The 144179-nt window shown below is 42.5% G+C and overlaps 1 protein-coding gene and 1 pseudogene across 2 annotated transcripts; both read right to left on the bottom strand.

Moving 5' to 3' along the window:
• Positions 1–35424: 35424 nt before the first annotated feature.
• On the bottom strand, positions 35425–111694 carry MBIP (MAP3K12 binding inhibitory protein 1). 2 transcript variants are annotated; one of them, XM_073610013.1, is made up of 9 exons: positions 111500–111694; positions 98225–98344; positions 75389–75610; positions 61924–62020; positions 59975–60040; positions 52953–53102; positions 49581–49678; positions 42693–42731; positions 35425–36925 (listed from the first exon to the last, which is right to left on the bottom strand). In XM_073610013.1, exons 1-9 carry the CDS (start codon positions 111692–111694, stop codon positions 36842–36844), a joined length of 1071 nt encoding a protein of 356 aa, XP_073466114.1. In that variant the 3' UTR covers positions 35425–36841. The 2 variants fall into 2 exon arrangements, with proteins under 2 accessions (XP_073466114.1, XP_073466115.1); XM_073610014.1 differs by lacking the exon at positions 52953–53102.
• An 11576-nt stretch (positions 111695–123270) lies between these two features.
• On the bottom strand, positions 123271–123403 carry LOC141120735 (U2 spliceosomal RNA; annotated as a pseudogene).
• Positions 123404–144179: the final 20776 nt, after the last annotated feature.

Genomic DNA, 144179 nt, shown 5'->3' with positions numbered 1-144179 from the left:
TTCTTCTCACGCTGTCAGCGTGAGGAGAAAAAAAATGATTACTGAGCTTCTGTTTACATCACGTGATCAGCTGTCATTGACTAACAGCTGATCACGTGGTAAGGGGCCAGGATCAACCCCTTGCTCCTCGATCTGTGATCACCCGAGTCTCACTGACTCGGTGATCACAGCGCGGGGAGTGTGCAAAGGGGAGGACGCTCACATATACAGTTAAAAAATAATGATAAATGCATGACCAAATATAACACAATATGAGTGTGAAAACACAGGTATGATGTAAAATGAACAACAAATAAATGAATATATAATGTCCACCAACATCAAGAAAAAAAGTGTACAAAAACAGGAGAGGAAGGGTTGATTCAAAAAGTCCTGGTGTAAATAGACCCTGTTAGTAAGTTGACATCACAGAGGCGTCAATGGGAACAGGAGGCGTCACTGAAAACATGACAGAAAGAGGATCTTGCAAGAGGAACCACCACCAACTGTATGAAGGCTTACCGGAAACAGTGGACTTAAAGGGGCATATACCTCTTAAGTCATGCAGACTTGTGGTAATATTCACCTTTTAAAGTGAAGACAATCACGGATCCAGGTCACAACGATCACAATTCAGGGTCTGAATGGCACTGGTCATCAGCAAGTTCACAGTAAAACATATGGATGAAGTTCACATGGAGGGAAGGAGGACCAAAGGATATCCACGTACTCACACGATGAAACCAAAAATTAAAGACAGGTTCCACATAGTGTGATATCGTTTAAAAATTAGATTTTAATAAAAAGAGGGTAAACAGGAACACTCACATTTCAAATGTAGATAAAGGCTCTTACGGAGACATGGAATAGCGCAATGATGTTGGCAGGACTCGACCTGACGCGTTTCATCTACTTAGACATTATCTGGGGTGTGAGTCCTTGCCACAAACACCGCGCTTATATAGACTATGTGGCCCCAAATTGAATCATGTACCGACCGTAGGTTTCCATGTGAGGATGCGTCACTTCTGGTCTGTGAAATTTATTAAACATTATATTTAAAGCCTAAATGAGAAGGCTAAGTATAATATATATAAAACGAGAGAGCATGCTAAGAATCTGGCTAGCACTAGTGAATAATTATAATGAAATGTCTGTATAACAGATGGAAGAAAGAACGTGTGATCCACGCCTCACTCAGGTATGCGAGCCGTCAAACGGTACGCTCAATCTCCTATGTGTGAAGCGGGGAGGACGTACAGAGCCAAACCTCCGTCTGAGCCACGAACGTCCGACATCACATCTCCACTGCCCACATAAGGAAGTGAATGCGGGTCAAGCCTCGCTGTGAAATAGCGTAGGAGACCTGAACATAGTACGTGGATGGGAGTCACATGGACCACAACTGATATTGTCTCAGTGACACGCTATCAACAACTAGGGATAACGGAAGTCAAACTACACTAATGACCGAATCAGAAATTGCCTCTGACTGATCAATGATAAAAGAAAGTTTAAACTAAAACTGTCTGATCAAACTGGAGTCACATTAAGCCGTACATACACATGAAGACATCAATGACCGAAAATAACATACCTCATAAGTTTACATCTTGAATGACATATAGACAATACTGATAGCAAAGTGAATGGTAAAAACCACATACACATTACAGTCTGGTAGGTCACAACATTAAAACATATCCGCAAATAGGTATATTTAGGTACCTCCAAACATTTGATATGTATCAATATATATCAAAGAGCATAATAGCCAATAACAAGGCATAAAATCATCAATAAATATAAAAAATATATATATATTTACGCCCGTGTACTGTTACTTAAACCAAATATGTGAATCTGTACAGATTGTACAGGTCTCTAGGGAGATATATTGTGAGTATGTAAATTATGTTTAAAGGTGCAATATAGCTTGATCAAAAGCTAGAAGGTGCATCCACCTAAATCATACCTCCCATTAACATGTGATCCAGTAAAAATATCAAACCTCTGACTTTACCATTGTGAGACAGTAAGTGACGAATATATCTTCACAATTGCAGTCTATGAGCAACCATACAAAAAAAATAAATTCACATCTAAATCTTATAAACATCAACAGTGGCTATCAAACCATATGTGCAAAAACACAGTGATATTATGGTATATAAGTGTTCACTTTAGTTGTCCAAATCCCTAAACGGATAAACTGGGCTTAAGTAAAAAAGTAAAAAAGTGCTTGTATAAATAAAAAAAGTGCTTCTCTAAAGCAAAAAAATGTACGTGTATATGAAGGTTATTTAAATCATATAAGGTGCAGTTTCATATTCCGACCCGGGACTTCCAGAAACCTTCTCTATGCAGGTATATTCCACAGCAATAAAATCCAGTGACATCTGTGCGCATTAGATCTGGTGACTCAGGTGCTCCCCCAATGTGTCCCCACTCACCAAAAGTAGTCACCCCTACAGGGGTAATGCACATAGAGCGGGTAGCTGCAGATGGGTTTGCTCCTCAGATAGCCTTGTCAGTTCTCTGCACCTCCGTCAGACCGTGTCTACGATCCAGAGCCTCCCAGCATGAGTTCTGAGTCTGGGCACCTCCGGTTGTTTCACCTCACCACAGGTTCCTTTCCTCCCAGGGAAAACAAGGGACTTCCATAGTGTAGTATACTCAGTTTATTAAAACAAATTTTAAACCTCTAAAAACAATAACAATAGATTCCAGTTAGAGCCCTTGCACACTGGGGCGGGGGGCGGCGTCGGCGGTAAAACGCCGCTATTATTAGCGGCGTTTTACCGTCGGTATGCGGCCGCTAGCGGGGCGGTTTTACCCCCCGCTAGCGGCTGAGAAAGGGTTAAATACCACCGCAAAGCTCCTCTGCAGAGGCGCTTTGCCGGCGGTATAGCCGCGCCATCCCATTGATTTCAATGGGCAGGAGCGGTAAGGGAGCGGTATACACACCGCTCCTTCACCGCTCCGAAGATGCTGCTGGCAGGACTTTTTTTACCGTCCTGCCAGCGCATCGCTCCAGTGTGCAAGCCCTCGGGGCTTGCACACTGGATACACAGCAGCGGCACTTTCGGGGCGGTTTGCAGGCGCTATTATTAGCGCAATAGAGCCTGCAAACCGCCCCAGTGTGCAAGGGCTCTAAGGCAAGGATGCAAACGGTGGAAAGACCAGGAAGCCGGTCCTGAATAATTGAAAAAGTGCTCAATGTCACAGAATACGCACTAGATTATCCCACATCCCGAGTAACAAGACATTGAAAAAATAAAATTTCCTCTAGGTGGGATATTTGGAAAGGGATAAATAGTGCAATGAGGTATGAGAGTAGTGTAAAAAGTATATAAATTTTTATTAAGAAACATAGGTTTAAAATAATGAGCACATATATACACTATACATATCACAAAATATCATGAATGAATACTGGACAGGACTAATCATATAATAATATTACAAAAAAAGACAGCTAGTAAATCGCAAAGATCTGTTATGTTGGAGGTAAGCACAACAGAAAAGACCCAACGCGTTTCAAAAATGCTATTTCTTCATCAGGGGTGTATGCGATTTTATCGCAGAACCTACAACCATCTGCAATTTAAACAAAATACACACATATTAGATACATAATATTGATTAAACACAAACTAATTGGTACGTGTGTGATCACATCGTACTTGTTTTAGTGTGTTTAGACACTGACCGTATGAACTGTGTAGTACTAGAGTGTATTTTCTGTCCAGATCTTGACGTTTAAAAGCAGTTTAAATGTTGCAGCTGTCAGCCTGTGGGGCCCAAAGCCCGACGGGGTGAGTAAATGCACCAGCGCAAATAGATGGGTCCAATGGTGGCACGAGGGGAAACATGGGCAGAGTCCCACACAAAGGACAAACCAGGTTGGCCCTCCGAAATGTATCCCTTACTGAAAAAAAAAAAAAAAAAAGGGACAGGGACAGAAAAAGGACAGGTATTAAATGGATTGCTAGAGTTGTAAACTCCCCCCACACACTCACATGAGACCACCCACTGTAAAAAGTTGCATATACATGAAGGAAGGTGCACGTACATCCAAATAGGTGCATGCACACAAACATGCATACGTGCATGTCTAACAGATGCACATGTGTGCATCTACACAGTTGAAAAAACAGGTTAATGGAGTGGTCTACCCACCATAGATACATCCCCTCTGTAATACATATCAGGGGAAGATGAACATGCGTGCATCCATGCGCATACAGGCACGCACACATGCATGCACACATGCATATGTGCATGCATGTGCATCCAAACAGCTTGAATAATAAGTTTAATGCCAATATAAATGTAAATGTAAAGGAATATAACTTGCCTAGGGGCGGTCGGAGTGGAGAAGGAGGAAAAGATACCAGAGCCAAGGCAAACAAGGATCTATACCCCCACAGATCCTTGAATCAGGAGACCAAAGGTGGCGCCCAAGAGGTTAATCTGTAACAGTGAACAGAAGGTAGGACATCAAAGGGCAGCAATCAATAGGGCTAGTCCTGGGGGCGCATCAGGCATCATAACTGAGCGCTATCAAAGTAAGGACATGGAGACTGTAAAGAGTATCCAGGGTGCAGGAGCAAGGAGGTATTACCTGATACTTGTACGGGCTCTATGGCGAAGGATCCTCACCAGTGTCCACCCTCACAGCAAGCAGACAGCAGCTGGAGGGTGGAGGGATTTGAAATAGCCTGAGTGATTGGAAATAGACCAATCACTACATGCCTATGTTCGGAGGGGCGAGGCTAGCCGGGAACTTCCCCCGGGAAAAAAAAAAAAAAAAGAGACAGAGAAAGGACAGGTATTAAATGGATTGCTAGAGTTGTAAACCCCCCCCCCCCCCACACACTCACATGAGACCACCCGCTGTAAAAAGTTTGCATATACATGAAGGAAGGTGCGCGTACATCCAAATAAGTGCATGCACACAAACATGCATACGTGCATGTCTAACAGATGCACATGTGTGCATCTACACAGTTGAAAAAACAGCTTATTGGAGTGGTCTGCCCACCATAGAAACATCCCCTCTGTAATACATATCAGGGGAGGATGAGCGTGCGTGCATCCATGCGCATACAGGCACGCACACATGCATGCACACATGCATGCATGCGCATCCAAACAGTTTGAATAATACGTTTAATGCCAATGTAAATGTAGAGGAATATAGCTTGCCTAGGGGCAGTCGGAGTGGAGAGGGAGGAAAGGATACCAGAGCCAAGGCAAATGAGGATGCATACCTCCACAGATCCCTGAATCAGGAGACCAAAGGTAGCGCCCAAGAGGTTGATCTGTAACAGTGAACAGAAGGTAGGACATCAAAGGGCAGCAATCAATAGGGCTAGTCCTGGGGGCGCATCAGGCATCATAACTGAGCGCTATCAAAGTAAGGACATGGAGACTGTAAAAAGTATCCAGGGTGCAGGAGCAAGGAGGTATTACCTGATACTTGTACGGAAGCCGGTCCTGTAGCGTGTGTACCACCTGCGTTCCAAGCCGAGCCTTCCGGGTATGACATAAGAGCGTGGCTCCGCCTTACGCGTTTCGTCATAGGACATTTTCAAAGACAGTGACGGTGGACCCCTTACTCTCTTTAAAAAATTTTGTATAGTCCCCATTGGGGTCTAACTAAGGGAGGCTGCGACCTCTATCCTCCTAAGCGCGGATCTCTAACATACTATAAAATCATTAATATCTTGATGAACAGTTAAAAGATTAAGAAAAGATTAAATAATAGATACATGGCATCATGCTCTATTTATAAAAGCATTAATGTCTCACTCATCCCACATTCATTCCAAGTGGGGAGTGGGACTGTAACTCATAGATCCAAAACATTTCAAGTCTAGAGACCCCCCCTAGTGGTAGCCCTCCCCCCTCCAGGGGGGGAATGAATCTATCAATGACTAGAAACTCAGTCCCTTTAGGATCTCGATTGTGAAATGGACGGTAGTGTCTAGGGACAGTGTTTAATACTTCCACTTTTAATCTTAGCAATGCGTTCAGTGAAACTAGTAGCAAACAAACGTATGGTACAACCAACGTAATGTGTGCCACAAGGGCAGGTCACCAAACAATATTAGTGGTAGCACACATGCAAAATTGTTTAATAGGATATGTGCGTTTAGTGATAGTAGATGTGAACAATCTTTAGTTGTACGTCTTCCACAAGTATTATGCTGACAGACTGTACATTTCTTACATAGCTAATACCCAATCAGGTTATGCAAAAAAGATGCTGGAACGGGTGAATTAATAACCTTGGGGGCGATCTTACTCCTCAAAGAGGGAGCTCCTCTGTAGATCACCTTTGCTAGTTCAGGTAATAGTATACCTAGAATCCAAACACACTCCAATGACGGTCAACAATAGATTTGATCTGCTTGTGTTGTACAGAAAATGATGTTAGCAATGACCATTTGAAGGATTCATCAGAATCTTGCCAGGGTTTATCAGCCAGCAAGGATGCTTGCTCAACTTGTAAAACATTATGAAAATCGAGATCAACTTCACCTTGATCGTAACCTTTATCTAAGAACCTCTGTCTTAAAACCATGGCTTGAATTTTAAACGTATCTACAGTGGGGACGGAAAGTATTCAGACCCCCTTAAATTTTTCAGTCTTTGTTATATTGCAGCCATTTGCTAAAATCAATTAAGTTCATTTTTTTTCCTCATTAATGTACACACAGCACCCTATATTGACAGAAAAACACAGAACTGATGACATTTTTGCAGATTTATTAAAAAAGAAAAACTGAAATATCACATGGTCCTAAGTATTCAGACACTTTGCTCAGTATTAAGTAGAAGCACCCTTTTGATCTAATACAGCCATGAGTCTTTTTGGGAAAGATGCAACAAGTTTTTCACACCTGGATTTGGGGATCCTCTGCCATTCCTCCTTGCAGATCCTCTCCAGTTCTGTCAGGTTGGATGGTAAACGTTGGTGGACAGCCATTTTTAGGTCTCTCCAAAGATGCTCAATTGGGTTTAAGTTAGGGCTCTGGCTGGGCCATTCAAGAACAGCCACGGAGTTGTTGTGAAGCCACTCCTTCGTTATTTTAGCTGTGTGCTTAGGGTCATTGTCTTGTTGGAAGGTAAACCTTCGGCCCAGTCTGAGGTCCTGAGCACTCTGGAAAAGGTTTTCCTCCAGGATATCCCTGTACTTGGCCAAATTAATCTTTCCCTCGATTGCAACCAGTCGCCCTGTCCCTGCAGCTGAAAAACACCCCTACAGCATGATGCTGCCACCACCATGCTTCACTGTTGGGACTGTATTGGACAGGTGATGAGCACTGCCTGGTTTTCTCCACACATACCGCTTAGAATTAAGGCCAAAAAGTTCTATCTTGGTCTCATCAGACCAGAGAATCTTATTTCTCACCATCTTGGAGTCCTTCAGGTGTTTTTTTTAGCAAACTCCATGCAGGCTTTCATGTGTCTTGCACTGAGGAGAGGCTTCCGTCGGGCCACTCTGCCATAAAGCCCCAACTGGTGGAGGGCTGCAGTGATGGTTGACTTTCTACAACTTACTCCCATCTCCCGACTGCATTTCTGGAGCTCAGCCACAGTGATCTTTGGGTTCTTCTTTACCTCTCTCACCAAGGCTCTTCTTCCCCGATAGCTCAGTTTGACCGGACAGCCAACTCTAGGAAGGGTTCTGGTCGTCCCAAACATTTTGCATTTAAGGATTATAGAGGCCACTGTGCTCTTAGGAACCTTAAGTGCAGCAGACTTTTTTTGTAACCTTGGCCAGATCTGTGCCTTGCCACAATTCTGTCTCTGAGCTCTTCAGGCAGTTCCTTTGACCTCATGATTCTCATTTGCTCTGACATGCACTGTGAGCTGTAAGGTCTTATATAGACAGGTGTGTGGCTTTCCTAATCAAGTCCAATCAGTATAATCAAACACAGCTGGACTCAAATGAAGGTGTAGAACCATCTCAAGGATAATCAGAAGAAATGGACAGCACCTGAGTTAAATATATGAGTGTCACAGCAAAGGGTCTGAATACTAAGGACCATGTGATATTTCAGTTTTTCTTTTTCAATAAATCTGCAAAAATGTCAACAATTCTGTGTTTTTCTGTCAATATGGGGTGCTGTCTGTACATTAATGAGGAAAAAAAATTAACTTAAAGGATTTTAGCAAATGGCTGCAATATAACAAAGAGTGAAAAATTTAAGGAGGTCTGAATACTTTAGGTCCCCACTGTATATCAGTACAGTTCCTGCGTAAACTCAGAAATTGACTGAATACTAAGGACCATGTGATATTTCAGTTTTTCTTTTTCAATAAATCTGCAAAAATGTCAACAATTCTGTGTTTTTCTGTCAATATGGGGTGCTGTCTGTACATTAATGAGGAAAAAAAATTAACTTAAAGGATTTTAGCAAATGGCTGCAATATAACAAAGAGTGAAAAATTTAAGGAGGTCTGAATACTTTAGGTCCCCACTGTATATCAGTACAGTTCCTGCGTAAACTCAGAAATTGACTTTTCAGAACTGAGCGTAGCCATGATTTGTGATGGCAGCTGTCAGTGGGAATAAACCCATTATGATCAGTCGGTTTAAAATAAGTGCTAAACTTAAACTGACACGCACAGTGTTCAATTTCTAGATCCAAAAAATGAAATTTATTATGATTGGATTCATAAGACAAAACAATTCCTCAGTTAATCATGTTAAGAACTGAAAAAAATTGAGCTAACAATTCAGGGATGCCATCCCATAGGAGGAGGATGTCGTCAATGTACCTCGCCCACAAGACAAGTTGTGGTCTGTCGTCGGCACAGACGACATCCTCCTCCCATTTGTCCATAAAAAGGTTGGCAAGACTGGGGGCAAATTTTTCCCCCATCACCACACCCTTCTGCTGTAGATAAAACCGATTTTCAAACCAGAAGTAATTATGCTGAGTGGTGAACTCAAGTAGTTTAATAATATAAATTACCCTGGGACACGGCAAGAGTATGATCTCTACACAAAATATGTTGTACAGCCTCCACTTCTCTCTGGTGGGGAATACAAGTGTACAAGGAGGCCACATCTGCTGTGGCCATGATGTAATCTCCTCCCACATTAACTGTTTCAAGCAATCTAATTGTATCCCTGGTGTCTTTAAGATACAAGGGTGTTTTGCGAACCAGGCTTTGGAGGAAAAAAATCAATGTACCGACCAATCCGTGAAGTGATGGAGTCGATACCGCTAACTATGGGGTGTCCTGGGGGGTGTAATGGATCTTTGTGAATTTTGGGTAAATAGTACATCATTGGGATTCTGGGCGCTAAAGGGACAAGGAAAGATTTTTCTTTTTTGTTCAGGATTTGTAAATCAAAGCCTTTCAAAATAAGATTTGTGAGATCCTTCTTAAATTTAGGCTTGGGGTCATTAGGCAATTCTCTATAGGTATCCTGATCGCTCAGAATTCTATACATTTAACTAACATAGTCAGCCTTATCTAGTAATACAATGCCCCCACCTTTGTCGGTGGGGCGAATCACCAGATCCTTCTGTTCACATAGATATTTGAGGCTTGCATTAGATAATGGATTGCCGTAAGTTTGTTTAGGTAGTAGACTAGCAAGATCCTTCAAAACAATCCCTAAATATATTGATGGCCGGGGCCAACTGGGTGGGAGGGTTAAAAAGGGACGGATTTGACAGTCCCGAATGGACTGTTCCCGACATGGCCGATCTAGCAGAATTCCTATATGGATTGCAGATTAAATACCTTTAAATATTTATTTTTGTGATCTACTTCTGTATATCAATAAATGTATTGAATTTATCAAGTTTTCTTGGAGGGGCAAACTTAAGACCCTTATCCAAAACAAATTGTTCCTCTTTGGTCAATTCTTTATTACTTAGCTTAAACACACCCCGACAGGTTATGTTCTCCTTCTTTTTCCTCCTCTGAGACCTTCTCCTTCCTCGCCTCACTTAGGTCTGGACCCCTTTTTCTCCATTGGGAGTCCTCATAAAAATTCTGATTCACTTGGGAATTGGGGTTGGGTTGATTATAACCATAAGGTGACTGATCAAAATCACCGTTGGAATATGAATGTGTACCATCATTATAAGGGTCACAAAGTGGGGAGAATCTGTTATAAGTGGTAAATGGGGGATGATTGCATTGGAAAGAATTTGGATGAGTGGTAGAATGGTCATAATATCGTGCAGGAGAACCTCTCTGATATTGTATCTCCTGTTCATATTGGTAATTTCTAGAGTTGGAGCGATTACCTCTGGATTGACCTCTATCACCCCTCCTATTTGAGTTCTGACCTCTACCCCTATGTGTATTAATGAGAGTTTGTGTGTATTGGGGTGACACCCTTTCTGAAAAGAGGAGCCCTCTCTAAGCTGGTACCCTTTAGTTACATGTGTAGTGGAAGGTTTGGTATTGGGATGAGTCTGATGTTCACTGGCCACACCTCCATTCGGTTGGCTGGAGGAGGTAATACCAACCTCCATAGCTGGATCAGGATCATAGCTGGTAATTCCAAATACTGTTTCAGATTTATAGTCACCTATATCTCTAGAGTACTGTTTATGTTTTTTATTTCTTTGATCTCTATCCTCCTTGATGAGGGGACCTTGAAGATTAGATGAAAGAAAATGATATTCTATAGATTTTTTATATATTAAAAGGCCATCCTTAAATTCTTTAATCTCACTGTCAAGAACAGAAAGGCGATTTCTCTTCCTGGTAATGAGAAAATTCAAAAATTTGGTCCCAGCCTCATTAAAATATTTATACCAGGATTCAAGATCAGTGTCTCCCTGTTGGGGATGGACACCCCATCTGAGGCTGCGAGGCACCATGTGTTCTGACACGTACTGTTCCAGGAATACTAAGTCCTATTGTAAATGGAGTTCCGATACCATAACATTTTTGAGTCTTAAGAATAAGACTCAAAAATAACCCCCCAATAAGTGCTGTGTTAGTATAATTTTTCTTATCACTGCCACCTCTGATACATTGTACACAAAACTGCAGCACTAGCAAGATCAGGCCTGATCTCTGTGGCACTATCAGTTTTATTTCTAGCACACAAACAGTCCCTGATTGCTAGCCAGAAACTCCTTTTTCCATAGCCATACTAGTAAATTTAGTGCCCAAAATGTCCCAGAAAAGGTACACTAGTAAGGAGGCCTACAGGATTCTAAACTTGTAACATTAGAGCAAAGGGCAAGCCTCACTGTCAGAATTCAGCTCAGATGATGGAGAAGAGGTCTCTGTTAAAATCAGGTGTACCCAACCCCAGATTGCTGAAGTACTAGAAATGCATAAATATGCTCATATGCAGCAGGGTGCAAGTAGTAGTGTTGCACTACTTTTTGGTGATCTGGCAAGCACCAGAAGTTCAGTACAAGCTAGTGAGTAGGCTAACACTACTAGTGGAATGCAAATGCAGCCACCAAGAATTTGAGCTCAAGCCGTGGAGCCCATAGTAGCCTTGCAGAGGTGCTTGCAAATCCAAACTAGCTGCCCCTAGATTCAGCAGCACCCATTATCCCTACATTCAGTGGTGTATTTAGGTTTTGTGCTGCCCTAGGCCTGACTAAACTCGCACACGCCCTAATTCAAATATGACCCAACCCCTTCCTGTTAAGGCCACACCTTTTCCTTTTTAAGACCTGCCCTGTCATCTTCATGGGAGGAGGACAGAGGGACACCGTGGAAGAAGGACAGAGAGACACCGTGGAAAGAGGACAGAGGGATGCTGTGGGAAGAGGACAGAGGGATGCAGTGGGAGGAGGACAGAGGGATGCCAAGGGACTAGAGGAAGAGGACAGATGGGGGTAAGGGGATATGTGCTGGGTGCTTTGGAAGGGTAGAGGATGTGCTAGTGGGGGGTTGGGGATCAGACTCCCCCCCACTAGAACATATCCTCTCCCCTCCCAAAGCACCCCCCCAGCACATAGCCCCTTACCCCCTCCCATCACTCCATGTGTTGTTATCTGCCCCCTCTTCCCGGTTTACGGTGTTCCCCCCCCACTGTGAGCTATACACAGACCTCAGACCAGCAGCATGGCTCTTGCACTGAAGTTGTGTCCCTCCTCTGTGGCTCTTCCTCCTCCTGGCTGTGTACACTAATACATAGGAGCCAAGGAGTATGTGCGTCTGTCAGTGGGGAGAGATGTGTCAGCTGCTACGGAAAGCCGATTGCTGCTTGGGGACCCCCTGGCGGCAGATGTCCCGGGTGCCCATGCTAGTGCACCCCTGTCTGGCCAGTTACAGGAGCTCGGTGCCGGAAATTGTTGTGGCACTGGGCTCCGGGATTCAGCTGTACTCCCCTTCAGCCCATGGACTGAGCAGAAAAAGAACATTACATGTATGCCCAACATTCGAATAAAGGGTGGGTCTGTGGCGGAAGCTTCTAATGGTGGACATACCGTACACTTTTTATGGCAGAGATTTTTTCATCCACATAGATCGATGTGAATGGAGGAACCTGAAAAAGAATATTACATGTACGTCCAAGCATTGAGATCATGGGATAGTCAGGCGGCAGTAGCTCCTGTGCTTTGGCATATAATTTTTTTTTTTCAGGCAGAGATTTCTTTATCCACTTCAAATGTTGTGAATGGAGAAATCTGTTAGGTTCTTTTTAGGGGCTGAAAAAAATATAAGAACATTACATTAGAAGAGTGGGTGGATGTGTTGTAAGCTTCTAATAGTGGGCATACTATAAACTTTTTCTGGCATAGATTTCTTCCTCCACATCAATTGATGTGAATGGAGGAATCTGTTAGGTTCTTATTTTCCTTCAGCCCACGGACTGAACGAAAAAAGAACATTACATGTATGCCCCAACATTAGGAGTGTGGTAGAAAGTCCTAATGCTGGCCATACACATAATGATTTTAGAGGCCCTAAAATGGCAGGACAGTTCAAACACCCCCAAATGAAACTCTTTTTGGAAAGTAGACACATCAAGGTATTTGCTGAAAGGCATTTTGAGTCATGGAAGATTTTATTTTTTGCCACAGTTTTTGGAAAATTACATTTTTTTTTTAATACAAAGTTGGCAATTTAATTATATATTTTTTACACATGTCATGGGTATACATGGAATTACACCCCAAAACACATTCTGCTATTTCTCCCAAGTACAAGGTACAAGGGCCCAAAATCCAATTACCACTCTCAGGCTTTTAAAGGGTATAATTTCCTCATTTCACTTTCTGACTACCTATAACATTTGTGGAGGCCCTGCAATTCCAGGACAGTACAAACACCCCCCAAAATGACTCCTTTTTGGAAGGAAATTGATCGTTAAAGTAACACAGTGTTGAATAGTAAAAAAATGCTCTGGTCGTGAAGGGGGTGGAACCTTCTAGTGCTCTGCGCCCAAGAGCACTGACTCTCTCCTACCTCTCGCTCCTTCATGCACTTCAAGGCAGCGATTGGAGCCACTGGCTCCTGATGCTGTCAATCACAGCCTGTGGTGAGGGGGGTGTTGGCTGGGGTTAGGACCAAGCCACATGGTGTCAATGGACACACAGAGCCTGGTTTGGGATCGAGCCTGCAAAAGTGCCCCGATAGCAACCGGCTTGTTCTGGGGGCACACGGAAGAAGGGAGGAGCAAGGAGTGCCAGCAGGGGACCCCAGAAAAGGAGGATCTAGGCTGCCCAATGCAAAACCATTGCACAGAGCAGGTAAGTATAACATATATAGCAAATAAACAGTTAGAAAAACACCATGCTACCATTTCATTGCCGATATGGCCCTTTAATTAAACATCATGTCTGGGATTCACTGGTCTCTTTGGCCAATTTGGGGTGACAGCTTTGTAAAATTCACATATTTGAAAATATATATGTTTTCTGTATATATATATATATATATATATATATATATATATATATATTTTTTTTTTTTTTTTTTTTCTTCATTTTTTTATATATTCCTTTGTTTTATTTTTATATATTTTATTATCATATTCCTTGGTAATATTTTTTTTGGTATTTTTCATTCAACTTTTTGAATATATGTACCGATTTTCTAGGATTTGATGAGGTTGGCTGCCATATCACTTTTGGTGTGTCAATTTATGTCTTTATCCCAAACAATACCTTAACCAGCTATGTCCTTGTAGCCTTGAGGCCATACACCGCGCTCACTGTGTATAGTTGTTTTTTTTTCCGTGTGATATTTTGCGGGGATTGACATCTGAGTTGACAAAATATTATGGGCTTTTTGGGTGCTGATTTGGATTTAATAATCCTAACTGCTAATTTTAGTTCTCAGATGTATTCTTGTGTATTTAAATATCTCATCCTCTTTTTAATTTATCCTCTTTTTAATTAGGTTTTAACCTTTTTGCCAGCTTCAAGCATGGCGGACTTGGCTTTTGCCAGTCTTCTGTGCAGAAACGCACGTCGGGAGGAGCTGACATCATCGTGTGTATCAGTCTAAGCGGACAGGCGTTCGCACAGCCGGCCGGCTATTTTGCTGTTTTTAACATTCATTGCTGTAAGTTTAATTTTAAATTTCTATTAAACGGTACTTTATCGGAATTATGCTATGGTGAGTTCCTTTTTCATTTGACCACTCCTTATGGGACCTGCTTGATCGGGACATCCTGGCTGTCTGCTGGATATATCCTTTACATCATACCGACCATTTGGAGGTACCGTATTCAATTCACCCCTGGATAAAGGCCCCGGCTGGGTAATTGGCCGCAAGCTAATCTAGCTTGCCTTGTGGTAAGCGTGCATTTTGTGTGGTGTTAGCACATTGTTTGCGGTGGAGGAATTCATCACTGATTATTCATCTATTTATGCACACCTGTGTTCACGGACTTTGTTTTACAATACCTTTATTGTGGATGTGTATATCCTACCATCACACATGTTATACAATTTTGGACTATATCTATGTCAATTTTGGATTTTATTTACTTATTGATTCAAATTTTTTTATGCCTTTTGGCATAACCACACTTTATAAACTGGTTCATATTCAGTTTTTCACATTTACATTTGTGTTTTGTATATGTTTTAGCGCTGCTACACTTTTTTCTTTTTTTTAAGTATAACATGTTCGTTATTAAAAAAGAAAAATTCTATACAATAACTTTGTATCACATATGTTAAATATATCTAAAGCCACACAGCCATGTCAAGACACCTCTGCATAGTGGGGTTCCTAACTCAAATCTATGTGAGCTCACAAACTAGGATATATATAAAGGTATATATGTATGTAGTCTGGCTGGCCAGGAAAGAGGGGGGCAGCAAGAGTGCACCGCCCTCCGAACCACACCAGGCCACATACCCTTAAAACTTGGCAATGCCTCTTTGGTGGCAGGATGTGGAACCTTATCCCCACATTTTGGCACCCAATAGGGTTGTGGGGGGTATTATCAATCTGGAAGCCCCCGTTAAGAAAATCCCTGGATATCTACTCCCACCCCCCCAGGTATATAAATAAGGAGGGAGTACATTGGGGTTGATTTACTAAGACCGAAAAGTGCAAATTCTAGTGCAGTTGTGCATTGTTGCCAATGAGCTTCTAACTTCAGCTTGTTCATTTAAGCTTTGACAAAAAAAAATGAAAGCTGATTGGTTTCAACGCAGAGCTGTGCTAGATTTTGCACTCTGCAGTTTTAGTAAATTTGTTTTACAAAAGTTAACAAATTGGCATTAAAAAAAAGGGCAGAAAAAAAAAAAAAAAAAAGATTTTGGTCATATAAACTTCACTGGGGTTCTGCACTATGCTTTCCTTTAGCACATTTTTCCCTTTGTTCACTGAAGTTCCTGTTAACCAAAATTTGCCCACTTCGCTCATCGCTTTTGGGCATGGCCATTTTTTTCGCCATCTAAGTCCCATTGTGGAGATTTACTTTCATTTCCTGTCTCATAGCCAAACAGGAAGTGATTGGAAATATCTGAAAATTAGGGCAATCCCTTGGGGACCCCCAGGTCACCAGAACTAATGTCCCCATTGGAAGATTTCCCCTCTATTACTTTTACAGGGACAACCCAAAATTTGGGACTCTCTTTTACTTTCAATGATAAAGGTAAACAAGACAAATAGAGAGGGTGAATCTCCTTAACGGGGACACAGGCAGCAATGAAAACCTAATAGGTGTTCTAATCCATCTCCATGCCTTCCAAAAGTAAAAAAAAGCATTGCCTTTATTTATACTTTAAAAAGATATAATTGGAGTGTGAGCCCAGTCTATATATAGATTGCATACATAATCCACCTTCCTTGTAGCTACAAAACACACCGTAAAGACTTGTTTCCTGTACACTTGTGGTGCCCTTGAGGTGGATCGCTCTTCAGAGGGTGGTTGGCCCTGAGTGGGAAGCTGTCATTCATTAATGGCGGTAGTACTACCACTGCTAATGAATGATTTCCTGCACAGCTAGAGGTCCAATGCAGCATACAAGTGAATGGGCCATTTAGTTCACCCACAATTTGAGGTGTGGATTTCTCCTGGCTGTCAGGTTCTCTTTTTACCCACAGGAAAAAAAGCAGGGCTTTAGGAGTTGTTATTTTCTTTAGAGAGTATATGTTATGAAGCTGGCTGGGTCTTGTCTTGAAAATTACAGGGAGGTGATTTCCTCTACAGAACTGTGTTTGCAACTATGGTGAATTTAGAAGCGATAGGATATGGTATCGAAGCCAGAGTTCGGACACAGAGAATACATCGCTAGCTGTTCGCAGGCCTTGTTCTCATATGTACTATTGGACAACTGCATTCTGCAGTTGGATGCGGAAGGTACCCAAACATGAGAAATACGTACTATGGACCACCAATAGACAGCAATGCAAATTGAGATTATTATACTGTAAGGGCCTTTTCTTTGGTGTGGTGGAGGTGCTAGCTGGCGGTGTCCCTGTTTGCCCCTGCGTCTGTCTGCCTACGCAAGTGGTTTTAGCAGTTCTGGTTCAATGCTCTAACAGATTTTGCTTTTCTTTCCTGACGAAGTGAACCAAGTTGTCTGGGAAAAGAACTGAGAAAATGAGATAACACTTCACCATTTGTCAAGATGATCTCATAGGTATAATGAATTACCATAAATAATCTGGGATATCTGTGGCAAAAATAAGTGTGAGGGCAATTGTGAAGGGCATAGCATTAAGAACGGTGGATACATATACATAGCGAATACGCATCATGTTAAAAAAAAAACTTTTTAATAATATTTCAAAGACAACTAAATTTGTATTTAACCACTTCAGCCCCGGAAGGTGTTAACCCCTTCCTGACTAGAGCACTTTTTACAATTTGGTACTGCGTCGATTTAACTGCTAATTGCGTGGTCATGCAATGCTGTACCCTAAATTTGCATCCTTTTTTTGCCACAAATAAGAGTTTTTTTTTGGTGCTATTTGATCACCTCTGCGGTTTTTATTTTTTGCGCTATACACAAAAAAAGAGCGACAATTTTGAAAAAAAAAACAATATTTTTTACTTTTTGCTATAATAAATATCCCCAAGAAAGTTTTTAAAAAACACATTTCTTCATCAGTTTAGGCCAATATATATTTTTTCTACATTTTTTTGGTAAAAAAATAAAATCGCAATAAGCGTATATTGATTGGTTTGCGCAAAAGTTGGCATTTTTGTGGCATTTTTTTATTTATTTTTTTTTTACTAGTAATGGTGGTGATCTGTGATTTTTAGCTGTATTGCGACATTTCGGCAGACAGATCGGACTCTTTTGACACATTTTTGGGACCATTGGCATTTATACAGCGATCAGTGCTATAAAAATGCACTGATTACTGTGTAAATGACACTGGTAGGGAAGGGGTTAACACTAGGGGTCGATCAAGGGGTTAAATGTGTGTTCCCTCACTGTGTTCTAACTGTATGGGGATAGGACTGAGTAGGAGAGGAGACATTTAACTGCTCCTACTTACTAGAAACAAACGACATGTTTCCTCTCTCGCAGCGGGACCATTGTGCCACAGTAAATGTATGCGAGCCGATCGAAACCGGTTAACAAAAAAAAATATTATATTATATACACACACACATATACATACATGCATGCATACACACACACACACACACACACACACAGTATGTATGGGTGTGTTTGGTACCTTTAAAGCCTGATTATCCATTTCAAATTAATACACAGAATTTTTTTTTTTTATTAAGTGTTAAAATACTGTATACATATGTACAAAGCATGAACAACTAGAGGGGGGAAAACCCTTCATTGTTCCAGATTTGAACCTCATCCCTAGCCAGGACCTAGCTTCAGCCCTAAGGATGTATTGCCACACAAGCCAAGAGCGATTGGGATTTGGCAACCAACAGTCCTGGCCATTTGCCCTAAAACGTGGCATTTTTTTTTTTTTAAACACGACAGCTCAGCATCCTTAAAGCGGGGGTCCACCTATCTATCGTTTTTTTTTAGTTCATTCACAAACTTTTCTTCTCAGCATTACATACTCACATATTGTGTGTAATATGTCCGCCTGTGTCAGATGTCGTCGGAAAGAATAACTTATATTATTCACTGCAGGCGGTTTCCATCTTCATTGTGGGCATTTGAAGCCCACAAGCATTTATTTCCTGGATGTGGTGAATGCTGTGCTCCCAGCATTCACTGCTCATTCCCGCACATGCTCAGTGGCATCCTGGGAAGCCTGAGACTAGCTCCCAGGAGTCTGGGAGAGGCTAGAAACACGCCTACTCCCACGGGAGGAGAACCAGGAAGTGCAAAGAAGAATAGAAAATTAAAAGGTAATTACGGCGATTTAAATTTTTTTAAACGGCATGTCAGCATCTAGGCAAGGAAGAGAATACATACAGATATTGCTCAAAATTTGGGTGGAACCCCGCTTTAAGATGGCTAGAAATGGTCTTTTTAATCCTTGTTAGATTTATGCATAGTGCCCTTCATGTAAAATGTAAAAAGTGCATCCTTTGAAAATCACAGTATTACTTCCCATTATCAGAGAACTCATTTATTCATTTTCAAATGAACTGGGAAGGCAATATAAGGAAATTACATTTCTTCAAATATATATTGACGTTTTTCAACCCATGAATAAGATCTTAGCTACATGCCTTTGTATGAAGTACTTTGTATCACTGAAACAAAACCATTTGTTTTGCTTCTTCTTGCTGAGCTGAATGTACACACAAATTGATTTGTGTGATCAAGAATAGCACTTGGCCTTACAAGCAGCACACCTACAGAGGTTTGTCAAATGGAAGAGCTGCAGAGAGCTGAAAGTATGTGGATGTACAATATGTAAAGCTGATGAAAGAGGGACAAAAGTCATCAAAAAGGTTATCCCAGTTTTCTGGAAAAATTATCCTACAGCAAAGTTTTAAACTAAAATAGGCAGCTGTTCTAAGAAGGTGCACAGACAGAAGGCTTGTTAGGTCACACATGCAAACAAAACTAACACGGATGCACTCACTAGGTAGGTGAAATCCCTACATTCACTGAATGCAGTATTTTTTTTTCAGCACAGTGCGAGGCACTGCCTCACTCCGCGCATTAGCCAATTGAACTGGAGGAGGCCAGTGTAGAGGAGGGTGGAGATATGGAGGCACAGGAGCCAGAAGTAGGTAGCTGGCAACATTTAGAAGGAGAGGTAGAGGGAAGAGCGCTAGGGAGGCCAGACATGAGTTGGTACACCCCAACAAATATGCCAAGTTGCATGATGTTGGGAATATCAGCTCAGGGGTGGCAGTACTGGAGCAGGCGCCCTCCCCTGGCTGCCAGGGGAGCAACTGCTCCGGTAAGGAGGGGGCCAGGGATACAGGAAAGGTTAGACTAAAAGAGACACATTGTAAAAAAAAATCCCAAGGAATTTTTTTAGATATATTAACAGTAGAAAAGCGAGGTCGGAGGACATTGCCCACATAAAAAACGATGATGGGAGGATGGTTACAGATGAGACAGAGAAGGCAACTGTACTAAATGCTTTCTTCTCCTCAGTTTTTCCACAGGAAAAGGAGAGGTATACTGACCATGACTGGATTGTTAATAACAAATCACAGGACGTACCCTTGTGGCTAACAGAGGCCAGAGTCAAGAAAAGAATAGATAAGCTTAACCACTTCAGCCCCGGAAGGATTTACCCCCTTCCTGACCAGAGCACTTTTTACAATTTGGCGCTGCGTCGCTTTAACTGCTAATTGTGTGGTCATGCAATGCTGTACCCAAACAAAATTTGCGTCCTTTTCTTCCCACAAATAGAGCTTTCTTTTGATGGTATTTGATCACCTCTGCGGTTTTTATTTTTTGCGCTATAAACGGAAAAAGACCGAAAATTTTGAAAAAAAATGATATTTTCTACTTTTTGTTATAAAAAAATCCAAAAAAACTCAATTTTAATCATACATTTTGGCCAAAATGTATTCGGCCACATGTCTTTGGTAAAAAAAAATGTCAATAATCGTATATTTATTGGTTTGCACAAAAGTTATAGCGTCTACAAACTACGGTACATTTTCTGGAATTTACACAGCTTTTAGTTTATGACTGCCTATGTCATTTCTTGAGGTGCTAAAATGGCAGGGCAGTACAAAACTCCCCCCAAATGACCCCATTTTGGAAAGTAGACACCCTAAGGAAATTGCTGAGAGGCATGTTGAGCCCATTGAATATTATTTTTTTTTGTCCCAAGTGATTGAATAATGACAAAAAAAAAAAAAAAAATTTACAAAAAGTTGTCACTAAATAATATATTGCTCACACAGGCCATGGACATGTGTGGAATTGCACCCCAAAATACATTCAGCTGCTTCTCCAGAGTACGGGGATACCACATGTGTGGGACTTTTTGGGAGCCTAGCCACGTACAGGGCCCCGAAATCCAATCGCCGCCTTTCTAAGGGCGTAAATTTTTGATTTCACTCTTCACTGCCTATCACAGTTTCGGAGGCCATGGAATGCCCAGGTGGCACACCCCCCCCCCCCCCCCCCAAATGATCCCATTTTGGAAAGTAGACACCCCAAGCTATTTGCTGAGAGGCATGGTGAGTATTTTGCAGCTCTCATTTGTTTTTGAAAATGAAGAAAGACAAGAAAAAACATTTTTTTTTTCTTTTTTCAAAACTTTGTGACAAAAAGTGAGGTCTGCAAAATACTCACTATACCTCTCAGCAAATAGCTTGGCGTATCTACTTTCCAAAATATGGTCATTTGGGGGGGTTTTGTGCCACCTGGGCATTCTATGGCCTCTGAAACTGTGATAGGCAGTGAAGAGTGAAATCAAAAATTTACGCCCTTAGAAAGCCTGAAGGCGGTGCTTGGTTTTCGGGGTCCCGTACGCAGCTAGGCTCCCAAAAAGTCTCACACATGTGGTATCCCTGTACTTAGAAGAAGCAACAGAATGTATTTTGGGGTGTAATTTCACATATTCCCATGGCATGTTTGAGCAATATTAGAATTTTAAGCGGGGTGCCAAATCTCATCACAGGATGGTCTGTGGAGACTTCATGGATAGAGCAGTGCCAACGTCCTAAGTCTACAGATTCTCAACACTACACCAAGGGGTGTGAAACAAATGGACTTTGTAGGCACCAATCATAAAATCAAATACAAATATTTTATTTATACAAAAATTACAAAAATACAAACGACATACATATTGTTAAAACATTGCACCGTGTTGCAAAACAATGACTAATGCTCTCTCATATATACATCAAAGCATAAAGCGGGGTACCCCTTAAAGCAGAGGGGAGAACAGAGGTTACCACCCTTTATTGGGCATAAGAGACATCAAACCAGTGTAACTCTCTACATGTTTCGCAATTGAATGCTTCTTCAGGAGCCTGTTTGATTCATCTGTAGAAGGAAAGGGGAGAGAGCAAACACCAAAGTATATAAAATTACTATACATTTTGAAATTGCATTAGTAAAGCGTCTCAGTCAGTATTTGTGAGCACCAGAAGGGGGCCATCCAGTGAACCCAGCAGCCAGCCATAAAACGGTGACAACCAATCACATGCGGGGACGTGTCTGGTAGCAAGATAGTAACAGCAATAGCTCACAGTAAGATGATAAAATGAGGAATCCCAACTGCCAAGGAAAGATTTTTAAGGTAATACCAAGTGAACCTAAAACGGGTGGTAAAATTAAGGCCAAATTCACTGTGTAAAGCAGAAAGTTGGAAAAAGGGAGAAAGAGAGAAGGGAAAAAGAGAGAAGAAAAGAGAGCAAAGCGAGGACCAAAAGGGGATAGGGCTAAAGAATGGGACAAGGGGAAGGAGAGGAGGAGGGGGAAAGGGGGTTGGGAGAAAAGGGGAAGGAGAGAGGAGGGGGGGGGGGAAGCAGAAGGGGGGGGGGAGAAAGAAAAAAGGGGGGGGGAGGGGAAAAGAAAGGGGGGGGGAGAAAAAGGAGGAAAGAAGGGGGAGGGGAAAGCAAGAAAGGAAGAGAGGGGGGGGGGAGACAAAGAGAGATTCAAGAAGGAAAGATAAAAAGGCATTAAGAGGAGTGTAGAAACTAATGGTACTAAGTAGGTCTGTCCATTTAAGCATACCTCAAAGCGGACTAGAGATCGCAGATAGAAGAGAGCATATGCGATCACGCTCGGCTTAAACGAGCCAAGTTGCATTGAGTAGTCAGTGGTATCAATTCTAGGGGATACAAACAGTATAGATTAAGATATCGTTTACCGTGTCTATAAATGTCCATCTCATAACGAATAACTGCAGAATCAAAGGAGATGTAATTCAACAGCTGTACAAACAGCCTTTGATACATCCATATATATATATATATATATATATATATATATATATATATATATGCAACCTGGGTCTCACCTTATATAAAACAATGTTGGCTCAGCAGAGCCAGTGGACAGCGGTCACAGATTATCTCCTTATACCAAACTGGCAGGCAGAGACTGGGATAGTATAATTATCCAACCAAGCAGCAGCGGTACAGCACAAGCCATCTACAGGGGCAAACACAGAGCTCAGTGTGGCCGATCAAAGGATTAAGGAAAAGGCTATAAATAGAGCCAGGAAACAAAGGCAGAGGAATCTTACCAGATAACTTGTAAAGTTGTGGTTGGTAGCCAGGCAGCAGGACACCCTGAGCGGTGGTGACGTGATAGGAGGCTAAACTATTAGCCCATATATACACGCCCCAATAAGATGCAACACCTGACTCGGCCGAGTAGGGCTGCGCGCGCATCCCACACGCTCCGCGCGCATCCCACACGCTCCGTGCATGCGCAGTAGCCAACTGGCCGACTGCCATAAACGCGGACGTGCGGGAGGAGCGCAGTCCTAGGAGGTAGCAGAACTGGGAGCTCCCCCTAGTGGTGCCTCCAAGGTGGCAGCGTAATACGCTGGAGGAGATAGATAAATCTATCCCACAGTTGTTAAACCCCACACCCAGAGGATAATGACAGCCAGGGGGAGAGCCACAGTCTGAACCTAATGCTGCAAACTCCAGCTCATAGATGGGGCGGAATGCGGCTACCCGGCCGCACATGTGATCGAGTACACCCAAGGCCAGCGGGGTCCACGGATTAGCAAATCCCCAGGTTCTCATTATAGGCCCGAGACGCAGGGCCAAATAGACACAGATACAGAGTAACAGTGACCATGAGAGGGGATGACTCCCTTTCATGGTGCATAAAAATTAATTTTTGAAGCAACAAAAACGTTTGTGATATGTAATAAATCTGCAAACAATCTATGACAGACAGTGTGATTACAACTAGAAATTCAGGACAATGCAGGCCAAGTGGATATCAAATGGCAACCAGACATTGAGATAATCTCAATTAATACATATTACGCAGTGCCTGCCACGTATGAGCCACAGGGGTAGGGGGCGGGGGCAGGAGGACAGTCCAACTATAAGGGAGAGTGAAGTGGGCCAATGGTGTGTCTCCCTATTGGGGATTCAATGTAGTAGTGCATAGATTTAAGTTTATGTAAAAAATCTCCCCCAAGACTGACAAAAGAGTCGTCATTAAAGTAAGGATTTATAGGATTGTACCTCATTAATCCCTGGCCAACATGTGGCATTCAAACGTTTAATCCACTTTGCCTCATGTTGGAGTATCCTCCTATCCCAGTCCCCACCCCTAGGGTTCCGTGGAATCACTGCCAAAGCGAAAAAGGTCGCAACAGAGGTGTCAAATCTATGACATAGATCAAGATGTCTTCTAATGGGGCTGAGCATTTTGCCATTAGTCGAATAATAGACATGATCTTGTATCCTTTGCCAGAAATGGCAGATAGTCTTGCCCACATAAAAAACCCCACATTTGCAGATCATCAAGTATACTATTCCCTGAGTGTTACAATCAGCCCAAAAGCGTGGGCGAAACATCTCTCCATTCGGTAGCTGGAATTTCTGACCTGTAGATATCCAAGGACAGAAAGAGCACTGGCCACATATGTACATGCCTATTTGGTTTGTCGTATGGTCCTGTGGGGGGACAAAATGACTTCTAGTTAGTTTGTCACGTAAGGAGGGGGCCCTTTTAAACACAATCTCAGGGTGGTCACTGACATATTTGCCCACAATAGGGTCATCATATAAAATATGCCAGTGTTGTGTTGTAATAAGTTACGAAATTGGTACTGTTGGTGCGAATATTGTGTGATAAATTTGACCGTTGAGTATTCTTCTACTTTATTTTTATAAAGTAGTGTATTTCGAGGTTGGTCACAGGCTTTGTTAAAAGCCTTCCGAAGAAGTGACTTGGAATACCCCCGTTGGAGGAGTCGCTTCCTAAGTAGGTCCGCATGATGTTTGAAGTCACTGTCAACAGTACAGTTTCTTCTAAGGGGGATATACTGTGCGTAGGGAATGCTACGTACCAGTGTGGAGGGATGCGCACTGGAAGCGTGCAAAATCGTATTCCCCGCCGTTTCCTTGCAGTAGAGTGTAGTGGCCAGACAATTCTTGGAATCCTTGTAGATTACCAAGTCAAGAAAATACATTTTTTGTACATCACTACTGACAGTAAGCTTCAAGTTGAAAGTATTGTTGTTCATATGGTTAACAAAAGAAGAAAGTGCCTGTTGGAACCCAACCCAAATAATAAAAATATCGTCAATATATCTTAACCACAACAGTACTTCGCTTGTATAGTTGCTGAATTGTTCATTTGAAAAAATGTCACGTTCCCACCCCCCCAGGTACAGATTGGCATAGGCCGGGGCACAACACATGCCCATGCCCTGTACCTGGAGGTAGTGGGAACCGTGAAATGTAAAACAGTTATGTGTCAAGATGAAAAATAACAGTTTCAATAGAAACTCATTAAAGGGCCATTCATGGTGGTCTTCCTCCATGAGGAAGGAGCGGACCGCCCAGACGCCCCGCTCGTGAGGGATGCTGGAGTACAAAGCCTCAACATCCAGAGTCACGAGCAGGGCATCGGGAGGGACCGCCACTCCCTCAATGTGATTAAGGAGGTCTAAGGTGTCCCGTACGTAGGAGGGTAAGCGTAAAACGTGGGGGGTTAAGAAGAAGTCAACAAATCTGCTTGCGTTTTCAGTCAGTGAGCCTATTGCAGAGATGATCGGCCGGCCTGGAGGGGCCTCTAAGTTCTTGTGAACTTTTGGCAGCGCGTAGAATGTGGCCGTGTGGGGAAATTTGTTGTCTAGATACGTATGTGTTTCTTGGTCAATCAGATCTAAAAGGTAGGCCTCTCCTATAAGTGATTTGTATTCATTGGCAAAGCGATGGGCAACACTCTCTGCAATTTTGCAGTACCAGGACCTACTGTTAAGTTCATGCACATTTTTATGTATTGTTGGTTAGTCATTAGTACAATGTTGCCCCCTTTGTCTGATTGTTTTATGACCAGATCAGGGTGGCTTCTTAGTTTAGAGTGTGTAATTGATCAGGTCGTAAATTACTTGGCATGGGGTCTAACGTGAGTCGCCTCAAATCTCCAATAGTAGCTGTTAGGAAGGCCCAAATGTGAGGGTTGCTTGCAAGATCCGGGAATTTTTTAGACTTGGATTTGAATTTTTTACCAGATTTGGGTGGTAGGGGGGTGGTAGGTGTGTGTGTAATGTCTGTGGTAGGAATTGAGGACTCAGCTGTCTCACTCTCCTCGAGCAGGAGAATAAGATCTCTGAAAGCCCTAAATTCCTCCATAATGAAGTGTTTGATACTTTCAGAAAGTTCTTTGTCCCATTTGGAACGTATACGTTGGTCATCAAAGAGATATTTGTAAGTTAGCTTTCTACAAAAAAGATAAAGATCTTTAATCGTGTCATATTTATCCATCTGTGGTGTGGGACAAAAACTCAATCCATATCTCAAGAGATCAAAGTCTACTTGAGAGAAGGCATGAGGAGTGAGATTGATAACATCCAGTTCTACGTGGGAGGGGGCAGTCAGGGGTGAGGGAAAATTTGTGGAAGATGGTATCAAAGAGGTTACATGGGCATCCAAAGTGCTCTGTTTCGTGGGAAGTAGTGCCGGTGCTATTGAGCTCAGTGGAAAAGGTGTTGTGTTGATACCTGGCCGTGTCATGGCACTTGAAAGGGTGGAGCCAATGTTCGAAGTGGGATTAGCATTGGGTCCTGGTGTATTTTGCAGTATAGCAAGTGCCTGTGTAGCTAAATTACCCAAATGTGTAGTTGTGTGGTTACCCCCTGTATTACCCATATTCAAACCCGAGGTGGCACCTTGGGGGTGTATTTTAGGTGTAAGTGGGTGGTGTTTACTGGTCTCGTCAGGTCGTTTTTTAGGATGTGGCGTATATGGTTGGTTTCCTATCAAACCTCTTTTGCGTGGGCCAGAGTTGGAATTGGGAAGCATATTAGTAGATTGAGGGAAGGGCCGTGTGGAGGAAGACGCAAAGGAGGAGTCGGATTCAGTATCCTCCTCCCTAGAGGAGTAACTCATACCGTCATTACTGGGTTTGGGATTTTGTCTAGTTCTTTTGTGGCATCAAGTGCCAGCGGTATGCATACCCCTCCACGAAAGCCGTCTTGTCTCTAAACATTTTGGTTTGTTTTTTCTATATGATGTCTTTATTCAGTCTGTTCAGATATTCCTTTAGTTCCTGCCATTTCTTGTCAAATTGTGCATGACTTTTGACCGAATCTTGTTGTGCCTGTAAAGAGATAAGTTCCTGGTCTAGTGCCGTTAGATCAGTTCTATATTGGGCAACTAGCAACTTAATTACTTCTATACTACATTTAGTGAGTTCTTGTTCCCAAACAAGCTTGAGTTCGGGTGTCACATTTTTAAAGGAGGGGAATAGTTGTATTCTGAGTCCAGTCGGGCAGATGTTATCATGTATATATTGTTGAAAAAATTCGATATGCCAGTATAAATTTGACTTCTTTTTAAGGAGTCTTCTGGCTTTCGCCAGATACTGATTGAGTGCTAAATCATCTCTGGTAGAGGTATTACAATTATTATGTAATTCATTCATATACCCAGACCAGGCATCTCCTACAAAGTCCATTTTCACCTGACTACAAAGGTCCAACCTGACAGCACGTAGCTGACAGGGGCCGTATTCCAAATAAAGGGGACCAGTAGGTCAATCAATTAAAGGAATTTCTAGTGTCACACTGAACACTGTACATAAAGTGCCGAAATATGCAGTTAGCTCAAATTTGATAAAATTGAAAGGAATTCCATCAAAGAACAACAAGCGGGTGCTACCACCCAATCAACATTAGAATTTTAAGCGGGGTGCCAAATCTCATCACAGGATGGTCTATGGAGACTTCATGGATAGAGCAGTGCCAACGTCCTAAGTCTACAGATTCTCAACACTACACCAAGGGGTGTGAAACAAATGGACTTTGTAGGCACCAATCATAAAATCAAATACAAATATTTTATTTATACAAAAATTACAAAAATACAAACGACATACACATTGTTAAAACATTGCAGCGTGTTGCAAAACAATGACTAATGCTCTCTCATATATACATCAAAGCATAAAGAGGGGTACCCCTTAAAGCAGAGGGGAGAACAGAGGTTACCACCCTTTATTGGGCATAAGAGACATCAAACCAGTGTAACTCTCAACATGTTTCGCAATTGAATGCTTCTTCAGGAGCCTGTTTGAGTCGTCTGTAGAAGGAAAGGGGAGAGAGCAAACACCAAAGTATATAAAATTACTATACATTTTGAAATTGCATTAGTAAAGTGTCTCAGTCAGTATTTGTGAGCACCAGAAGGGGGCCATCCAGTGAACCCAGCAGCCAGCCATAAAACGGTGACAACCAATCACATGCGGGGACGTGTCTGGTAGCACGATAGTAACAGCAATAGCTCACAGTAAGATGATAAAATGAGGAATCCCAACTGCCAAGGAAAGATTTTTAAGGTAATACCAAGTGAACCTAAACGGGTGGTAAAATTAAGGCCAAATTCACTGTGTAAAGCAGAAAGTTGGAAAAAAGGAGAAAGAGAGAAGAAAAGAGAGCAAAGCGAAGACCAAAAGGGGATAGGGCTAAAGAATGGGACAAGGGGAAGGAGAGGAGGAGGGGGTAAGGGGGTTGGGAGAAAAGGGGAAGGAGAGAGAAGAGGGGGAGGGGTGGGGGAGCAGAAGGGGGGGGAGAAAGAAAAAAAGGGGGGAAGGGGGAAAAAAGGGGAAAAGAAAGAGGGGGGGAGTAGGAAAGAAGGGGAGGGGGAAGCAAGAAAGGAAGAGAGGGGGGGGGAGGGAAAAGAAGCGGGGGGGGGGGGGGAGACAAAAGAGATTTAAGAGGGAAAGATAAAAAGGCATTAAGAGGAGTGTAGAAAGTTGCATTGAGTAGTCAGTGGTATTAATTCTAGGGGATACAAACAGTATAGATTACGATATCGTTTACCGTGTCTATAAATGTCCATCTCATAACGAATAACTGCAGAGAACTGCAGCATCAAAGGAGATGTCATTCAACAGCTGTACAAACAGCCTTTGATACATCCATGTATATATATGTATGTATGCAACCTGGGTCTCACCTTATATAAAACAATGTTGGCTCAGCAGAGCATAGTCGGATCAGATATTGATCCGTTCAGATACTATACCACTAAGGGAGGTGTATGCTGCGTGTGTGGGTGTTAGCGGTACTGGTGCTAACCTGATGCTGCCTGGGGCAACGTGGACCCTATCTGACCCTAAAACCTAACTTATATCACCGCCGGGAGATCAGGGGGCTAAACCTTTATTCGGTAATAAACGGCGGGTGCCCTGACACTATAAAAAATAAACTAACTAACCAGCGTCACCCGTAACAGTTATACGGTGATCATTGGTGAAAGGGTTAACTAGGGGGCAATCAAGGGGTTAAAACCCTTATTAGGTAGTATATGGGGGTCCCTGACGCTATAAAACGCTGATGGCAAACCTATATATTTACCTCCCTAACTAGCGTCACCAGTGACACTAATACAGCGATCAGAAAAATGATCGCTTAGTGACACTGGCGACGGGGGGTGATCAAGGGGTTAAAACTTTATTAGGGGAGTACCCTAGACCTAAAAGGGGGCTAACACTAACTGCCCTACCACACTAACTGTCACAAAGTGACACCAATGCAGTAGTCAGAAAAAAAAAAAAAAACTGCTTGGTGTCAGTGTGACAGGGGGAGGTGGTGATTGGGGGTGTAAAGTATGCCTGGAGTGTTCTACTGTGTGTGTGTGTGTTGTGCACTCACTCGGATGTCTTCTCTCCTCGGCACCGGAACGGAAAATACCGAGCCAAGGAGAGATGACATCACTTCCTCTGCTGCTGTTTACTATACAGCAGCAGAGGAAGGATTTCATTGGCTGGGAGCGATCGCGAGGGGGGGCCACGAATGGATGGCCTCCCCCTCACCTCTCATCGCTCCCGGACAGAAGCCGACCGCCTCGGGCACCGGGGGGGGGGATCCGATCGGACCCCCCCGCCCGCAGGAGGCAGATCACTTACAGGTACGTGATTTTGCCTGCCCGTGCCATTCTGCCACAGTATATCTGCGTGAGGCAGTCGGCAAGTGGTTAACACAAATAAATCACCAGGACCAGATGGTTTACACCCAAGAGTCCTCAAAGAACTCAGTCAGGTTATAGCTAGACCATTATTGCAAATCTTTGCGGACAGCATACTGACAGGAATTGTACCAGCTTATTAGAGGAAAGTCAATGTGGTACCAATATTCAAAAAAGGGCAGACACATATTCCTGGTAACTACAGGCCATTCAGCCTAACATCAATAGTAGGTAAATTATTGGAGGGACTATATCCAAGAATTTGCTGAAGAAAACAGTATTGGTAGTAATCAGCATGGGTTTACGAAGGGTCGCTCCTGCCAGACCAATCTGTTGATATTCTAGGAGCAAATGAGCTGCCATCTAGATACTGCGAGGCCTGTGGATGGGGTGTATCTGGATTTTGCAAAAGCATTCAATACAGTTCCCCATAAATGCTTAATCTACAAGCTGAGGTGTAAAGGCATGGACCATAAGGTTTGTTCATGGATAGAAAACTGGTTACAGGGGCACGTCCAAAGGGTAGTGATAAAAAAACATGTACTCTGTTTAAATTATTCATAAATTATATAGGGGTATGGGATATATGGCTCAATCTCAGTTTTTGTGGATGACACAAACATATGCAGGGCAATAACTTCACATCAGGATCTAGAAATTTTACAGAAAGACCTGAATAAAATAAAGTGGGCAACTACATAGCAAATGAGGTTTAATGTGGAGAAATGTAAGGTAATGCACATGGGGCTAAAAACATATACGCAAACTACCTACTAGGGGGAGAACCTCTGGGGGAATCAAGAATGGAGAAAGATCAGGGGGTCCTAGTAGACGACAGACTAAGCAACAGCATGCAATGTCATGGTGCAGTTACCAAACCCAGCAGAATATTAGCATGCATAAAAAGGGGATATACTCCAGAGATAAAACTTTAACCCTGCCACATTATAGAAAAAACTCTGGTTAGGCCATGTATGGAGTATTCGGTCCAGTTCTGGTCACCAGTCCTCAGAAGGGATGTGCTGGAGAGAGTCCAAAGACAGGCAACAAAATTAATAAGGGGATTGGAGGTTCTCAAATACCAGGAACTAAAGCACTATAATAACAAGCACTAAATGTATTCACGCTGGAGAAGAGACATTTGAGAGGGGACATAATAGCGAGATTTACACATACCTCAATGGTGATCCCAGCATAGGAAAAAACGATTCAGTCTTTGAGTGTAGGAGGACACGGGGTCACACGATGAAATTGGAGGAGAAGCAGTTTAAGGTTAAAGTGATTGTTATTTAAAAAAAAAAAATATATAAAAACAAGTCTTTACAAACATATCATACTTACCTCCACTGTGCAGCTCGTTTTGCACAGAGTGGCCCCGAACATCCTCTTCTGGGGTCCCTCGGTGGCTCCTTCCCACATCAGATAACCCCCTAGGAGAAGCGCTCCCCCGGGGGTTACCTTGCGGGCGTGCTCCCAAGTCCAGCATTTGCGTTCATAGACATGAATGCCGGATCCGGCCCCGCCCCTACATCATTGGATTTGATTGACAGTAGTGAGAGCCAATGGCTGCGCTGCTATCAATCTATCCAATCAAGAGCCAAGAACCCCAGGCAGAGGAAGAGCGCGCCTCTGGCATGTGAAATTCCAGGGCTCAGGTAAGTAAAACGGGGGGGAGGGGGCTGGGGGGCCGGTCACTGGCAGGTGTTTTTTCACCTTAATGCATAGGATGCGCAAGGTTTTTTTTTCCACTATCAGGGCGATATGGATGTGGAACTCTCTTCCACAATTGATGGTGTCAGTGGGGAGTATTGATATTTTTAAAAGACTCTTGGGCCTGCATCTTAAAGAACACAACATTCAGGGATATGGGCAATAAACATCGACACTGACACACATACACCTACACAGGTTGAACTGGATGGACTATTGTCTTTATTCAACCTTACCTACTATGTAACTTTACTAATCGTGTGATTTCAATAAGGTTCAAAAAAAAAAAAAAAAAAAAGGGGGGGGGGGAACAGTGTAGTGTAGTATAGCGGCTGGTGTAAATGTACCCTAAACGATCGCCTAGAGACCCTTGTAAACATACTTCGTCAAGAAAATACTGAATTGTAGAAACAAAAGCAGAAAAAAAAACAAAAAACACTAGCTAGCACAGGTGACATTCATTAACAATAATCAAACCATAAATAAAAGGAATTGCTCTCAAAAATGCTGTGGAAATCGGTCACAGGGTAGCTGGTGTACAGAAGGAAAAGAAGCAGCTACAACCTGGATGAACCTGGATGTGTACCAACAACCAAAGTAGTTAACCCCTTCATGCCAACAGTATGCATATATGCGGCCCCACTGGGCTGGCCTTTTTTTACATGGGGTGTGTATGTGCCTCAGTGGGAGCCCTATGTACAATTGCAAGCCCAAACTCTGGGGCACCTGATCACTGTGATAGTTTCTGAATGACTATCACAGCGATCAGTCACTGTGAAGCCTGCACCTGTGTTTCTCTCTGGAGAAATAGAGAGAAGAATGTGCGTGGGCACTCTTTACGTCTGGAGGAAAGGAGATTTAGGCTAGGTTCACATATATGCAAACTGGATGCGGAGTTTCCGCACATCCAATTGACATGACATGCGGGTGTGACTGGCTCTCAATGGAGCAGGTTCACACGGGTATTTTAGACTCAGCAACATAAATCACTGGCTCTCCGTTTATACAATGCAGGCTGATCATGGCTGGTGAGAGGGGCCAGTAGGGTGCTGTATATAGCTTTCTAAAAACATCACCATGCCCTGCCTCCGTACCCCTCTCAAAAGCCCTCAGCCCTGATTCAAGCAGTGGGCTGGCTCTTGGGAAGAGTTAAACAAATATCAAAATGCCTTGATGGGTGGATGCCAAGTTGGAGTAGTGGATGTTCCTAGGCAGACTTCATTTGGATGCTGACTACTGTAGGTAACACCCACACATGGTAATACTGAGCCTCCAAATTTGAAATTCACTTAATGAAAGGAGGCAGGTAAGGGACAGTCAGGCTGGGAGGAAGGGGCTGAATGTCCTCCAGGCAAGAAATGATGCAGGTTCTATCAGCCATGGTGTACCTTCTAATGCAGTCATGGTCATCAACCCTGTCCTCAGGGCCCACTAACAGGCCAGGTTTGCAAGGTTGAGGCAGGTGCCGGTCGAGGCATGTGGGCAGATCCCGACTGTCATGATCTTGCCCTAGCCTGGAACAGCTCTGTGATGTCAGCTGACAGTGGGCTTCGGTCCACTGTCTGCTGAAAGCAGATCACAGGATGTGGAACTGTACTGCTGTGATCCAAAGAAGTAGAGCCAAGCAAACTCTGGATGCATTTCTCCTTTAGACAGAGTTTTAATGGAGACTAACATTTCAACAGTATTATCTACGCAGTCTACATACCCCTGGGAAATAGAAATGTGTAAAAAAGAATTGTTGGCTTTTGGTGTATAGAGCTTGCATCCACCTACAAAAAAAACTGCTTTTTTTTATTACCTCTGCTGGTCATGTGCTGTGTTTTGTCAGCACAGAAAGACGAGACTGTACACAGCTCTCCACTGTGGCCTTGTGAGACTTCTAGGGCAAAGGAACAAAGTTTCCTTTTCTGCTATGTGCAAATATGGCAGCCACATCAAATTCTACACAGCCACCTAGAAGGTAATAGAAACACACAGTAACACCAGCAACTCTGACAGGTATTGAGAGTAAATTAAAAAAGTGTTTTTCCATATATTTTCTTTACATATTTTTCAGTTTGAGAATACAAAATTTTCTAGAAAAATATGAAATCCCCCATATAAATATTTTAATTTCATATGTACACTTTTACAGCCAGCATACGGCAAGAGCAGGTCTGGTATTCGGGGGTTACAGATTCTTAAGCTGGCTCAAATCATCAACGTTTGTCAAGCAGGGACAGCCACACACTGATTGAAATTTTGCCGGTCTCTCTGAACAGGACTAATTTCCAATAAGTGTATGGTCAGCTTTATTTCAGTCCTGAGCTGTGACTGCAATCTAAACATGCCCATAGATGGATCAAAACTTGGCTGGTTCATCAGGGACCGTCCAAATTTCAATTCAGCTATGGCTGTTCCCATTCAACAGAAGTTGATCTTGACTGCTGTTGAACGGGACTGTTGGAAAACATTTGTCAATCATCGGCTGTGGCTGTTGCTCAGTGTATTTTGTGGAGGAGACCCACTGACAGAATACGATGGGGAAGGAGGGAGGATTCTTCCATCTATCAGGCATGTTTGTTTTGTTTCGATCAATCCTTTCTTGGCTTCTATGGCCAGCCCTAAAGCAAGATATCTGGACATACACACAGCTGAAAAATTCAGAGTGGGAACACATCCCTCCTCCTCTCTTGTAGAGATGGTGACCTTCAGTCTGCAGGAGCACACAAAATGCAGAGATAGTGTTGCGCTCCTATTAGACAGTGGAACAGGTGCCGTAAACACTGAAAAGTGCTGTAATTTATGAAAATTTATTTTTATTAAAGTATTTATTTTTTAATAAAGGATTACAAATAAAAGATGAATACAAAATAATTTTTTAAAACATCTAAAAAGGTTCTAGTTCCTCACGTTGAGTGTCTGCATATATATGTGGCCCTGTGTAAACCACTTACCGTGCTCAGAGTACACTCCCTGTGCACTCTCACCACGGTAGCCGGCGGTTACAGGAAAGACACCCGGTTGCCACACCCCCAGTAGGTTGCTTGTCCTCCCCCCCACCAGCCCCACAATTACCCCATCTAGCAGCTTCGGCTCCTTCCAGAGTCCGCTTCACCCTGCGTCTCCGACTTCATGGCAGCTTCCCCCCTCCTCCTCTCGGCGGCCAATACGATCGCTTTTCCTCTTGTCCGATTGGGTCTCAAGACCCGCTTCCTGATTGGCTGGGAGGAGAATTAGGAAGACAATAACAAATATAAATTCGCCATTGTCACACAACTGGGTGGCTCGAGGCGCAGCCAATTAGAGCCTCAGGCTCTAAGCATGTGCTTAAAAAAAAACAAAAAAACACACCCATTGAAATTCATGCGTCCAGCGCCCTGCATGTAGATTGGGGCCAGACGCATGGATTAGGGGGGGGCGGCGCTCCTGATGGACAGGCCGCCACTGGACACTACCCCAAAAAATAATCACCTAATATATGATATGCCTCTGGACTGGCCATCAGAAAGCCTTTTCAACTTACAGTACTAGCAGTTTGGTTTGTTGTACAGTAGGCTTTGGGTGGTGGTACTTTAGCCTAATGTTTAAGACAAGGGCAGCACAATTTTTTTTTGTTATGTCAGCAAACCAAGCCACTGGCAGCAATGACGCCCCAGATCCTATTCTATGACCTACATACAAGGGATAATTTGTTCAACCAGTTATAGGATACCCTTATCTAAAAATGAATATATACACTTTATAGATGGATTATGCTTTGGTACACATTTGACAAAAGATGAAACAACTCATTTAACTGAAAAAGTAATTTTATATACATAAACACAATAATTATACACATTGGTTACTACAGCTGTATATACCAATTAAAAAAACAAAACATAAGACCACAACTATAGCCAAGATATGATATTTCTAACCTACAGAAAATGAGCTCTTTTTTTAAATGTTATTCGTAAGTCATGATGCACACTGCTGCCTGGGGCTGTACAACATAAAGTTTGGGCATATTTCCCCACCTAAGACAGTAAAAGGCACTACACTGAAGATGCAGGTTGACACAGTCAATTCATGCAGGCTGCAATTTCTATAGCACACTACACTGCAGGGCAGAGTGGCAAATGCGTCACACTGAATTGTATGACAATGTCTCCCTGTGGTAGATGAGGTTTTTAATCACTGGGAAACTGGCAACCACTTACATGTGAACTAAGCCTTTTTTTTATGTTCAGCCTAGTCTTTAATACATATCTTCTAATACAGGGTTTTAGTGCTCATTTAGCTGTATTTAATGTACGTTGTTGCAAAAAAAAAAAAAAAAGAAGGATTTTTTTCTAGTACATGGTTGGCTGATTTAGGTCACCCTACTTACCAAGTTCACTAATCAGTCATTGTTTAATGGGATAGGTTAGGTATAAACAAGAAAACACAAAATTATGTTATTAAACTGAACATTTACATCAATAGTAAGATACTCATATGCTTCTTCCAAGTATAAACTTCATCCAGACCAGTTCTCATACAGTAAGATTTGAACACATCTGTTGAACAACTCTCATATTTTCTGCACTTTAAAAAAAAAAAAAAACTTGAATCAGACCCTTTGGAAGGTTGCAGCACTAAAGCTGAACCAAAGTCCAGCCAACACCATATAGTTTATGATGTGAAGGCCTGCATCTGGGCTGACCCCTTTTTCCATTGGGTAGTCAGACATTTTGGCACTGGGGCCAGCACCATGCTCTATGGCAGAACTAAATCAAGGCTAGGTAATAGATTAAGCTTTGATGAATATGTGAAAAGGCTCTGGGCAGAAGCACTGCTACCACCCATTCCTGAAGTAATGGAGTTTAAGCCTAGCCAACTCTAAGGGGCTATGTAAATTCCAATTAATTCTAACGCAACATCGTAGAATACAGCACTATATGATACATCAGTCAGCTAATAACTGTGGATGCAATTTCCTGTAACAAAGGCATCATGTATTCTTTTGCCCCAGAACATCATCTTGTTCGAGTTCCCAGTTACATCTTTACTCTGGTATGATACTCTCCTAAAAATTCAGCTCTTGATGAACTTGACCCAGTGGCAGGGTTTTGAGGTCAAAGAAAGACTAAGTCAGCAAAACAGGAGAAATAGCAAGACTGAAAGTGATTCAACCTAGAAAAAGGTCACATGTCCTGGTAATGATCGACATAGTACTGCGACTTTTCAAGACATTCCTCTTTTGCTTTTCTGCAGGAGTGTCTGTCTAAGTGCATTAATCTTCTGGTCAAGTTCCATCAAAGAATATCTCTGCAATGTTTACAAAGAACAAATAGAAAATTAAACAAACCAATTTTAAAACAGAGCTATAGGCAACAGTTTAATACATCGTTTCAACATACTGTATACATGAGAACATTCCACAAATCGTCTTTAGGCAATCCCCGAAAGTCCACACAGCCTCTACCTAAAAACTAAACATTGACCTTCTCTCTCAACTCATCCCCCCAGAGTTACTATCTTTTGTATCACTTGCCCCTTCCATTTAGATTGTAAGCTCTCAAGAGCAGTGCCCTCCTAGGTCTGAACAAAATAAACAGAGTTCACCGTACTAAGCGATGTTAGTGTGGCGCTCTCCCCCACTGTGCTATTGTATTCTGCCCCCCCCCCCAGAACACACTGATCCAATGAAAGGGAGATCCTAGTACTGAAGTACCTAATATACAGGGTGACTCTGTAGGTACTTAAAGGTCACTTGTGCCAACGTCCCCGTTAATGTGTTAGAAGCATCAAGGGACTAAAAATGGGTCTTTTAAGGCACAACTGTATTAAACTACAAAAGATATGTAAAACAGTTGAATTTTATTAATAACATACAAAGAACATGGGGAATGGACATGGACATTAAAAACATCAGATACAGGCATACAACACATGTAATAACACCATTAAGGATCCTATCCTGCAGTTTCCTATGTAATTCTGTATACTTTAACAATACATTCAATATCTAGGTAAAAGAAAAGGGTGGACTTCCCCTAGAGAGTTTGAGATTGAGGGAGCACTGCAGGTCTGGTATTCCAGAGTGGTGTATTCTCCAATTGCTCTACATGTTTCACGTTAACAAAGAACACTTCTTCAGGAGATAGAGGTTCAATTAAATATAAAAAAAGGAAAAAGTGTATTCACAAAGGTGGACTTATTCAATGGATCGCTGAGATCGATCAACAGTAAAGATGTCTCTGAAAAAAGGTCGGACTGGCAGCAGACAGAGACCAAGGCAACCCAGATAGGTATCACATCAGGTAGTTGTATGTAAGGGGAGAGCTTGTATGCGCTGCAATTCCCACGATAGGTAACAAGGGAATCTGGGAGTGCACAGCTCTGTTGGATAGCCGCCTGTTGTATGTCCCCTATACCAGACCTGCAGTGCTCCCTCAATCTCAAACTCTCTAGGGGAAGTCCACCCTTTTCTTTTACCTAGATATTGAATGTATTGTTAAAGTATACAGAATTACATAGGAAACTGCAGGATAGGATCCTTAATGGTGTTATTACATGTGTTGTATGCCTATATCTGATGTTTTTAATGTCCATGTCCATTCCCCATGTTCTTTGTATGTTATTAATAAAATTCAACTTTTTTACATATCTTTTGTAGTTTAATACAGTTGTGCCTTAAAAGTCCCATTTTTAGTCCCTTGATGCTTCTAACACTGATCCAATGGTTGCCAGGGCTGATTGGATGCTGGTTTTCACGAATTTCCCTTCGAAAAGCAGCTGGTAGTTAGACCGGCTTCTGTCGGAAGGACAGCTGTACACATGGACATGGACTTAATGTCGGCTGGGTCCTCTGGTCTTGCATTGTATTATAACAGTACTGTCGCCCTTTATATTGTAAAGAGCTGTGAATAATCATTTTTGCCGAAATTTGTAAGTGTTTTCCACGACGCTTGAAATTTACCCTCACACTGCTGATACTATAGCGAAGCCCTGAACCTACTTTATTCTGTGCAGCTAAAAGACATACAGCTTTGATAATAAAGCATGACTCTAAAGAGGCCATTGAGTTTTTTCCTTTCTAATGGCAAACTCTGCGTTAAATTGACAGCACTGCAATGCAGTAGACACTGATTGGTTTATATGCCTGCTGCTACTTTAAAGTGACATTAAAGGTTTTTTTTTCCCCAAAAATAACAAACATGTCATACTTATCTGCTCTGTGCAATGGTTTTTCACAGAATAGCCCTGATCCTCCTCTTCTACAGTCCCCTGTCAGTGCTCCTGACTCCTCCTCCTTTTGAGAGTGCGACCTGATCATGCCCCCGCTTCCTAATCACTGGATTTGATCAACAGCAGCTGGAGCCAATGTCTCCCACTGCTACTAATCTGTCCTGTGAGGAGGGAGAGACAGACAGCAGTTCTGCTGCTCTTGGGCAAAACACTAGATCTAGATTGGGTTCAAGTAGGCAAATTGGGGGGTGGGGGGGCTACGGGGAGCTGCACTTGAAGGGTTTTTTTTTTAATTTAATGTACAGAATGCATTATGGAAAATAAATACTTTCGCCTTTGCAACTGCTTCAACCTGAATTCAACTCTACAGGTGAAGAGAGGAAGTGAAACTAAAGACAAATTGAGGTACTATTAAAAAAATACTGTAAGGCTGGATTCACACTATTGTGGTCCTTCGGAGTGTATTATCTCATGCATGTTAATGTGCATTCAGTAACGTGGCCATTTTATTATGAATGGGCTGCCAATGCACTGCAACGGTCTAAAAAACACACATAGCCTTGCCCTTTTTTGGCAACAGCTCACAACAAAAACAGGAAATATGTGTTGTGATGTCTATTATGCATTTGCTTTGGTCACTACTGCATGGGGTGCCATTCACAATAGGATTGTTGACATGATTGTAAAATCCTTTTTCCTAAAGTACATCACAGGATGCAAGGTTGGCCGAGTCTTGGACCATGGATTATACTTCACCTCCAGGTAATTGGACACTGGCGAAAGCATAACTGAAAATCCAGTCCTGCCTAAGCCTTAAATTGTTTTTTGCTAGTGTCCTTAGATGGTGTTTACCAAGCCTTCAGTTTTGTAGCAAGCAATACAGGAGATATCAGACACAGAGGGGAGGGTCCTGCAATGTACTTTAAAAAAAGGATTTCAAAAAGGTAAAATAAATAAAATCCTGCTTTCTTTATTGTACAGAACAGGACAAATTCCTAAATTGGCAAATTCCTAAAACAATGGGATGTCCAAAAGCAACCCCATGACGGATGGCCAACACAGAAAACAGGCACAAGAACCACAAAAAGAACATGGAGAGATGAATTGATGAATCCACCTAGTAATGGGGGTATGAGACATAGCATGGCCCTTACAAGAGCCTTCCAGACAGGATAAACAGGGAGTAAGGCAAATAGAGGGAGATATTACTCTCATAGCTCAAACCACATCTAAACAATGGAAAGCAATCCCCCTAAGGTGCCTAGGAGAAGGTTAGAAAGTTGTAGCACAATGGTGCTGTGTAGTACAAGGCATGGCTCCTTACAAGATAGGGCTAGTAACTTGGAATGCTACGACTTGAAGTAAAGGCAAAGATGAAGGCAACCTTAGGAGTAAGGTCTGGAAGAAGAATATTGCCAATAGGCTCAAATGGGCTGCTTCTGCAGTAAGTACAGAAGGAACAATGCAAATGACCCCCTGCATGAAAGCCCTCACCAAGGAATGAAAAGCAAGAGGTCTCTGAAATAGGACTGCCAAGGCTGGGATGTAACCCTTATTTGTACTTAAGGCAAAAGGACTTGTCCAGACCAGACTAGAGAACTAGTCCCACAGAATACTTCCTGGGGTCTGGACTCTCATCAACAAAGCATACTACATTTTTAACATGCAGTGGTAGATCTTGTGGGAAGACGTCTTCCTAGCCTTTGCTTCAGCAGCAAAGCTGTTACATCCAGCACCTGTGGAGCAGGAAAGTACATGGATCCCAGAGACAGCAGATCTGGTAGGTAATGCAGACTCCCAGAGTCTAGAGCAGGGTTTCTCAATTACAGGCCTCAAGGCGCACCAACAGGTCATGTTTTCAGGATTTCCCTCAGATGAAATGGCTGTGGTAATTACCAAGGCAGTGAAATCAAATCACCTGTGCAAAATAATGGAAAGCCTGAAAACATGACCTGTTGGTGCGCCTTGAGGACTGGGAATTGAGAAACACTGGTCTAGAGAGCTGCAAAGGCCAATAAATGTTCCCCCACTTGAAGTTTAACGCAGGAAACCGACAAGTCCTTTTCCTAGTAGAGGATTTTGGAGTTTGCTTCTTTTTCGCGAACTGGTTCTGAGCTTTGTCTGAGGCCTACCTGGGATGAAAGAATGAAACTTTCATTCTAACAGAAGAAGAATTTGGACCTGCTCTCTTTTCTCCTTTAGAGGCAATGGGATACTTTTGCCCCCCAGTAATCTTGTGGATAAAAAGGTATCCACATTGGACCATGGCCCTGGACCCGTAGAGCAACCGACAAGTTTCAATGTGATGCAGCTGTGTGCCAAAGAACGTTTTTTCCATTGGATCCAGTGCTAGTTAGCAACTTGCAGCCTGAGCCCGCTCTGCTTCCTGCGGGGTATGGGTACAGTCTCTCGAGGCAACCAATCTGGATGGATGCTGCTGGTTAAGGCCTCTAGTGCAAGCAAACGGCTGTCAGATGAAAACTTGCTGGAAAATAGGTGCAACTAGAAGTAAAAAAAAAAAAAATAGCATGGGCAGGGCTGGATTTTCAGCTTTGCTTTCACCAGTGTTCAATCACTTGGATGTGGAGCATAATCCATTGGTCTAAGAATGAGGCAATCCTGTATCCTGTGATGCAAAAAAAAAAGGGATCTGCAATGCACCGCGTGTTACCACATCACATGAATGGGTCCTTAAATATTTTAATGAATGGATTACTGGATTAAATGAGAAACTTCTATCAATCTAAAATTCTATTTGAAGCATATTATTATAATACTGTACAGTATCATACTGTACAGTCTTATGAAGAACAGTCTTTACTCTATCATGCCCTTAATGAATAGTACTTGCAGATATTAGGTGGCCTTCATCTCAAGAGCTGCCAGAACATTTTATAAAAATAATAATAATAATAATAATAATAATAATAATAATAATGTTGACAATCCAAGTTTTTTTATGCAAGAAGGGCAAAAGTATGTAGCAGACAGCTTTGTTTAAATGTAAGCATTATTTGCATAACTCCAAGACTTCAATTCTCTGTAGAAGAACATTATCACGTTCAAAGTAACTTTTTACTTTTCAAAGTATGCTCAATCATGTGCAAGCACATGATTGGATGATTGAATTTTCAATTTGCAAAGGGAATTTGTGTTGATTTCTTTTAGCTTAATGCACATGTGTCAAACACAAGGCCTGCCAGGCCATTTCATGTGGCCCTCGCTTCTCTCCTGCAGCTGCGGCACCCTTCTCCTACAGCCATGGAGAGGCTTTTCTCTGCAGTCAGCGGTAGAGAGGAAGACTGAAAACTCCTCCTACAGATCCTGTGCCTCTGTATAGCCGTAGCAACCACTTGTCTCTGCAATCCCTAGAGTCAGCATTCAGCAGACTCCAGCTCTCCTCTGGTCCTCCTCCAGACCATGTACTTTCTGCTTCCCAGCTCTGCCCCCAGCTTCTTCCCAGCAACAGAACAAGGTAATTGGGGGGGGGGGTTCTTGACACCTAGTCTTACAGATGCAACCAACCCTTTGAGGGCAACCATAATATGCTGATACAGCCCGCAATTAAATTGACTGACACCACTGGCTTAGCGAGCTGACATTGTGCAATCAAAGATTATATTTTTTTACATTTTCCTTGTACAGGATTGGGTATTCTTTGCAAAGTGAATTTTCACTTAAATCAAATCAAGCCCAAAGCTCTTAATCCTAGATGTTTATTCAGATGATTATTCCCTCCCTGCACAGGTATTCCTGCTATTTGACCCAACAGTCTTCAGTCACACAAGACTGACTATGTAACCTCTGTTGGGAACCCTGCATAAAAAAAATAAAAAATATTCACCTGAGAAGGAAGGACTTTCTTTCGCTTATTTGACATATCCTGAAATAGAAATAAATGTTAAGGATTCTTATCTTGTTCATACAGAAATGGTACACAAATACTGTGGTGATTAGAAAAAAGACAATTCAATGCTATAAAGAACACAGTCAGACTTTATAGCTGAAAATGTATAGACACTGCTGCTGAAAGTACTCTAAAACATGGGTGTATGTTTGATTTCAAAGTCATAAAATATAAAAAAAAAAGCCTTGAATGCTGCTCACACATTCTGAGTGGAATACACAAAACAAAATGCATTAGAATAAATCTGAATTGCTCAATGTGTAGATATGTCTGCCTACAGTGGGATAATGTATAAAATTATAGGACTCAGACTAATAGCATAGTGCAGCAACTAACAATTTCTTGTCTACTGTATCTTCATTGACTGCAAGCAGCAGCAGGGAATGGAACATCACGTCCCAGAAGCACATAGTAATAGAAAAGCAATTTTGTGTTAGAAGCGAATGCAGCTTTATGTGAAAGAAAAAAAATATATATATGGTAATTTAAACCTGCATGACACTGCCCCATCTCAGTAGGGTAACAGTTTGGGACCAAAATTAATTACATTAAAACCTAATTCCATGTTTATTTTCACTTTGGTTAGTTTGGCCCAAGCTGGCTCAAAACAAACCATTTCCTTTACTAATTGATGCGCCCACTGTCAGCGCTGTATAACCATATAGCATCAGCTATATATAGTATACAGCGCTGTGCTTCAGCAGTAGTATAGCAACTGCCATCTGCTGCTGGAACAAAATCGATCGGGAAGAAAACTGCTCGGTCATTCACAACCTTTATCAATGAATACAAGCCTTCCTCTGATTGGCTAAGATAGACTTTGGGCTTCATTCACCCGCTACTCTACCTCAGCCAATCTAAGGAAGCTTTGTGCTCACTGGAAAAAAAAAATACAAGGCTTCCTGTGATTGGCTGAGGTGCACTATGCTCGACTTGATTTTGTACCAGCAGAAGGGGGGGGGGGGCATGTAGTTTATGCTACATAGTTTATACAGTGCTGTCAGCGAGCACATCAATTAGTAAAGGAAATAGTTTGTTTGGCCCCAAACTATTTAAGGTGAAAATAAACATAAGGTTAGACTTTGAAGTAGAACTATAGGCAAAACTTTTTTTTTTTTTTTCGTTTTGGATAGAGCAAGGGAGGCTTTTAACCCCTGATAGTTTTTTTTTGCCATTTTTGTCCCATTGGGAAAATTTACATTCACTTCCTGTCTCATAGCCAAAACAGGGAGAGAGGAAATCTATGCAAATTAAGGGAATCCTGGACCCCAGGTCACCAGAACTAGTATCCCCATTGGAAGATTTCAAGATCTCACTTGGCATAGGATTCAGAGCATGACCTTTTGGACACGCTTGTATTTCATATCAATCATGAGTGTGGACTTTTGAAATGTATGGATATTTGATTTTGTTTTTTTGTATCACATATTGTGCACATTCGCAGTAATTAATGTGTTTGTTTGGACGGGTTTGCATGACATCAGAGTCTGCTTAGAGACCAGTAAAATAAATCTCTTGACATCCATACAGATGGGTCCCTGCCATTAGCTGAAGTTGCAGCCTCTGCTACAGCTGTACAGACTGGTCTGGAGGTACACAGCTTGTTGCGAGTACTGCTTTTGCTGTTCCTAGTCCATGCAGAGAAGCTGAGAAAAAGGGGGGTGGGGGGGACCCTGAACCCATGCTTATAGATGTAGTGCACTGCTGGACAACAGCAAACACATCTCTATCTACACTTACTAGGCAAATTCAAGGTGTCAAAGACTAGATCTCCCTGACCCATCATGACCTTCACAAAAGTGCGAGCACACATCTGCGCTTGAAAGTTGTGTTAATGATTTAGAAGATGCTTTTTTCCCAATTCATACTGATAGAAAAGTAGTAATGCACAAGATTGACGCCAATCTCTCAAAAGCAAAAGATCTTGAGAACACGCTGATTTGGAATAACATGCAGAGAGTAGTTCTCCATGAGAAAGCCAAGGAAGTAGATCCATCTGAATTTGCTAAATGCTAGAACACTGGATCCTAGAGACATTCAGGAAAGACCACCCGTCTCCCCTTTTTTGCAGTTGAACGGCACATGGGGGCCCTATCCATTGTCTCCCAGTAACCCACCCAGACCTTTTCTTATACGCTTGTTGAATTATAGAGATAAAGAGAACAGTCTTTGCACCCCAGAGGGGATTTTTTTTAACTCCTCTTTATCTGCTCAGGACTGGCTAGACCAGGGATATACAATTAGCGGACCTCCAGCTGTTTTTGAGCTGAGCAAAAGTGGGAGCAGGTACCTGTCAAAACTAGGCACCCGCTGTTCCACCCCCCCCCCCCCCCAAAATGTTTGAAATATAGCAGGGCAGGTCAATCCTCTATAAAGCTACAAACATACCGCTGTGTTTATAAGTTTACATACCCTGGCAGAATTTATGATTTCTTGGCAATTTTTCAGAGAATATGAATGACAACACAAACTTAAATTTTTTTTTTTTTCATTTTAGTGTAAATATGAGATCCGAGGTCTTTAGGTCCTGTCATGCTTTTTTTCTATTACAAGGGATGTTTACATTCCTTGTAATAGGAATAAAAGTGACCCCATTTTTTTTTTTTTTTTTTTTTTAAGAACAGTGTAAAAATTAAAAATAAAAGGTAAAATAAATAAGAAAAAAAATAAAATAATGTGAAAATGGTGTTCAAACCACACATGTGAGGTATTGCCGCGATCGTTAGAGTGAGAGCAATAATTCTAGCCCTAGACCTCTTCTGTAACTCAAAACATGCAACCTGTAGAATGTAAACGTAGCCTATGGAGATTTTTAAGGGTTAAAAGTTTGTCGCCATTCCAAGAGCGGGCGCAACTTTGAAGCGTGACATGTTCGGTATCAATTTACTCGGCATAACATTATTTTTCGCAATATAGATTGTGGGCCAACTTTACTGTTGTCTTGCTTTTTTTTTTTAATTAAAAAAAATGAATTGTTTCCAAAAAAAGTACCCTCAAATACGGCGTGACAAAGAGTATGGCAACGACCATTTTATTCTCTAGGGTGTTAGAAAAAGAAATATATAATGTTTGGGGTTTCTAAATAATTTTCTAGCAAAAAAACAGTTTTTAACTTGTAAACACCAAATCTCAGAAAGAGGCTTGGTCCTTAAGTGGTTAACATCAATGACAGCTTGAAGTCTTTTGTGGTATTTGTGGATGAGGCTCTTTATCTTCTCAGATGGTAAAGCTGCCCATTCCTCTTGGCAAAAAGCCTCCAGTTTCTTTAAATTCTTGGGCTGTCTTGCATGAACTGCACGTTTGAGATCTCCTCCGTGTGGTTCAATGATATTGAGGTCAGGAGACTGAGATGGCCACGCCAGAACCTTCACTTTATTCTGCTGTAGCCAATGACAGATTGACTTGGCCTTTTGTTTTGGATCATTGCCATGTTCGTCCAAGTACGTCCCATGCGCAACTTCCTGGCTGATGAATGCAATGTTCTTCCAGTATTTTTTGATAACATACTGCATTCATCTTGCCATCAATTTTGACCAAATTTCCTCTGCCTTTGTAGCTCACACATCTCCAAAACATCAGCGATCTACCTCCGTGTATCACAGTAGGAATGGTGTACCTTTCATCATAGGCTTTGTTGACTCCTCTCCAAATGTAGCGTTTATGGTTGTGGCCAAAAGGCTCCATTTTAGGTCTCATCACTACAACCGACTATGTGTCAGAAAGTAGCGGGATACTTTGTGGCATTTGCATAGTAATGGCTTTCTTCTGCCGACTCGACCATGCAGCCCATCTTTCTTCAAGTGCCTCCTTATTGTGCATTTTGAAACAGCCACACCACATGTTTTCAGAGAGTCCTGTATATCACCTGAAGTTATTTGTGTTTTTTTCTTTGCATCCCGAACAATTTTCGTGGCAGTTGTGGCTGAAAACCTAGTTGGTCTACCTGACCGTGGTCTGGTTTCAACAGAACCCCTAATTTTCTACTTCTTGATTAGAGAGTTTGAACACTGCTGATTGGCATTCTCAATTCCTTGGAAATTTTTTTTTTATCCCTTTCCTGTTTTATACAGTTCAACTACCTTTTCCCGCAGATCCTTTGACAATTCTTTTGTTTTCCCCATGACTCAGAATCCAGAAACGTCAGTGCAGCACTGGATGAAAGATGCAAGGGTCTGTCAGGAGTCCAGAAACTCATTGACCTTTTATACACACACATACTAATTACAAGCAAACAGATCAGAGGTGAGGATGGTTACCTTTAATAGCCATTTAAACCTCTTTGTGTCAACTTGTGTGCATGTTATCAGGCCAAAATCACCAAGGTATGTAAACTTTTGATCAGGGTCATTTGGGTAGTTTCTGTTGTCATGATTTCAAAAGAGTAAAACACAGCTGATTGATAATAAATGGCTTCAGCCAAACGCTAACCATGAGAGAAAGAAATGTTTTGTGTGTTATTATTCATATTCTCTGAAAAATGGGCAAGAAATCATAACTTCTGCCAGGGTATGTAAATTTTTGAGCACAACTGTATTTGGATGGAATTCCCCTCCCTATGTTCACTGATGTTGACAGATCTTTGTTCAATACCCCAATTATACTGCTGGAGTTGGGGATGGCAGTTTTTGGCCTTTCTAACCCCAAAGCTTCCGGCACCAACAGTCTTCCCATAGGAATATACACAAACTATGAAGCAGTGTTCCTCCCTTCCCTTGTTGCGTGCGTTCAATGAAGCCCTTAAGAAAGTCATTTTGCATATCGGACATCCAAATCAGGTGGGCTTTATGCCAAACCTTTCTATTGCTGTGAATATTAGCTGTGCCTATTTAGCAGGAGAGTACATCATGGTTAGTTCTTTAGCTATGCTGGGAACTGTGTACTCGCCTCCAATGATCAGACTTGTCCTGACACACATCCATTCACTGGGAAGCTCAGTGTGTTGCCGGTTCTCCCCCCAGCTCTTATGCAGCTGAGAACAGAGGGAATGTGATCACTTATAAAAAAAAAAAAAAAAAAAAAAAAAAAAAAAAGGGAAGCATTTTTCTTCATATATCTATACAAAAATGTTTTGGCTTTCATTTCTTTTTTAAACGGAATGGGTTGTTTTGTAAGGTGATCGTTTACAATCACTTTAAGACCCTAACATTGGTTTGGAGTCCTGTTTTAACGTAGGAGCTATCCAGTGCGGTCCAGAAGAACCATAGCATGTTTATAAGTTAGGGGACATGTGCATTGCCTGTATATGAGAGCTGCTGTGCCAGAAGTACAGTGCTGACAATAATATAGGCCACATACAAATGTATAAATTGCAGCGAAAATAAAATCCGACCTACCCTGTTAACACACCTTTTTTTTTTATTGCCACGTCAGTGTCCATTTTCGAGGGAGTGAATTTCAACTTTACAGTTCAATATTTACCCGACTTGTTATTCACATCATAGTGGCGTTTATTACTTTTTTTTTTTGCCTATTTTTACGTATGTCGCTTAGGTTTAATCTATATTGCTTACAGTCCGCCACACAGCAGCAGCCCTCTTCAAAAATGACTAGTAAAGCAACTCTAATGCCACACTTATCTAAACCCCCTTCCCTTCCCAACCGCCCCCGCACCCCCCCATCCCCCCGAAGTCCTATATCTCCTTCAACCATAGGCCTCAGAGCCAACTAGTTCAACACCACAAATGGATTCCACTCGTATTGCGTTTTACCGATCCCTGACTAACTACACGAGAACTATATTGGTTAGACCTATTAGATCCCCAATACCTCTACAGATCTTATTGAACTTTTAAATTTTTGCCAACCCCTCCATTTTTCCTCATACTCGTCCAATTCCACTCCCTCAAAATATCTCAGATATTCTAAATTCTGGGTTTCATTTGTTTTGTCGTACCATTCTTGTAATGTTGGACCGCTTCTTTCCTGCCAGTGTCTCACTATGAGGCTTTTGGCTGCATTCAAAAGTTGTGGTATGAGTGTTCTCAGATATAACTCAGTTGACATTCTGTTAACACACCTGTACAGAGGTATATTTTTTCACTTAAATATTTAAAGGTAGGTCTATGACCTGCTTTAAGAAGAAATTTATTGTAAAGGATCTCTTCAGCCATTTTTTTTCAGTTTTCAAGTAGGGAATTGATACATTCCCCATCAGTTTTCCTTTTGCTATCTACATGGAGCAGCTTTCTCTTTACTTCCAGACCTAGGGGGCAAACTTGGAAGAGGAAAGCTCAAAGGGAGGGGATATCCCACTGACAGTTGCCACTGAAACAGGATGTTACGAATGAAAACGTCTCTTCACATTCTGTTTTGTTTTAGAGACAAGAGTCACCAGGACAAATCGAGAGGGTAAATATCTCCAGTGGAGACAAACAGCAATAAAAAAAAAAAGAAAACTTGTTAGATTTTTAATACCGTTTGGAGTTTTCTAGAGTGAATCACGTTGCAAAAATCAAGTATTCACTAGAAAGAAGAGTAAAGTGGCTCCTACACAGACTTAAATTGTTTTAATTTTATTTTTTTACATTAATGAAGCTGAGCAATCATGCACAGCCAGAAAAAAAATGAAAAATTACAAGCCAACAAGAATTTATGAGGATAGAAAAGGGATAAAAAGCTCTGGAAACATTCACTGACCCAGCAGAAATCTGGAGCCAACACAGACAAAACAGCAATGACAACCACACTATTTAAACAAATTTACTAGAAATGCAACTTTATATATGGATGCTCCCCAAAGAAACTGGTAGCAGGAGAAAACAAAAAACACTGCACATGAAAAATTATTCTGGATGAACGCCATGATTTCCCATCATGGCTACTTACCATAGACTGAAAATATTCAGGAGAAATGCCCTCCAACTCCAATATTCTGTCTTCTAGCTTTTTAATTCTCTGATAAATGTCTTTAGGTACAGGTTGTCCTTGTATTATTTTGTTTGGATTGTGGGAAAAAAAAAAAAAAAAAAAACACAACATTAGCTTGGCTGCCTGGAATATGCGGACATACAACAGCTCCAGACTCCTTAGGCTGGGTTCACACTATGTGCAGTGCAGTGCGGGGCACAGCAGGAGGTCCAGTGCATCCCTGTTTACCATTTCAGGTCTGAATCAGGTCCGAATTTTTGCCTGAATTCACACCTGAAACTTAGCCAAAGAAGCACAGGACCCTTCTGCAGTGCGCTCCGCAGCTGCCCCGGAGATGTGTGGACCAGCTCCATTGAGTCACACTCTCCTGTTATGCGAATTGGACAACAAATAAGAGAATAAAACTAGTACATGCATTTTCCTTGACCTGTTCTGATGCATGAAATGATTCTTTAAAAGGAGTTGTGCATAAAAACATACCAGCTGCCAGCTGTCATTCTAACACAATAACTTCAATACTTAAAGAGGAGTTCCACCCAGGGGGGCCGTCCAAAAAAAAAAAAATTAAAAGTCAGCAGCTACAAATACTGCAGCTGCTGACTTTTAATTGGACACTTACCTGTCCCTGGGTCCAGCGATGCGGGGGATCGAAGCCCCGCTTGTCCACCCCCTTCGCTCGTCGGCGCCGGCATTTCAACTGTGGGTGCCAGGCTGTAGCTTCACAGCCTGGCACCCACTGCGCATGCGCGAGCGGCGCCGCGCGCTGTGATGGGCCGCTCAATCACCTGGGACCTGTAATGGGTCCCAGATGATTGACAGGAGGGAGGGAGCAGAGCGGAGCCCTTCCTGTGTCTGGGGGGAAGTGATATGTCACCAGCCCAGGCAGAGGAACAGGCAGACTACGAGGGACCACCTAGCAACAGGCATTTAGAGGTAAGTAAAAAAAAAAAAAAAAAAAATATCCAAATGTTTTTTTGTTTTTTTTTTAAGAATTTTTCCAGGTATTTTTGTTTTTTGGGTGGAACCCCACTTTAAGTTCCTGACCAGAAACAAATATGCAGAGCAGGAATTTTGACTTTACACTGAAGTCAACGGGTGCACACTTTTTCTGGGTCAGGGTAGAGGGCAGGAAATAAATATTTTCTGAAATGCCTTAGTAACCCACACTCATCTCAGTACAGGTTTCCTTAAAAAAAACAGCTTGATCTAAAAATGATAACGTAATTCACTTTAAGAAGCACTGGTATGTATGGATCATACATCCTAAAGCATCTACAGTACTAAAAGACTTGTATGCTCAGTCTTAACTACCACTAGGTAGCCTGTTGGTATCACTTATTCCTTGTAGAGACTTATGCTGCTTTCATTTCCTGATTAGTTTGACTCGCTAGAATACATTGATTTACTAGACGACATCCTGTTCTCTCTTTTGTTTATTCAAGTTAGAATAGACCTGTTCACAGTTTGCTCCCCTAGGGGTGAATAGGTTTATTCTTGGAGGTTTACTAGCTAGAAACTGAATTTAAAGATATGAATTTGAAGGATTATTCACGATTATTATACTGACTTAATGTATGGCTTGCCTCATCCCTCTAATTGCTACATTACAGAAAATAAAGGATAGTACATTGAAAATAACAGACTTATTGACACAATCGCCAATTTAAAAATAAAATAAAAATAATTAAGGAAAAAAAAAAAAGAAAACAGAAAAAAAAAAACAAAAAAAAAAAAAAACGCAGCCACCACAACTGAGAATTTGCAGAACTGCAATTTAATAAATTTGTTTTTGGTTTTAATTATGCTTTAAAGTAACAATATTGAAAAGTATAGTAGCGTGGTTTTCACACAAATTACTTCTATATATTTAGGAGGATAACAGAAGTCATTTTGGTACATTTAATCTATTTTAAACAAAGTGACTATTTATAAATAGTTTTCCATTTTATAGGTCAGGTTTTGTCTATTTTTCTTGCTCACTCAATACTGTATTAACAAGTCACCCTTAAGGCTTGTCAAGTATTTACTAAGTAACTCTTAATAAGTGTAGATATGCATCAAGTGCTCCTTATGTTTGCATGCCTTTAATACAAACCCTTTTTTGAAAACACAGTGAACTTGCTCAATGGGAAAAGAATAAAACCCACAAACATTTAGACATAAGAGTAAACTCCTCTTCTGCTAAAAAAAAATGCCAATGTTACAGTGGCTTACTGGTTAGCACTGCTGCCTTGGTATTCCTTATTTATATCCCGGTCAGGACAATATCTGGAGTTTGCACTTGAAGTTTACATATGTTTTCTCTGGATACTCTGGTTTCCTCCCACATTCCAAAGACAAGCTGGTAGGTTTTTTGGCTCCTGTCTAAACTGGTCCTGGTATGTGTATGCATGTTAAATAAGGACCATAGATAGTAAGCTAATGGGGGCAGGGGTACTGATGTTAAAATGTACAGCATGTATGCCAGGTGTGCCACAATAGGGAGCAGCTTCCTATGGTGGCACAGCAATAAGAGCAGGATTGGGGGCTGCTTGGTACAAAACCATTGCACAGTGCAGGTAAGTATAACAGGTTTGCTATTCAAAAACAAACGTTTATGATCATGTTATACTTACCTGCTCTGTGCAATGTTTTTTTTACAGAGCAGCCCCAATCCCTCTGCTGGTGCTACTGGCTCCTCCTCTACTTGGAGTACCACCATGGGAAGCCACTCCCTATTGTGGCACACCCGTGGGCTCAATCACGAGCCGAGCTGTCTGCGTCCATTGACAGACAGTGTGGCTCGTCTTTGTCCCTCACCTAACCCTAGATATCATTAAAAAAATCTTCCTTACCCCATTCCACTTCAGCATGTTGTCACAACAGATGTTATTAATTTTAAACTTAAAAATAAAAAAAAACCTCACAAGACAACATTACTAGCGGTTTCCATATTTTAAAAAAATGAAATAAAAAAAAAAAAATAGGTTCTCCATTAAACAGGTATAAAACGCTCACTTTCTAGAAATTATTAGATGCAGGTCAGCTGCATTTTTTTAAAAATAGTGTTTCCATGATAAAACTGAGTTCTAGTTATCGCATACGAGTTTTAGCCCTGAGAAGGAATATTGAAAAAAGATTATACATGAAACAGTTGTATAATAGGAGTATTTTATGGACATCTATGCTTGACATGAAATGTTACCATTGCCAGTGTAAACTATATCATGTGTAATATATAAATACTTAATGGTTTTCAACAGTCTGAATGATAAACAACACGGAGAGAAAAAAAAATGCATTTTATGTGTACTGAAACAGCAATTATCTAGAATGTATAAGAAGCACTACCTGGCTTTAGCTGTATATGGCATTCAATGTTGTGTAGTCTCTCTTCTACAGCTTGATTTTCACAATCCCGTTGGAGAGAATGCATTCTTGTGTTAGAAGATGAGCCACTGCTTCTAGTCTGGGGCCCATAAGCATTTACAACCTTGGAAACTTATTTGAAGACACAAACTTTGTTATAATTCCTTACAGTTATTCCACCGTTGTATCTCTAACATCAATCAGCAATCTTTTTAATAACAAAACATGGTTAGTGGACAGTTTAGGCTCCATGCACACTAGCATTTTTCAGTAGCTCAAAAAAAAAAAAAAAAAAAAAAAAAACCTAGAAAAAAAATAAATAAATCAATCACTGGATGAAAAATGCTGATAACAGCATTCTTGTGTCAGCTTCTAGTAGCTTTTAGAAGCATTTAAATGCGGTTGTAAAGTTTTTTTTTCTCCTAAAATAAAAAACATGTTATACTTGCCTGCTCTGTGCAATGGCAATTATTCGCAAATTAAAGAAATACAAAATAACCATCAATTGTCTGGAGCTCCATGAAAGATTTTGCCTCATGGGGTGAGGTTGAGCATGAGAAAAGTGAGGGATAAGCCTAGAACTACACAGGAGGAGCTAGTGAATGATCTCTAGGCAGTTGAGACAACAGTCACACAGTCACAAACAATAGTAAACATTGGTAAACACAATACGTCGCCATGGATTAAAATCCTGCAGCGCCCGCAAGGTACCCCTCCTGAAGAAGAGACAGGCCCGTCCAAAGTTGTGTCATTGAACATCTAAAGTGATTCATAGAAGGATTGGAAGAAAAGTGCTGAGGTCAGATGAAACCAAATTTGAGCTCTTTGGCATAAACTCGACTTATGCCCCGTACACACGGTCGGACATTGATCGGAAAATCCGACAACAAAATCCATGGATTTTTTCAAAAGGATGTTGGCTCAAACTTGTTTTGCATACACACGGTCGCACAAAGTTGTCGGAATTTCCGATCGTTCTAAACGCGGTGACGTAAAAGACGTACGTCGGGACTATAAACGGGGCAGTAGCCAATAACTTTCGTCTCTTAATTTATTCTGAGCATGCGTGGCACTTTGTGCGTCGGATTTGTGTACACACGATCGGAATTTCCGACAACGGATTTTGTTGTCGGAAAATTTTATAGCAAGCTCTCAAACTTTGTGTGTCGGAAATTCCGATGGAAAAAGTCCGATGGAGCCCACACACGGTCGGATTTTCCGACAACACGCTCCGATCGCACATTTTCCGTTGGAAAATCCGACATTGTGTACGGGGCATTACTGTGTTTGGAGGAAAAAAAAATGCTGACTATGAACCTAAGAACACCACCTCTACAGTCAAGCACGGAGGTGGAAACATTATGCTTTGGGGCCGTTTCCCTGCTAAAAGGTACAGGCTGACTTTGCCGCATTGAGGGGTCAATGGACGGGGCCCAGATTTGTAAAATCTTGGATGAGAACCTTCTTCCCTTAGCCAGAAGATGGGTCTTCCAGCATGACAATGACTCAAAACATACCGCCAAGGCAACAAAGGAGTGGCTCAAGAAGAAGCAGATTAAGGTCATACAGTGGCCTAGCCAGTCTCCAGACCTTAAACCTATAGAAAATATATTAAGGTAACAAACTTCGAGTTGCCAAGTGACAGCCAAGAAAGCTACACCTATGATAAAAATGATAGACCCTTCATTTCTTTATAAGTGGGCAAACTTACATAATCTACAGGAGATCATATAATTATTTTCTCTACTGTATAAAGGGGAGGGCGTGCTTTGTCCTGTACTCCAAAATAAAGTTTACAAGCATGTGCTACCTCAAATCAATGAGTAGACCTTAACCAAAAATGTGGCAAAAATGTGATGCATTGATGTCACGAAATGGTGGTAAAAAATAAAATTAAAAAAAAAAAAAAAAACTTTGTAGCCTCCACCAAGATGTTCGGTTCCCCCTTGCCTTCTGCAAATGTAAATGCACCAGAAGAAAATGCAGGTCTTAAGCCCATGAAAAAAGTCAGAGGAGAGGAGCAGCAGAAGAGTTTACTGCTGTTAGCAACCACTATTTCCATGTACGGTGCCTTGAAAAAGTATTCCTACCCTTTGAAATTTTCCACATTTTGTCATGTTCCAATCAAGATCGTAAATGTATTTGATTGGGATTTTATGTGACAGACCAACACAAAAGTGGCACATAATTGGAAGGAAAATAATAAATGGTTTTCCAAATTTTTTACAAATAAAATATGTGAAAAGTGTGGCGTACATTGGCATTCAGCCCCCCCGAGTCAATACTTTGTAGAACCACCTTTCGCTGCAATTACAGCTGCCAGTCTTTTTGGGGATGTCTCTACCAGCTTTGCACATCTAGAGAGTGACATTTTTGGCCATTCTTCTTTGCAAAATAGCTCAAGGTCTGTCAGATTGGATGGAGAGCGTCTGAACAGCAATTTTCAAGTCTTGCCACAGATTCTCAATTGGATTTAGGTCTGGGCTTTGACTGGGCCATTCTTAAGCCTCGTACACACGATAGGATTTTCGGCAGACAAAGTGTCAGACTTTTGTCCAAAGGGCGTGTGCCGGGAATTTGTCTTGCATACAAACGGTACACAATTGTCAGCCAACAAACACGAACATAGTGACATACTACAAAGAATTTCAGCTCATGAGCGCCACCCTTTGGGCACCTTCTACTAATGTCGTGTTTGGTGAGCATTGATTCCGAGCATGCATGTTTGTACTTTTGTGTGATGGACTTGTGTACACACGATAGCAAAATCTGACAGACTGTTGTCCGCCGAAAATTTACTAGCCTGCCATCCAACATTTGTTGGCAGAAAGTTGGCCAATTGTCTGATGGAGCGTACTAATGGTCGGATTTTAGGCAGTCTGTCATCACATAATTCCCTGCCGAAAATCCAATTGTGTGTAAGAGGCTTAACACATGAATATGCTTTCATCTTAACCATTCCATTGTAGCTCTGGCTGTATGTTTAGGGTCATTGTCCTGCTGGAAGGTCAACTTCCGCCCCAGTCTCAAGTCTTTTGCAGACTCTAACAGGTTTTCTTAAAGGATTGCCCTGTATTTGGCTCCATCCATCTTCCCATTGACTCTGACCAGCTTCCCTGTCCCTGCTGAAAACAAGCTTCCCCACAACATGATGCTGCCACCACCATGTTTTACAGTGGAGATGGTGTGTTCAGGGTGATATGCAGTGTTCATTTTTCACCACACAGAGTTTTGCTTTTAGGCCAAAAAGTTCAATTTTGATCTCATCTGACCACAGCACCTTCTTCCATATGTTTGCTGTGTTCCCCACATGGCTTCTCCGAAAATGCAAACGGGACTTATGGCTCTGTTTCAACAACTGCTTTCTTCTTGCCAATCTTCTATAAAGGCCAGTTTTGTGTGCACGACTAATAGTTGTCCTGTGGACAGATTCTCACACCTGAGCTGTGGATCACTGCAGCTCCTCCAGAGTTACCATGGACCTCTTGGCTGCTTCTCTGATTAATGCTCTTTGCCCTGCCTGTCAGTTTAGGTGAATGGCCATGTCTTGGTAGGTTTGCAGTTGTGCCATACTCATTTCCATTTTCAGATGATGGACTGAACAATGCTCCGCGAGATGTTCAAAGCTTGGGATGCTTTTTAATAACCTAACCCTGCCTTAAACTTCTCCACAACTTTATCCCTGACCTATCTGGTGTGTTCCTTGCCCTTCATGATGCTGTTTGTTCACTAGGGTTCTCTAACAAAGCTCTGAGGGCTTCAAAGAACAGCTGTATTTATAATGAGATTATATTACACACAGGTGGACTCTATTTACTAATTGGGTTACTTCTGAAGGCAATTGGTTCCACTGGATTTTTGTTAGGGGTATCAGAGTAAAGGGGGCTGAATACAAGTGCACGCCACACTTTTCAGATATTTATTTGTAAAAAAAATGTTGAAAACCATTTATAATTTTCCTTCCACCTCACAATTATGTGGCACTTTGTGTTGGTTTACCACATAAAATCCACTTCCATTTTTGGTTGTAACATGACAAAATGTTGAAAATTTCAAGCGGTATGAATACTTTTTCAAGGCACTGTAGTGATAGCCTCTGGAGTAGATAAGACATAGTAGCAGAAAAATTCTGCTTTAGTCAGACAGGCCACATGTTGCAGGTCCATGAGGAAGCCTGAATCCGGGGGGGGTTGCAAGAATATGCTCTAGAACAAGGAACAGCCATTAACCCAAGAGGATCTGGAGTTTCCTCAGGATCTGCAGTGGAATTCTCACCATTAGTCGTTTGTGTTCCAACTCCTAAGTGCCAATAATCAGCCACTGCTAAGTGAGGATCTTCCCCACGTGGTATTCATAGAATGGGTATGGACTAAGGGGGTTCAGTGTGTCTGGTATTAAGGAATCAAAATAATCCAGGCACTAACCGAGTTCCTTGGGCTGTGTCTCTGAGGTATCAGGCAACAGCAAAAATTCGGCTTACTTTGTTGGTGGAAGATGGCGAGCGGAGTGCACTGTGGGAGTCTTAATAGAACTTTGTCACTAGCAAGAGAGTAACTTCCAGTAGTGATGTGAAGAAAAGACAACTAGATATAAATAGGTAAATGCTATAACATCATTAGGCCAAATAAAGCAAGACAGCAATAGCTAGTGAAAAAACACAGAGTGTAGATTACCCAAAACCTGTGCCTTCAAAATTGCTTGTGTGCTCAGCATTGCAGTGAGTGTTGCAGGATAAAAGGATAGAATGTAGTTTGAACTACAGGTGTAAAGATCCAACAAGACATGTATAGGCAGGTACTAGTATGTAAAACATACAGGGAAACCCTGCCCTGCCCATGTCGCTGACCCTGTCCAGGCTTCACATGTCATGGTGGGTATACCCCCCCAAGGAGGTCTTGCAGGGTCTTAGTGCCAAAGGAAAGGACCACAGCCCTAGACCTGTATAGCACCCAGCTACTAACTCACTCATCATGTGCACACCAAATGTAGTATCTAGAGCTGCACTGAGCAGGCAGATATATCTATATCTATCTATACATATACACACTGGGGGGCAGCACCAGCAAAGCTTCAGCCAGTGTCCAATCGCATGAATGTAGCAGCATATAAACCTAATAATCATTTCCTGTGTTCTGTACAATTTTTTTTTTGTATGCGGTGTTAATGGGAACACATAATCACATTGTGGGGTTTTCTCAAATTTGACAGCAAAACTGGAAATATGCTTTAAAGTGATTGTAAACCCTTGATTTTTAAATAAAAGAACATGCTATACTTACCAGTTTTGCAAAGAACAGCACCAATCCTCTTCTAAGGTTACCTAATGCGCAGTCCTGGCTCCTCCTCCTCCCCCCCTGCCAAGTGTCCACCATAGCAAGCCACTTGCTATGGAGGCCCTCGTGTGGGCTCGCTTCTGAGCCAGCTCTGTGTGTCCATGGCTAGGCCCCTCCTAGGGGGGCTTGCAGAATGCTGCACTCAGATTTTTTTTTTACCTTAAAGTGGTACTTTAGTCCTAAGTTTTAAAATGGGTGGACAGGCAGGAATTTTAATGCAGAAGAGACATGCTTTGTCTCTTCTGCATTAAAAGGTAATTACCTGACTTTCCACCACTGTACAAATTCGGCAACAACAACAAATCTTGACTATGCTTCCAGGCATGGGCAGGAGTGATGTCATCCCTGCCTGGCCAATGACAGCAATCGGCGATTGAGACCCAGAAGCCGGCCACCCTAAGATGTCAGCGGTTGGGTGGGGAGCTCAGGGACGCCACATTGCTGGATTCTAGGCGAGTATTGTTCCGCTTTAATGCAGAGAATGAATTAAAAGAGCAACTCCACTTTTGTTGAGAAAAAATCCGTCTGTGCCTACGTGCAGAAGTGAGTCTAATGGGAGTGGTTTCTGGATTATCAACCAGCTGCTTCACCAGAAAAGCTCTGAGGAAAATTACAGGGTCTGCATCCTGTTAGATATGATTTCTTATTAGGAGTATCTTTTAACTAAAAATTACAATTTTGTTGCAGGGGTTGCTTGAAATCTAACTTGCATCTTAGTGCAGATTTATGGGAAAATCAGTGAGCCAATCACACAAGCAGGAAATTATGTTCCTGGGGGGCGTTCTGTACACATTCTGTGTACAGAACACCTTCAGGTAGCCTTATTGCATTTCACAGACAATTACAGAGCTGCAGATTGAAAAGTAAAAGGTAATTTTTATTCAATTACAATATGACTTGTGTCGTAATAGTATACGCCATATTTTTATTTTTTTCCACGAAAGTGGAGTTACACTTTAGAACAGGCATATAAGATAAAAATCAGATAAAAGTGGAAACAAAGAGAGAAAGAGCTGCAAGACCTAATTTAGGCTTTAAAGCAGGACTATTAAAAAAAACAGAATAATTTTTTTTCAGAACCGCCACAAGACAAATAAGCCTCTAACCTCTAATGAGGACTAACCTATGTCCAGATCCCTGCAGTTTACTGTACCGTTCATAGCTTCATTGATGCAAGATACTGCAGACAGTGCTCTAAGGATGCTGGCTCTTATACAGTAAAGGATCCTGCTGTTTACCCCCTCCCTACCTTGCATATTCACCAAAACACCTTGTATTCTGTTAACAGAATGAAAGGCGTTCTGTGAATAGACAAGTGGAAATTCTGTCATTTGCTCACCCTCCTCTTTCCTTTTTCTGTTGTATGCCATGTATTCTGTGAACAGACTTCAAGGTGTTTGTGAATGGACATGTGGAAGAAAGGGTGGGTGAGCAACAGGATTCTTCACTATATGAAAAATAAGTGGTCAGTCACAGTGCAAAAAGGAAAGCACTACCTGCAGTAAGTGGCATCAATGATTTGTACAGTAATCAGCAGCGATCTGAGTAAAGTTAAATAATAAAAATATTTATATATATATATATATATAGATATATATATATCTATATATATCTATATATCTATATATCTATATCTATATCTGAAGTTCCTAGAGCCCTTTTATACTGCACCTTTTATGTGGCTCTTGAATCCAGGAAATGGGGTAAAAACAGCATCCGTTCTGGCACAACTGTTTTCTGCAAAAGTTAAAGAACAAAGTAGTTGCAGAATACAGAATATGGCATTGAAACAAGCAATACTAAATAATTTTAAATACAAAACGTGAATTTTAAAAGGCCAATGTTATCTTGGGCATAAGTAAACTTAATGGTATTTTTTTCTGGATCACAGGTTGCTCCACAGGGGGTAGTAGGATGGGGATCCGAGACATTGCTTTTTTATTTACAACAATATTCATACAGAAAATAATTGCTCATGGTCAGTTTCTTACACATCACAATCAAGCATGTTTGTTTATTATTTAAGTTCAGCACTATTGAAAAAAAAAAAATGTAATCAGGATGTAATGTAAGGCACATAAGGGAAAGGCAGGTGTAAAGATCAGTCTATCCAAAAAAGGGATTTCATCTTTGCTTATAAAGCGAGGGGCGGGGAGATCATCCACGAACTTCATATTTCCCAAGAACTATAGTGGTAGATGGTAAGGGAAAGCTTAGGTGTTGTCAACATTATGGAGGGGGGCTAAAGTTACCCTCTAGACCTGTAAACACACATAAAGGACTTAAATTCCTGTAATTATTAATGATGCCAATAACAAAGCATGTACAACGATATCCTTATAAGTTTTAGGTCCTAGCGGCTAGTTTACAATTGCAGTTGGGGGGCAGTAAAACCGTATTTTTACCATCTATCAACCTCTCCCCCTTTAGCTGAGAAATCATTGGCCAGGGATGTATACATGCCATAGCTGTGATGCTATGCGGGTGCAGCAGGAATTATACCCTTTGTCACACCCAGCTGGCACTACTGCCCACTGAACGTAACCCATTCAAGTGATCGTTCTGCAACCATGCACAAGGCTGCAGAGTGGTAGTCTGGGATTTAGGGGGTTTAAACAGGTGGTGAGGAGGCGATACAACCCCTGCTAACTGCCTGTCAAATGCTCTCTGAAAAGTAATCTGAATGCAGATTGCTCTTCAGACAGCAAAGAAAGTGTAAATAAGGTCTAAATGCTGCACTCTTGGTTTTCTCTGTATTCTCCTGCAGATTAACTCAGTAATCAACATTAAACTCCTACCCTTTACCTGTTTAAAGGTGCGTTCTATAATACACAGACCAATCACTGCTGCTCTCCCTTCTCGTGCAAGGTCATATCACCACCCATATAGTAATATCTGAGCTTGTAAAGGCATTTGATGCATACAAAAGCAGATTTATATCCTTTGTGGCTAGTGAGAAACATTTCAATAAACGTTTTCATGCCTAGAACTCAGGTTTAATTGAAGAAGATGACATTCTCAAAAATCAGCTTTTAAATCAACCAATTGATCTAAAACTAGTCTGGTCATGCCCTTGGTGCGCCAAATTATAAAGCAATCCATGCTCCTGAAAATCTTAGGCACTGAGCATTCTGGGTAAATGATTTCACCATTACCCCATAAAGTGCTTGTGTTTGAAATATATGGATTCTAAGACACACCTCTTTAAGTGAAAAATGACAAAACATTGGTAACCACTGGGAAAACAACTAAAATGAAACCAAAAGAAAAGTACTCAGCAAATTTAGAAACAAAAGTATCCCAGTTTTATAAAGTCTATCTGTCACACAAATTGACATAGATTTTTCTTATTTTTTTTTTTAAGGTGACAGGATGCCAGTTGCAATTTACAATAAGCATGCAACAATTGTCAGGTATTAATTACTGCATTTATGGTTTTATATGCAACAAAAGGAAAGCAAGTTTGTGTTTGTGCTGCAATTTCAACTCGCTCCTTTCTGCTGGATGAATTGACAGAGCCGCTAGCTGTAAAAAGCCATGAATCAGACAGAGAGCAGGCATTTTGAGTCATATCTCTGACTGAGATCACTGGGAAATGGACTGACTGTAGGAGCATTTACCTTGATTACAATCAATAACGTTGCAGAACTCCCGGACGTTGTTTTCATTGATCTCTGCTTGCTTTCTCTCCATGAATGCCAATATCCTTCTGTCAATCTACAGGGAGGAAAAAAAAAGTGAGAGGGGAGCTGGAATCAGCTGTGTTAAGAATCCCACACAGCATGCATGCAGCCATCTACTTTAAAAACGTGGCTTTGATTTCGGACACTCACAATGACATTCTGAAAGCTAAAGTGGAGAAGAGCTGTAAAGAGTATTGTGGAGACAGCAACATAACAGCATCTCAAGGCAGACTCACTTTCACTTTCAAGGAAAAAATATAAACTGACATATTTCTCTGCGAAAGAGAACTAAACATTACCATACAAATGCTTACCCGAATTTAAACATCTGGATAAAAAGTTTGCATCTCCTTAAACTAAAATTATTTAGGTAACAAAGAAATTTTTATCATATAAATATATAATATATATATATATATATATATATATATATATATACACATACATACATACATACATACATACACACACACACACACACACACACACACACATACATATATATATATTTTTTTTATCAGAATAGAATCATAGCTTAGCAAAACACCGCACCTACTATAGTCGCTACGATAAGGGAAATCAGTCTTCCATACATTAAGTGTAACGCATGTACTTTTTGCCATACATTTTTTACGGGATTGTTACATTTACTAATCAAGCTCCATTCACAAGTGGCAATTCCAGAAAGAGCAACAAAACACGCAGAAAACGCGATTTGCGCTTGGAGGTGACAATAATTGTTAAAGGCACCCAAAAACGAGCTACCACACTGCACTCCAAAAAAAGGTTTTGGAGCTTCTTTGGAGCATTTGGGTAGTCCATTCAAGTGAAAAAAAAGCTCATATCGTGCTTTTCAGGCGTTTGCATTGAAGTCTACAGGGGCAAAAATGCTCAATTCTGTCTGAAAAGCTCATGTCCTTTGAGTGACAGGTGTTTTGCTACAAGCGACAGGATGCTCAGATGTGAACAAGTGCTATAAAAAAACAATAAGTTTTTGCTTGTTGAGCATTTTTGATCTTCGAGCTACAAGCCTCAAAAAGCTTAAATGTGAACAGGGCCTGAATATCCTAATATAGGGAGGAAGCTCAAGGAAACTTAGAGTAACGCCACTTTTGTTGAGAAAAAAAACATTCCCTTCTGGGTGATCTATGTACATTGCAGGGATTTTAACACATGTTGTTGCAGAGTCCTACCTTTTGTTATTCTGAAGAAATAGCTGTTTGACTGTGTCCATGTGGAAAGTGAACCTATATGGGATTAGTTTTGCAATTATCAATCAGCTGCTGCACCTGCAGGGCTCTAATGAGGCAAATTGCAGGGTCTACAACCCTTTAGACGCGATTTCCCTTTGGGAGTATCTCACCAAAAATGGCATTTTCTTACAGGGGATGCTCAAAATCGAATTTGCATCTTCGTGCAGACTTCTGGGAAAATCAGTAAACCAAATCACACAAGCAAGACATTACATATCTGAGGGAGTGGTCTGTACACCATCTATGTACAGAATGCCTCCAGGTAACCATATTGCATTACATTTTACAGAAAAACACAGCACTGCCGAGGTACCCTTTAAGGATGTTGCATCGTTGGAGTGAAGGCGAGTATAATTTCTACCAAAGGCAGCCTTTTGTTCTAAGGAGCAAAAACTTTTTCTGTATGCAAAAGTAACTACCATCTAGCTGAGGTTCTAGGACAGTGATGGCGAACCTTGGCACCCCAGATGTTTTGGAACTACATTTCCCATGATACTCTGGCACTCTGCAGTGTAGTGAAGCATCATGGGAAATGTAGTTCCAAAACATTTGGTGTGCCAAGGTTCGCCATCACTGTTCTAGGACATGTCCACGGAGGAGAGCACAAAAAGGCTGCCATTGCTAAATTGCTATCCAGCAAATGCTAGCTGTCTGGTTGTCTTTACTACCCTCTAGCTTTTTAATACTTGAGTCATGCTTAAAGCGGTACTAAGGGCAAAATAACAAAGCAGTCTTTGTTTCTCAGAGTCCACCCTGTAATTCAGGTTTTTACCTGTTGATCCTGCTGTTATCAACTTTCTTTAATGGACCAAACTGCGCAGCAAAAGTAGCAGTCGGTGCTTAAAAAAAGTTTTAGTTGGAGTAAAGCTGGCCACATAGAGGGATCATTATTTTTTCTCTCTCCTCGATCACAGGGCTGACACAGACAAAAAAAAAATGATTCCTCCATCCACACAAGCGATGTGGATAGAGGAATCATCCTGCTGAGACATTCTCTTCCGACAGCAATAAAGAATATGGACAGTCCAGCAGGGAATTTTGATCCAGCTATGCCCAGCTTTAGGCCGGCCACACACGATTCAAATTTCGTCCAGTTCAGCAGAAACCGGCAGACATTGGAAGCATTAATGGACAGGCTGAATGTAACAAGTTGATCAAAATCAACTTGGGTACGACCAGCCTGCCAGATTCTCCTACGGTCACTATAGTGCCTCTGCTATAGCAACGAATGATAAATCACTGTCTTTTCCCGGCCGGGAACGGCTTCCCCGCCCGCCCCCTTGCCGGGAGCAGACAATTACTCGGCAGGAAGGCTTCTGCTGTCAGCATTGTCGTGGTTACAGGAAAGAAATTCACACCGTGTATGGCCTGCCTTAGGCTTTAATTTGTTAGCCACTTATGTAGGGTAGATGGATAAATCCCCCCTGCCAGGCTATATTATTTTGACAGCCGCTAGTGTTGGCCTTTAGAATACCCAAACTGTTTGGCCTACAACTTTTCTTGTCAAATTTGTTTATTGAATTTTAATAATTAGTATACATAAGTACATATGGCGGCAGCAAAATAAAAGATCACATATATGGTAATAATATTGAGCTGTAGTTCCAACATAAACTAAAAGTAGTTTAACCAAAACAATTTTAGCATGGATCTAACTACTCAAAAGATTGCATTATACATTGTATAAGAGAGGATAAAACCAACTTAGACCAGGGTAATATAAGATGACCTCAGATTAAAAAAAAAAAAAAAAAAAAAAAAAAAAAGAAAGGTCTTAATTATTATCAAGAGTATAGTTTTTAATGGCCTACAATTTTTGACCTGACTCCTTCAACAAGTTTTGTCGCGCTGACCGAAATTCTAAAAGTAAGGCCCCATCAATCTCTTCTGTCATAAATGCTTCCCCTGCCTGTCACCTGAGCCATGCATGTGCAGCTCAGCATGAATATCCAGCACCTGATCAGTGTCGCAATTATGTGACTCCTGTGCTTGTGCATGGAAATTACATCATTGTGGCTCGGCCATTCAAGTGACTGCCCAGTAGCAAAACCGTGTGAAGCTGGAAGCAACTAGGACCCACAGAATCAGTGACGCCGCAGCTCTGGAGGGCACATTACAACAGGCAAGTCTGTCATAATGTATTAGTATGTGGTGCAAACTGCAGGGGGGGCTTTTTTATGTATTTTTATTTTTAAGTGTGTTTACAACTGCTTTAGGCATACACCTGTGCAAGGGCTGTATTTGCCCGCATGGGATGTATAAGTATCCCATGCATCTGTGTATGAGCAGCCCCATTCATGTCTATTGGGAGCAGCGGCTACATTACAATAAAGGAGTATTTTTTATTTTTTTAAATAAGTTTGTTAAATTTTGTACAAAAATTAAAAAGATAAGAGTACAACATGTCCCCGAAGGCATCATAAAAAGGAGTATTTTTATTAGAGCACGGTCAACCACCTATGTTCTTACGAGGCTCAGTTTTAGTTATGTTGCCTGCAAGTGCAAGTGAATCTACGATCAGACTTCGTACTATTATGCAAAAGTGGGAGATGTACAGCTCCTGGACTTGAGACTAAAATTCTGAGACGATTCCTAACAGAAATAAAGCATGAAGAATTTCCCAGTCTGCTCCCTAGGTTTCTTCCACTTTTTTTTTTTTTTCCCCACTTCAGGGAAATTTTCTGAGAGACTTATTTCAACTTTGCAGTTCATTATCATCCCAGCTCGTTTTCACATCATTGTGGCTTTTTTTTGTTTAATCTTTTTTCTTATTGGTTTTAGTTAAATCTTACATCATCTTACATTTAGTGATACCTCACTTCAGCTAACACCCACCATTAAAACATATACAAAAAAAAAAGTTTGCTCCAACTCATTCACCAACCCTCCCTCCCCTCCCCACCTCACAACTCACCCCCCTCCCACACCCATCTCCCCCCTCTCCCTTACTCCTTTTGGTTCTGGTCTTCACTTTTCTCCTCTTCTTCACCTCCCTCATACAGTCTAGCTACTTTAAGGCCTCCTCCCATTTTCATTGTATATTCCCATCACCTTGGCGCACCTTATTGAGCTCTTATACTCTGCCCATTCCCTCCAATTCTCTTCAAACTCTTCCATTCTCATCCCCTCACTGTACCTTAAATATTCTAGGCTTTGGATTTCATTTATTTTGTTAAACCATCCTGCAACGTAGGTCTCCCTTTTTCTTGCCAGTTTTTAGGTAAAAGGCTTTTAGCCGCGTTCAAGAGCTGAGGTAGTAACGTTCTCAGGTAATTCCTAGTTGACATTCTAATCCCATGAAATAAACACCCCCAAGGGTCGTCTGGGACTTCAATGTTGGTTATCTCACTGGTGATTTGCCTGGTCTCCTCCCAATATTTTTTAATTTCCGGGCAATGCCACCAAATATGCGCCATCTTCCCAATCTCTTTACACCCCCGCCAACAAAATTGCGACGTTTCACTCTGGTACTTGTGTGCGCTAACTTAACTCTAGCATTTTGCAGTTGACCGACGTGACGTGTACCCTCCTCAATAATTGCCTAATCTCTGGTTATTTAAGCTGTATATCTAATTCCGTCTCCCACTTCTTAATAAATGGCGGTATCTCAGATCCCTTCAAGTCTATTAACACTCTATAAATCCTAGAGATCCCCTTCTTAGCTGTTTTATCCACACACAGTTTCTCCAGAGGACGTAAGTTTTTGACTGATCTAACGGGTTTAGGGAGTGTTTCAATAAAGTGATTCAATTGGCTATACCGCCATCGATCTATAACCATCAGTTCGCTTTTATTTTTTAGTTCCTGGTATGTGCAAATTTTTCCCTGTTCCATCACATCCTTCAATTGTGCGTCTTCCTGTAGAATCCATTTCCCAAACAAGTCCTCAATCCCCGGTGTAAAATATTCTGTATCCTTCAACGGGATTAAGGGTGAATTGTACTCCCATTTCTCCGTTTTGTGCAAATTATCCCAAATTTTTAGGGCATGTCTAGTTATGTCGTGTGTATCTGTACTAAGTTTTCTAAATTGTGAAGGGATCCATATTATCTTTCCATTGTGGCTTTACAAATTGTGCTCTCCATTTTAACCCATCGTTTTTCCTTATTATTTTTTGCCCATCCTAATATTCGTGATAATATAATTGCTTCATAGTAATTTTGAATATCAGGTGCCACCCATTCGCCTTATCTTTACTCAACTGTGTAAAACTTATACGTGCTTTTTTCCCTCTCCAAATAAACCTTAAAAATATTGTATGCAATGTTTTAAGATAAACCTGTGGGAGTGGGATTGGGAGCATTTGCATCTTATACGTAATTTTAGATAGGATTGCCATCTTGAATAAGTTAATTCTTTCCCCCCATGATAACTGTCCTCTTGTAATTCTGTTCAAGTCTTCTTTAATCTTGTTGAGGAGTGGGACAAAATTAGCTTGATATAATGTCTCTCTCGATGTAGTTATCTTGACTCCTAGGTACTTAAGTTCTTTTTTTCCCCCCACACAAAGGGAAAGTCCTTTTAAAAAGCATATTTCCCCGTTTTACCTATATTAATGTCTAATGTTTCTGATTTAGCCGGATTTATCTTGAAATTAGATAGTTCTCCATATTCTTTCAGGGCTATAAATCAAATTTGGGAGGGTCACCCTAAGGCGGGTTATATAAAATAAAATATCATCCGCGAAAGCCGCCAATTTATGGACTTCTTTCCCAACTTTTATTCCCCTAATGTCCGGGTTCTGCCTAATCTTTATTAAAAGGGGTTCAAGCGCTAGCACAAACAAAGGGGAAAGTGGACACCCCTGTCTTGTGCCGTTGAACATTTCAAACGGCTCCGAAAGTGTTCCATTTACCTTCACCCTCGCTGAAGGTCTTGCGTATAATGCCTTTATCCATCTAATCATATTCGCCCCAAGGCCTATCTCCTCCAACGTGCTCAGCATGAAGCCCCAGTCCACCCTGTCAAAAGCTTTTTCAGCATCTATGGACAGGAGCAGTCCTGGGGCTCTGCTATCTTTGATTCTCTGAATTGCCAAGAGCGTTCTAATACCATTATCCCTCCCTTCTCTTCCTGGAATGAACCCAACCTGATCTGGGTGTACTATCTCATTCATTATATTTTTCATCCTCCCTGCTAATACTTTTGCGAATAATTTCGTATCCGTATTAAGGAGTGATATAGGCCTGTAACTAGAACAGAGTGTGCTATCTTTACCTTCCTTCAGGATGATGGTAATATTGGCTTCCAGAGCCTCTTTCCTCATCTCTTATTTTGCCTCAATCCCATTCATGTAGGAGCACATTTTGGGAATTAGTATGTCCTGAAATTTTTTGTAGTAGGATATTGTCAAGCCATCGGGACCAGGACTTTTGCCAGCCAGTGTTTCTTTTAACATTTTTCTAACCTCTTTTTCTGTTATGGGGGCCTCTAGGTCGCTACGTTTGTTTTCTGCAATTTTAGTTAATCCTATGTCTTTTAAGAAAGTTTTTATTTTCCCCAGTTTTTTTTTCCACCTCTTCTGTTGTAATCTTCTTGTTGATTGAGTATAACCCCCCCATAATAATCTTGAAAGGTTTTGGCAATTTCTCTGGTTCTATATCTCATCTCCCCTGTCGTTGTCTTTATTTTCTCGATATAGTTGCCGGTTTTCTTTTTTAATACCTTTGCTAGGAATTTCCCTGGTTTATTCCCGCCTAGATACCTTTCTTTCTTAGTTAGGTTGTATGCCGTTCGTGTTTCTTGTTCTACTAGGTCCCTCATGGCCTCTCTTTTACAATAAAGTTTTACTAGCACCTCTCCATCCCCAGTTAACTTGTGCAGCTGTTCTAAGTCGTATATTTCTTTTGTTAAGGCTATTTTATCTTGCTTAGTTTTTTTTTTTTCTCTGACCCAGCCATAATTAGAATACCCCTAATATATGCTTTATGCGCCTCCCAGACTGTTGCTTCTGATATATCTACTGAATTGTTAATCCTGAAATAGAATTCTAGTTCTTCCTTAATTTGCTTTTCTATTTCTTTATCATGTAATAGTTCTTCATTTAACCTCCATATATTATTCTTTTTTTGGGACTCGACAATTTTCAGTTGTAAACTCACCGGCGCGTGGTCTGGGAAGGTCATTATTCCAATATTTGTGCTAATCACTGCCTCCAGCCACCTATGTTCAATCAGTGTGAAATGTATAATCCCTTGCGTTAAAATGCTGCATCCTCCATGCATCTACCAGTTGACACTGATGCAATTTCTATTTCACTTTATTCATCCATGCCTTACCGGTCTTGCTTTAAAGACTGGTTGCCAGGATTGCTGTTCCTCTGGATTTTCTATATTCTCTGTTCCCACCAACCCGGGATTTCTACTATTGGCACATCTAAGCGGTTACAAGATTTTGGTGTATCTTCTGGAAATCTTAGAGTTGCAGATCGGCCTTTCTTACGTCCGATTAAGCAGGCTGGAAAGTCCCATGAATATTGAACGTTATCCTCTTTGAGCTGGTCTAATAAGGGTTTCAAGATTCTTCTCCTGGCAAGCGTCTCCGCTGCCAGGTCTGGGAAAATCTGCAGGTCATTCTCTCCATACTTCACTGGTTGGTTATTTTTCAAACATGCCCTTATCTGTTGTCTTGGAAGTTATGAAATCTTGCGATGACATCTCTTGGGACATCTCCTGCTATTTCTGCAGGCTTTCTGATCCTGTGGATTCTTTCAAACTTTATTTTACTGCTTGCGCCAGGTGTACTTATCATATGACCAAAGATTTTGTCCATTTTTTCTTGCAATTCTTCCTATTCTCCTTGCATTTCTGGAAGGCCTCTGGTCCGGAGGTTTTTCCTTCTATTCCGGTTCTCTTGATTCTCAATTCTGTACATTATATTCCTCTGTTCCTTCTGCACCTCATCCATCTGGCTCTTAAGCTTTTTAATCTTGTCCCCTTGCTTGTCCAGCCTTTTTTCCTGTATCTTCCACCCTTTTTAATATATGGTTCATGTCTAGTTGCTATTTCTGCTTTTATAGATGTTTCCAACCTCCCAAACATTTCCGCCATTTCACCCTTTGTTGGTAGTTGATTTTTTTGTTTAGGTTCCATTATTACTTCTTCTAATATCTCACTGCTTACTGCGCGAGTGTCTAGTTCAGCCCACTGTCTTCTCAGTCCAGTCTTTGATAAACCCTCAGGGGTTTTACTTTTAGTCCCCGTTTGTTTACCAGGGCTATCTTTGCCGCCCTCCTGTACCATATATTTTCTAATGGTCCCCGGGCTAGTACTTATTCTGGGCGCATTAGAAACAGCCCCTTTCACTGGTTTACCCTTCATTTCTTCATTTACCTCTTCGTTTTAAACTAGTATCTAATCTCCCCTTCCCAGGTGGTGGGTGAGGGTTGGGGGGTTCTTTCTTTCCGTTCTCCAATGTTATTTTTTCCAGTTGTAAACCCCCGTATGTGTTCAAAATGAATTTGCAGATGAAACCAGTCTTATAGGACTACCAGTACAAGCCTCTTATCCACCATTGCAAACTGTACGACAATGACTACTTATATAGGTAGTTACTATTAATGTCCCTGTAGTCACGTGTTTTAATTTCCTACTGTCACAATTTAATGGTTAACTTATGTGATATAGGTCATAGGTCAAAATGTGGTAAAGATCAAAAAGATTCTTAGAATATCTCTTTCCTGGTACCCTATATAGCCTGGTCAGTCCATATTAGATGACAAAAAAAAAAAAAAAAAAAAAAAAAAAAAAGAGAAACATTTTTTACACACCCTGCATGTTCAAGAATCTATGCTCTTATCAGTGCATCAGCACTCTTCTCGCCCTCTTTCGCCGGCTGTTTTCCAACTGTGGGTCAGGGTCCTTTCACTTAATAATTTAAGATTTTCTCATTCCAGTTTATTTTTACGTCAAATTAGGTTTTCGATAAACTATGTATGATCTATGTGCAGATTTTATGATTCATGTGTCCAGAGCAGTGCATGTAACTGTTCGTATATACCCATATATCAGTATACTTATGTCTATCCACAGTCTGCAAAAGACTTCTTTCATTCAAATGTCGCATAGAGAGGGTACTCCATCAGCATTAATAAATGGTTTACCTGCTGTTTCCTTGTTGTCCATATACAGTGTGTAGGGGAGCCATTGCTCACTGTGTGTCCTGTGGTTCACTTACTCTGTCTGGCGCTTACCGGGGTCTCATCTCCAGCTGCTCCTCAGCACCGCTTGTCCTCCTCCACACCACACTGCGCAGGCTCCTGCTCCGCTTCCCGGTCTCAGCGGCAATGGCAGCAGAATGCCCCCGCTGCCATGGACATCCCGGAAGGACCACTACCAAGGCCGGACTCACACCACATGCCACAGCAGGCCGGAGACTCACCACTAGTCCCCGCCACCACCAACAGCAACAGCGCCGTCCGCCTCATCTACAGCATGCAAAGGTATTGGGGGGGGGGGTTGTGGAGAACTAGGATGCGGCCTCGTCCTGGGCCTGCATTACAGGGAGGGGGCTTCCAGACTTCACGGGATCAGCATCGGTGTCCGCTCAAGCGCCCACATTCGGCTCCTCCCTCTCATCCGATTTCTCCACGTGATGTGGTTGTTAAGAGCTGGTTTGAGGAGACACGGTCCCTTGAAGGCTATGCAGATCAAATGCTTCTTACAAATAGGTTCCATAGTCCAGCACTTTTAGTTGAAGTGCCCTATGCATATATAACGACATAAGACACGCATAAGGAGATGAGACTTCCAGCAATTGGTCACAGCTGAAATTTAATGCTCCACTCATTCTATAAGAACGGCTTCCAACCACTTATCTGTTGGTTCCTTAAAGGCTGGCGCTGGAGTAGTAAGCTTCCATTTCAGAGGTGCAAACAGCTAATTGGGATGTTTTTAATGTCCATAGAGAAATAGCTGGAAAAGCGAGTATAAGGGAAAGTCTGTGCAACCTCAGAAGTTTTAAAGTGATATTAAACCCTCGCTTTTTTCCCCCTCTATTTATGTTCCTTAACAGTAGTGTTACGTACACAGACTAACCTTTTTATTCATTTTCACTTCTATATGGGGTTTTTTTTAGGTCCGTTTTCCCCATTTCCAGTTCTCCTCTCTGAAGGGTATCCCCTCCGCAGCGCCACGCTCGAGGACACCTATGCGTGCATGCTCACACCACTGGGACTACATACCTGCAGAGAGACGCTGGCTGCACCTGCATGCACGGCAGCCCCAGGGGACACTGTAGCTCCACCCCCATGTTCTTCTTCCATGTTTTGCACTGAGGCAATAAGAATGCGCATACCGCTTAGCATTCGGGACATGTAGTCCCAAAACCTAAATGACATAGGAGCTGGGAGCATGGTCAGAAGAATGGAAGCTGTGGTGCAGCAAAGCAAGAAGAGGATTCAATCCGTATGTAAAAAAACTAAACATTTTGAGGCAAAAATAAGTAACGATTTAGGATGTATGTACAACAAGTAATTAAAACATAAAAAAAGATGAGCTTTTAGAAACCCTTTTTAGCTAATTAAGACAGGTTAACAGAACTAATAGAAGCAGCAGGCTGATCCTCCAGTTTCAGAGTAGTGTGCACTGCATCAATAAGCGCCAAGATTTTCTCCTTTAACCCGGGAGTAACAGAAGACTGAGACACCTTAGATATAAGCTAATCAGTTAAAGCTGAACCAAAGCCTCCTATACTTTACAGCCAAGGAAGCTGCCAGCTTAGCCTCTTGTTTGATCTGCTATTACCATGGTGCTGAACACATGATCAGTTTTGACACCAGCCATTTGATGACTTGATAGTTTGGTTGAGAGCACATGTAACTGTGACCATTATGCCTTGAATGTAATTGTTTTAAGAAAATTGCTGAGTTTACTTTAAGAACTGGAATGAATAAGAAGCTGCTATGGTTGTGGGCAAATCAGACATAGAATCTGCAAGAAAGGGTGCGGGAGCACAATTGTGGTCTTTGTAATCAGAGTCAGCAAATACCGTATATACTCGAGTATAAGTCGTTCCGAGTATAAGTCGAGGCCCTAATTTACCACAAAAAAATGAGAAAAACTTATTGACCCGAGTATAAGACGAGGGTGAGAAATGCACAGCTACTGTAAGTGGAAAAGAGGGTCAACAATGCCCATTTGCAGCATCACTGTGCCCATTTGCATGCCTCACTGTGCCCATTTGCAGCCATAGGTCCGTATCTCGGGGCCACTTAGTACTAAGGACCCCAAATTTGGTGGGTAAACCCAGTGGAACTAGCACCATAAAATTTCCAAAGCTGGGGTTTCTAGCACCAAGTGGCCCTGAGATATGGGGCCCCAAAGTTGGTTCAGAAAATGTCAAGCACTTTTCTGCAGCAGAGAATGACATTTTCTGAACCGATTTTGGGGCCCCGTATTTCGGGGCCACTTAGTGCTAGGAACTTCAGCTTTGGATATGTTGTGGTACCAGTTCCACTGGGTTTGCACACTATGGGGTTCCTAGCACTAAGTGGCCCTGAGATACGGGGCCTCAAATTCGGTTCGGAAAATGAAATTTTTTGCTGTAGAAAAGTGCTTGACTCCAGTATAAGTCGAGGGGGGCACTTTCAGCACAAAAAAAATGTGCTGAAAAACTCAACTTATACTCGAGTATATACGGTAACTGAGCAACTTGTGTCATGAAGTCTTGCATGACTGTGGTAGAAACCTCAGCCAAGCAGGAAGAAGGCCCACCAACACCTTACCGAGTCAAAAAGGACTCCAAGGATGGAACAAATTGTAAGAGCAGAGGATAGCATTCAGGTTGTAGATATCAGCAACATCAGTAGCCTTGCTGCAAACAGCCCCCAAAACTATTATTAAAATATAAGTTGGGGACATCTGCTACAGTAGGACTGTCTCCCCCACGTGTCTAGAATCAGTATGTTGTGATTGTGTGGCAGAAAGGCAACTTCTCAGATACTCACAAAACCTTGACAGGTAATAGCAGGTGAGGGTTGGATGGCTGGAGGTGACCAAGGTCTCTATAGGTGGGCAGTTGGAACAGGTTAAAGTTACACATAGTGTTTTGCAAGCAGGAATAGCGGTGGGAAGATGCTTCAATGCTGTATGGCAGGAAAGAGTACAGAGCAGGTGTGACATTCTACACAGCGGAGGGCATCAGCACTTACTCCCACAGTTATAACCCCTTCCACTGAAGAATTAGCAGGAAAAAAGGGAGTAAAAGGCACCCAGTGACCCAAGTAATTGAGATAGTAGGCCGAGCATCAGGACAAGTGAGTCAGGGCAAGTGCTGTGGTGATTCCAGTGGCTCTGGACCAGCAAAGCTTTCCACAGCAAACTTGTATCAGAGCAGAATCTGGTAAGCACTCTACGTGAAGCTCAGTGTATGAACACTTCTGAGATATCCACACAATATTTAGTCCAGCAGCGTCCAGATGTGGTATTCCAAAAGCTAGGCTGAGGATGACCACATCATACAGCTGCAAATCGAAGACATTAAGCACGAGCAGTGATGTAGAGAAGAGTTTTGCTTTAAAAAAAAAAAAAAAATTATTCAAAGAAAACAGGGTGCTTGTGTGGAGGGAAGTTAATATAAATAAGATTAGCAGAGAGCTTGTCTTGTCACAGCACAGCTCTGAAACTCTCTGCCTATGTGGGGGGTGTGCCTTTCCTCCAATCAGCTGTCACCCAGTGTAATCCAAGACTACACTGCTGCTGCTGAGTGAGGAAGTGAAAATTCTAACTCAAAGTAAGAATTCTAAAGAATATAGCAAGCTGAAGACAGCAAATTTACATGTAAAACTTATATAGGGAGATTTGTTTCATCTCTGTGTATCATCTGAGGCTGTTCACTTCACTGGGTATATGTGAGGGTTTACATCCACTTTAGGAAAAGACGTCCATTTGCCTAGAACACTAGAAAGCGTGCTGGTAGTGGAATGAGTTATCCTGTATTGGCCTGCTGTTTTCATTTGCCAATGTTCATCTTCCTAGGCAGCAGGATAACCCAAAGGTGCAAGACTTCCCGTGTTTCTCAAATGACAAGAACGAAATAACAGCAAAGCTGGCCAGAAAAAGATTAAAGATGTATTAAATTAACAATATTGGGTCTCAAAACAGATGAAGTATTAGTATTTTTTTCCAAAATATCCAAGGATGCCACCTTACCTCTGACTTTCCTGCTTGGATCTGTACGACTGCAGGATCAGTTAGACAGCTGGTGTCTGACGCTCCTTTACCCAGAATACACTTTACTGTAATTTCAGGGTCCTGTTTCATGTTCTTTCTCACATTTGCAGCACAGCTGTTTGTTCCATCACCTTCTCTGTCGACACTCTTCTCTCCCTCTCCTTTACCAGAAGACAATGACTGAAGGTGAGCTAAAAGAGGCTAAAAAAAAAAAAAAAAAAAAAAAAAAAGAAAGAACAAACACAGGCTTATTAATATAAAAGAACATGTGTGCTATTATTGATATTCTAAACATTCATACCACACAGTTTGAGTTTAATTTGAATCTGCTACACATGCAGGAAGCAGACAAACATACAAAGTGTATCTAAACCCAAAATATATTGCAGCTTACCAGTTCTTAGTTGTGGTGGCTTCATGAGTTTTCCCATGTTATGTGCAATGGTGCACTGCAGTACCATGGATTGTGAATGGCACCCGAATGCACATGCACGACAGTGCATCAAAAGGCAGGGTAATGCACTAAAATAAACTGGTTTACCAGCAAAAACGCTGTAGGTCCAGTTTTTGGTCTTTTGTGGTACGTACGTTAGGAAGCCCATTCAAATAAAAATTATTGTGAGATGTAAAAGACCTGACTAGTGTGAATAGACCCCAAGTGTAAGAACAACATGATGCTCGCTGATGTTTATTTCTTGTCTTTTTTTCTCTCATTTTCTATGTCCCCCACCCCCTTCCTTCCATAAATCTTTTGATTGAATCATGGCTTAAAGGGGTTGTAAAGTCTCCAGGTTTTTCACCTTAATGCATTCTATGCATTACCTTCTGTACTACAGTTGCCCCCAGAGCACCTGTGACAAAATATAAAATATTCCATAGACTCAACATGCCTATCAGAAAATAGCTTGGGGTGTCTACTTTCCAAAAAGGGGTCATGTGGGGGCGGTTTTGAACTGTCCTGGCATTTTATGCACAACATTTAGAAGCTTATGTCACACATCACCAACTCTCCTAACCACTTGAAGACAAAGCCCTTTCTGACACTTTTTGTTTACATGAAAAATTGTTTTTTTTTTTGCAAGAAAATTACTTTGAACCCCAAAACATTATATTTTTTTAAAGGAAAGGCCCTACAGATTAAAATGGTGGGTGTTGCAATTTTTTTTTCACGCAGTACTTGCGCAGCGATTTTTCAAACACAATTTTTTGGGAAAAAACACACTTTAATTGTAATGCACTAAAACACACTATATTGCCCAAATGTTTAAAGAAATAAAAAAGATGATCTTATGCTGAGTGCATGGATACCAAACACGACATGCTTTAAAATTGCACACAAACATGCAGCGTCGACAAACTACATATATTTTTTTTTTTTTTTTTTTCAAATATAGATTTTATTTATTTATTTATTTTTTTACAGGCCCAACCTGGGCTGAGACAATACAATACAGTACGATGCATACATACATTGAAAATGAAGAGAGAGATATTCATTTGCCTTCCTGAATAATCATATATATTAATACATTTCTTACAGTAGAAGGTCAGCAGATAAAATTCACATTTAGCATTTCTCTCTATTAGTCTCCCTTCGCCTCCTATCCCACTCGGGCAGAACCTCAGTACCAAAGAGGGGAGGGGCAGCAGAGGAAATCATAGATATACATCGGGAAAAAGAGGGATAGATAGACAAAGGGGATAAGGGGAAGAAAAGGGAGGATCTGCGAAGGTGGGGGGGGGGGGGGGGGGCTCTGGTCGGTTCAGGACAGCCTCAGATTCTATATTATCTGGAGAAGTGAGCTTATCAGGCGGTTCTAAGGGTGGTGCCTTCCAAGGATAAAATAAATTGTTGCCATATTGCCCATGTCTTTTTATATTTTTCCTGCTGGTGTCTCGCCGTTAGTACCAGGTCTTCCATTCTACTAATCTCCTCCACCCTCCGAACCCACTCCGCCACGGTTGGTGGAGTTTGCTTTTTCCAATAGAGTGGGATGCAAGATTTAGCTGCGTTAACTAAGTGTTGCACTATGGACTTTTTGTACCTTTTAGTAGATATAGTGTTTACGTGCAAGAAAAAGGCCGGGTCATTGGGGATATTGTATTCCGTGAATTTTTGGATGGTTGCTCTAATGGTGGACCAGAAATGTGAGAGTTTTGAGCAGGACCAGAATACGTGCAGCAATGTGCCCCTCTCCACCCGACATCTCCAACAAAGTGCCGAGGCGTTCGGGTAGAAGGTATGTAGGGCTTGGGGAGTTAGGTACCACCTTGTCAAGAGTTTATAGTTAGTTTCCTGTATTTTTGTACAAATAGAGGATTTTAGCGAGAAATTCACTACACGTTGAATCTGGTCCGATGTAAAGGTACAACTCAAATCTCTCTCCCATTTACGTATAAAGGTTAGATGTGTGTTGTCCGTCGGGGTAATGAGGAGGTTATACATTATCGACAGCGTCCTTGCGAGTGTACCCTCCTCTGAGCAGTAGTTTTCAAATGCCATTAGGGGTTGTGTGAACCCTTGGGGGTTAGGTATAGACACAAGGAAGTGTCTCAACTGGACAGCCGTCCAAAATGATAACTTGAAGGGGCCTGTTTGGTTGCTTAATGTCTCCACGGATGGCCATGAATCTCCTGTCAGAAAGTGTCGTGCTTGTATGCGTTTTAGGCTCAACATGGCATTTTTAACCTGAGGGTCTAGACCAGGAGAAAATTGCGGGTTTCCTATAATTGGGTAGAGTGGGGAGCTAGCTGATGATAGTGACTGCGTATGGCAGGTTTGTGAGCTCACTCGGAGTGTCGTCCCTATCAGTGGGTGTCTTTTGTCTTGTATTCGAAGGTGTTCGTAGCACCACAGAGCTCCCTGCAGGGGTATTTGCACCTGGGCCTGTTCTAGGTGTGTCCACAATTTAAGGTCTTGGTGGCGACACCAGTCTATAATTCTGCCCAGGTGTACTGCCTGGTAATATTTCCTCACGTCCGGGACAGCGAGGCCCCCGGAAGCTTTGGGCATAGATAGGAGTGTGCGAGGTAATCTCGATTTCTTGTTTGCCCAAATGAATTTATGGAATTGACTGTGTACCTTTCTAAAATATGATGTGGGGATCGCGATTGGGAGTGCTTGTAACAAATAGAGGTATTTGGGTAAGATGCTCATCTTGATAAGATTGCATCTCCCGAACCAGGAGTGTAGGCCTTTACCCCAAGACGTCAGTATGTTTCCTGTTTTAACTAGTAAGGGTGGGAAATTCAGTTTAAAGATGTGGTTAAGATTTGCTGGGACCAAAGTACCTAAATATGTCAGAGCTGTGGATGTCCATTTAAAGTTAAAACTAGAGCACAGTGTTTGCCGAGTAGGTCGTGATAATTCTATACCCATGGCCTCTGATTTGTGGTATGTTAATTTTAAGATTGGAGATATGTCCAAATTCCCTAAGAAGATTTGGGAGAGAAATTACTGGATTTGATAGGGAGAACATCAGGTCGTCAGCATATGCAGAGACCTTATATTGGGTCTCTCCAACCTTTAGGCCTTGGATATCTGGGTTATTTCTAATTTTACTTAAGAACGGCTCTAATGTGAGGGCAAACAGTAGGGGGGACAGTGGGCAACCCTGTCTCGTCCCGTTTTTAATTTGGAAGGGGTCCGATAGAATTCCGTTCACTTTAACTTGAGCTGTGGGGTTATTGTATATCTGAGTGATCCATCCCAACATCTTTTCTCCCAGTCCTATGTGTCTGAGGACTGTAAACATATACTCCCAGTTAACCCTATCGAATGCTTTTTCGGCGTCCGTGTTTAGGAAAACTGAGGGCTCATGGGTCTGGTTGGCTATGTGTATCAAGTTTAGTACTTTGATTGTACTGTCTCTAGCTTCCCTGGTGGGGATAAAGCCCACCTGGTCTAAATGAATTAAAGATTGCATATGATGGGTTAGACGGGACGCGAGGATCTTTGTAAATAGTTTGAGGTCTGTGTTTAACAAGGAGAAGGGTCTATAACTACTACATATTAGAGGGTCCTTGCCCTCTTTTGGAATGACCGTAATGTGCGCTCGTGTGGTATCATGTAAGAATGCAGTTTGGGGTCCTATTGCATTAAAAAAGGATATCATGTGAGTGTTAAGGGCGGAGAATAGCGTTTTATAATACGGGAGGGTAAGGCCATCTGGTCCAGGGGCTTTATCAGGTTTGGCAGATTTGAGTGCTAATGTCAATTCTTCTTGCGTGATTGGGGAATCTAAATCCGCTATATTTTCTGGTGTCAGTGTGGGAATCTGGCTGGAGGACAGATATGCCTCCATCCTCGACTGTGCTCTTGGTGTGGACGGTAGGCTGTAAAGAGTTTCGTAATATTCCTTAAAGGAATTAGCTATCTGACGTGGTAGACTGACTTTTGTATCAGTTGCCGTTTTGATATGGGGGATGTATGTTTTCATTTTAAGATCTCTAACTGCTCTGGCTAGTATCCGTCCACATTTGTCTCCCGACTCATAAGTAGTGAGGCGACATCTTTGTAACGTTGCCTTAGCCCTATATCCAAGTAGGTCATTTATTTGACTGCGGGTGGAGTTTAGTTCGGCTTCTACCAGTGGGTCTGGTGAATTTTTGTGTTGCGACGCAGTGATGTGAAGTTTGTTAAGAAGTGTCTCTAGCTGTTTCTCGTTCTCTCTTTTTATCCGTGCGCCGTGTTTTATGAATATCCCTCTGATAACCGCCTTATGGGCCTCCCATATCGAGCCTGGGGTGCAGTCAGCTGTCGTGTTTGTATGAAAATAACCTGTCAGTTCTCTATTCACTTCTTCTAGGACCTCCGGTCTCTGCAAAAGGCTTTCATTGAGACGCCAGAAGGGAGCTCTATGCGTGGAGACTTCCGACAATGCGTAGGACAACATTATCGGAGCATGGTCTGACCATGTCCTCAGGCCTATAGTCGATTCCTTAACAGCATGTAGTTGGCTATGGGGAATTAGGAAGAAGTCTATTCTTGAGTGTATTTTGTGGGGGGGTGAGTAGAACGTGTAGTCCCTCTCACCCGGGTGGTGGAGGCGCCACACGTCGATGAGTTGGTGTTCATGTAGGGTTTTGGTAATGTGTTTACGGGCTTTAATCGATATAGAGGACGATCCTGAAGAAGTATCTACGTTAGGAGCTAAAGGTGTGTTGAAGTCTCCCCCTAGTATCAGTTGGCCCTCGCAAAATTTGGCTAGTTTAGAAATGGTGTGTTGTATGAAATTGTCCTGGTTTTCATTTGGGGCATATATGGTCGCCAGCGTCAGGAGCTTATCTCCAATTAGACCCTTAATAAATGTGTACCTGCCCTCCCTATCCACCATAGAGGCCTTAAGGGTCCAGTGTATTTTACTTGACAGGAGGATGGAGGTCCCTCTAGATTTAGTCCTGTTAGTAGAGTGGTATGTCAGTGGGAAGGATCTATTTTTAAGGACTGGCAATTTGTCCTCTTTAAAATGGGTTTCCTGGATGAAGGCCACGTCAGCTTTGGCTCTTCTTAACTCGTTCATAAGAATACGTCGCTTCTCCGGTGTGTTAAGGCCTTTTGCGTTTACCGAAAAAATTTTCAGGCTGTCCATCTTCAACCAGAGCACTAGACGGGGTGGGAGAGGGGAGAGAGAAAGAAAATTTAAAAAAAAAAAAAAAAAAAGGGGGGGGGGGGGGGTGGAGGGAAAAGGGGTGTCGGAAACTGGGGATAAAAACCTAGCTGTTGGTAAGTTGTATTAGGTCTCTATACCGTGTCCTTAAAGGCACTATATTGTGTCAGGGAAAGTTCAGCTATATCAGGTCAGTAAAATGGGAGGCTGGGAAGAAGGGGGGGGGGTAGGTAGGGTAACACTACTGCAATCTATTAGCTTGCTTTTACACGGCTCTACGAACCTCAGTCGAGAGATGTGCTGGCCTATGTGGGGGAGTGACTGGAGAGGGCGAAAGAGGGGTGCTCCCGACCCATCCAGACCGGCCCGGGCCCTAGGAGATACATAAGTAGTCCCCGTGTTTTTCATATGGATTAGTTTAGCAAGTTGGAGCATATATGTCTCGGGCAGGTCTAGGCCATCTAGAGACAGTGGAACGAGGATCTCGGGCTGCAGATGCGTTTCGAGGGCACGCATCCAAGCAACAGAACCCCCGGGGTTTCATGCAGACCTACTTAAATGTGTTGAGCAATGTAGTTATCAAGAGCTGGCCTAGCACCTCTATTCATCAAATTTAAGTATCTGTCTGAGTGGATTCCAGCTCTTCATCTTACACTAGTTATCAGGAAATCTAAATAGGTATTGTATGCTCAATTTATCTCAGTTTAGCCTGTCATTTACTCTAGAATGATTATTTAAACTGGCCAGCTGGTCTGGCATGATAAAGCCTGTGCACTAATATTCAGAAAAACATCATCTATTCTCATCATCTTATACATCTATGCAACCTGTGGTATAGAGATATCTAGAGCATTGCATCACTTAACTGTGCCTTTAGCTGTAATAGAACGTAAACAAAGGAAAAATAGAAATCAGTAACAAAATCCTTGTAGTAGAAAAAACGTAAACCATTCTCCGGATCTCTCAGTGGATTAGGAGAGTGGGGGGGGGGGGCTTCATCATTTCCCGCGGCAACCCAGGTGGTAAAAAACTACCCACTTCAGCATATGCAAACATTGGGTTCACCCCTTCAGCCCCCTCCCTCAGAGCCCCCCGGGGGGCAAATCCCCCAAATCTTCTAGGCTCACCCGTCTCTTACACAGGGGGAGGGTGAGAGCTCGGTGGTAGACAGTTATATAGGTGGCTGAGCCAGTCCCTATGCATCTCAAACTCTCTCTTTTCAGAGGAGTGGGGTGTAATCATCCCTGCAGCTTTTTTAAAGTGTTCCTGGTAAGGGACAGGCAGGCTTTTGGATCAATCGTGGGGCGTACTTTGTTCTCGGTCAGAGGGCATCTCAACAGGCAGGAGAAAAACAATAAAACTGAGCGTCCTGCCTCAGGGGAGAACAGTAACCCCTCATGACTCACGTGTCCCATCTGGTGTTGGTGGACGGGATCTCCGGCGTTGCCTCTGCGGCCTCGGCTGAGGGTTCATCTGCGATGAGTGTGGGCCTGGTCGTCCCCCCGTTTGGGGAAGGAACCTCAGCCAGTTCGGTATCCGGATGGGGGTTGTCTCCAGAAATATAGAAAGGGCCGGTAAGTCCCTCTGAGAGCGTAACTGGAATGATCTTTGTCCTCTCTTGAAAAGCACTGAGAGTGGATATCCCCAGCGATAGGTGGCTCCTTGTCTGCGGGCTATCTCTAGCACTGGACGCAACATAGCTCTCCTCTGTAGGGTGGCTCGGGAGACATCAGGTAGAATTTTGACCACCGCTCCATCAAAGTCTACGTCTCCTGCCTCCCATGCTCTGCGGATGATTATTTCTTTGTGGGAATAATGATGAAGGCGGCAGATGACGTCTCTCGGTCTATTAGGGTCTTGCGATTTTGGACCCAGCGCTCGATGGATGCGGTCAAACTCCATATTTTGAGGGAGCGAATCACCTGGAAGCTTGCGGAATATAGCGATCGCAGTGGCAGCTAAATCTTCAGGTCCTGTCGCTTCTGGGAGGCCGCGCAGACGAAGGTTGTTGCGTCTGCTGCGGTCCTCCATTTCTTCTTGGTGTAGTTGGAGCATTGTAGCAGCGTCCACATGAGCTTCTTGGAGGTGTTCTAATTCTGAGACCCGTTTTTCCAGGGATGTCACTGAGGTCTCCCCCGCCGTCAGTCTAGTGGATAGTGTGTTCAGCTCTCACTTCACTTCCTGCATGTCTTTGCGGTGTTGTGTTTCCAGGCATTCAATGAGGGATTCTATGTCCATCTTAGTGGGGAGGGCTTTGAGCAGTGCCCATAGCTCCGCTTCTCCTCCAATGCCTCTAGAGTTCAGCAGGGGGGTCCCCGATCCGGACTGCAAGGCCGCCGGAACATCCGAGTAGGAGTCCGAGTCCATTGAGGCAGCCGGAGATGCCGATCGATTCCCTTGTATGGCGCTCGTCTCTCCACGCGCTTCCGCCATCTTGGGGTCCGGGGTGGGAGTCCAGGGTTGAGTGAGAAAGTGGTCGATAGTTCCCCCAGAGTCTCTCTGTCTGGATGATTTACCTCTCCCCTTTGTCCTCCTTCTCCTCGGGTACATGCCTCGCACTCCGGGTAGGTTTTAGAGCATAGTAGGCTCGGTCAGCCTGGATGAAGCCGGGAGCTCAGAAGCACAGCGTCCTCACCTCGCCATGTCCAGGCCACGCCCCCTACATATATTTTTTAAAGCCTTTAAAAGTTACTATTTTAGATTTACAGAGGTGGTCTACTGCTAAAATTACTGCCCTCGATCTGACCTTTGCGGTGATACCTCACATGCATAGTGCAATTGCTGTTTACATATGACACCAGACTGATGCTTGCGTTCGCCTTTCCCCTATGATAGCAATAGGTAGTGACAGGTACTCTTTTTTTAAAAAATTGGGGTCTATTAGACCCTAGATTTCTCCTCTGCCCTCAAAGCATCTGACCACACCAAAATCGGTGTGCTAAAATGCTTTGCCAATTTCCCAATTGCACCGTTTATATCCGGCGAAAAGTCATGAAATGCTCATAGCTTCCGGTTTCTTAGGCCACAGAGATGACTGAATACGCTCTGATCAGTCTGATCAGCTCTATGGTCAGCTGGTGGAACCACCGGCTGCATTCTCAGGTTCCTTGTTGGGACAGGAGAGCCAGAGAAAACCATGGAAGACGGTGGGGGGGGGGGGGGGGACGTTCCCTCCCACTGCTTATTAAAGCAGTCTGGAGGCTAATTAGCTGCTAGGGTTGCTTTTACATGAAAGCCAACCGCTGGCTGAAAAGAATGATATCAAGATGATACCTAAACCTGCAGGCATCATTCTGGTATAACCACTCAAAGTCCCGCAACATACCAGTACGTTGCTGGTCCTTGTTGGGCATACATTGTAATGTTCTTTTTTTCATGCAGCCTGTGGGGCTGAACGAAAAAAAAGAGATTGACCGTGGGAGTACCGCCCTTCATCCACCCACTTCTAATAATGGGCATATATGCACCATTTTTTTTTTTTTTGTTTTACCTGTGGTGGTGGAGTCACGGCTTTACGTATCGTGGGAGCAAAAGCTGTTGCTGTCAAGATAAACAAACCCGTGCTGCAGCTGAATGGCCCACCTGATAAGCAAATGATGGTTAGCAATAAAACAAACATTACAGTATAACATACCATACCTGCAAAGCAAATACAATAAAACATAGTAAAAATAAAACAGAGAGAGAATGACAGATATAGAACAATAGTGAGCGAACAGTAGAGAGCGAACATAAGAGAGAGAATAATAGAGAGAAAGAAGAAAAATACAACCACAACTATTTTTGGCTTTTTATTTTTGTTGTGTTTTTTTTTTTTCACTTTTATAAAAACTAAAAAAACTGTAAACTGAACGTAGCAGATGGCCATCACATCTTTCGAGACCCCGAGACCCTGTGTACGTGTGCCTAGGATTGTGTGGTGGTGTACCCTACGCTAGTACTCAACTAGTGTGTGGTAGCGTTCGAAACAGTCACCAATGCAAAGACCAGGTTGGCCAGGACAGGAGGGACAATAAAAGCGGGTGTCACACCTAAATCAGCGCTTTCTACAGACACAACATCTTCTTTGGGGGTTTCTTTGGGTAGGGGTACCAGAGAGGACATGCGGAAAATGCCTCTCATGCAGCCGGTTTACCGCATTTGCGTTGGGAAGTTGGGCCAAAGCACCGTCTGGAAACAGAAGGGCTGTGATGATCTCTTCCTGGAATTTAAGGAAGGATCCAGTTCGTCCTGAAGCTTTGTGTAGCACAAAAGCATTCAGCAAAGCCAATTGAAATAAATATACAGACACTTTTTTGTACCAGCGTCTGGCCTTACGGGCAATTAGGTATGGCGCCAACAACTGGTCGTTGAGGTCCACCCCTCCTATATTAAAGTTATATTCGTGGACACCAGTCGCCGTAGGAATTTGGACCGCCGTGTCTGCGTGAAGGGAGGACAGAACGAAAACATTCTTATTATCCCTCCACCTCACAGTGAGCAAATTATTACATCTCCAGCAGGCTCTCTCCCCCAGCCTAAGACGGGAATCTACAAGCCGCTGGGGAAAGCCCCGGCGATTAGATCGCACGGTGCCCAATGCGCCAATTTGACGATCAAACAAGTGACTAAAAAGTGGCATGCTTGTGTAATAATTGTCCACAGACAAGTGGTACCCCTTTCCGAATAAGGCTGACACCAAGTCCCACACAATCTTACCAGCACTGCCTATGTAGTCTGGGCAGTTCTCCAGCTCTATGTAAATATCTCTTCCCTCACAACCCATAAAACTATATGCATAGCCTGTGGCCCCGTCACAGAGCTTATACATCTTGACCCCGTATCTGGCACGCTTGCTGGGAAGATACTGTTTGAATAACAAGCGGACAGAAAACTTAATCAGGGAGTCATCAACGCAGACAACTTGATGAGGAGTAAACAAGGCTGCAAAACGTTGGTTGAAGTGGTTTACGAGGGGCCGAATTTTGTAGAGCCGATCAAATTCAGGGTCACTCTGAGGACGACAGAGTTCATTATCGTTGAAATGCATGAACCGCAAGATCTGCTCGTATCGGATCCTGGTCATGGAGGCAGAGAACACAGGCGTATGGTGAATTGGGTCATTGGCCAATATGACCGCAAATCACTCTTTTTAGTTAAGCCCATGGGGAGGGATAGACCCAGGAAGGGCTTAAATTCAGAAACCGTAACAGGTTTCCAATCTCTGGCAAGGGTCAGCTGGGGATTAGCGGCGATGAATTGACCAGCATATAAATTGCTTTGGTCCACAATAGATCAATAGAGATCTTCGGTGAAAAACAGTGAATAAAAATCAAGTGACATAAAATTAACCACTTCCACCTGAATTCCGTGTTGGCCAGTGAATGGGGGAAGTACGGGTGCTGCAGAAGTGGTGGATTCCCAATTAGTGTTTGCGAATGCAGCAGGAAGGGCGCTATGGGCTCGACGGGCCTGTCTATGTCTTCTTCGTGGTGGTAGCGGGACACTACTCGTGCTTGCCACCTCGCCAGCTTGAACTGCACTTATGGAACTCGCCATGTCACCAAGTGTTACTGCAGTGCTGGATGTACGACCAGGATGTACTAGGCCGCTGGTGCTTGCCAGTTCACCAGAAGGATGAGCGGTGCTAGTACTGGCTCTCTGCTCCATACGAGGGACCTGCGGTTCTTGCACCTCAAATGTCAAAAGAAGAAGAAGAGCGGGGTCTGGTACGCCTGACCTCGGCAGGGACCACAACTCTGTCGTCAGAGCTATCTGTCAGGGTGCCGCTGCTGTGTACAGGTTCGTATTCTGAGCCTGAATCTGACAGATGAGTGACTTCCTCTTCACTATCTTTCATGCTCAGAAACGTGTAGGCCTCTTCACTACTGTACCATCGATTTGAAATTTTGGTCTCTAAATTTACTGGTACAGTAGTGAGACTCACAATAAAAAAAAGCACCTGACTGTCAGTGACTGATTCAAGCGCTACCAAAAAAAACTGTTAGCGTTTGCAGGGATCAGGCCTGACGCTGCGAACGCTGCAGTTATGCGTTTTGTGTTTTGTAAGTGACAGTGATAGATTGATACTGCACTTGGGTGGGCTGAGCGGAGGGGTTAAACGCAGGTGCTAGCAGGTATCTGAGCTGATCCCGCTAACACTGCATTTTTGGGAACCCTAAACTGCTGGGGACGCTAATTTAGTTCTGATCAGATCAGATATTGATCCGTTCAGACACTATACTATTAAGGGAGGCGTATGGTGTGTGCGTGGGTGTTAGCGCTACTGGCGCTAAACTGACGCTGCCTGGGGAGCCGCAGACCCTATCGGACGCTAAAACCTAACTTGTGATCAGGGGGTTAAACCTTTATTGGGTGAAATACGGCAGATGCCCTGATGCTATAAAAAATAAACTAGCTAAACTGCATCACCCGTGACACCTTTACAGTGATCACTGGTGACAGGGGTTAATCAAGGGGTTAAACTTTTATTGGGGGGGGGGTCCCTAGACCTATCTGGGCCTAGGGTAATTAGTCTTAACGCTGATTTTTTTTACTAATGACACCAGTACAACGATCAAAAAACAAAAATCTGAATGCTGTACTGGGTGACACAGTGACAGGTGGTGAAGGGGTTAACGGGGGGGGGGGGGGGGGGTGATCGGGGGGGTGTGCCTACGTGACCTGGTGTCAGTGTAGTGTTGTGCAACTCACTCTGAGATGTCTTCTCTCCTCGGTCTGGAATAGAAAAGACAGACACGAGAGATGACATCACTTCCCCTGTCAGTGTTTACAGTTACACAGACAGGGGAAGGATCTCATTCGCCAGGAGCGATCACCAGGTCCAGGCAAGATTTCATTGGCCTGGGGATTGATGGGTTCTGGATCGAATCCGATCATCCTGATGTAACATGACGGCGATTCCCCTGCCCATGCCATTCTGCCACAGTACAACAGTGGCGGCTGGTCAGCAAGCGGTTAAATAACAAACGAACCTTTACAATCATTTTAAGACTGCGCTACCACTTATTCTGGATTGGACATGAAATCGGTCATTATTTCTGAGCTCTCAAATATTTAAAAGTGTTTACAAGGTAAATTTTTTTACTAAAAAAAAAAAAAAACACCATGTCATACCTGCTCTGTGCAATGGTTTTGTACAGAGCAACCATGTTCCTTCTCGGGTCTCCTGCCAGAGTTCCTGGCTCCTCCTGTTTATCCACTGGCCCCATAGGAGGCTGCTTCCTATGGGTTCACTCATGCAGGATCGCTCCTGAGCCCCACTGCCTGGGTCCATAGACAGCGGGGCATGGCCCCGCCCCCTACTCAGGGATTTTGTTCAACAGCAATGAGAGCCAATGGCACCTGCTGCTATGGATCTGCCCTGTGAGAAGGAACAGAGCAGAGAGCCACTGCTCTCATGGAGAGCGCTGGATCTCGATGGAGCTCAGGTAAATATAAGGGAAGCTTTGGGGGTAGCTGGATAAAGGAGGTTTTTTTTTTACCTTCGTGCATAGAATACAAAAAAGGTAACCACTTTAAAGGAGAAATACTGCTTCTTTTCCACCCAGGATTTAAAGTTTATAAGACGATTATACGTGACAGCAGCAACAGATTTCATGCCATATGCAGAGACATACATGCCATGGCTGAAATTGCTGGCTTACTTTGAACGATGCTAGTTGCTTGGCTGTCTCTGACATCAGTCAATGACTTGGAACAAGCATATAACAAGCGAAGTCTGAACTTCACCTCCCGATACCTGTTGTATACACAAATCCACTGCATCAGCATGATGGCTAAGCAACTAGCATTTTCACAACAAAAAGACAGTGATATTAACTTAAACTAATCAGTATTAATGGGAGATTTCATTCTATTTAGCAGTGTGCTGTCATTGCTAGTGCCGCAAAGAGTCATTTTTGTATCTGGTATTCAGTTCTGCAATCACTCCATATTAATATGCCCATTATTATGCTAGAAAGTGAGCATGAAAGTCTAACTCTGATACTCTTATGCATATCTTTAAGAAGTAATGCTCCAAGAGTATCAGAATTACGTATCTCCTGCAAACACTTACAAGCATCAGATTCTTCAGAAACAACAGTGCCAATACTTGTAGGACTATTCAATTTCTTGGCCATCTTTGATTATACTCATGACAAAGGCCTTATGTACGAGTATACATTATTTTATACTGTCAGTTTAAGTAGTAATGGATCAGCCAGGATTGTAACAACTTTTTCATTCTTTGCATCAATGCTTAATCCTGGATATGCATGGACACAATGCATATTGTGTTACAAGTATCACTTATTGCCTTTCTCCGTCAAGGTTACAGTAGATGCAGATTTTTTATGAGTACGAAAACAAGTGTAAATCAAAATGGGCATTCAGTTGTTTTGGGTCCAGGAAAATAACTTATGGCAAGAATTGCATTTTTCCCAACTTGGCAGTCATTATAGGTGTATACAGTACCGCCAGGTTTATGAACAGAAGCTGGAACTTGGCCATATTTCATCAACGCACTGCTTAGCCTTTTGTCTGCAAAGCATTTTCCTAAACCTACAATATAATTAGCCCATTTTCTTATACATGTGCCAATATAAAGGATCAGACATCATCAAGAGACTCTCATTGTACTGTAGCCAGCGAGTGAAGTTTCTAGCTCACTTATTCACTACGATTATCTTAAAGTGGAGAGGCTCTTTAAAGCCAAGTTCATCTTTAAGAAACAATAATGCACATGGTTTTGCAGAAAAAAAAAAAGAAGAAAAAGAAGAGCAATTATTATGATCAGGCTCCCGCATTCACTTCCTACAGCTCTCTGTCTGTACCTCTGTACAGACTATCAGTTACTGAGCAACCTTAAATGTCAATGGACTACGAGTGAGCTGATCAGTAACGGGAAGGGGTCATTGGGCAGGGTGCCTAGCAACATGTTACACCCTAAAACACAGGTGCAACATGTTGCTAAAAAGGTAGAGAAAAAGTCTAAGACCCCTTCACAATGAGCCGCCCCGGGCGTCAAGCGGTAAAGCGGCGCTATTCTTAGCGTCATTTAGCGGCGCTATTCTTAGCGGCGCTATTCGGCCACTATCGGGCGGTTTCAACCCCTGCTAGCGGTCGAAACGGGGTTAAATCCGCCCGCAAAACACCGCTGCAGCGACGCTTTGCTGGCGGTATGGCGGCGCTGCCCCATTGTTTTAAATGGGCAGGAGCGGTGTATACACCGCTCCTACACCGCTGCAAAGAAGCTGCTGGCAAGACTTTTTGTGACGCCCTGCCAGCGCAGTGCCCCAGTGTGAAAGAACCCGGGTTTGCAGCGGAGGCTTTTTGCAGGCGCTATTTTTAGTGCTGTAGCGCCTGAAAACGCCTCCAGTGTGAAAGGGGTCTTACTGTACTTTGGCTCCAATGTAAAGCCCACCTCCAAATGAAATAGTTACGTTTCCACTCCACTGGGCCTTTTGTAGGCAGCTTGCCTGGCACCACACAGCGTCTCTTCAAATTTTAATCTGGGAAATTAGGTATCAGGAAGCCGAGACCACCTCTGACACTGCTTACAAAGTTTGAGCTCCAAAAGCATTGCTTCTACAATGTGTACAAACCAATCAATCCTACGATTCATTTTCCTTCCTCCTTGCCATTGTGCACAGCACATTCATAACAAAAGATGTATCAGGCAGTATACACATACAAATTCTGAGGTGGTGAGGGCATCCACAGGGAACTGAACAATTTTAGAGTCACTGGGCTGGAGACATTACCCTTATTGAATTCAGCCTCTCTGGCACACTGCATACCAAGAAATAGTTCTCCCCCCCAATCACAACCAGGCAGAAGGATTTCAGCAAGGGCACACACAGAATTTACAAAATCCAGCTGCTCATTTGAATTTCCAGGTCCTCTTTAAAACTGGAGTTCTAGCTTAAAATTAGAAATTTTCCTCAGTCAGGGCCAGTTCACACCATAGAAACGCAGTCCAGATGTGTTCCAGATGCTTTTCTGCAGGCACGTTTTTAAAGCGTTCCAGTGTGTTTTTGATGCAGTCCGGTGCATTTTTCCCCCCTCATTTTTCCTAACCTTAAATAAGGACATGTGTGTTCCAGCGCGTTTTTTGGTGCGTTTTTGATGTGTTTTACAGTGTTCCAGTACAGACCAGTGCAGGAAAAATTCAGCAGGCTCTACTTTTTTTTTCTGGCACTGGAACTGCAAGCATTGGAGTGAACTATGCCATTGTAACACCATATAACCCAATTTCCATACTATGCTGTATAGTTACTTTTGGATACGTCCTCCAACTGAGTCACCAGGCCCTCTATAGACCAGCATGCCACGTGATCTCTCCAAGACGGGTCCTCCCCTGGGATCTCCTCAGTTGTCCAGCTTCGTCACACAGGACCGACAGCTCAGGACCATTCCTCGGCCGCGGTGGTAGGCTCCAGACAAGCCTCCGGACCCACGTCTGCGCCGCTGTATCATGGGCCTCCCGATCGGAGGACCACGAGGTAGCTCCTTAACGCATACCTGTCGGCAAGGAGGGCCAGCAGGTGGCTGTAAAACGAACCCCAAAATATGGCGTCTGTCCCATAAATACCCTCGCCCAGAATGCAACTCGGAGGACCACCTCCACCGAGCGTGCCTCCGGGACAGAGGAGCATCCATACGCTTCAACACGTCTTTCCAACCCTGACCAGTGGTAATAGCGACACCCACCGGTCAGCACGGAAACACACACAACGTCAGCCAAGCTGGAACAGAAGCAAACTTTAACCTTCCTAACGCACAATTTACTAAATTTACCTAACATGCGATAGATTGCAAAACTACCAGCGCTACATGTAGTCATTACAGAACTGTAGACACATCCCATAATTATATATTATACACACTGTAGTCTGCTGTAATTCAGTATTAGAAATATTCCTCCTCCTGCTGCAGCTTTATGAGATCTTTCTAACAGTAATCAGTGCTTGTATAGTGTATGAGAACATCCCTATCCGCACCACAGAAAGAAAGAGCCGGGCCATGCTGTTTTATTTCAGCATATGACACAAGTAAATGTCGGCATGAGAAAAACAAATAAAAAAGTGCAGCGCCAACTTACTAATCAGTAACACAATAATGGTGGAACCCTCTAATGTATGGAAATCTCAATAAGCTTCAATATCACCACAATACCGGTCTCTGTGATATGTAACATCACATATAATACACAAAATAAGACATAAAAAATGACCACTGCTTATATGCGCGGTCTCATCACTGCCCATAAGTGCAGACTTACCAGTGCCATGCGTGCGGTCTCACCAGTGATATGCGTGTGGAGCAGGGATCGTAGGAGACACAATCCTAGGTAACAGAGCAGAGATCTGTGACAGATCTTGTATATGAACACCGTAATGTCCCACCTCCCAGACCAGTGTGCTGTCAATCACAATACCGTTCTGGGTTATGGCAATCAGTGTACACATACAAGATCTGTCATAGATCTCTGCTCTGTCACCCGGCTTGTGTCTCCTACACTGACACTGCACTGACAGATGACAAGCAGGCAATGGGGGGGTTGGGGTGCGGTGCTGGCAGGAGCGGAGTTAAAGCACTGCGTCGCTTTAACTGACAAAATGCGTGGTCGTGCGTACCCAAACAAAATTTTTTTTTTCCCCCACAAATCGAGCTTTCTTTTGGTGGCATTTGATCACCTCTGAGGTTTTTATTTTTTACGTTACAGAACAAAAAAAAAAGCGACACTTTTGAAAAAAAAAAAAAGTAAACTTTTTTTGTACTTTTGTGCTATAATATCCAAAAAATAATAATTAAAAAAAAAAAAAAAAAAAAAAAAAAGTCTTCACGAATTTAGGCCAATATGTATTCTACATATTTTTGGTAAAAGTAACATTTATAGAGCGATCAGAGATAAAATTAGCGACTGATTACTGTATAAATGTCATTGGCAGGGTAGGGGTTAACACTAGGGGGTGATCAAGGGGCTAAATGTGTTCCCTCACTGTGTGGGGATGGGACTGACTGGGGGAGGAGGAGACATATCGCTGTTCCTACTTAGTAGGACACACAATCTCTCTCTACTCCCCTGACAGAACAAGGATTTGTGTGTTTGCACACAGATTCCCGTTCTGGCTCTGTCAGGAGCGATCGTGGGTGCTCGGCGGACATCGCGCCTGCCGGCCACGTGCATTGGCTCCGGGGACACACTGCGGGCGCGCGCCATATCGATTTAAAGAGCCAAAATGTACAACGGCAATTCGCGCAGCCGTGCCAACCTGCCGCAGTAGAACTGCGGCAGCTGATCGGCAAATAGTTAAGGGGGAAAAAAAATAAAATATATATATATATATATATATATATATATATATATATATATATATATATATATATATATATATATATATATATATATATATATATATATATATATATATATATATATATATGTGCGCAGGAGATAAGATAGCTTGCTACTGTGTTACTTTTTGTTTTGGCTTAAAATTTTACATTGAATTCTCACGGAGATTGTCTGTCAGAGGGATCATTCAGTGAGGAAGGCTTCAGACTAGCTCCCAGTCATAGGATCTCATGGGCTGTGCACAGAAGCCGAGTAGGCGCCCAAGGTTGGCAACTGGTTATTGGTATCCTCAATTTAATATTTGGTAGCACACCCCTTGGAAAAAATAACTGAAATCATTGCTTCCTGTAACCATCAATGAGTTTCTTACACACCTCTACTGGAATTTTGGACCACTCTTTCACCAACTGCTCAAGGTCTCTCAGATTGGAAGGGTTCCTTTTCCCAACTGCTGCTTTGAGATCTCTCCACAGGTGCTCTATGGCAATGTTTCTCAACTCCAGTCCATTTTGTCATGTTACAACCAAAAACGTAAATGGCCCAGTCAAAGTCCAGACCTAAATCCAATTGCGGATCTGTGGCAAGACTTGAAAATTGCTGTTCAGACGCTCTCCATTCAATCTGACAGAGCTTGAGCTATTTTGCAAAAGAAGAATGGGCAAAAATGTCACTCTAGATGTGCAAAGCTGGTAGAGACATACCCAAAAAGACTTGCAGCTGTAATTGCAGCGAAAGGTGGTTCTTCAAAGTATTGACTCAGTTGGGCTGAATACAAATGCGCGCCACACTTTTCACATATTTATTTGTGTAAAACTTGGAAAACCATTTGTCATTTTCCTTCCACTTCACAATTATGTACCACTTTGTGTTGGTCCGTCACATAAAATCCCAATAAAATACTTTCTAACACATGAATGCGCTTTGATCTAAACCATTCCATTGTAGCTCTAGCTGTATGTTTAGGGTGAACCTCCGCCCCAGTATCAATTCTTTTGCAGACTAACAGGTTTTCTTTTAAGATTGCCCTGTATTTGGCTCCATCCATCTTCCCATCAACTCTGATCAGCTTCCCTGTCCCTGCTAAAGAAAAGCATCCACACAACATGATCCTGCCACCACCATGTTTCACAGTGGGGATGGTGTGTTCAGGGTGATGTGCAATGTTAGTTTTCGACCACACATAGCATTTTGCTTTTAGGCCAAAAAGTTTAATTTTGGTCTCATCTGACCAGAGCACCTTCTTCCGCATGTTTGCTGTGTCCCCCACATGGCTTCTCGCAAACTGCAAACGGGACTTTTTATGGCTTTCCTTTAACAATGGCTTTCTTCTTGCCACACTTTCATAAAGGCCAAATTTGTGGAGTGCAAGACTAATGCCGCGTACACACGAGCGGACTTTACGGCAGACTTTTCCACGGACTTTACGACAGATTTTCTGAATGGACGGACTTGCCTACACACAATCCACCAAAGTCCGTCGAATTCGTACGTGATGACGCACTACCGGACTAAAACAAGGAAGTTCATAGCCAGTAGCTGCCCTAGCGTGGCTTTTTGTCCGTCGAACTAGCATACAGACGAGCGGACTTTTCGACCGGACTCGATTTCGACGGATTGATTTAAAACATGTTTCAAATCTAAGTCCGTCCAACTTTTGAGAAAACAAAGTCCGCTGGAGCCCACACACGATCGAATTGTCTGACGAAATCCAGTCCGCCGGGCAAAGTCTGCCATAAAGTCCGCTCGTGTGTACGCGGCATTATAGTTGTCCTGTGGACAGATTCTCCCACCTGAGCTGTGGATCTTTGCAGCTCCTCCAGAGTTACCATGGGCCTCTTGGCTGCTTCTCTGATTAATGCTCTCCTTGCCCGGCCTGTCAGTTTATGTGGATGATCATGTCTTGGTAGGTTTGCAGTTGTACCATGTTCTTTCCATTTTCGGATGATGGATTGAACAGTGCTCCGTGAGATGTTCAAAGCTTGTGATATTTGTTTATAACCAAACCCTGCTTTAAACTTCTCCACAACTTCATCCCTGACCTATCTGGTATGTTCCTTGTCCTTCATGATGCTGGTTTGTTCACTAAGGTCCTCTGACAAATCTCTGAGGGCTTCACAAAACAGCTGTATTTATACAGAGATGAAATTACACAAAGGTGAACTCTATTTACTAATTTGGTGACTTCTGAAGGCAATTGGTTCCACTAGATTTTAGTTAGGGGTATCAGAGTAAAGGGGGCTGAATACAAATGCCCGCCACACTTTTCAGATATTTGTCCAAAATTTTGAAAACCATATATCATTTTCCTTCCACTTCACTCACAATTATGTGCCACTTTGTGTTGGTCTACCCTGTTTCCCTGAAAATAAGACCTAGCGTGATTGTCGGTAATGGCTGCAATATAAGCCCTACCCCCCAAATAAGCTCTACCCTGTTTCCCCGAAAATAAGCCCTACCCTGAAAATAAGACCTACAAGGACTTTAACTAGGGCTTATTTGGGGGGGTAGGGCTAATATTGCAGCCATCACCAACAATCACGCTAGGTTTTATTTTCGGGGAAACCGGGTATCACATAAAATATATTTACAGTTTTGGTTGTAACATGACAAAAATGTGGAAAATTTCAAGGGGTATGAATACTTTTTCAAGGTAGATCTGGACTCATTGCTGGCCAGTTCAGTAATCTTCAGCGCTTTGTTTAAACCATTTCTGGGCGATTTTTGGCATGTGCCCTGGGTCATTGTCCAACTGTAAGACCCATGGCCTTTGACGGAGACCCAACTTTCTAACACTGGGCCCTACACTGCACCCCAGATTTCTTTGGTAGTCTTCAGATTTCATAATGCCATGCACACGGTGCATGGGCTTTACCATAAAGCTGTAATTTTGTTTCATCTGTCCACAGCACATTCTCTCAAAAGAATTTTGGCTTCCTCAAGTAAGACTTTTTCGATCACATCCAGGGAGGTTAGCTACAGTGCCATGGGCTGTAAACTTCTTGACAATGCTGCGTACAGTGGACACAAAAACATTTCGATCTTTGGAGATGGCCTTGTAACCTTGAGATTTCCATGCTTTTCCACATGCTTTTGTTCTCAAATCCTCAGATAATTCTTTGCTGTTCTTTCTCTTCTCCATGTCCCATGTGGAACACAGACACACACACAGAAAGGTTGAGTCAATTTTCACCATTTTAACTGGTTGCCGGTGTGATTTCTATATTGTCAGCACGTTAATTGATACAGGTGAGTTTAATTACAAGTTACAGGAGCATCACAAACTTGGAATTCAATTATTTCTTACAAATTTTAGAAGGTGCCAATAATTTTGTTCAGTCCATTTTTGTAGTTTTGCGTGGAATGTGTCCGATTTGGCTTTTTGTTTCTCCACTTTTTTGTCTCATACCAATACAAACAAAATAAACACGAGAATCCCTAAACATTTGTAATAATTTTCTGGGCGAAATGGTGCATTATCTGACAGAAACGCAGGGATGCCAACATTTTTGGCCATGACTGTATATACTCAGCGAAGTGACAAATCTCAGATGACACACAGAGATTAAATAAATCCTCCCGAGTTGTACCTGTTTTTTCTACGGCCATCTGTCCTTCCCAATCACCATTTTAACACTTGGTGCTGGGAAAACCTGTCAGACTCATCCAGACAGCAGAGGAATGAGGCAGCAGAGAGAAGTCATTGGGTTGGAGCTCCCCAAGAAAATATGAACACCCTTTGGGAGGTGTCAGGCGCCCAAAGATGCCGATCACTAAAACGGCCTTTCCTAATGGAAATATATTGTTCCATTAGTAGAAAGTTATTGAGTTAGGCCTACAGGAGTGGGATTTTTTATGTTGTCATTACTTGTAAATGGACCACTTCCACAACCTTGCAATGCCTTTTTGATATGGCTTAAAGATATGCCCGTTTCAGCCTCACCTTCTTATTATGTTTTCAACCATGCTTTAAATGCAAATTTAAAGTGCAAATAGTGTGTCCGTGTTATACGCCGATACTGCAATTTGGGCTGCCTAGGAGGGAACGGGGAGGAGGGCGGGATGAGAGCCGTCAGATTACATACAGCGAGAACCTCCTGTTTAAAAAGCGGCCTCTGTAATAGGAAGTCCCATCTCCTGGGCCGGCATTGGACCAGTGTTCTGTCTATCATAGAAGCCAGTCCAGGAGGCGGGACTTTGTACTAAAGAGGCCGCCGAGTAAACAGGAGATTCTCGCTGTATGTAATCTGACAGGGCTCGTCCCGCCGCCCTCCCTGTCCCCTCTGAGGCAGCAGTAATCTGAGGCGAGGCTGCATTCGTGGCAATGGTGAGGCAGCAGATGGGCATTGATCAAGCTGCATTGATGGGCAATTGTGAGGCTGCAGATGGGCACTGATCAGGATGCATTTGGGCATTGATTAGGCTGCATTCATGGGCAATTGTGAGGCTGCAGATGGCAGTAATTAGGCTGCAGATGGGCACTGACCCTTATTTTGCTTCAAAGTTCTTTATTTAAAATTTTAGTTTTTTTCCTGAAAACTTATCTCCTAAAATGAAGGTGCGTGTTATACGCCTGTGCATGTTATATGCCGATAAATACAGTAAATCATGAAGAATTTTATTGCAGCTAAATATTTCATGCTACACTTAGCGAGAACAAAGGGAGCCTCCAGTAAGTAATTATAAAACTCTTTATATAATGTTTACAAAATTAATATTAGAGAGGCAATGAAGGCATGTTTTATTGTTGGAAGACAACAATGAATTTGCTGCCATTCCACTATAAATATAATCCACAGCATTAGTGCTTTCTGACGGGTAAAAAAACAAAAGACACAATTGTACAAAAAAAAAAGTAGAGATTACCTGCAGATCAGATACATGTTGTTGAAGAACACTGCACAGGAATGCAGGGCCCACATCTGCAAGGCACTGGATCTTATCCCAGTTAATAGTAAACCTCACTGCATCTTCAGGCTGTTGAAGCTTGGAAGAAAAACAGAAACAAGTTAATCTACATTTTAAATAGCTGAATTTACATACTCTACTTGCATGGCTCATATCAGCCAGATGTCTGCATAGGGAATGCTGAGCAGGTGTCAGTTAACTATTTAAAGGCATTAAATGAAAATGCATATTTTTTTTTCTTTCAAATATGTCTTACCAAACAATGAAAACACACATTTTAACCTACAACGTTTCAGATATGGTCTATATGGTTTGGCTATTCATCTGTCTGAATATCCACTTCAGCTCCAAAAGATTTTATCCTCCTTCATGACCAGGCCATTTATTGCCATTTGGCACTGCGCTACTTTACCTGGCGATTACTCGGTCATGCAACACTGTACCCAAACAAAATTTATAAAACATTTTTTGCCACAAATAGAGTTTTCTTTTGGTGGTATTTGATCACCACTCTTTTTTCTTTTTTTGCGCTATAAATGAAAAAAGGAGCATACATTTTGTTATAAAGCATATCAAATAAAAAATAAATACATTTCTTCATACATTAATCACAATAAGTGTATGTTGATTGGTTTGCGTGAAAGTTATAGCATCTACAAATTATGGGCTATATATACTGGAAATTTTACAGTATCTCACAAAAATGAGTACACTCCCTCACATTTTTGTACTCAAGCAGCCCCAGACACACGCTTGACACCATCAGAACCAAATAAGTTTATCTTGCTCTCATCAGACCACAGGACATGGTTCCTGTAATCCATATCCTTAGTCTGCTTGTTTTCAGCAATCTGCGGGCTTTCTTGTGCATTATCTTTAAAAGAGGCTTCCTTCTGGGACGACAGCCATGCAGACCAATTTGATGCAGTGTGCGGCGTATGGTCTGAGCACTGATAGACTGACCCCCCACCCCTTCAACCTCTGCAGCAATGATGGCAGTGCTCATACGTCTATTTCCCAAAGACAACCTCTGGATAAGGCGCTGAGTATGTGCACTCAACTTCTTTGGTCGACCATTCCGAGGCCTGTTCTGAGTGGAACCTGTCCTGTTAAACCGCTGTATGGGCTTGGCCATTGTGCTGCAGCTTAGTTTCAGGGTCCTGGCAATCTTCTTTTTTTCAGATACCCAGAGAGTTCTTTGCCATGAGGTGCCATGTTGAACTTCCAGTGACCAGTAAGAGAGTGAGAGCGATAACACCAAATTTAACACACCTGCTCCCCATTCACACCCGAGACCCTGTAACACTAACGAGCCACATGACACCATGGAGGGAAAATGGCTAATTAGGCCCAATTTAGACATTTTCATTTAGGGGTGTACTCACTTTTGTTGCCAGAGGTTTAGATATCAATGGCTGTGTGTTGAGTTATTTTGAGGGGACAACAAATTGACACTGTTATACAAGCTGATAGTGACTTATAGTGGGATGGCGGGCAATCTGACACTGACACTTTGTGAGGGCTGGCTAACTGCCACGGACATCTCCAGTGACACTAGTACAGTAATCAGTACTAATAATATACACCGACACTGGCTGGGAAGGGGTTAAACATCTGGGGCAAACAAAGGGCTAAATGTGTGCCTAACCATCTTTACTCCGTGTAATGTGTGCTGTGTATGGTGCCAGTTTGAAAAGAAATAAAAACTGGCACATCACTGCTGTCAGAAAAGAGCGTTGCGTTGTTTACAAAAACACAAAGCTCTCCTGTCACTCACTCCAACAATCGGCGTGTCCCGGCCACAAATTACTGGCCAGAAACCGCTGATCGGCATGTGCTGAAGCCAGTGACAGCACGGGTGGGCACCTCCTACCCGGAAATGCAAAATTACGTTTATATACGCGATTCTGAGCATCCAGCTCACACTGTAGCAGTGAAACTGCAGTGCATGGTCGGCAAGTGGATATATTTGGACTGTTTTTCTTTTACCGATTGTTTGCAGGTCTACTTAACAATGACATTCTATAACTCATTCAAAAAAAATATTAAAACCATTTCCATTCATTGGTGAGTACAATAATGTAAATGATATAAAGCTAATCTCTATCCTTCTCCTCTCCTGCCTTTCCTTTAAAAACACTTTTTTCTCTGTAGCCGTAACAGATATCCAAGCACTTATATTTGTAAAACGTCACTTGCATGTGTAGTTTGTGCACAGCTCCATTGCAACAATTGCACAGCATGCAACTCTCCTCGGGACCCTAACAAAATGCAAAGTTCTTACACGCGGGATCCCTCTTTCATTTGTTTGAAATGGTATAAGTTGTCCCTGAATGGTAACAACCGTTCTTTGTACAGAACCATTATGTTGCTACAGTATAAATACTAAACGCAGAATGAAAGCAAAATAAATTACTTTTACTTATATTTTTTAAACTATATTAGGGCAGTTACTACATCCAGATAAAAAATGCACTGATGCCAATACATCTGCTTTTTCTTGCCCTATGCTTCCAAAGCTATGATCAGAGCCACTGTGAATATTGTATTGTTTACTTTCAGCTTAACTGAAGACCAAGACTGAGAACAAGTAAGGCCGGCCATACACAGTTCGAATCTCAGCCGGTTCAGCAGGAACCAGCCAAGATTCAAAAGGATTAGTGGGCAGGCTGAATGTACCAAATTGATCGATCAACCAGCCTGTCGGATTCGCTTAGGATTATCACAAGCAGCGGCTATAGCCGCTAGTGATAATCACTGTCTTCTCCCGGCTGGAATGGCTTCCCCCCACCGGGAAAAGACAATAGCCTGGCAAGAGCGATTCCTGCATCAAAGCTGTGTTGATGGGGGAATTAAGCAAATTTTTGGTTGCAGGAATAAAATTTGCTCCGTGTAGGGCCGGCCTAAGGCATCAGCTCTACATTTACCCTGGATTCAGCGTCTTTGATCCCAAGAGCCATATATTAGGACTTCCTTCCCTATAAAAGAGACCACAGCCCAAGGCTAGTGTAAACACTGTACCGTATACATCCATCACACTGGCACTTTGCACTGTAACTGCAGACCGGGACTAAACAACAAAAGAGGGGCATTATTGGCAACCGGAAATGTAAGTATAGCAATTTTTCTTTTAGCAGGTTTGTAATTCTATATAAGCAACTTTGCTGGCAGGATCATTTTAGGTGCTTGAAGACAAATCATTATTTCTGTATTGTGCTTATGTTATCACTGGAGATAACAAATTGCATTCCTATTTGGGCTTCGCTACAGTGTAAAGAACACGTGTCTCAGACCAATGCAAATCAAATATAAGAGGATACATTTGGATGTACATTCCTTTCTACAATTTGATACACAGTGCCTTGAAAAAGTATTCATACCCCTTGAAATTTTCCACATTTTGTCATGTTACAACCAAAAATGTAAATGTATTTTATTGGGATTTTATGTAATAGACCAACACAAAGTGGCACATAATTGTGATGAGGAAGGAAAATGACAAATGGGTTTCAACATTTTTTTACAAATAAATATGTGAAAAGTGTGGCGTGCATTTGTATTCAGCCCCCCTGAGTCAATGTGTAGAACCACCTTTCACCGCAATTACAGCTGCAAGTCTTTTTGGGGATGTCTCTACCAGCTTTGCACATCTAGAGAGTGAAACGTTTCCCCATTCTTCTTTGCAAAATAGCTCAAGCTCTGTCAGATTGGATAGAGAGCGTCTGTGAACAGGAATTTTTAAGTCTTGCCACAGATTCTCAATTGGATTTAGGTCTGGACTTTGACTGGGCCATTCTAACACATGAATATGCTTTGATCTAAACCAGGGGTCTCAAACTGGCGGCCCTCCAGCTGTTGTGAAATTACTAGTCCCATCATGCCTCTGCCTTTGGGAGACATGCTTGTAACTGTCAGCCTTTCAATGCCTCATGGGAATTGTAGTTTTGCAACAGCTGGAGGGCCGCCAGTTTGAGACCCCTGATCTAAACCATTCCAATGTAGATCTGGCTGTATGTTTAGGGTCTTTGTCCTGCTGGAAGGTGAACCTCCACCCCAGTCTCAAGTCTTTTGCAGACTCTAACAGGTTTTCTTCTAAGATTGCCCTGTATTTGGCTCCATCCATCTTCCCATCAACTCAGACCAGCTGCCCTGTCCCTGCTGAAGAAAAGCATCCCCATAGCATGACGCTGCCACCACCATGTTTCACGGTGGGGATGGTGTGTTCAGGGTGATGTGCAGTGTTAGTTTTCCACAACACTAGTGTTTTGCTTTTAGGCCAAAAAGTTCAATTTTGGTCTCATCTGACCAGAGCACCTTCTTCCACATGTTTGCTGTGTCCCCCACAGGGCTTCTCACAAACTGCAAATTGGACTTCTTATGGCTTTCTTCTTGCCACTCTTCCATAAAGGCCAAATTTGTGGAGTGCAAGACTAATAGTTGTCCTGTGGACAGATTCTCCCACCTGAGCTGTGGATCTCTGCAACTCCTCCAGAGTTACCATGGGCCTCTTGGCTGCTTCTATGATTAATGCTCTCCCTGCCCGGCCTGTCAGTTTAGGTGTACAGCCATGTCTTGGTAGGTTTGCAGTTGTGCCATACTCTTTCATTTTTCGGGTGATGGATTGAACAGTGCTCTGTGAGATGTTCAAAGCTTGGGATATGTTTTTTTTTTATAACTTCCTGCTTTAAACTTCTCCAAAACTTTATCCCTGAGCTGCCTGGTGTGTTCCTGGGTATTCATGATGCTGCTTGTTCACTAACGTACTCTAAAAAAACCCTAGTTAGACTTACCGGTAACGGTATTTCTACGAGTCTTTCAGGACAGCACCTGGAGAGAGCGCAGCTCCACCCACTTTTCCCAGGAAACACTGCAGTCAGTTTTTTCTTTAAAGACCGGTCACTTCCACCATGGCCTCAGTTGTTCATAGAGTACCTCCAGCCATGCTGAAATTAGATAAGCAGAACATAGCAATAACACCACATTTTTATAAACCAATTAGGGCGGGTCATCGGTGCTGTCCTGAAAGACTCGTAGAAATACCGTTACCGGTAAGTCTAACTAGGGTTTTTCTCCCCTCGTCTTTCAGGACAGCACCTGGAGATGATAAAAGAGTACTTACTCTAGGGTGGGACCACCGCCTGCAGGACCTTCCTGCCAAACGATTGATCCGCTGCTGATAGCAAGTCCAACCTGTAGTGGTGGGTGAAGGTGGAGAAGCTTGTCCACGTGGCCGCTTTACAGATCCGGCCTGGAGAAGCCCCCGCTCTTTCTGCCCAGGACGTTGCTACTGCCCTTGTTGAATGGGCCATTACCCCTGTGGGAGGATCAGCCCCTGCAGCCCTGTAGGCTTCACTGATCGCCATTCTGAGCCATCTGCCTATAGTGCTTTTAGAAGCACAATGACCCTTGCGTGATCCAGAAAAAAGAATAAAAAGAGAATTTGTCTTCCTAAACTCTCTCGTAATCTCTAAATAATGGAGTAAACATCTCCTCACATCCAGGGTATGAAAAGCCTCCTCTTTAGAGTTGGATGGTGTAGGGCAAAAAGTAGGTAAAACTATCTCTTGTGCCCTATGAAAAAAGGTTGCGACCTTTGGCAAGAAGCCCGGGTCAGTTTTCAGCACTACCCGGTCTGAAAATATCAAATAAAAGGGTTCTACTATGGATAGAGCCTGTAACTCACTAATTCTTCTGGCTGAGGTCACTGCCACCAAAAGAACCAGCTTAAGCGTCCATACTTTTAAAGTTGCTTCCTGTGGTGGCTCAAAAGGTGATCTGATCAACCCTTGTAGCACCAGAGATAAATCCCATTTAGGAAAGGATTTGAACGGTACCGGCCTAAGCCTGGCCAATGCTTTGAAAAATCTCACTATAAATGGTTCTTGAGATAACTTTCTCTCGAGAAACACCGACAAGGCAGCTACCTGGACCTTCAGGGTACTGGCTGCCAGCCCCATCTCCATACCCTCATTGAGAAACTCTAAAATTGAGGGCAACTCCTGTGGTGAACATTTTTTAGTCATGCACCAGGAATTAAACCGCTTCCATGTTTTAAAATAAATACCCCTGGTAACCTTCTTTCGGCTATTTAACAGGGTTGATACCAGCTTATCTGAGAAGCCCCTTCTTTTTAGCAGCTGCTCCTCAGTAACCAACCTGCCAGCCTGAGCTGATTGACATTTGGATGCTGAAGGGGTCCCTGGGATAGCAGATCCTTTCGAAGAGGGAGAACCCAATGTGGTTCCACTGCCAACCTCTGTATGGTTGCAAACCAGGGCCTCCTGGGCCAAAAAGGAGCCACTAGGATCAAACTTGTGGTCTCTCGCTGTAGTTTTTTCAACACCCAAGGGATCATTTGAAAGGGGGGAAAGGCGTAGCACAAGTGGAAGTTCCATGGTTGTGCCAGCGCATCCAAACCTTTCGCCTGATCTTGCCTGTTTAGTGAGTAATAGGCTCTCACCTTTGCATTCTTGTGGGATGCGAACAGGTCTATCTGAGGAGTTCCCCATTTCATTGTTAATTCCTGGAATACCTCCTTGTTCAGACTCCATTCTGCCTCTAGTATCCTTTCTCTGCTTAGAAAATCTGCCACTAGATTCAGCTCTCCTTTTAAGTGTACAGCTGTTAGGGACTTTACGTTGCCTTCTGCCCAGGATAGCAACTGAACTGACAAGGCTAGCAAGACCTTGCTTCTCGTGCCCCCCTGTCTTGTAACATATGCCACTGCTGTGGCATTGTCTGATAGCACCTGAACATGGTGCCCCCGGACTATTTCCTCGAAAGCCCATAGTCCTAGGAGAATAGCCCTTAATTCCCTCCAATTGGAGGATCTCCTGGCTTCTCTTTTTGTCCAATTGCCTTGAGCCATCTGTCCTTCCAGGTGGGCTCCCCACCCCCAGGAACTCGCATCTGTTGTTAATCTCCTCTCCTGGGGAAAAAACCAGAGCAGGCCCTTGTTCAGATTGGAGTGTCTCCTCCACCACCAGAGCTTCCTCTGAACTCGGGGAGATATCGTTATCATCTTTTCTAGGGACTCTCCATAAGACCAACTTTTCAACATTGTCTGTTGAAGTTCCCTTGCGTGCAAACGTGCCCACTGTACTGCAGGTATTGCTGCAGTAAGGAGCCCCAAAACAGACATCACTGCCCTGATAGAAATTGGCAGGTTTGTCTGGGCCTTTTTTACAGCGTTCTGAAGCTTTACTATCTTCTCCTCTGGGAGATACATCTTTCCCTGTATGGAGTCGATAGTATAACCTAGAAAGGTTATTGCCTGTGATGGGATCATGTTCGATTTTTCCTCGTTTATTAACCACCCCAGGCTCTCCAGATGCCTCCTTGTCCTTTGTAGATCTCTCTCCAATATGTGTCTTGATTTGGCAAATATTAGCAGATCGTCTAAATATGGGACAATCGAGATTCCTTCTATTCTGAGAGGGACTAAGGCCTCCGCCAGAATTTTTGTAAATATCCTCGGAGAGGATGACAGCCCGAAAGGGAGAGCTCTGAATTGCAGATGTAGGACAGATCCCCCTATCCTGATCGCAAATCTGAGGTGCTTCTGTGATGCTGGGGCTATAGGCACATGGAGATATGCATCTCTTAGGTCTATGGATACCATAAAGCAGTCTGGGGTCAGGAGACCCTTTACCGAAAAGATCGTATCCATCTTGAACTTTTTGTACCTGACCGCTCTGTTGAGTATCTTCAGGTTCAAGATCAATCTGAACTTGCCTGAAGGCTTTTTCACCAAAAAGATGTGTGAATAGCACCCCTGTTCTAACTCGTTGGGGGGAACACTTACTACCACCTTCTGCTGCACTAACTCCTGCAGAATTGCTGACATAGCCGTAAGCTTCTCCGGGTCTCTGGGAGCCTGAGTTAAATAAAACCGAACCGGAGGGGGTTGGGCAAACTCCAGTCCGTAACCCTCCCTTATAGTTTTTAGGATAAATGGACTGTCTGTTACCCTCTGCCACTGTGGGAAGAAGGTTTGTAACCTTGCTCCCACAGACTGGGGACCGTCACTGGCTTTTTGTATTTGGGGTAGGGGGGCGAAAGAGTACCCCTGACTTGCCCCTGCCTCTCTGAGACCTCCAAGGTCTTTTATATCCTGTCTCCTTTGAGTCTGTGGTTTTCCGAAAAGGACGAAAATTTTTGTTGCCCTGAGGAACCACCTTTTTCTTAATGGGGAAGGCCTTCTTTTTGTCAGCCGTTCTCTCAAGAATGGCTTCAAGACCTGGGCCAAAAACCAAATCCCCCTCAAAGGGTAAACCGCATAACTTGGCTTTAGAGGCTGTGTCCCCGGTCCAAGTCTTGACCCACAGAGCTCTGCGCGTTGAATTGATTAGGGCAGATGATCTGGCCGACATCCTAACTGATTCCGCCGAAGCATCTGCTATATACCCAACGGCTTTCATAAGCACTGGTAAGGTCTCTAAAAGATCCTTACGAGGTGTACCTGCCTCGATATGAACCTTCAGTTGTTCCAACCAGTGCTCCAGGTTTCTGGCTACCACTGTCGATGCCATAGCTGGCTTTAAATTTGCAAGGGTGGAATCCCAAGCTTTCTTTAGCAGGGAGTCAGCCCTCTTGTCCATGGGGTCCTTGAGGATACCCATGTCCTCAAACGCGAGGTCAGTGTTTCTCGACACTTGAGAGAAGGCCGCATCCAGTCTAGGCTTTTTATTCCAGACCTGTGCGCTATCTTCCTCAAAGGGAAACCTGCGTTTGAGGGATCTAGAAAAGAAGGGGGCCCTCTCTGGGTCCTTCCATTCTCTCTTAACTGTTTCTGACAGAAACTTGTGCACCGGAAACATCCTGTGTTTCACTTTACCCATGCCTTGAAACATCTTATCGTGTAACGACAGCTGGGCCTTGTCCTCTGTAATATTAAGAGTAGTGTGGATAGTTTTTAGTAGATCATCCACCTCCTCTAGAGACAACTTATATCGAGAAGAAGAAGAAGAAGATTCTTTCTCTTCCTCTGCTTCTTCCTCAGATTCTGTAGCCACGCTACGATTTTCCTCCTCCGAGTCACTGTCACCCCTATATGCGGAAACAGAAGACTGGGAACGAGGTACTGAGCTGCCTGCGGCTGGACGTTTGTCAAGGTAGGATTTAAATGATTCAAAAGTCTCCACCAAATCCTTCCTAAATGAGCTCAGTAAGTCCTGCTGAACCACAGGTACACTAGGAGTGGTTTCCTCCTTCACTAAGTCTGCAATGCACCCTTTGCATAACACTTTTGCCCAAGACTCTTTAAGCACATTTTTACAAGATGGGCATTTTCTTTTAACAGGAAAAGACGAATGCTTGGTCTTTTCTTTTGCCTTCTGAAATACACAAAAGAACACCTATAAACAGTATGCTGAAAAAGAGTGGAAGAGCTAACACTTTAACCCCCCTCCTTCACTCAGCCAGTAAATCCCCCCACAGATTTACTTCACAATCTTAAACACATTTACTTCCTGCTTCAATACACAGGAAGAATGCTGCAGGCTCTTTACAACATTTACCAAAGAGGGAACTAAAACATGCCCATAGAGTAAGTTACAGAGACACGCTGTCCCCGCTTACCTGGGCCTGGCTGACTTGTGTGGCTCCTGCTCCTGCCACCGCCGATTGTTCCTCCTCCATAGTGACAGGATCTGCAATGGCGTTTGGTGCTTGTTTTTTAAACTTTCCCGGTCCACTCGCCGCTGCGAGGGCCGGAAATGACGTCAGCCGGAAGAGACCCGCCCTCCCCTCCTGCGTTCCAGCGGCCGGAACCGGAAGCCGCGTCGCGCCGCTGGAGGTCCCGCCCCCGGCCGTAGTGACGCGCTCGCCACCGGAACCCGGAAGGCTGAGCGATGGGGTTGAAGAGGAGACGCCGCTCCTTCCAAGCCAGCCGCCGGTCTAAAGGAGCTGGGACCCCCTGCAGCCTGACCCTCGCCGGGTATGAAGAGGAGAGGACGCCGAAGCAACCCCCGCACGTGAAGGGAGGAAGCTGGGCTGGCCTGCACAAACAAAAAACAGAAATACCGGTATACCCCAAACTCTCTCCACCTGGAGACAGCGCAGTACACCCCTGGTTCCCTGCAGCACTTCCACCATGGCGGAGGAAACACTACAACTGAGGCCATGGTGGAAGTGACCGGTCTTTAAAGAAAAAACTGACTGCAGTGTTTCCTGGGAAAAGTGGGTGGAGCTGCGCTCTCTCCAGGTGCTGTCCTGAAAGACGAGGGGAGAAAACCTCTTAGGGCTTCACAGAACAGCTGTATATATAATGAGATTAAATTACACACAGATGAACTCTATTTACTAATTAGGTGACTTCTGAAGGCAATTGGTTCCACTAGATTTTTAGTTACAGGTGTCAGAGTAAAGGCGGCTGTATACAAACACACGCCACACTTTTCAGATATTTGTAAAAAAATTTGAATACCATTTATCATTTTCTTTTCACTTCACAAATATGTGCCACTTTTGGTCTATAACATAAAAATCACAATAAAATACATTTATGTTTTTGGTTGTAACATGACGAAATGTGGAAAATTTCAAGGGGTGTGAATGCTTTAAGGCAGTGCTAATATTAACCTTCCAATCAAATTAAATTCTGTGTATATACAGCCGTCCAATTACCTGGACTACAAGTGTATGTGCTCAGATCGTTAAAAAAGACATAACCAATACACTGTGAGGTAGTGCTCAGAAAATATAAACTGAAATCCCAAAAACCATCTGTGGTAATGATTAGAGTGAAAAACCATACCAGTAGTAATATAGGAATATAGTAGGGAATATATAAAGAAGGTTATCAAAAAAAATCCCAATGAAAAATATAAAATTGATGGCCGTTCTTATTTATACATTCCACTTCAACAGCAACATTAGGAATAATCCCATATATACTGGAACATAAAATCTGATCATCAAGTACTTCCAATATCGCTGTGTAATAAGATGTTTCCAGAGAAATATTCTTAGGGATCACCAGTATATGTAATAAAAAAGAAAAAAACAGCATTGCGCAGTGAACGTGTATTTGAAACCAGCAGCACTACACTGAGTGCACTCACGTAAGCCTGGATTATTAACTGCCTGGATGGAAGACAATCAGCCGCTTGGGGCACGGTGGGTCCTCACACCGCTTGTTACAAGCTGCTGACTGGCCACAATACTTTGCGTCACTGACTCCTCCTACGCGTTGCGTCACCCGACACTAAGAATACTTCTCTGGAAACATCTTCTTACACAGCGATATTGGAAGTACTTGATGATCAGATTTTATGTTCCAATATATATGGGATTATTCCTAATGATGCTGTTGAAGTGGAATGTATAAATAAGAACGGCCATCAATTTTATATTTGTCATTGGGATTTTGTTGATAACCTTCTTTATATATAAGCTCTTTACCACGTGATCAGCCGTGTCCAATCACGGTTGTTCTTGATGTAAACAGGAAGAGCCGTTGACCGACTTTTCCTCATTTGCGTATGACAGACGCGAGTAGAAAAGAGCCGATCGGCGGCTCTTCTGACTGGGGGTCTGTGCTGATTGTTTATCAACGCGGCCTCCCCTCGGATGCCCACCCAGGACCACCAAGGATTGGCACCACACTGGACCACCAGGGAAATGCCAATCAGTGTCCAGGCAGCTGACAATCAGTGCCCATCCCCAATGCCTGCCAGTGCCATCAGTGATGCCTATAAATGCCATCCATCAGTGCCGCATATCAGTGCCACCCATAAGTACCCATCAGTGGAGCCCTTAAATGCTCATCAGTGTCGCCTTATCAGTGCCCATCAGCGAAGGAGAAAACATACTTATTTACAAAATTTTATAACAGAAACAAAAGAGAAATTTTTATTTTTTTTTTTTAATTTTAGGTCTTATTTGTTTAGCAAAAAATAAAAAAAAAATGCAGAGGTGATCAAATACCACCAAAAGAAAGCTCTATTTGTGGGAACAAAAAGTGATAAAAATTCTGTTTGGGTACAGTGTAGCATTTAAACAGCGACAGTGCTGAAAGCTGAAAATTGGCTTGGGCAGGAAGGTGCCCTGTATTGAAGTAAAGGGTTTTTTTTTTTTTTTTTTTTTTTTTTTTTGCACTTTAGTGTAAATGTTAGATTTGAGGGTTTTTTTTATCCCAGATCTCATATTTAAGAGGTCCTGTCATGTTTTTTTTCTACTACAAAGTGACACAATTTTTTATTTTTTTTTAAAGTACAGTGTAAAAATAAAAAGTAAAATAAACATTTAAGGCGCCCGTGAGTAGCGCCCGCATATGAAAACGGTGATCAAACCACACGCGAGGTATCGCCACGATCGTTGGAGCGAGAGCAATAATTCTAGCCCTAGACCTCCTCTGTAACGCAAATCATTCAACCTGTAGAATGTTTTAAACATCACCTATGGAGATTTTTATTGTTGCAATTCCAAGAGCGGGCTCAATTTTGAAGCATGACATGTTGGGTATCAATCTACTTGGTGTAACATTATCTTTCACAATATAAAAAAAAATGGGCTAACTTTACTGTTGTCTCATTTTTTTAATTCAAATACGTATTTTTTCCAAAGTGCCCTTGTAAGATCAGTGCGCAAATACGGTGTGACAGAAAGTATTGAAAAGACCGCCATTTTATTCTCTAGGGTATATATATATAAATAAATAAATGTTTGGGGGTTCTAATTAATTTTCTAGCAAAATAAAAACAGTTTTTAACTTGTAAACATCAAATCTCAAAACGAGGCTCGGTCCTTAAGTGGATAGAGGCGCCAGTTTTAAAAAATAGAAAGTATTCAAAAACGCCGAAGTTGGCACTTTGAACGATTCCAAGTGCAGAGGAGGGGCACCCTCCATCCCTCCATAAAGAGTACCTGTCACTGCCTTTTACTGTCAATAGGGATGTTTACATTCCTTGTGACAGCAATAACAGTTATTTATAAATAAATTATATATATATGTAAAGATTTGTTTTAAATGTACAGAATATCGGCTATCAGCCTGAGAGGTGGCCTAAATATCGGTATCGGCACCAAAAAAACGATAGGTCGATCCCTACTTCCCTCATTGGGACACAAGCAGAAAAACATGTGAGAGGTACGACCATTCCAAACGTAAAAATAAAAGTGCCCCTAAATATTGAGATGTGAGTCCCGGGGCACCAACATATAAAGTGCAGAGCGCTTGGAATGAGTCGATGGACGGGGTGTGATAGAACAAGGCCGGGCTCCGGAGCTCACCTTCTCTGCACAGACGTGTAAAGCCTTCACAATCCCCCGCACCACCCCCTCACAACCCGGCACGGTCGCCTCCGCCATCCGTTCCACCTTAGTCGCCATTATTCCGATAGAGGGAGACTGCCAGGAACCATAGCAACACTGCAATGCGACCGGCGCACGGCGCATAGCGTCAGCGCACAGTGATTGGTTGAACATCTTAGGAGAACAGGGTGGGCGTGTCTGTGCATGGATTGCTGTGGACGGTGTGGAGCACGTGCCAAAAAGTTGTAATAAGCGGTTGTCAGCTGGTTAAAGTGAGAGAAGGTTGTCGAGGTGACAGCAGTGTGTGTGAGGGAGAAGCGGGCTGTGGGACAGTATTATAGAGGACATTTGTAATACCATTATGTCCTATCTGTAGCCCAGTGTTCACTAGAAGTGTCAGTAAAATGTGCAGTGTGTGTCCTCGCTGTGCTCTGGTCTACCGCCCACCATGTCACCGGTGTGTCCTTACAGCTGTGGTGACAAAGCTTTCTGAGATGATAAGGAGGGACACCCTTTAGCATGAAGTGTGTAGGCACAGGACTACACATGACGTGAGGAGTTAACCGCGCAAATATGCAGCTGGGCACTTATACCCCCTTCCTGCCCAGGCCAGCTTTCAGCGCTGTCACACTTTGAATGACAATTGCACGGTCATGCAACACTGCACCCATATTCATTTTTTATTATTTTTTGCTAAAGAAAGGAAAAAAGACAAAAATGTATAAAAAAAAAGTTTTTCTTTGTTATAAAATTTTGCAAACATGTAATTTTTCTCCTTCACTGATAGGCGGCACTGATGATGAGGCACTGATTAGCAGCACTGATAGGTGGCACTGGTGAACACTGATTAGTAGTACTGATGGACACTGATAGATGGCACTGGTGAACACTGATTAGCAGCACTGAAGGGCACTTAGCAGCACTGGTGGGCAGTAAGGGGACCAATGTCCCTCTAACAGAAGTCGGTTAATGGCTTTCTTCTTTTCTTCATGCTGACAGCTTGAAGAAAAAAAAAAGCCAATAACTGTCTTCTGTTTATCTCCGCGATCACTTGTCATTGGCTGACAGCTGATCACGTGGTTAAGGGCCCGCTGTGATTGGTCCTTTATCTCGAACAGTTATCAGCCAAGTCCCAAGGACTCGGCGATCACAGAGCACGCCGGCTGGCACGCAAGAACAGGAGGATGTACATGGACGTCCCCCCATCATTTTAGGCCCGCGGTTCAGTGTAGTGTGGACAGGCTGGTAATGCAGTCGGGGGAAATCATACAAGGTGTTGTCCTTATTGATGCTCTGAGTCAATAATGTGTGAGCACCGAACATGTAGTAGTATAGGAAGCCGAGGTTTTCGTGATGACACAGCTGTGGGGATGGGGGATCCATGACATTCTAGGCTCAGAGGAAGTGGGTTTAATGATAATGAGGGCTGGGCACCCTAACATCTAGTACATACTATGAGAAACGATAAAACCGATTGTCCGATTTTCCACAGAGGTGCATATCATAATGTACAGTGCCTTGAAAAAGTATTCATACCCCTTGAAATTTTCCACATTTTGTCATGTTACAACCAAAAACATCAATGTATTTTATTGGGATTTTATGTGATAAACCAACACAACGTGGCACATGATTGTGAAGTGGAAGGAAAATGATAAATGGTTATAAACATTTTTTACAAATAAATATCTGAAAAGTGTATTCAGCCCCCTTTACTCTGATACCCCTAACTAAAATCTAGTGGAAGCAATTGCTTTCAAAAGTCACCTAATTAATAAATAGAGTCCACCTGTGTGTGATTTAATCTCAGTATAAATCAGGGTGGATTTGATTTAAATCAAGTCGATTTAAATCATAATTTTTCAAGCGCAACTGTCATCTCTGTCCCGCAGTGGCTCCTCCTCTGACCCGCTGTTGACTCATTGACAGTCCCATTCACTTTAATGGGACGGCTGGTGATGCGGCAGTGACACAACAAGGTGAGGGACATGGATGCCCGATAACAGGCGCTGCCATGATGCATCTGAAATGACAGGTGCTCTTTAAATGTAAGGAATTATTCTTGCTGGCAGTTAGAATCTTTAATATTTGCAAACAAAATGAATGTTTCCTATTTAGAATAATAAGCTGTCTGGTTAGTAAAACAGCAAGATCAGAACCGATTCAATCATACAGTTTGTAATATATATAGATTTGCAAAACAATGGGATAAAGGAAATTTTCCTGAACTTTATTTTATCTCATGGTTACTGTGAAATTGTGTGAATGCATCAATGCAGTGCATGTTATCTCAGCTTTCAGAGCTTGGATTCATTAAATGAGTTTACCAAAAATGTAAATATTGCAGAATATACAGCCTCATGCTACATAACTAAACTAAATTTCATGCTAAATAAACTAAATTATTAATATGCCTTAAATCAAAAACTATCTTTAGATAGATTTTTACTCCAAAAGCATTTTATTAAAATAAATTTGATAAAAATCTGATTCCAATCAAAAAAAATCAGATTTTTTTAAATTAAAAAAAAAATCATTGATTTTTATCCACCCTGCTATAAATACAGCTGTTCTGTGAAGCCCTCGGAGATTGTTAGAGAACGTTAGTGAACAAACAGCAATGCCAAGGAACACACTAGACAGGTCAGGGATAAAGTTGTGGAGAAGTTTTTTTTTAATTGTATTTTTTTATTAGGTTTTTTAACATTATAGAATGAACAAGTACAGCAGTAATGTTGTACAATATAAAATATAAAATATAAAGTTTTGATAATATCTTTATAGCAAAAACAAAATAAGTACATAAGAACAGAGTTCACAATTACAGAGCACAAACCGCTCTGTACTTTTGTCCAGGATACAGAAAAATATTATTCCTAAAATAGAAGTGCAGGATCAGAAGTGTAAAATTAGTTACATAAGAGAGAGGAACATAGATTCTATGAAGGACATGTGGTATGTGATTATAAGTTCTAAGTAATACATGTGAAAATGGGGCAGGTGAGGGGGGATGGGATATCATGATCATATGGGACGCCCACACCAGTATAAAACAAAAAAAACTTAAAGAACGGTGTTTGGCATAGGAGTCCCAAATACCGACTCATCCCAGGGTTTCCACAATTTTTCAAATTGGGGGATAGTATCATGTACTGAGGCCGTTAGATATTCCATCCTTCGGATATCAGTTACTAATTGTAAAAATTTGGGCCAAGGGGGAGGAGCACCGGACAGCCAACACAGGGGGACAAGTTGTTTGGCAGCCAATAGTATATAAGAAAGAAGCCGTTTAGCTCTTTTGGTTAAGCCAGGGAAAGGAAGGCCCAACAAATAGTGTAATGGGTCCAATGGGAGAGATTTGTCCAGCACTTTCTGTATCAGGAGCCCCCCCCCCCCCAGAAAGGTTGTATCTTTGAACACTGCCAAAATATATGGAATAAAGAACCCGTGTCAATCCCACAACGCCAACAGCGCGGCGGGACTGAGGGGTCGTATTTATGAATAACATCAGGGGTTCTATACCAAAACATAAGAATTTTCATAGAAGTCTCCCGTTGGGCCACACACTTAGAAGATTTGGAGACAGAAGACCAAATCTTTTCCCATAGCTGAATTGAGATAGCTCTGCCTAACAAATGGGACCATTTTCCCATATAATGATGTGTGGTCTCAGTCAGAGGTGTCGACTCATGAAGGATACGATGGATGGAAGATATTAGGTGTAACTGGTGGGGTCCCTGAGCACATATGTATTCGAAATTAGTTGGACTTTCGAGAGATAATGATGAAGATTTGGAGTGGAAAAAGTGTCTGACCTGCAGGTAAAAGTAAAAAAGTTGGTTGGGGATATTAAATTTCTCACGTAAGGTGTCAAAGGAATGTAGCTTTCGCGTAACCGGGTTTACTAAATTTCGAAGTTGAAAAAGGGAGGCGTTAAGCCATGGGAAGATCCTGCTCAAGGACAAACTGTCTGGTATGAGTGGGTTAAACAGTACATTGATGAGCGGGGAGCAGGGTGAGACGAGTTGGTATTTTTTGAAACATTTACGCCAAATAGTTATAGTAAAATTCATTGGGCCAGTGCACTGGTGTCTAAAAGTGGGGTCTATAGGAAAGGAATCATCCCAAACCAAGGTACATGGGTGAACCGGGTATATCACACCCTTCTCAATAGCGGACCATTGATTTGGAGCAAAGAGGGATGTCCAAGAAATAATAGGCCTTAAATGTGAGGCATAATAATATTTGAAAATGTCCGGTGCACCCATTCCACCCCTGAACCTCGGAGCAAACACCACTGAACTGGCTATACGGTGGGCCCTTTCGCCCCATATGAACTTTAGAAAGTTACGTTGAAGTGTCTTTAATTGGGATGAGGGTAAAGCAATTGGTAAAGTTTCAAAATAGTATAACAGTCTAGGTAAAATAGACATTTTTAAAACGTTTATCCTGCCCAATAAGGATAAGGGGTACTTAGTCCAAGACCTCAATGATTTATTAATTTCCAGAACTAAGGGAGGAAAATTAGCAGAGTATAGAGAAGAGTAGGATGGGGTGAGAAGGATACCTAAATATTTGAGAGAGGTTTTACACCATTTATAGGGATAGGACTCTTTGAGTTGTGATAGTATGGGTAATGGGATATGTATGGGCAGAGCTTCAGTTTTAGACGTGTTAACTTTATAGCCCGAAATGGCCCCAAAGGAAGACAACAATTTGTGTAGGGAGGGGAGGGAAATCATTGGATTAGTGATCGTGAGCAAGATGTCATCTGCGAAGAGTGATAGTTTATATTCCCCTTGTCGCATTACCACCCCCTGAATATCCGGAAGGGTGCGGATGGACTTGGCCAGGGGTTCCAGGCAGAGAATAAAAAGCAATGGCGACAAAGGACAGCCCTGTCGAGTACCATTAGTCATGGGGAAGCTTGGTGACATGAAGGATGACATCTGTACTTGAGCTGTGATTGTTGAATATATAGCCTTCGAAGCCTTCAGATAAGGACCCCTAAAGCCATACATCTCTAAAACATTGAACATATAGGGCCAGCTTAACCTATCAAAGGCCTTTTGTGCATCTAAACTCAAGATCAACGCCTGTCTGGAGGTTCTATCTAGAAGGTCTATTAAGTTTATTGTACAACGGGTGTTGTCCCCCGCATGTCTGCCAGGTACAAAACCCACCCGGTCCCTATGGATCAATTTGGGGATAATCCTAGATAACCTGGATGCAAGAATTTTTGTAAAAATCTTATAATCTGAATTTAGAAGAGCTATCGGCCTATAATTATCTGGGATAGAGGGTTCCTTACCTGGCTTTGGAATGACAGAGATAAATGAATGAGAGAATTGTGAGATAGGGGATATACCTTTGAGCAGGGATTCATAGAGGGTTAGCATATGTGGAGATAGAATATCAAAAAAAGATTTGTAATAAAAGTAGGGTAAACCATCAGGGCCGGGCATTTTATGTAGTGGGAGTTTCTTAACTATGGACAAAAGTTCTTCAGTCGTTATATCTATATTCAAACTGTCTAAGTCTGCAGAAGTCAGCTTCGGGAGTTTTATATTAGAAAAAAAATGTTTTAATTTTTCTTGAGTAAAGTTAAAACAATGCTCAGGAGTGAGGCAGTTGTATAATTTATGGTAGAATTTGCCGAAGACACTAGACATTCCGCGGGGGTAGTAAACTCTAGATCCATCTGTCCGCTGAAGGAAATCAGGGAATGAGTTGAAAGGACGTGGACGGAGTTTATTAACTAGCATTCTATGCGGTTTGTTTGAGTACTCGTAAAACTTCTGTTTTGTCCATAGCAAAGATCTGACTGCCCTACCCAGATGAAGTGATTTGATTTGCTCCCTAAGAGAGGTTACCCTTCGTAATTTTGATACTGTAGGGTCTCTCAACAATCTCCGCTCTGCAGCAACCAAAGCAGCGGTAAGAGATTGTAAAAGACTATTTCTATCTTTCTTTATCCTGGAGCTTTCGGATATGCAGGCACCGCGAAAAACAGTTTTATGTGCTTCCCAAAGTGTGGAGAAGTCTGAAACTGATCCTATGTTGTGTTGAAAAAATTCTTCTAAATTTTTTGCCAGTATATTACGTGAAACCTCAGATTGTAGTAGATGGTCATTTAGACGCCAATGACATGACTTAGGGTGGGCCTGGAAAAGCACAAGATGTAACATGATAGGAGCATGGTCTGACCATGTAATAGGTGATATATCAACCTCAGTCACATAAGATATGAGTGGGGCCGATATAAAAAAATGGTCAAGGCGTGAGTACATTTTGTGGGCCGAGGAATAGAAGGTGAACTGTTTAGAGGAGGGATGTCTGATCCTCCATGAGTCGAATAACCTATGAGATCTAATGCATTTGCGAAAAGAGTTAGCTTGGGATGAAATCTTTTTAGAAGGCACAGTATTAAAAAGGGTTTGTCTGTCTCTATTGGGGGACATAACCAGATTGAAATCCCCTCCTATAATCATGAAAGGTTGCGATGGGTAGTGAGGAGAATCAAATAATGTGTTAAGGAATTCAATCTGGCCAGTATTAGGAGCGTATACATTAATGAGAGAAAACGATGTAGTCGCATAATCACAATCCAGAATGAGATATCTACCGAGAGGGTCAGCATAAGATCTTTTTACCTTAATGGGACATGCCTTCCTAATCAAAATCGCCACTCCCGCCCTGCCCGAGTGATCTGAGGCAAGGAAGGAAGTGGGGAAATACTTTGAGGCAAATTTAAGCGTACCAGTAGACTTAAAATGGGTCTCTTGAACCATTACCACATCTGCGTCAGAGGCCCTGAAATCCTTCAGGGCCATCCAGCGCTTACGAACAGAACCCAGACCTTTGACATTATACGACATAATTTTCAAAGCCATATATATAGACCCAATAGATTCGCTTTTGTAAGGTTGCAGACACTAAGGGATAAAGAAACACACTCACATGTCAGCAGACATAACCTATAATAAAACTGCATTTGGTTAGAAAGGTAAGAACAAAACATTTGTATCCTTAGCACCAGAGTGATATCCTTGAACATGAAAAAAAAAAGAAAAAAAAAACAAGAACCAACTGGAAAAACAGTAAAAACAAAAACAAAAATTCTCTCAGGCCTGAGAGGCAATTGCGTCTCAGGAGGCCTTGAACAGATGTCAAGGCCAGGTAGGGGCGTATACGGACTTCCATCAGGAGATTCCAGGTAGAGAACTGGGAGGTACCCGCCGTTCACCCTATGAGTTCGTTAGCATAAAAATAGATTCTGCCATTACTAAAGTGATTAGCAAATCAACGAGGTGTATTAAACGGTATGTCAACTGAGTCATTCATGACCGGGAAGAAGAATGGGCATTAGCTATAAGACTGCGCAAATTAAGAAAAACCAAAACCAAAAGGAGCAGGGTGAGTGCCAAAAAAGTCATAACAAATCAGAGTATTAATTTCTACCACTCTAAAAACATGTAAAATGTTCCGAGTAGTGCAATGGGTATGGATCCATGGAAAACAGGTGTTGTGCTTTCAAGGAGGTTGCTTGGAGTTACGAAGACGCTGAGGTGTAGAGAAGCGTTTCCTGGACCTGTCTCTCACTGGGGTCCAGATGCGGCTAGGTGTATTGGGAGGAGGACGAGCCTGATTATTTGGGGGGATTAAGTCCTCTTCCGGGAGCGGTGGCAGGCCCAGACTTTTCAAAAATGCCTCACCTTCCAATAACTCACGTAGAGTATGCTGTACTCCATCTTTAGATACGGTGAGGTGGAATGGAAAGCCCCAATAATATGGGATCTTGTGATGTTGTAGGTGGAGTGTGATTGGGCGTAGGCTCCTATGTTTGGCAAGGGTAATGGGAGACAGATCGCTGAAAATTTGAAGTTTTGCCCCCTTGTATGTAAGTTGGGATTTGTTGCGGGTGGCAATAATGAGTGTTTCTTTGCTTTCGAAATAATGAAATTTCACTATGACATCTCTGGGTCTGGCTCCCGCCGGAGGCCTGGGGGCCAGGGACCGATGTGCCCTATCAAGGCGCCAGTCAATATCCACCACTGTAGGGGCCAGAGTATTAAAGAGACCCAGAAGGTAGGTACGTAGATCTGAGTCTCCCACCGTCTCCGGTATACCACGAAAGCGTAAGTTTTGTCTCCTTTCTCTATTTTCCAAATCTTCCTGCTGTAACTGCAATTGAGAAACTGATAGACACAAATTGTGGTTTTCCTCTTCAATTGCTTGCACATAATTTATCATCTCATCAAATTTATTTTCGAGTGTATCAGTGCGTTCACCGATTTGATCGATCTCTCCTCTTAGTTCCGTAGCTAACTTATTTACCTCTAACGAGACATTATTTGTAATTTGTTGTAACAAGAGCTGTAACTTGGCGTCAAGCTTGGCGTCTAGTATGTCTGGGGTAAGAATCTCACGTGGGGTAGAAGAGTCGAGATTTGGACCTTGAGCAACAGTAGATAAGTTTACAGTGTTTTCTGCTCCCATGGATGTGTCCATCCCCACAGAGGGGTCTGAGGGGGTGTTTGAGGTCATAAGTTGTGGTCTGGTGACATAGCGTTCCATATTTGAACCTTCACGTGACCCGAATAGGGGTTTATATGTTCGCTGTTGTTGGCCAACTTTGCCCATGTAATAAACAGGAATTGTGGCAGGAAATCTAGCTTACCTCTGAATCTATAGGTGCTTAATATGGCGTAGCAGAGGTCTCGGTGAGCAAACGGGTCTCCAAGCTCATTTAATGCACATAGTTCATTCTCAGCGGAACTGCCATCATTCGTTCGTTAATTACATCTGCTTGAGACACTGTAGGGTGGAGTGTTTGAGGTACTGTGGTGTAAGATTTGCTCAGATTACCATTTAAATAGTGCAGGGGTATATTGCGGGCAGAGCAAGACAGGTAAGGTGTGTATAAAATCTCATCCCCACACAGGCCTCTTAAGATATTGTAAGTATCCAGATTTAGATTAACAACAAAGCTGTATGTGTAGAGGACCTTGCTGTAGGATGAGTGCAGTGGGAGAGATTTAATGAATCAGTGAAGCAGAGAGGCTGGAGGGGTACCTGGAGCACCAAGATGGCCGCCGTCCTCCAGAGGTAGGCCGAAGCCGGGGACTTTCCTAACGGCTGTGACCGGCCGGGTAAGCGCCGCTGTTATTAGAGGGTGTGGAGTGAGTAAGGGGGGGAACTGCTACTCACTGCGGCCCAAAGAGATGCAGATCCACTGTGTGCCAGCTCCCGATATGCAGATGGAGCAGATCGGAGGCTTCTAATAGTCAGCAGGCCGCGGGATGGAACTAGGCCTCCGTGGAGCCGGACAGAAGGGCCGGGATCGCTGGCGCTTTCTCCCCCAATTATCCCGGGGGGACGGAGGGTTGCCCGACCGGGATGATCAATCGCACAGTGCCCGGTTCACAGGGGAGGCTTGCCAGAGGCAGCGATCGGGTCGTAGGCCCCAAGGTGGCGGCGGGCCTCTCTGGCGCGGAGCAATCTGCAGGCCCGGGACACAGAGAAACAAGCAATCCGGGAAATAGTTCTCCAGCCGTGCAGCAGAGTGGCCCAGGATGCCGCCCAGGTGTAAGACTAGGCTTCCAGGAAGGATTGGAGCCTGGATGGTGCTGGATTGACCAAGCTTTGGAGGAGCTCAGCCGAGACACATCCTCTCCTGTGTACGTCCAGACACGCCCCAGTTGTGGAGAAGTTTAAAGCAGGGTTAGGTTATAAAAAAAAATCCCAAGCTTTGAACATCTCACGGAGCACAGTTCAATCCATCATCCAAAAATTGAAAGAGTATGACACAACTGCAAACCTTCCAAGACATGGCCGTCCACCTAAACTGACAGGCCAGGCAAGGAGAGCATTAATCAGAGAAGCAACCAAGTGGCCCATGGTAATTCTGGAGGAGCTGCAGAGATCCACAGCTCAGGTGGGGGAATCTGTCCACAGGACTACTATTAGTTGTGCACTCCACAAATCTGGCCTTTATGGAAGAGTGGCAAGAAGAAAGCCATTGTTGAAAGAAAGCCACAAGAAGTCCAATTTTCAATTTGTGAGAAGCCCTGTGGGGGACACAGCAAACATTTGGAAGAAGGTGCTCTGGTCAGATGAGACCAAAATTGAACTTTTTGGCCTAAAAGCAAAACGTGTGGCGAAAAACTAACACTGCACATCACCTTGAATACAACATCTGTTTTCTTCAGCAGGAACAGGGAAGCTGGTCAGAGTTGATGGGAAGATAAATGGAGCCAACTACAGGGTGCTCTTAGAAGAAAACCTGTAAAGCCCCATACACACTATCAGATTTTCTGCTGATTTTTTTCCTTCAGATTTACCAAAACTATACAATATGAGGTCAAAACTTAGGAGTTTCAATTTGTATGCAATCAGGCAGGCCCTTGCACTACATGGTTTTGGTAAATCTGAAGACAAAAATCAGCAGAAAATCTGATAGTGTGTATGGGGCTTTAGAGTCTGCAAAAGACTTGAGACTGGAGTGGAGGTTCACCTTCCAGTAGGACAACGACCCTATACATACAGCCAGAGCTACAATTGAATGGTTTAGATCAAAGCATATTCATGTGTTAGAATGGCCCAGTCAAAGTCCAGACCTAACTCCAACTGAGAATCTGTGGCAAGCCTTGAAAATTGCTGTTTACAGAGGCTTCCTATCCAATCTGACAGAGCTTGAGCTATTTTGCAAAGATTGGGCAAAAATTTCACTCACTTTTTTTTTTTTGAAAGCCTATGGCGTGCATAACACACCCAAAAAACTTCACCCGGTGCCAAAAAAATGTGCACACACATAAAGAGTGAACACAAAAAAGTGCAACGGGTACACAGACGTGCCAATTCCCCCGGGGCGTTAGGCTCCAGACGGAGACAAGGGTACTTTACAAATGGTCCATCTGGCCGAAACCAGACGGACCCCATTCTCTGGAAGGCCTGCCGAAACAGAACCCACCCAAGTACTAGGTGAGGCTCCCCCGAAGGGAGACCCCATGAGAGAGGACGAACTAAGTCAGAAGGCCATGTCCACCCCTTCCCAAGACTTTCAGGGCTAGCCCGAGGACCCGCATACTTACTCGCCACACAGTGAGACAAAACCATGTATAAACATAAAAAGACAAAAAGTGACAAACATAGGCATCAATCAAAAAATAAAATAAATAAAAGAAAGTGGGGAAGGGATAGTGGAGAGGAGAGTGAAAAAGGTGGCCATTGTGTAAAACAATGACCAGGCCCTCCGGCCAGGAATAAAAAATTCCTCTGGTCCCAGCCAAAAGGCCCGGCCCAAGAGGCAGGTGCTAAAAAAGCACGTTCTATGGTGCAGTGACCGTGGTGCCTCAAATCAAAGTGACTGCCACTCACAGTGATTTTATGGCACCCCTGGACTGCCACTCCAGGGGCACATACTGCATAGGCTTTCAAGTTTAACTCTGGCCACCGGCCCGGACCACAGCAGCCCCCACCCCAGGCAGGAAGGCATGGAGTTCTGGAAGCTTGGTGAGAGCCCTTTACCATCAGGCCTCACCGTCGTTCCGTCCCTCCTACCTAATTACATTCGGGAAATACTGGCCACTCCCCCGTGGGAGTAAGGGGAGCCAGCGTTCTCTCCCGAATAACTGTCCGGAGCTAGAGCTGCCCCAATCCAAGACCCTCTGGATCAGACCCCGTGGTTCTACATCCCCATCAGAAGGCTTCCCTTTCGGCTACAAACCGCTCCAGGTCACCTTTACTCCAGCAGGTTTTGCATAGCAACCGCCATCCCATCTCTATCTCGCCATAGATCAGGGACGGGAGCAAGCGCCACCTCCTGGAAACTGATAAGAACAGATACTACACTTGATCTTAGCCAAAAGGCCGAGAAGCGATACATTTCACTCTCTAGATGTGCAAAGCTGGTAGAGACATCCGGGACAAGATTGAAGACCTACACAAGGCTGGAATGGGCTACAAGACCATTGCCAAGCAGCTTGGTGAGAGGGTGACAACAGTTGGTGCAATTAATCGCAAATGGAAGAAACACAAAATAACTGTCAATCTCCCTCGGTCTGGGGCTCCATGCAGGATCTCACCTCATGGAGTTTCAATGATCATAAGAATGGTGAGGAATCAGCCCAGAACTACAGGGGAGAATCTTGTCAATGATCTCAAGGCAGCTGAGACCATAGTCACCAAGAAAACAATTGGTAACACACTACGTCATAAAGGACTGAAATCCTGCAGTGCCCGCAAGGTTCCCCTGCTCAAGAATGCATGTGCAGGCCCGTCTGAAGTTTGCTAATGAATACCTTAATGATTCAGAGGATAACTGGGTGAAAGTGTTGTGGTCAGATGAGACCAAAATCAAGCTCTTTGGCATCAACTCAACTCGCTGTGTTTGGAGGAGGAGGAATGCTGCCTAGGACCCCAAGAACACCATCCCCACCTTCAAACATGGAGGTGGAAACATTATGCTTGTGAGTGTTTTTCTGCTAAGGGGACAGGACAAATTCACTGCATCAAAGTGACGATAGACGGGGCCATGTGCCGTCAAATCTTGGGTAAGAACCTTCTTCCCTCAGTCAGGGCATTGAAAATGGTTTGTGGATGGGTATTCCAGCATGACAATGACCCAAAACACACAGCCAAGGCAAGAAAGAAGTGGCTCAAGAAGAAGCACATTAAGGTCCTGGAGTGGCCTAGCCAGTCTCCAGACCTTAATCCCATAGAAAATATGTGGAGGGAGCTGAATGTTTGAAATATGTGCAAACCTGGTGGCCAACTACAAGAAATGGCTGACCTCTGTGATTGCCAACAAGGGTTTAGAAATGCATTTTTCTTGTTATTCTGTCTCTCACTGTTAAATTAAACCTACCATTAAAATTATAGATTGATCATTTCATTGTATGTGGGCAAAGATACAAAATCAGAAGGGGATCAAATACTTTTTCCCCTCACTGTACAAGTATATGTGTGTTTTCTTTATTACCCTATTTTTTTCTCTTTTATTATTATTTTTATTTAATTTTTAAAAACGGAAATGGATAACATGGTAAATGGTGTTCTTGTTAATCAGAATAAACAACATAAAACATTGGCCTCAATTTCACATAAGAACAGAAATCAGAAAACAAGTATATTACATTAAAAGGAATATCATCATCAGCGTGATTTTTGTCACAGAAAAATATATGCTACTGTTCACTGTAAAAATCTTTAATTATCCACAATTCAAAAGTTCTTTCTTGTGTGTGATTTCTATTTTCATTGCCATCTTCATCCGGGACGTTCTTTGCATCGGATCATGCGCATTTTGTTTCTATTCGATTATCTCTGTACAATTACTCTACACGTTGAGCGAAAATCGGACATTCTGTTCACGTACGAAAAACATTTTCTAGATTACGCCTTCAGATTTTTGCATCTGAACAGTTGGACTTGGTTGTTGAAAGCAGTATACTAACGAACAGATAATCGACTGACTGTTCCTCATATGGAAATTTTCATATTATTTTCTTATCGTGTGTACGGGCCTTAAATCTGTGGGAAGGGACATGCCAGCCTTCTTGCTTTAATATTCACAGGCAGGCTGGGCATCAAACAGTTTATCCCCAGCAAAAGGGCCCGATATGGGGTTAAACTCTTCAAATGTTGTGACTGAGAAACAGGGTATATCTACGCTTTCCTGGTGTACTAAGGAAAGGACTCCCAACTGCATGCCCCTGAATGCCCAGAGTACCTTGGAGCCAGCGGAAAAGTTGTCTGGGAGCTTGTCTATCCACTCATTGCAAAGGGATGTCATCTTTATGTGGAGATTTTTTATATGATCTTGCCCCTCTTCTGCATTCTTCACCAGAGGGACACTCCAGCATGTGGTACAGTGAGAGCCAATAGAAAGGGCTTCCTGCAAAAACTCATCAATGAAAGGTTACAATGAGGGGAGACAGCGTCTTTGCAGAACCATGAGCGCTGTCAGGTGGGGGGACAGACGAAATGTCCACATGCTCACAACGATCCATAACAACACCTACGTGGAAGTCCCCAGAAGAAATCGCCCAATCCGGAAACCAGCTTGTCTCCATGACTATAATTTGTTCATGGGGGGAGTGGACTTCAATGATCAGATGATCGAACCCTACCTTCCCACAAGAAAATCCCGCCATTGGTATAAAAAAGTCTTTATTTTTTCAGTTTGGCCATGTATAACACTTATGATATTTACCAAAAATCTACCGAGACCCCCGTATCCTATCTGCATTACCAAGAAGAAGTTATCTCCACCCTTTTGTACCCTGAAGGCCCACAAGAAAATATTCGCTCTGAATTAGTGAGCAGACTCCAGGAACGCCACTTTCCTGAGAACACCCCCCCCCCCCCGTGAAACAGGGCACAGACGTCAAAAGAAATGCCAGGTGTGCTCCAGAGGAGGCGTTAGAAGAGACACCTTGTATTATTGTCCCCAATGTCCTTCCCAACCAGGCCTCTGTATAGGTGACTGTTTCTGCCGTTACCATACTTCTCTACATTATTAGGGAAGTATAATAAACTTAATTGTCATTTACCTCCAGCTCCACACCCCTTATGACACTGCACTAAACTGTACATACCGCTGCCTTCTCCGGAACAGACCCTGGCCTGCTATACGATAACACTTCTGCCAAACGCTAAACTGTACCTACCTCTGCCTGCTGTGGAACTGACTCTGGACTGTTTGACCACGTTTTTTGCCTGTCTCTTGGACTGATCTTTTACCCTGCTATGGTAGTGAGAACACAGGGGTCTCACATATGTGAGGGGCTCCAGAATTGTTTTTCTGGATGAGGAAAATACATTTTTTAGTTTTTTCATTCCCGGATTAGGTCTCACACATGTGGTATTGCCATACTCAGGAGGAGTAGCAGAATGTATTTTGGGGTGTCATTTTTGCTATGTACATGCTATGTGTTGGACATATCTTATAAATGGACAACTTTGCGTAGAAACAATACGTTTTAATTTTTTCACACATTTTCCAAAAACTTCTGGAAAAAAATGAAACATTCAATAGATTCACTATGCCTCATAGATTATACGTGGGGTGTTTGCTTTCCAAAATGGGGTCATTTTGTGGGCATTTCCATTGTCCTGGTGCTCCAGGGCCTTCAAAAGTGTAATAGGTGGTTGAGAAACGAGATGTGTAATTTATGCTTCTAGAACGCCTGAAGGTGCTACTTCAATGTTGGGCCTCTGTATGTGGCCAGGCTGTGTAAAAGTCTCACACATGTGGTATCGCCTTACTCAGGAGAAGTAGCAGAATTTATTTTGGGGTGTCATTTTTGCTATGTAATTGCTATGTGTTAGAAATATCTTATAAATGGACAACTTTGTGTAAAAAAAAATGCCTTTTAATTTTTTTTTCCACATTTTCCAAAACATTCTGAAAAAAAAGAACTATTCAAAAAACTCATTAGGCCTCATAGATTATACGTTGGGGTGTTTGCTTTCCAAAATGGGGTCATTTTGTGGGTGTTTCCATTGTCCTGGTGCTCCAGGGCCTTCAAAAGTGTAATAGGTGGTTGAGAAATGAGATGTGTAATTTTTGCTCCTAGAACGCCTAAAGGTGCTACTTCAATGTTGGGCCTCTGTATGTGGCAATGCTGTGTAAACGTCTCACACATGTGGTATTGCCATACTCAGGAGGAGTAGCAAAATGTATTTTGGGGTGTAATTTGTGGTATGCACATGCCATGTGAGAGATATAACCTGTTATATTGACAATTTTGTGAAGAAAAAAAAAATCTTCATTTTGCAAAGAATTGTGGGAAAAAATGACAACTTCAAAAAACGAATCATGCCTCTTACTAAATACCTTGGAATGTCTAGTTTCCAAAAAGGGGTCATTTGGGGGTATATGTACTTTCCTGGCTTGTTAGTGTCTCGCAAAATGAGGTAGGCCTTCAGTACATCAGGTGTGATCATTTTTCAATGATTGGCACCATAGCTTGTAGACTCTATAACTTTCACAAAGACCAAATAATTTACACTGATTTGTTTTTTTTTACCAAAGATATGTAGCAGTATAAATTTTGGCCAAAATGTATGAAGAAAAATTACTAATTTGCTAAATTTTATAACAGAAACAAAGAAAAATTCATTTTTTTTTCAAAATGTTCGGTCTTTTTTCATTTATAGCACAAAAAATAAAAAACCCAGGAGGTGATCAAATACTACCAAAAGAAAGCTCTATTTGTGTGAAAAAAATGGACAAAAATTTCATATGGGTACAGTGTTGCATGACTGAGTAATTGTCATTCAAAATCTGAGAGCACCGAAAGCTGAAAATTGGTCTGGTTAGGAAGGGGGTTTAAATGCCCAGTGGGCAAGTGGTTAATCTGCTTGATATCTTGTTGCCAACCTCTGCCTGCACATGGTCCATTCGCTGGCTGCTGTTTACGCTTGTATCTGATCATCCGTTGCTGATGTGGCTTGTCTGACCCAGCATCCAGTTATCAGTCTGTCTTGCTCTGCATAGTGCCTGGTGACACCGGTCCTCCATCCGCTGTGTGTCTGCATCTACTGTTCCTGCTGCCATCCACTGCTTCAACCATCCAGCCCAGCTCTGGTGACGCACCTGCCACACACCTTGCGACCAAAGGAAGATCTTGCAGTCACTCTTACTTCACCGGTCTCCCGTGGCCACAGTCGCAACTCCAGTGGTCCTTGAGCCAGGGCTATACGAGAGGTCTCCCTCTACACATCAGGCTCTCCCACAAAGTACACAACAGGAAGGCCTGGTCCCAGTGTCCCGGAATGACTCGCACATGCTCAGGAGTGATGTCATCCCACGCCGGCCAATGAAGATGGGTGAAACTAGCACACAGGAGAAGATGCCAGCACTGGTAAGGGATCGTGTGAAAGGAAAATATTCCTCCCTTTAGTTCTCTATTCCCTCCCCTCTTCCGCGCAACCATCTTTTTTTTTTTTAAAAGGTTTTTATTTTGTTTTGCATAAAGATAGAGGTACAGCGTATCAAAAGTACAGTAGAGCTAATGAGCTCAAGTATTGGTGTAAATAACCATGATTAACAGACAAAGCACAAGGATCAAGAAAAGATAAGTCATACACACATGACCCCTTCTCCCCCTGGGTCCACAATGTGAGTAGTGGAATAGGGCCTTAGGAGACAAAATTTATAGAAGGCATATTAAAGTAAGAAATCAAGGGTGAGTTCAACATGTTTGTGAAATTTCAGCCTGCAGAGTTTAGTAGAAGGTGGTATTCAGTTTGGTTTGATCATTCTCAAACAAGATCTGCTCAATAGGCTGGGGAGCCAATGTAGGAGTTATTGAGCCAAACCGAGTGAGGCATGTTGTTTTAATAGACACTTAAAAAAAAATTGTTGGGAATATCTGCACGGGACCGTAGATCTTCTAAAGAGAGGATAGAACTTCCGGTAAACAGTCGTGAAATATTACTAATCCCCTTGGAAGTCCACCAGGTAGAGTTTGGATGGGCTGTAAGCTCTGTAAACGCTTCCTGCTTGGCCTATAGTAAAATGACGGCCTGGCGGGAGCTCTCTCGTTCTGGGTTGATGTCATATGATGTCCTCCCCAGAACGCTCTCCACGGGCTGTGTTGCGACACAATCTGTCACCTGCTGTGTCCACTAGACTAATCACAGCAGATCACATGACAATTGTACACATTGGATGGCTTCCATTCATTGTGTACTAATGTGTTTATCTCTGTGATTGGTCAGAGTGATCACATGGTACAGGCAGGGTTAATCGCAGCCCAGCTGTACCATGTGATTAGCTGTGGCCAATCACAACTAATCACAACAGTAAGCACTGAATGAATGGATTTCATTCAGAAAAAATGGTTGTTCAAAACAGTGATATTCACTGTTATAAACACTCATAGTGTGTAAAAAAAAAATCCCGATCACCTTCCCAGAGTAGTACAGTGTTACTTTGGTAACACTGTGTTGCTCTGGTCACAGAATGCAAAAAACTCATAAAAAGTAATAATATTTTAATAATTTTAAAAAATCATTAAAACATCTTTTTTACATACTGTCACAAGTCAGTGGCCCTGATCACCTCCACACCGGTTTTATGATGACGCTGTACTGTACTGGTGACAGTATTCAAAAAAAAAAAAAAAACTGTGAAAACTTTTTTTACAATTTCTTCATTATCCAAAAAATTGTGAAAAAAATTACAACTTCAAAAAATTCAACATGTCTCCTACTAAATACCTTGGACTGTCTGCTTTCCAAAAAGGGGTCATTTGGGGGATATTTGTACTGTCCTGGAATTTTCAGATCTCAATAAATGAGGCTGGAAGTACATCAGGATTGATCGATATATATACTGTATATATATACCATAGTTTTTGGACTCTCTAACTTTCCTACAGACGAAATAATAAACACTGATTTGGGTTATTTTCTCCAAAGAAATTTAGCAGAATACATTTTGGCCTAAATCTGTGTGACCTTTGGGTGAACCAGCTTTACGCCAGAGCGCTGCTGGACTACAGAAGTATGGTAACATTTGTGGGTACCAGGGTAGCTTGGGAGGTGGGTCCTGTAGCAAGAATCCTGAGGGTGGTGTGCATGCACGGGACACCAAGAAATACCCACTGGTACCAGTGGCAATCACCATGGCCTGGGGCACAATAATCCAGGAGGTTGGTTTACCTGACTTCATTCACAACATTATTATAGGAAGGGACTGCCCTCTATTTGTTGAGCTTTGGGACTATGAGAGCCAAGGACTACGGGACAGTGTGACCATCCTGTTCCCTTTAGGGGCTGGATGCTAAGAGAGTGTTGCATCTGGGGCAGATGGTCTACCAGCTAAGGAGACCCCTGAGGGGGGCGAAACCCACTCTTTTGCTGGTCATGGCTGGGGAAAACATAGAGGAAGCCTCCCTTTTGCATTTTATGTCCGAGGAGAACGAGGGAGAAAGTTCCTTTAGTTTCGCTCATACTGATCTTGCAGTGTCACTGGGAGCATTCCGTTCCGCTCAAAAGAGGGATCCTACATTAAAAATACACCTGGGAACAGGTTACTGTGGTTAATAGTGTGTCACAAGTGCCTGAAGCCTTCACCACATTTATTTCTTGGATGATCGCAGATCTGTGTAAGTTGTTCCAAATCAAACAGCTCCACACATCTCTCTACCACCCACAGATAGATGGGTTGGTAGAGCGGTTTAATAAAACCCTGAAGTCAATGCTTAAAAGGGTTGTGCAACAAGATGGCAAAGACTGGAACTGTCTACTCCCAGCATTGATGTTTACTGTTAGGAAGGTACCTCAGATGTCCACAGGGCTTTCCCCATTTAAGTTGGTACAGGTACTTCTTGATTATGTGTAGGAAACTTAGGAAAGTGAGTGCTCTATCCATAAGACAGTCGTTAAAGATATAACCCAGATGAGAGAGAGGATTGCTAAGGTGATGAACACATGCAAATTCCACAAGAAGCACAAAGAAGGGTGTACAACTGGTCTTCCAAGCTTAAGCAGTTCCAGGTTGGGTCGCTGTGCTCATACCTACAGTAGGAAACAAGTTCCTGGCCAGGTGGTGGGGCCCTTTGAGTTGGTGTAAATCTGCTAAAACCCTGGAAGGACCAAGTACAGGTAGTTGCCCTAGCTAAGGTTAGTTGAATGCCCCCTGTAGGGAAGAACTCGATCCTAGTATTCACCTCTCTGTCCAAGCCGCAAACACATCAAGTAAAGGAGTTCTTACAGAGGAAAAGAGAGAAGTTCTCAGGACTGCCGGGTCTTACCAAGGTTATCGAAACCTAATGCGAAGGACCGAGTGAAAACCCCCCAGACATCCCCAGAGCACATAGTGTCGTTGTGATGCTGTGATATCCCACAGCTATCACATGGTACCTGGGTCAATCACAGCACAGTGTACTGTGTGATTAGTTGTAGTCAACAACAGATCATAATAGTAAAAAAAAAAGCAATAGTTAGCAATAGTTTTAGTTATAAGCAAAAGTTTTAGCTGTCATGAATGGCTTTCATTCATGACAGCTTGATTACAGTTTATACTATAAACTATAATCAAGCTGTCATGAATGAAAACCATGCACAACAGCTAAAACTATTGCTTATAACTAATAACAATTCCAAATATCTTAATTCCTTCTTTTTATTTTTTTTTTAAAGAGCGTAGCTACCCTCTCTTTCTCACTCTCAAGATCAGCTAAGGACTATGGACTATTGATGTGTAATGTGTACAGAGCAGTGTACATGACCACAACTAACATGCACTGCTTATTCCAAACAAATGGAAGTAATGGGGAAAAGTAGAGGTTCAGGAGCTCATGGAGGATGTTACAAGAAGGCTAAAAAATACAGTAAGAAACAATTTCATGAAAAATAGATAACAGGGCCATTAAAGCGGTAGTTAAGCCTGCTTGGTGATTTTTACCTACAGGTAAGCCTATAACCCTTACCTGTAGGTAAAATGAATATCTCCTAAACGTGCACCGTTTAGGAGATTTTCACACTGGATGCAGCCAGTTACGTCACTGGCGCATGCGCTCTGAAGGTCCGGCATACCTTGCCTGACCTTCAGAGCTGCATGCCGGAACCGAGGGCTGAGGTCGTTGCGGCTCCCGCCAATCACATAGCCAGAGCGCGCGAACCCAGAAGAAAGACTGGAGGAAGATGTCAGCCTTTCAGCGGTGACAGCACAGCGCTGGAGGGCTTTGTTCCAAGGTATTTCATAATGTGCTAGTATGCGATGCATACTAGCACATTATGCAATTGCCTTACAGGTGTTTTTTTTTCTTTTTAACTGCAGTGGTTTACTACCACTTTAAGTAGTGGATGTGTATGGATTATTTTTTAAGTATATAGTTTTGTGCCAATTTAAAGCAAAACTAAACCCATTGATAAAACAGTTTCCCAAAACAGCTACATTCAAGGCATGCCATTAATAACTGTCACAGATGCCTGTACTCTCAACCGAACTGTAAAGCCAACAAATGTTCACAAATGATCACGTGCAGCGCAGTGATTATTGCAGATCAAACAGAGGCTAAGATGGCAGCTTTCTTGGTGTAAAGGATAGAAGGGTTTAGTTCCACTTTAAGTGAACTTTGAGGCCCTCAAATGGCTGGTGCCATAGATGGTCATATGTGCAGTACCATGACAACTGCAAATCTAAATAGAGATAATACTAAGGCCCAGATGTTACAATCAGTGGCAGCTGCTCAGCCTGTACAGTTGAATGACAGGCTGAAGCGGTACCGATCACTCACTGTGTTCATTCAGAAAAGGAAGGGGCCTGTAATTTACATATTTACAGCCCCCTTCTCCCGCTCTCCATTCTGAAACATCCCCCGCAGCAGCTGGCGGGAGAGGAGGGAGGGGGGCGGGCAACACGGAGAATCTACACTGCACGGGGTGATTAGGGTGTGCTCAGGGATACATGGCACACCCCCTGCACATGCCTACGTCTGCAGCCCTCTCTTCTCTGCATCCATTCAAATTCCAGAATTTATACAGCCTGATAACAGAGGAACTAGGCAGCAGACAGAAATGACACTTAAGCTGGAAATACACCATACAATTTCAATTTTCTTTAGATTTACCTTCAACTATGTAGTGCAAGGTCCTCCCCGATTGCATACAAATTGGAATAGTTTAGGTTTAACCTCATATTATATGGTTTTGGTAAATATAAAGGAAAGTTGTATAATGTATGGCCAGCCTTAGTGTTCTGGATCTTAGAAATGGATAAAAAGACATACCAATTCTTTGCCAGATTAAAAGACTTCCATACATAAGTGTCATATGCACGTATGATAGCTGCTAGAATTCGGTTTTAAATTTCAGGGAGTCTGGGGTGACTCGCAAATCATTTGGCTCCTCTTACAGAAACACAATTGTATAATTTCACTTTAAGGCCCGGTTCACACTTGTGCGATGCCAGACATCGCATGTAATTTGCAGCGTACTGCTGTTCACATTACATGCGATGTCTGTGCGGTGCGATTTCAGCCATACAGATAGTATGGCTGATATTGCACCGCATTCGGTCCAAACACACACAGGACCCTTTTTTCTGTTTAGACCAGAATCGGATCACGTGTGTGTTCACACATATGCGATCCGACTCATGTCTGAACTGTCAGTTCGCAGTGCGATACGCGAGCTGAACCGGGGGTGTCGTTAACAATGTATTGACACTCTCCAGCACTTCACATATGGCAGTATGAAATAAATAAGGCCCGGTTCACACTTGTACGATGCGAGAACCCTGCCAATCCACTGCAGGTTCCCGCATCGCACCGACTCGCATGGCAGTTCACACTGCCATATGCGAACTGCTGGGGAGTGTCAATACATTGTTAACAACACCCCCAGTTCAGCTTGCGTATCGCACTGCGAACTGACAGTTTGGACATGAATCAGATCGCATATGTGTGAACACACACGTGATCCGAGTCTGGTCTGAACAGAAAAAGGGTCCTGTGCGTGTTTGGACTGAATGCGGTGCGATATCAGCTATACTATCTGTACTATCACCGCACAGACATCGCATGTAATGTGAACAGCAGTGCGCTGTGAATTGCATGCGATGTCTGGCATCGCACAAGTGTGAACCGGGCCTAAAGGTGGATACTAGGCATATATAAAGCAAATTCATGTAGCACTCATAATCATTATTACATTATTTACTTTATTTTTAAATACAAACCTTGCAAGTACCTGAATTTGACTCAAGATCAGCTTCTTGCAGACTCAGTATAGCAGAGCTAGAGTGTGAGAGTAGTATAAGGAGCCAAGCAGTTCATGTGCTGACAAGAAGCATGCTGATAGTAGGAGAAGGCAGAGTGAACGAGAGATTAGCTCATCATTGTGCTGCTTTTCCATTCACTGCCCAGTCTCAGTTTTGTGTGGACCCAGGATGACCTGGGCTCAGAGTGGTTGAATGATGTTGGCCTTCAGACTAGAGACTATCAGCAGAAAAAGTACTGCAGGGAAAATTTCTTGATTTAAGCTGATTTTGTTATTTTATTACTCAATGGACTATCCATTTTTAGCATGCTATTTTTGGCTGAAATTCTACTTTAAAATATATAGACAAAAAAAGCTAATTTAATTTTCTTATTATAATCTTAAAACTGCAAGCTGTTTAAGTTTATGAAACAAAAAATTAAGTATTAATTTTACAATATTTATCTATGGATGTTCATTCTTTAGAGAGTTTTTTTCCTGTTATATTCTTTTTTGTTACATATGTGCTCTAGTTGCAAAATAGTCTGCCCCATTCTCCAGGACAAATGCTGTCAATCTAACATAAGCTGCTCCTTTCCCAGGTATCGCCTGTGTATTTTTTATTCCCTGTGAATAGGAAATGGCTTAAAGGGCACCTGGTTTCTCCAGGTCCCAGGGGCAGCTGTCTGGCCAGTGAATACCCGATTATTTCTTAACATGCTTTTGGCAGAATCTGTTTTCTTCATTTGCCTTTTCAGCAACATTTTCATTGACAGACTCTGGATATCCAGTTATAGAAATGTTGTCCATCCAAATTGTGAACAGGAACAATTGAGTTTTCTCTGTGGCACATGACTGTGGGAAAGTCTTCTTTAGCTATTCAGGCAATTTTCGTAGCGTTGCTCTGAAGAGCAGACATTGAGGAGAGCAAAAAGTACAATTAAGGAACAGAGCTATTTTGCTATTGAGAGTGTTAGTGTAGCCGGCTTTCTTATGTCATTTTTTAAGTTAGAGAATTAATAAAGGAAAAGAACCTTGCAGCTTTAGAGGTCCAAGAAAAAAAAGAAATCTAAGAAAAGCTAATAAAAAAAAAACTTTAAAACACACTTTTTATTTCTTGGGTGGTTTGTTACTTCAGCTTAAAAAAAAAAAAAAAAACAGTCGATAACACTCTGAGCCCTGCATATTTTATGGCATAATTCCTACAAAAGGGATTTGACCTAAAAGTTGTTGAGCACGGATGGGATAATTATATCTGCATTTTGTGTGACATGCTTGCATCAGGCTCTTCTAATAAGATGCTTGAATACGAGGAGTTCTTTTTCCTGAGATGCATCTAACGAACAAATTGTAATCTTCTAATCAGCTGTGTGGGGAATAAAGCTCTGGCAAAAAATGTAATTCTCTTCATGAAAAGGCCTTTGTTCTGTCTTCCTTGCCCTTATCACACTGGATTTGTCTAGCTTTGTTTTAGCTTGCGTAGAGAAGATGGTCATTGTTATTCTAAGTGGATTAATATTTTGGCATCACAGGAAGTAAAAAATGTTTCTATTTGTGTGGATATATATATATATATATATATATATATATATATATATATATATAAAGAAAACAAAGATATTTTCTATTGTTTTATGTATTGGTGAATCAGTGAAAGGTAAACATTTATTTTTAGAATAAGTCAGTTCTCGTTGCCTTTTTTTTAGATTTTTATCAAATTTATCTATCATAGTCAGGGCAAGATTTAGGATCGTGGGCAAAAAAAAATTCTGTTGTCTTAAGACCCACCCACAAACAGGCCACATCCAAAGCCATGCCTACTGTTCACACATGTTTACATGTGTTATACGTGTTGGTGTGGTGTAGTGCTATTTATTCTTAATGGCACCTCAATGCACCTTGCCAGCAGACCACAACATATGGTCATGCACTGCTGTTAAATAAATAGGCTGCCTTAGAGAAACAGATGTTTAATCAGTATTAAACCAAGAAGCAAACATTTATTATATTGCAGCTTACCAATACTTATATGTGATAGGTGCATTCGTTTTCTTTTTCGGATTTATTACCTATATTTTTATCTGGTGGTCCAGTCAGTAAGTCTGTTGTTTTTCAACAGAACAAGTTCTCCTGCAAATGTATAATTTAGAGCAGGGGTGTCCAACCTTTTGACCTTCCTGGGCCACATTGGAAGAAGAGGAATTGTCTGGGGCCACACATAAAATACACTAACAATAAGGATAGCTAATGAAAAAAAAAAGTCGGGCAGATCACAAGTTAACAATCACTGATATAGATAGGGTTCCTAACTGAGTAATAAAACTTCATTATGTTTGGAAAATTTTTAATATGAGAGTAAAAGAGGGCAACATAAAGCTAGTGTTTTTGATAAACAAGCACATCATTACCTGGTTCAATTGATGTAGTAGCAATTCTCAATAGATTCTCAAGGTGCTCCTCAGGTATTTTGGTTCAACTTTCGCCCTCCGTGTGCTCCATCCTTGAAGATAGTTGCTCACAAATATAGGTGCTGCCGAAAACTGATGACATGAATAAGGTACGATTGTGAAGAATGGGATATTTTTCTTTGGGATGATAACATTTCTAAAAGTCCAGTAAAGATATTCACTTTTGTCCTAGATCATCTGTCTAAAAGGAAAGGAATCGCATACTTCTATCTCCTGGTCATGGCATTTTCTTAACAGGAGAAAACATACCCTTTGAAGATTTGGGAGACCGAACTATCACACTTCTTTCACTTCATGCAATGGTTTACTGCAGCTACTAACTTGCTCAAAGTTTCACACTGCATGACCCACCGGGAATCTCATTTAAAATTGTTGCATTGCTGGTACTACACCCCAATCCACCTAGCCAAATGTTCTCAAATCTACTCCCCATTATGCTGGAGAAATTGTGGTGAGTTGGGATCCCTCCTGCACTTATGGTGGCAATACCCTAAACTCAGTCCCTTATGGGAAAGCGCATTTCACTTTTTCCCTTTTGTAGCTGGCACGAGATTTGCACCTGATCCAGCCATGGCGCTCCTTTTGTTTAACTACGAATGGCCAAGGGCAATCTTTTTGTTCAAAGTGGTCGGCTTGACTTTGATACACCTCTTGTGTAATGTGCCAATCCGGTGCTACCCTTTATGTGGTTTTTAAGAAAATAAATATGCTATCTCCAAAAAAAATTGAATGAAAAACGAATATAGGACAATGTTTAGGTGGCTGCTAGTAGTAATATGCATTCCCACACACTGCGTGTATATAATAAATATGACACTGCTGCACCTACCTGACACCTCTAAAATTATATTTGTGCTAATTAGCACTAAGTGGACCACTTATTATAGATTATTAATTATATTATTAATTCTTCTTATCTTCCACCTCTGGTGATTCAACACAAATGTATGTGCTGTGAATCCCACCATCGTTCACCTATGCACTTACCCCGAGGAAGTCACGTGACCAGGATGACATGTGTTGGGCAGAGCCGGATGACTGACAGACACTTTTTTAAAGGACCAAGCACCCTGGAAAAGTGGTTGTGGTGTATAGTATCCAAAGTGAAGATTGGAGGAGGAAATTGAAGTGTGAATACAATCAAGTGGGATTTGCAACAAGCCACGAGAGGGAAAAGTTTCTTGACCCGGACATTGTGCAGGTCCACTGCAAAAGGTGAGCGCATAGACGAACGGTGGTGGGATTCACGGCACATACATTTGTGTTGAATCGCCAGAGGTGGAAGATAAGAAGAATGAATTCAATTTATTTGGAAAAATATGTTTTTTTTTAATGAATTAATTTTTTTGGACACTGAGAACTTTCTTTATATTTCATATGTTTGATGATTATTGGATTAGCCCTGCATTATAAGTTGGTTATTAGTGTTTAACACAGGTATAAGTCCACTTAGTGCTAATTGACATGCCTCTTGTACTGCTCGTCAGTAACGATGGCATGATAACTCCTACTGTTCTTCTTAGGGATGCCATTCTGTATGTCTATTTTTTCTTCTCTTTGTCATTGACATATTTTTCAATAATTGAGACATATGCTGCTTAAGGCTCTTGTGGTTGTTCATCTATTGTGTTCCATGTATATCATTAACATAGGGGCATTTCTTGCCCCCCCCTACTCTTCATTGTACCTGATTGGTCTTGTTGAGTTCTACAACTAGTTTTCTCACTGGCATGACATGTTTAAAGCGGCATTAAAGTCTTGTTTTTTTTTGTTTGTTTGTTTTTTTAAATAATATACATGTCATACTTACCTGCTCTGTGCAGTGGTTTTTAACAGGGCAGCCCGGATCCTCCTATTCTCTGGTCCCTCGTCGGCGCTCCTGGCTATTCCCTTCTGCCAGGTAGCCCCACAGCAAGCAGCTTGATTTAGAGGGTTAAAACAATAAAAAAAAACATGACAGGTGCTTAAAACAGAAGCTGTGTCTACTGGCCAGATCATCAGGTGAAAACAGAGGGAAAAAGTCTAAAAAAAGAAAAATAATGCAGCCACCACAGCTATCTATGGGTAAGCTACAATTTATTACAGTTTAGGGTTTGAGGTTAATTCCACTTTAATGCAATCACATTTACACAAAAAAAAAAAAATATTTTAATGTAACAATTGAACCAGAGGTACTGGGGTTTGGAGTGGCAGGTAAATTTAACTCACTAGTTTTTCTTGGTGTACAGCTCTCTGCCTCTGTGTAATGAACCCCTAATCTTCCAATGTGGACACCTGTTTCAGTGACAACTATCTTTGACGGATACCCTGTTGTGTTCCTGGGACTGGAAGTGAAGGGAGATCTTCCTAATAGGACAAATACAGAAAAAAAAAAGCTTTTCCTACTCTGCCCAATTCTAAAAAATTTTTTGAGGACTAACAATACTTTTTTGACAATATTGTCTTGTAAATACGTTATGCAGTTCATAGACAAAATACAGGGGTTGGACAGAAATATGGAAACGCCATAGTAAAAGAACAAAATCATTACCTAATATGTTGTTGGACCGCCTTTGGCATCCAAGATGGCTGGGATAATGCTGGGAATTGACAAATATTGTTTTTTTTGTATCTTTTTTGTCTCTTTCAGTCAGTTGACCATGTCGATTGCAATTATGCTTATCAGACGAAGTTTCCTGAAAACTGTATGCCGTCATAACCTGTGATACTGTACCTTTCGACACTGCAAATAAATTGGCAACTTCAGTCACAGAGACACCAGGTAAGCGAGCACCAATAATTTGGCCTCTTTGAAACTCAGTAAGCTCCAACTGAATCCGTATTACTAGCAGCGCACCAGTGAATGACTAAAGTGAGGCTTCCCACCTGTTAGCTAGGTGTCTCATCACACAGTGGAAGCAAAAGAATGTGAGTAAAGGGGGGATAGCCTGTTTTAAAGCCCCGCTTTCCCTCATGGGATGGTGGTGGTATGAGTTTTAAGCCCCCCCATTGCTTGATTTCAATGGGGGGGGGTTTGTGATAGGTCAAAAAAGGTCAGCTGATTGGGAATGTTCTTGAAGTTCTGTGGGGTCCTCTAAGATAGGTCATTTAAGGTTACCAAACCCCACAGAACATTCCAAAAATTCCCATGACCCATATTTAAGCAGGAGGGTGAGGGGGTCTTTACCAGTCGCCAAAGGGATATTTAAAGAGCACCCCACTGATTTTGGCCAATTTTGTTTACAGTTTTAAAGTATTTATTGATTAAAAGAGTTAGGCCCAGTTCACACTGGTGCGACATGCGCTCTGACTTTGAGAGCACATGTTGCATGACATGTAAAAATCCCCCTCCTATGAGAGCCTTCCTAACTGGTCCAACTTGTGTCGGTCTGACTTTGGAAAAGGGTCTTGCGCTACTTTGGTCCGATTTCAGACCATAGATTTGAATGGAAGTCGCATCCAAGTCGGATCCTCATCTTAATTGATGTGATTTGGATCTGACATTACAGGAAGATTACACAGGAAGATTCCCTGAAGTTTCTTCGAAGTTGAGTCAAAGTCGTGTCAGTCGTCTGACGGGTGACTTTGCTGTTGTAGCAGTGTGAACCTGGCCTTATGGTGAATTGTTAATTGTTTATATTTGTGTGCTGTATGTTTGGAGTTTATACCACCGTCCCATGTTACCTCACTTCCGCTTTCAACACAAAACATGTTGTCACTTTCACACCTGCAAATCATGTAGTATATACATATTTTTGTCTAACCCCTGTATCTAATTTGTGTCAAAATAGAGATATAAATTATAGATACACAAAAGAATTATAATGAAACTGTAGTTTTATACAGGGTAAGGCTGGTGTTCTTAAAAGTTGCTCTAAAAGTTTTTTCTATTTTGTTTGTAAAATCTGTAGCAATCTTCCTGAAGCTACCAAAATATTTTTGTCGTTTATGGACAAACATATTAAATTTTAGTGATATAATGTTTGATACAGCATCATGTCTGTTGAGGTGTCAAGCGTCTCAACAGTGAGAACAGTGCAGCCTATGTTGGGCATTCTTTCACAAAAATAACGAATGTATATTGCTGTTGTAGAACGATGTTAAGGGCAAAGATATACCATGGGAATTAGATGTAATAGATTTCATGCTATTAAACCCCAAACCAAAAATGTATTATATTGCAGCTTACTAATCATTAGCTGCATTGGTTTTCTTTTTTAGCCTTTTTGCCCTCTGTTTTCACCTGTTGATCTGGCCAGTAAAACATCTCTTGTATTAGAGTGCCCCTACTCTGGATGAAGGAGCACAGAGTACCTGAGTACCTGTCACAGTCCATCTGAGTACCCGAGTACCTGTCACAGTTCATCTGAGTACCTGTCACAGTCCATGTGAGTACCTGAGTACCTGTCACAGTCCATATGAGTACCAGAGTACCTGAGTACCTGTCACAGTCCATATGAGTACCCGAGTACTTGAGTACCTGTCACAGTTCATATGAGTACCTGAGTACCTGTCACCGCCCTTCAGAGTACCCGAATACCAGTCACCAGCCCATCAGAGTACCCAAGTACCTATCTGTAGCTCATCAGAGTACCCGAGTACCTGTCACCAGGCCATCAGAGTACCCAAGTACCTGTCGCCAGGCCATCAGAGTACCCGAGTACCTTTCACCAGCCCATCAGAGTACCCGAGTACCTGTCACCAGCCCATCAGAGTACCCAAGTACCTGTCTCCAGCCCATCAGAGTACCCGAGTACCTATCACCAGCCCATCAGAGTACCCGAGTACCTGTCTGCAGCTCATCGAGTTACCCAAGTACCTGTCTCCAGCCCATCAGAGTACCCAAGTACCTATCTGCAGCCCATCAGAGTACCCGAGTACCTATTTGCAGCCCATGCCTCATAGAATATACGTTGGGGTGTTTGCTTTCCAAAATGGGGTCATTTTGTGGGTAATTCCATTGTCCTGGTGCTCAAGGACCTTCAAAAGTGTAATAGGTAAAAATGGAATGAAATGTGTAATTTATGCTCCTAGAACGCCTGAAGGTACTGCTTCAATGTTGGGCCTCTGTATGTGGCCAGGCTGTGTAAAAGTCTCACACATGTGGTATCGCCATACTCAGGAAGAGTAGCAAAATGTATTTTGGGGTGTAATTTTTTCTATATACATGCTATGTGTTAGAAATATCTTATAAATTGACAACATTGTGTAAAAAAAATGTGTTTTCATTTTTTTCCACATTTTCCAAAAACTTCTGGAAAAAAATGAACCGTTCAAAAGACTCAGACAGATGTGAGCAGTTTGCCCTTCTGGAAGCTCGCATTAGAGATCTGGAGGAGCAAGTTACAACACTGGGCGGAAAGGACAACCTTGAAAGGGGTCCTCTGCTCACTGAGCAGGTGGTCAGTAGGGTTGATGTGGAGGGTGGAGGGGCAAGTCAGGATTATCAGATAGGAAGATGGGTTAATGTAGTTAGAGGGAGTGGAAGGGGCTCGCAGAAAAGGAAGGCCAGTCCTGTATTTGTGCATCAAAACAAATTTGCCAAGTTGGGTAAAGATGTGGAGGTGGCAAACACAGAGGTGGCAGCCCTAGATGTCACTGCTACCCCTAACATCCGGGAGAGCAGCCCATCTAGTAGAGGTGGTGAGGGGAGTGCAAGTAGGCCTAGACAGTTGGTGGTTATATGGGATTCTATAATCAGAAGGACTGATAGAATAATTTGTCGCCAGGATCGCCTCAACCGAATGGTTTGCTGTCTCCCTGGTGCTAGGGTTCGGCATGTGGTGGACTGGGTGGATAAATTACTAGGAGGGGCTGGGCATAACCCAGCTGTCTTGGTCTACGTTGGAACCAATGACAGTATACATGGAAGGTGGAGGCTCCTTAAGAATCAATTTAAAGAACTAGGCTGCAAGTTAAAGGGAAGGACCTCCAAGGTGATATTCTCAGAAATATTACCTGTGCCATGCGCAACACAGGAAAGGCAGGGGGTGATTAGAGAACTGAATGCATGGCTAAAGACCTGGTGTAGGAAGGAGGGATTTGGGTTTCTAGAGCACTGGGCTGACTTTTCATTGGGTGCAACCTGTATGCTAAAGAAGGTTTGCACTTGAATGGAAGGGGGTCTGCTGTGCTGGGGGAGAGGTTTATGGGAAGGCTGGAGGAGTATTTAAACTAGGATTGAGGGGGGAGGGTGAACTAGAACTACATTGGGCAGACAGGTCAGTTAGGGGTCAGACATTAATGGAAGGTGGAATAGGGATAGAGGGGGGGAGGGTTATGGCAGGTGACAAGAAATTTCCCATGTTGCAATCAGCCATTGGAAACTATAGTGCCATTTGTGCTACTAAAAATGATATGAAAAACACCAGAGCAAAATGTAATAATGCATGAAAGTGTTTGTACTCCAATGCCAGAAGTCTGCCAAGCAAAATAGGTGAGTTGGAAGCTCTGGTGCATGAGGAGAGCTATGATGTAATCGGTATTGCTGAAACTTTGCTTCAATCCTCACATGATTAGGCTATTAATATTCCTGGCTATGCACTCTTTCGGAGAGACAGGGTAAAAAGGAAGAAGTGATCTCAAAGCAAGTGTGAAAGAGGACCTGGTTGATGGAGAGTGTGATGAGTCTGAAGCATTATGGGTGGAACTGCATATAGATGGGCGTAGTTCAAAGTTAATCATTGGAGTTTTTTTAAACCCAATGTTAATGAGATGGTGGAGACTCAGCTCCTTGCACAGATGGGCTGCAAGGGCTGGGACAGTGATAATAATGGGGGATTTTAACTACCCAGAAATTGACTGGAGTAATGGCACTGCTGGAAGAGTTAAAGGGCAAAAATGTATAAACCTATTACAGGACAATTTTATGGTCCAGTTTATTGAGACCTGGTAATCTCAAACCATGCAGAGCTTATTACTAATGTCCAGATAAAGGAACACCTGGGTAGCAGTGATCATAACATGATCATGATTTCATTTGATGTTAGCTCTAAACAAGAAATACATACGGGAAAGATAAAAACACTTAACTTCAAGAGAGCAGATTTTCCAAGGATGAGGGCTGCTCTCCAGGATTTAGGCTGGGAGGGAATATTTGCATTGATAAACACAGAACAGAAATGGGAATTCTTCAAAAAGACTGTTTGGGACCTCACTGCAAAGTATATTCCCATGGGCAATAATTTTAAAAGGCTAAAAACAAAACCTATGTGGCTCACGGCCAAAGTTAAAGAAGCTATAAACAATAAGAAAAGAGCTTTTAAAAAATATAAAAATGAAGGAACACTAGTGTTGTTTAAATGTTACAAATAATTTAACAGAATATGTAAAAAGGAAATCAAGGATGCAAAAATTTAAAACGAACGACAGATTGCAAAAGATAGTAGGACAAACCCCAAAAAATTCTTCAAATATATTAATAGTAAAAAGGCCAGGTCCGAGCATGTAGGCCCTTTACAAAATAATCTAGAGTGGGTGACTGGGGACAAAGA

This window comes from Aquarana catesbeiana, linkage group LG13, assembly GCF_042186555.1.
Source record: "Aquarana catesbeiana isolate 2022-GZ linkage group LG13, ASM4218655v1, whole genome shotgun sequence".
NCBI classification, from domain to species: domain Eukaryota; kingdom Metazoa; phylum Chordata; class Amphibia; order Anura; family Ranidae; genus Aquarana; species Aquarana catesbeiana.
This window is presented reverse-complemented; position numbering and strand designations above follow the sequence as displayed.

What these genes read in the sequence shown, in the direction of transcription:
- MBIP (XM_073610013.1), bottom strand. Translation starts at nt 111,694, where the DNA reads ATGTTCAACCAATCACTGTGCGCTGACGCTATGCGCCGTGCGCCGGTC. An exon ending in CCATATACAGCTAAAGCCAG is followed by an intron (nt 49,679 to 52,952) that starts GTAGTGCTTCTT and finishes AAATAATACAAG; the next exon opens with GACAACCTGTACCTAAAGAC. An exon ending in AGAAAGTCCTTCCTTCTCAG is followed by an intron (nt 36,926 to 42,692) that starts GTGAATATTTTT and finishes TAAACATTGCAG; the next exon opens with AGATATTCTTTGATGGAACT.